This window comes from Chrysemys picta, chromosome 7 (assembly GCF_011386835.1).
Source record: "Chrysemys picta bellii isolate R12L10 chromosome 7, ASM1138683v2, whole genome shotgun sequence".
Taxonomy (NCBI): Eukaryota; Metazoa; Chordata; order Testudines; family Emydidae; genus Chrysemys; species Chrysemys picta.
Window position 1 is genome coordinate 17,257,526 of NC_088797.1, and position 125,635 is coordinate 17,383,160.

The 125,635-nt window shown below is 42.9% G+C and overlaps 1 protein-coding gene across 5 annotated transcripts; it reads left to right on the forward strand.

Moving 5' to 3' along the window:
• The first annotated feature begins 5,416 nt into the window (after positions 1–5,416).
• On the forward strand, positions 5,417–75,352 carry LMCD1 (LIM and cysteine rich domains 1). 5 transcript variants are annotated; one of them, XM_065550834.1, is made up of 8 exons: positions 5,675–5,858; positions 12,297–12,449; positions 20,030–20,158; positions 42,780–42,868; positions 49,075–49,330; positions 60,071–60,406; positions 69,372–69,587; positions 71,528–75,352. In XM_065550834.1, exons 3-8 carry the CDS (start codon positions 20,141–20,143, stop codon positions 71,684–71,686), a joined length of 1,074 nt encoding a protein of 357 aa, XP_065406906.1. In that variant the 5' UTR covers positions 5,675–5,858; positions 12,297–12,449; positions 20,030–20,140; the 3' UTR covers positions 71,687–75,352. The 5 variants fall into 5 exon arrangements, with proteins under 5 accessions (XP_065406907.1, XP_008166280.2, XP_065406906.1 ...); XM_065550835.1 differs by lacking the exon at positions 12,297–12,449 and having other exon boundaries at positions 5,417–5,858; XM_008168058.4 differs by lacking the exons at positions 12,297–12,449; positions 20,030–20,158 and having other exon boundaries at positions 5,632–5,858.
• The last annotated feature ends 50,283 nt before the right edge of the window (positions 75,353–125,635 follow it).

Consider the following 125,635-nt stretch of genomic DNA (forward strand, 5'->3'; position numbering starts at 1 on the left):
TGGACTGAGTTTATTTAGGAACATAAGAACTGCCAGACTGGATCAGACTCCAGGTTCATGTCGTCCACTTCATCTCTGACAGCGGGCAGCACCAGATGCTTCAGAAAGAGGTGTAAGAACCGCACAGCTGGTTGATGTGGGACAATCTGTCCCCTGATACGGGTCTCATCCTGATCACTAATAGCTAAAGATTGGAATAAACCTTATGTTTCTGTATGGGTGTCCTGATTATGGTTTAAATCTACAGAAAGGAAAAAAAAGTAAATAAATCATCAAAACAACATAGCTGTGAGAAGAAAGTAATTTTAAACATATCTGCAACATGCTCTTTTTATTGATATGCAAATTAAAAACATGAACACCACCATCTTTATAATATTTTTTTCTTTCAGCTGTTATACCTATTTGATGAGTGTACAAGATAGCACAGGTACCTAAACTGGTAATGTGACCACTCTAGGAATTATTTGGGGGAAGTCCTATGGCCTGTGTTATATAGCAGGTCAGATTAGAGGATCACAGTGGTCCCTTCTGGCCTTGGAATCTATGAATAACATAAAATGTTTGGGAGTTTATGCTGAATGATGCTTAGCTATAATAAACACTAACTTCCTGGTTGGAGCTCATGTTGCAGATAGTTCAATGATGCCATAAAAGGGTGGACTTTAGCCATATGACTTCTGACCTCATCTAATATATTCATTATAGGTTATATTTTAATTTAAACTGTGTGTCTGTGCAGGTGTGCAAAGGAATTTAAGAACACCTGCTTACATTCCTGTGCAAACTATCTAGCCTTTGAGTCCCAGTGCACAAGAGTTAGTGGGTACTGCATACCCATTCGCCCTTCCCCCCTCAGAACAGGTGACCGGGGAGGTACAGGGAATTGAGTGGCACTTTGGGTCTCTCTACCATTGCACTGGCCAATGCAGTTGAGCTAGCATGAGGGGTGCGGTAACGTGTTGCTGGTATAGGTTAGCAGCAATTTATTACCTCTGTCCTTTTCATAATTTCATAGATGTTAAGGGCAGAAGGGCTCACGTCCAATATACCATATGCCATTAAATTTTACCCAGTACCCCTATATTGAGCCCAGTAACATGGGCTAAATTAAAGCATTTCAGTCCTCAGGAGGCTAAACTGTTTTGTGCCATAGGCAAAGAGGAGGAGAGGCCAAGGTGCCACAAATGCCTGAGGTCTCAAGAAATTGACTAGGTGAGATTTTTCCTAGATGATTTTAGCAAGTGATCCACGCTCAATGCTGCGAGGAAGGTGAAAGAATCTTGAACTTCCTGCAAATCTGAGTTAAAATTCCTTCCCAACCCCAAATCTGATGATCAGTTTGACCCTGAGCATGTGATCAAGATATACCAGCCAAGCATCTGAGAAACAGGAATTTCTGTATTGCCTCAGAGCACCAATCCACCCTATCCAGCGTCCCATCATCAACTGTGGCCAGTCCTTGATGATTCACAGATCGGTGGAAAATATATAAGACTCAACTGTCCAATTGTACATTAGAGATAAAACTGCTTCCTGATCCCTGTAGGTGACAAGTTAGAGCCCTGAAGCATGAGGTTGGATTATAGTCACTCCATGCAAAACTGCGAGTGTTGTGAGCATGTTAAGGGCACTGCAGAGCTTCCGTGTCTCTCCAGGCCCATGAAGCAGGGAGTGAATGTGGGGAGTCATAGATTCATAGACTCACCGTTACCATGCAGCCTGCCTGGCCCCCTACACACACAGGCTATTGAATTTCCCTCACAAACTGGACTTAGAAGAGTGGTTCTCAAACTGAGATGCGTGCTCCCCTGGCGGGGCGGAGGAACATTCGGGGGGCACTCGGTGGGGGCGTGGCCAGCCTCCATGGTGGACTGGGAGGTAGTGTCATGCTTCCAGCCCTGCTCCTCCCACAAACCAGCTCTACCTCCGATCTCATTCAGCCCCCAGTCCTGCTCTGCCTCCAGGCCCAGCTCTGCTCTCACTCCCTCTCCGCCCCCAGACCAGGTCCAACCCAAGCCACAGCTCCACTCCACCCCCTACTCCGCCCCCCAGCCCAGCTCTTTCTTCATTCCCTCTCTGCCTCTAGCCCAGCTCCACCCCCAGCTGCAGCTCCACTCTGCCACCTGCTCCGCCCACAGTCGGACTCTGATTCTCTCTCTGCCCCCAGACCAGCTCTGCCTCTCCTCCACCGTCCCCAGCTCAAGCTCCACTACCAAGAAAGCCTTGGCTGTGCAGTGCAGGGGAGTGGACAGATTCTGTTACTTGGAACGGGGTGCGGGGGGCGTGACTGGAAAAGTTTGAGCACCACTGTTCTAGAAAAATATTTAATCTCACTTTAAAGACTCCAAGGGGTGGTGAGTCTACCACCTCCACTGGTAAAGTATCCCAATGTTTGATTAATCTCACTGCTTCAAAATTGCATCTTATTTTAAGGTTGAATTTGTCTAACTTCACCTTCCAACTGGTAGATTTTGAAATGATTTTTGTCAACAAGACTGAAAAGCCCCTTGCTATCAGATATCTTTGCCATGTGTATGCACCTATCCACAGTGATCAAGTGTGACCCATGAACCTGTCAGTGTCAATGGGCAGAGGACACAGGGGGTGCATAGAGTTTTACAACTGTCCCCTGCGTCGGATATATGGATAGTAATTCACTAAAGGCTGGCATGTGAAGTCTCTGAGACAGTGGCCCATTGGCGGCAGGTATCGTAGGCCGGGGACGGCTAAGCCTCCCCTAACCCAGGCCATGGCCCCGCCCATGCTCTGCCCTGAGGCCCCACTGTTGCTCCCCCTCTTCCCTGAAACCAGCGGGGGCTCAGCTCCAGCGGGCAGGGTGGACCTTGGGGCTCTGGCAAGCAGGGGGGCCTTGGATGGAAGGGGCAGGGCCAGAAGCTAGCATCCCCGAAGTGGGGGGGGATGTTCATAATTGTGAAATGTACATACAGCTGACATTTAAGCAGTTAATTCTTAATATAGACATGTATGTTCTTACAGCAAATAACCAGGAGGTGAGATGTTTCAGACAGGTTTCTTTTAGGCTGGGGATAATAGACACCTATCTCCCTGTCTGGTCATTGTATATTGTGTGTCTCACAACGTATGTCTATTTGCACACTGAGCCAGATGCTGATTAAGAGATTGTGAAATCTACAAGAAAGGAGTATACAGGAAAAAACAACCAGCAAGGGACTTCCTGTTCATGAATAAGGACAACAATTGTTCTGCTCTATCTGGGGGTACAAACAGACACCCTGGACCTTCACCGAGAAGGCAAGTTGACAGGGTGATCTGGCTCATGAATGGAAGACCATAGCCAAGCCTGGCTGTATAATGCTGGAAACACTTTGGGTGAGTATTGTTCTGTAAGATGTGAAAGTATCTAGTTAAGTAAGTCTAGGTTCTAGAATGCAAGCTATGATTTTGTTTGATAAGAAATCATTTGTTTGCAATGCTTCTACTTGCTATCACTTTACTCTTTGTACGTTGTTAAATAAACTTTTACTTCTTTTCACTATGTGAGTGCTGTATGTTAAGCGGAGCAGCGGTCCGAGGTATAACTGGTAAGCTGGGGTGTCCTGCTTCTGTGGCAACACCGAATCAGTGAATACTGTGTCCAGTGGAAGAGGGGCTAGACCCTCCAGGGAGACACTTGGAGGGCTCGAAGGCTGGAGTGTACTAACCTGCAGAGTAACAGTGGGGCTGTGATGCCTAGAAGGGAGTGCTTGTGTTACCTGTGGCTGGTAGAGTCGGGGAGCTGGCCCATGGCAGGCATAGATAAGGCCTCCTCACACTAAGTGCAGGCGAGGTGCCTCACAACCATGGCTGCTGCTGGGAACTGTCACATCAAGCCACCCCTCAAGTCCTCTACAGCAAGGGGGAAGCAGGGAGGGAGCTGTGTCTCCCTGTGCTGCTTATGCGGTGACACAGCTACATGCCAAGCCATGTGGCAAAGTCAATTTTGCCCTGAAACATTAAAAGTGCCCCACCATTTCCTGAACCTGTGGTGGGAGCTCCATCCCTATGGATTTGAAAAGTGCCTTTGTAAACTCATTTCCATTTCCCAGACTGCCTTTGTGTGTGTGTGTGTGTGTGTGTGTGTGTGTGTGTGTGTGTGTGTGCGTGCCCACTCTTCATCATGTGAGTTTGAAAAACAATATCCTTATGCCATTCTAGTCTCAAAAAGCCTCTTTGGGGGGGGGGGGGGTTATAAGTAACTCCTCCAGTGGGATTTTTAGGTGTGTCCAGATTTTCTCTCATACCTTTTGTACTCCTGATTAATTTAAAAATGTTCAAATGTATCTAGTGACAAGTTTAGAAACGGCTACCCACAGCACATGACAGGTGGCACACACACACACACACACACACACATACATAATATGGAGACCGTTCAGCCCTGATCAGTTATTTTTCTTCACTGCTGAAATGTCTATTTTATTTCAGAACACAACAAGGTAACTGGATCCTGCACTTTGCTATTTTGACTGGACTTCCCATTTTTTTCCGTATTTTTCAGCGGCTTGGATCTAGGCACCACTTAGGAAGTGGGAAACAGCCAGTGGAGTGAGGAAACTGAAAACACAAGTGTATGAGAGCCACTTGGATTTTCATCTAGACAAAGGGGCTTTGTGTTTAAATCGTTGCAAAATAAGGAGCAGGAATGAACGCTCATTGCGGGCATTAAGGAAGATTCTGCAGTTTCATGTCAAAATGTCATGTTTATTCTACTAGATTGCACTGGGGCTTTTTTCCCCCCCCCCAATTACAATTACAAGGGAATCATGTTTTTAGACATGTGTGTGATTCCCAGCTCATGTAGACCCTTGCCCTTCTAATATGTTTGACCTCTGTCCACTGTGATAAACTGACCCAACACATTTCTGTCTGGTTCAAGACCTATAAAATCGCCCTCTCCAGCACTTCCCAGTGCTAAAGCCTATGGCACTGGCAGCTTTACCACAAAAAAAAAAAAAAAAAAAAAAGCTTAGTTTGAAGGATGTCAAATATTCACTGTCAAATATTTCAATGACTTGCCTTGCACTGTGGTTCTAATAAATTATATATCACTCCACAACCCTTTCAGAGCTCAAAGTCCTGCCCCCCTTTCCTTAAACACACCCCAGTGCGAGAAAACGTTAGGTTAGCTTGGAAGATAATAGTCTGGTTTAAATCAACACTTTGGTTATTGAAAAGTGGGGGGGGGGGGCAGTGTGAGATTGAAGGAGGGGAGGGGAGGGCAGAGCAGGTTTAGTTTTCAGATTTAAAGGACTAAAAGTGCCCTTGATTCTCTTGGTTAAACACCCACACTCCTTTTCGCTGTGAATGAGTTGGTTTCCCAAGATCATTGCTTCCCTCCACCCCTTCTTCCTTTAAAGGAAAAGGCTAAAGGGAGAGATGTGATTCAGGTTCCAGCCTCCCTGCTTGCGATTGTGTGGGACAGATGTGCAGCAAACTCTCAACAGCTGGGTCTGGGTGCTTCCCACTCCTCCCCCTACCCCCGCAGGGGTTAAAGTGAGAGAAAGAACCTGAGGCTCGAGTCTCACTCAGGCATTGGATGGAAAAGTTGGAGCCCCGCCTCGGATTGGCTGACAGCATTTTAGAGGGAGCTGTAGCCTCCAATTAAAAAGGCACGGTTCGGGCAGGCTGGGGAGAAGGCTTGAACGGCAGCTTTGTTAACCAGCACTACTCTAGCCCACAGCAATTTACACACACAAGTCATTCACCGGCTGCTGCCAGGAGTACGCACCGTAGCACTCTGCTATAGTGCCCCGATAGAGCTGACACCTTGAAAAAAGAGGTGGGAGAAGGAAAGGACGAGGCTTGTAATGGATCTGAGCCCAGGAATTCAAAAGGTGAGTTGCAACTTTATTTGCACCTTCTGCTTTGTGTAGTCCCTTCCCCCCACCACCACCACTTGCCTGGCAAGTCAGGAGTGGTTAGTATGTTTTGGGTTTTGTTGTGCTGTTTTTTTTCTTCTTCTTCTTCTTCTGTAGCTAAGTAAAGCCTCTAAATATATCAATGCAATTTCTCCCTGAACACTGACTCTGTGTGGTGTCACCTTGATTTTTCCTGTGCTAATGCCAGTGGAGGTGTTAACTTACCCTCTTGGCTGAGGAGACTGTAATGTTTTCCAAAGTACACAGTTAATCTGCTGTCACTTTGTAGGATTTGCTTTCAGCCCCCTTGGGATTAATTCCAACCTCAGCGTACTTCAGAGAGGATGATCAGAAAGGTAGCCTGTGGAGTTTAACAAAGTGGTAGGTAGCCTAGTTTGGTAGATCTTTAATAAAATCTCCATTTCCCTTCACCTCTTGTAGCTTCTTTGGCCATTGCCAAAATGATCATTCAAAGTACTGAGAGCAGCAAGTCTGGCATAAGGTAGCTAGCCCCTCTCTCTCTCCAGAGTCTGAACACTTCACTCCCACAGTGCTGGCCTGGTGCCCAGTTAAGTGTGTGTATGTTTAAAAAAAAAAAGTGCAGGTCAATAAATAAAACGGAGAGTAGTTTGTTACTCCCCTAGCTTGAAGGCAGATAACTTACCTGCACACAATGGCAAGAAGCCAGATTCTGGAAGGAATTCAGTTCCCTATTTAGTGTAGTCATTTATCTCTCAAGGAGATGGAGGAATAGCCCCAGTGAGTGCAGTTAATGACTCTTTCCAAATCTCTTTTTGAGGTAGTTATCTAGCAGTGGAAGGCTTGCCTGACACAACTTGATGCCTAAATGCATGATGGGAAAGCTGGGAATGATCTCTTCTGAAAGTTGAGATGCTTTATAAATTATTTCACCTCAGGCTGTTTGACAATGAGGTGGGAGTTTAATTTAGAATTCACTCTCCTCAGTAGAGTGGAAATCAGCTTAAAAATGGGTTTGGTCTTGTTCCTTTCCTTGGTAGAGTTGGATTATAGAAGGAACGTTTTCCCCCTCATTGCCACTTCCTTAATTGTCAGCACGTTGTACATGCCTGTGAAGAACTTTTCATTTTTCTCAAAGGCCCCAGTTATATATCTTGAAAAATCTTATGTGCTGGAAGTGGGAGGGGAGAGCTTTTTATACACCAGGGAGCTGCAGATAGTGGGAGATTTCAGTTCTGTTTTTTGCCCAATTTTGTGTGTGATATTTGCTCAGTGCCCACTGTAAGGGGTTGTATGTAGCTGCGCTCCCCCAAAAGAAGCCTGTGATGGAATGGTGGCTTAGAGTGACATGCATGCGTACATACAAGGCTTGATCCATCAAGCTCTGAGCACATGCTTCACTTTAAGCATGCGAGTAGTCTCGTTTACTTCAATAGAACTACTCCTGCTTAATTGTAAGTAGGTGTTCTTGGGTGCTGTGCTGGCTCAGGGACAGCACGTGCAGCATTTTGCAGGATCACACTGGAGTGATCAGGAATCAGAATGGTTTCCACTACGCTTCTATGACTTCTAGAAGTGAATTCTTAGTGTGATGGTATTAGACTACTTCCATCCCTTTCTGGGCCTGCTCCAAAGCACACTGAAGTTGACTGGGGTGTGTGGGGAGGAAATCCATTGACTTACATGGGCTCTGGATCCAGTGCATAAACAGCAGACACCGAGGGAAGGAATGTTACAAAATAAGTGCATTGTTATGTGTAATATAAAACATTATGCACGAAGTACATTTATTAAAGTGCCCTATGGATTTTTCTAAGAGTTGACCTATATAAAGTTTGTGTGTTTGTTTTTTGGACAGGCAAATGTGTATATTGAGAACTTACTTCAGTAAAACTTCAATTGGCCAAAACCAATTACTAGTCCTCATCTATTCTAAACTGATGTGTATCATAACTCTGACCATCAGCCTCTAATAGAGACTTAGAACCCCTTAGAGAGACCCTGTGGGTGGGTGGATTTTTTGTTTGGGGGGGAGGGGAGAAGGTTGTTTTGTTTTTGTTTGAGACTGGGGAATTTCCAGTACCTTTTATCTCAGGAAGTGAAGTCCCAGGCCACTTCCGTTCTCTTCCTTGAGTCAGAACAACTGAACGCCATCCCAGTGTGACTCCTGACTTCAAACTGAATTTAAGAGCTATTAGTCTCCAGAGAAAAGATACATGGCGTATGTTGCCAGGGAACTGGGGGCTTTATGGCTTTCTTATACACCTGCATGGCAGCATAACTAGGGAAAGAAAGGAAACCACCTCCTCGAAGTGAGATCAAATGCATCTCTAGATTTCTGCACTGTCAAAATAACACACTTTGGATTTCTTTACAATAATATCTTCTTACCTTGCTACTTAATGGCAACAACCCTGGTAGCATGGTGCCCCCCAGGAGCGGGATGGGGGCAGCACCCACTGACTAACATGGGTGCTGAGTCTCATGGCCTCTGTGCAGATGGCTGTAGCCACCCTGGGATCTACCAGATTTGGAGGCAGGTCCTCAGGCTTTGAGGTGGGAGAAATGGGTGGCACATCTACTGTCACCAGCTAACCCCTTCCATGAGCGATTCCTTGCAGAGAACATCTCTCCCCAAATCCCCCTCCTGGCTGTTTAATACAGGAGAGGAGGCTCTGTCTGTGTGACTGACATATAGCTCCCTCTATCTGGAGGAGCAGCAGCAGCACTCCCTTCCCTCTGAGACTGGGACCATAGTCTGCTCCCTCTGGTGCAATGTAACCCCATGGGTGCACACTACTGTGCTCCTCTAAGCTCAGGGACTATGGCTGTGACAGGCCCTTGCGCCAAATTCCTGAGGAGAGGCAGCTCCTTTGGCTTGCCCTCCATAAACCCTCCCAAAGGCCAGTCACAGTCTAGCCCTGAACATCTAACTGATCTGTGCTATCTTCTCCCTCCCATCCTCTCCCTCTCTCTCTCTCTCCAACTCTGCCAGCTGTTTTCCATGTGGTCATCAACTCCCCATCTTTCATTCCCACCTGATCCATGTTGGAATGCTGCCTGGTTGAGATGACTGTCATTAGCATTGCTAGTCTATTGACATTGGTTCCACTGACTGTACGGCACACTTATATTTGTATTTTATAAAGCTCTTTATTGCCAAAATGTCATTGCATGCCATGTGGCAGCAATGGCCCAATCTCACAGCCTGAAATGATCCCTAGCAGAAACAACACAATGACAGTGAAATCTGAAGTACATGGGGCAAAAAATTTAGTGGTAGCTTTTGGTCATTCAGGAATACTTCCGCTGATGCCCAGAAATGAGGCTTTCTTAGGGAAGAAGAGGAAGCTCACTCTCTTTGGTTGCATCTACACTACAAGCTAAGGGTGTGATTCCCAGCTCATGTAGACATAGTTGTGTTAGCTCTCCTCTGAGATAGCATGCTGAAAATAGTAGTGCCGCTGTGGTAGCACCGGCAGCAGTATCACATGGTAGCAGTACAGAGTATGTACCCATGAGGTGTGGTGCATTTGTACTCCGGGTAGCTAGCCCCCCAAAAGTTAGGGGTGTTTTGGAAGCTTTCATGGGGCAGAAAATCTGTTTTCCAACCAGCTCTAGCTACTCTTCCCTCATGGTGCAACTCATGATGTGGATACCATATGCAGGAGAACAAGGGGACTTCTTCTCTCCCCTTACTGCCCAGCGTGAGTATATACTATGAGTGACAAATTATGCTCTGAGGTAACAATCTCTACACTAGGCTGTTCTCTCCCAGAAGTTCTTCATATGTGATTTGTGAAGGAGAAGGGACAATGATGCTGCACAGCTGTGGAACACAGAAGGGATACTTTGCGCTCTGGATGCAGAAACTTGTCAGTCTTTCTGAAAGATAAAGCTTTATACAGAGCTGTCATTGCTGAAAGCAGATGTCATCAGCAACTTTGAACTTCGTTTAAATGTGTGACAAGCATTGCATGAGTATCTCATCTGCATTACAGGGATGTGGGGTCCTGTTGACGTGTTTTTGCACAGTTGCTTCTGACGGGTCAAAATAGGGCTTAAAAACCCCTGCATTGATTGACTCAATGATATATCTCCTTATCTTCTGTAATCTTCTGACAAGTTGTCTGTCTCCTATCACCTGAATCTGAACCAAGAACAACAGTAAAAGGGAAAGTCCCAGCTAGCTGACACTTAAAAAGGGAAATGCAGTTACATAATACCAAGAAAAATATCTTGCATCAATCTGTCTGAATAATAGAATATGTTCAAAGACACATGGGTGTCTTTGCAGCAGACAGCTGTTTAATTTCCTGAATTGTGAGAAGGGCATTTTTTTCTAGGCACAGGGTGAGCTACTGTCAACTATTAATTTGGCTTGGCAGTGTCTCACAACCAGTCTGAGCAAGTCTACAAATGAGTCTGGAATTCATTAGAGCTTGTTCCACGGCCCTGAAAAATGTGACTTTTTTTTCTTCTCAAATCACTGGGTTTAGTTACACTGAGTGAGAAATCAGCAGTATTATGGGACTCCTCTGAGGAAATTAAAACAAGGTGAGGGGAAAGCGTTCTGTTTGGAAAATCAGTTGTTTAGATTAAAGTTTGAACTCAAAACAAAGATCTAAGTTGACATTTTGCAGTTTATTGGAAACATTTGAATGGGAACAGAGAAACAAGGATTCATGGGCTTCTCCCCCTGAATTCAAACAATAATTTGATCAGGAAAAGGAAATAAACTGTGTTCCAAGCCAAGCTGAAGTTTTGTTTCAGGTGATGCAAATGTTTTTTTTATTCTTTTTCTTTTAATTTTTTTAGCAGGGGATGGACATAGCAAAATAAAAGCTGTGCTGCCCAAGGTGGGCAAGCTAGAGAGAACGGAGGAGCATAAGCTTTTGCCATAGTGGATCGGATCATTGGTCTGTCATACCTGGAATTCTGGGTGGACAACCTAATACTTCAGAAAGTGGCAAAACTCCATAATAAATCAGCAACTCTGCAGTAGTCAGCATATGTCCTGGGGCCAGAGATTTTCATTATATCTGACTATGTATAATGATATAGACGTGAATGAGAGCTTTGTTTCATTCAGTACTGCAGAATTTGACCCACAGTTAAGCCATAAAATTACCCAGAACCTTTTAAAATCCTGCAACTGTTTTGGTCTCTGTCTTAATGCAATATTGTGAGACCTTTAAATTGCTATATCAGTTATTTAAAGTCAGTCAGGAGCTTTTAAGCTAAATCCACAGAGTGATCTTCCTTTTTTGCTGTGCATGGTGGTTCTCCTAAGACTTATTTTAGAGCCATGTGTGACACTTAGCTGCAGACTGTCCAACCAGCCATTTGTAAGCCTGTGAATGAGTTGGGGGGAGCAGTCACTGCTAAGAGCAGTCTATAGAACATTGGCTGAACCACTACTTTGGCCAAAAACATAGCAGTTTTCCAGCAGTTTGCGCATGAAATTATATGCTGTGGCTCTGTCTTGGAGATTCACTGTCCAGGATACCCAGTTATCCCCTTGCCTCAGCAAGAGAGATTTGCTTGTGCTTAACTGGTTGTCAGCTTCCTCATACCATCAGTCTCTTTAAGGTTCTGCAGCCCTTAATCTGTTTAGCAGGTTACCAATAGGTACACCCCAACCCCTGAGCCTCTCTGAAAGTGTCCCCCGGTAGTATCTGGCTCCTTTCACTGGACACTGACAGTCATTACCAGGCTTGCTATTTCCCAGGGAACAGTATACATAGGCACAACTCCGGGTTCGGGTCCCTTTATAACATCCTGGCCCAGAGATTATATCTGATAAGAAGCTTGACTGCTTCACTATAAAGACTAAGACTTGAGAGATTGAGTAAGGATAACGGGAAAAGAAATAGGTACGTAAAAGTATAACTCCTTAGTCTAAACCAGGGGTCGGCAACCTTTCAGAAGTGCTGTGCCAAGTATTAATTTATTCACTCTAATTTAATTTAAGGTTTTGTGTGCCAGTAATACACTTTAACGTTTTTAGAAGGTCTCTGTCTATAAGTCTAATATACCAGTATAACTAAACTATTGTATGTAAAGTAACAATTTTTACAATGTTTAAGAAGCTTCATTTAAAATTAAATTAAAATGCAGAGCCCCCCCCAGACCGGTGGCCAGGACCCAGGCAGTGTGAGTGCCACTGAAAATCAGCTTGTGTGCCATAGGTTGCCTACCCCTGGTCTAAACTTACCTTTAACAGGCTAAAGTCCTTGTCTAAAGTAGTTTCTCACCTAAAACAATCTCCCAGCATCCCCAACTCCCACGGCTGGGATCCACAGATGCAAAAAGCTGTTCCTTTTTGCTCTCTGATGGAGAACGGGGTGCTGTCTTATAACTGCAGAACAAATCCAAAAAACCTTTTGAAGTGCATCTCTAGACATGGCTCTTTTCTTCCTGTTGACTTCCTAGCCCCACACTGATTGATGTAAATGGGGATCTGCAGTGTTTTGGCTTACCATGCTTACTCTACATGTGAACCTAGACAGACTGGTGAATATACATCCATTCGTCTGGCAACACCAGTTTTTCACCTGTGCTGGGTGGTAATGCTTGATACTAACTGTAAGTTATATAGTTATAAATTGTGATGTATATGGATGATATTTTAAAAATAGTAACGACCAGCAAGATCCTGGCTTTCATTTAAGATCTCATATGACATTCTTTATAGATAAATATGACAACAGCAATTTGTTGGGTGCAGTGAGTTTGTCAGGCCTGTTAGGATACTGTTACAGAACAGAAAACACTTTGCCAGTTGGCACTGACAAGTTCTTAGAGTGACATGCATAGTTACTAGGATTGCACATGTAAACTATAGTGACTGCATGCAAAAAATGTCATTAGTTATTTGCATACGCAAGAGCTAATTTGTGTGAACAATAACTGTACAACCAATTGCATGTCTAGACTGACAGAAAATCTGACCAAAATATTTTCTACACTTAGACAAGTAATCTGCAAGGGAAAAAATGTACTTTCTCAGTATTCACAATTGCTGGTTGTGGACCACATTAGCAACAGTTCAGAGTTCCAGGTTGGAACCTCTTCAGCTATTTTAAATGGTTCAGCTAATGCAGACCCTAATCTTAATTGGAAAGCCAAAGGTGTTCCTTCTTTGTGTAGCTCCAGTAGATATCAATGGTGTTATGTAATGTACTACCCAAGAAAACTGGAGACCTATTGCCATCTGTGGTCATTTAAAAGGTGGTCCATAGTTGTCATGATATCTGCATGACTTGAATCAATATGTACCCCAATGAGATCAATAGTCCTCCTGTTGGAATAGGATGACTAATAGCACTGCATTAGTCTGCAAAGAAAAACATTCATCTTACTGTAGACACTTTGTCTCTACTAACATGTATTTCTATGTACTGAATCATAAAGTTTACAACAGTCTGACCTCAGTGCAGGAGGTTTGGGAGTTCTGCCCACACCCATGCCTTTCTTTCACTTAGCCCTAGACTATTAAGGCTCTGTCATATTCTGTCCTGTGTCATGGGAGGGGAGGAACTATTTGCTTTTCCCTCATCCTGACTAAAACAGCCTTGAATGAGACCAAACACCAATTGCCTTGAACTTTCACCCAGTAGCTCACTATGCAGAATGTGTGGGTGAAGAGCTTGTGTGTTTGGGCTCGATCTAGATTAAGTCTAGCTCACCTTATGGTTCAGGCCCTTTATGATTCTTCCTGCAGGAAGAATGTGTCTGGAGTCCTATTAAAAGGACTCCAGTCAGGAGGGAGTTTGAAGTGCCAAGAATGTAGGTATAGTTTCATTCAAAAATAGGAGTTAGTGAAAGAAAGGGAAAGACTTCAGTGGAGCTATTCTGAGACTATTTAGCCATTACAGTCAATATTTTAGGGGCTGCCTCCTTCCACACTCCCAAGACATGCTCACCACACCTGACTCTGGCTACAAATTCTTTACCTCTGTCACTTTAGTTACAGATACTCTGACTAGTTTCCCTTGTCCTCATTCTAATTATAGACCCACCACCGCACCTCTTCAGTGTCCTACTCTTTCCTCTCTCCAGTCACAGGCATAAGTGCAGAGTCTCCAAGCCCTCCCACTCTCCAGTCCTTGACCCACCACCCATAAAGTGCAAGGGTCGGTACTCATTTTAAAAAATAACAATAATAATGCTGAAACAACTGAAATTAGTAGCAACTTTGGAGATTAGGAACTGCTGCCTGAAAAGCCAGGATAGGTTTTTTTGGCCTAGATTTTTAAAGGTATTTAGTCATCACTCAGCATTGCAGCATCTGACTGGTTGTTGTTGTTGTTTTGTTTAAGTTCCATTGAAATTTGATTGTATTTAGAGTCTCTGAAGTACCCTAAATCCCTCTTCCAAATGAGATTTAGATTCCTAAATCAGATGCTACAGTGCTGAGTGCAGCAGTGCCTAAATGTCTAAAATCTGGGCCTTAATGCTTAGCAGCTCCTTAAGGAAGAGTATTTTAAAACTAGCTAAGAACTGAATCCTCTGAATAAGTCAGAGGAAAGGAGAAAACCCCTTTTCCACAGTATTGGTGTGGAATACCCATGCAACACTACTAGGGTTACCATATTTTGAGTGTCCAAAAGGAGGACACTCCACGGGGCCCTGGCCCAGCCCCGCCCACTCCCCCGCCCCAACTCCACCCCTTCCCCTGCTTCCCATGAACATTTGATTCGTGGGAAGCCTGAAGCAGGTAAGGGGGGGGGGGGGGAGGAGGCACAGCCCAGTCTGGCCCCCCCCGGCGTCTCCAGCCTGGGTCGGCTCGGGCCCTGGGGTGCCGGCCCGGCACCGCCGGCCGGCCCGGCATGTCCCGATTTTCCTGGACATGTCTAGCTTTTTGGGATTTCCCCCCCCCGGACGGGGATTTGGAGCCCAAAAAGCCAGACATGTCCGGGAAAATCCAGACGTATGGTAACCCTAAACACTACTGTACATTATCTACTTTCTAGGAGTAAGACTCAATCCAATGTTTGGAGGGTGTGTCTAATAGTTCACCGTCAGTTCCAAGGGGAGATAAGTACAAATAATTAGGGCCATGGGAACTTGACTAAGGATAGCAAATGAGCTGTCAAAGAAATGAGCCTTTCTGAAAAAGCGAGGACTTAATTAATAGGATCCAGAATTTAACATTTGTGTAAAATTCATATGTAACTGAGAAAATCCAGGCTGTAGCAGTTGTTAGGGCCTCAGAGGTGCCCAGGGGGCATGTTAACACTCCTCATTCCCTTCCCCTTTTTCATGTGCCTGTGGAACATACCAGCTAAGCTCTTTAGCAGCCTTGCAGGGATGCTGCCAAGTCTCTGCTTGGGGCACAAGATTGAAAGCTTCACAAAAAGGGAAGAGGAAGAGTGAACCTAACAAAAGCAGCTCCCTGTGGGCTTTTGTGCTATGTCTAGTTGCTAAATAGTGTGTTTGTGTACAGACACCAGCCAGAACAGAAGCAGAATAATCACCCCAGACCAGCAGAAGCAGCCCAGTTCCAAATCAGATTTTGATCCCCATGGGACCTCCATGGCCTTGATCTTTCTCTTACTAAAAGGAATGGCAAAACTCCCATTGATTTCAATGGAAGCAGGATCCAGCTCTATATTACCATTTCAAACATTCATTAATACTTGCTGCAATCCGCTAAAGCTATGGGCAAGTTCCCCAGGGTTTGCTCAAGCCCTGGCAAAGTGCTCTTGACATGGAAAATCTGTTCAGGGAAGAGGGTTCATGACAGCGGAGAATCTCTTCCTATCACCAAGAGTGTGTAGGGGTGCAGAGCTAGCCGAATAGTTTGCACCAGTGGCCAAGATGGTTCTACAACCAGGGCAATGTTTGCTGCAGTGCATCCATTCTGCAGCCTCAGCCCATGGGATTTCTATGGATTGCCAGCCATAAAATGAACTAAAGCTGCTGTCCTCACTTCAGGAGGAACACTGAGGAAGGATAGGTGGTAGAGGTACCTTCCCAACAAACTAACCTTCCTCATGGTAGAGGGGAGCAGCTGTACATTTATTTTTTATTGTGTGGGGCTCTATAGAGGTCATGTATGTGTCCTCTACAGCAAAAGGGACCTGGCTGGTACAGGGGAGTGTAACTTCAATGACCCTGTGCCAGCTTCATTGATTCTGGCTTTGAACTACAGAAAATGTATTCATTTCTGGAACAAGTTATTTGACTTAATTTCTCATTAAAGCCAAAAATTACATACTGTAGCCTAGAATATTTGAGTATGACAATAAAATATTAATGAGCCTGAACTATTGTTAGCAGCTTTGTAAAAGCACTAGCTTTTCTCCTTTGGCGTCCCTTTGCTTAGGTTACAAATAGACATAGATCTGATGGTCACATGCTTGGGTCCAATCATCAACGTGTTTAGGTGACAAACTTCCATTGGAATAAATGCCATTTAGGTGCCTAAAAACCTTTTGAGGATTTGGACCTTCCTCCTTGTTAGACAAATATCCACACTTAAAATTGTCATGATTGTTTATACAACACAGGCCCAAGACTAAAACAGAGTCCTAGGGTGGTGAGGTCCACTGGCAGAGCTATGAAGAAAAGCTATGATTGCAATTAGCTCGTGATGGGTTGGTTCCTTCAATACTCTCAACTCTTATTGACTATAATGGATTGAGGATCAGACCCATGTGTTATGTAACTCTCTGCTCTGGTATGCATGGAGTCCTTGGTATTGATTTCCACCCAAGACACAGGGTATGTGTACACAGGTATAAAAAAAAACCTCTAACTGGTCTGGGTCAGTTGGCTTGGGCAGCAGGGCTAAAAATTGCTGTGTAGATGTTCAGGCTCAGGCTTCAGCCTAAGCCTTATGAGGGTGGAGGGGCCCCACTTAACCTTGAATGGTGCCTTAGGCTAGGTCTACACTACCCGCCTGAATCGGCGGGTAGAAATCGACCTCTCGGGGATCGATTTATCGCATCCCATCGGGACGCGACAATCGATCCCCGAATCAACGCTCTTACTCCACCAGCGAAGGTGGGAGTAAGCGCCGTCGACAGGAAGCCGCAAAAGTCGATTTTGCCGCCGTCCTCACAGCGGGGTAAGTCGGCTGCGATACGTCGAATTCAGCTACGCTATTCACGTAGCTGAATTTGCGTATCTTAAATCGACTCCCCCCTGTAGTGTAGATATACCCTTAGGCTGTGCTAACTACTTACACTAAACTTATGGCTACAACAACATAAGAACAGCCATACTGGGTCAGACCAGTGGTCCATCTAGCCCAGTAGCCTGTCTTCTAACAATGGCCAATGCCAGGTGCTTCAGAGGGAATGAACAGAACAGGTAATCGCCAAGTGATCCATCTCCTGTGGCCCATTTCCCAGCTTCTGGCAAACAGAGGCTAGGGACACCATCCCTGCCCACCCTAGCTAATAGCCATTGAACAATGCTGCATACATTGGTTATATAATAATTCTTGAGGTTAAAGCATCCATTCTTACCTATATTTGCAAAGCAAGGGCCCAAGCCTGCAGTCCTGTGTAGAAACTCTGCCCTTTGAAATCCATGGGAGTTGTGAATATTCACCATCTGTCAATCAAGCCACTTAGATACTTAACATTAGTTACCTAACTAAGTGTGAATATTTTTGCCTCAAGTCTTTTTAAATACATTCTCCAATCACTTCTAAAAGCTCCCCAGGTTTGCATTTAAGGTTTTGTAGTTTGGGTATCACAAAGAAACCAGAGTTTCAACATGTATTTGAAACTCTTGGGTCTGTACCAGTGACTTTATAACAACCAAGGACAGATTTTTCCATGTGCAATTTCTGATGGTGCCTACTTCCATTTGAGCTGTAAATACTGTGAGAACAGGGAATGTGATCTATTACCATGCCGAACCAATAGGAGTCAGGTGTTCTGTCACAGCTTTCCTTTGTGGCCTTGGGCAAGCCATTTAACTTCCCCATGGCTTAATTTTCCCTTCTATCAAATGAGGACAGTGGTGCTCAGGGGGAGGAGAGGTCTGGGAGACTTTAATCAGTGATGTTTGTGAGGTTGTTTGATCTCCTTGGATGGAGAGTACAACAGAAGTGCAAAATATTAGTAGATTACCATAATTGCTTATGGTATTTCAACACTTCTGCTTCCAGTGAGAAGCAGAAAGCACAGAGGAGGCACACTTACCTGAAATATAGTACTTAAATGAAACCAAACACACTTATCTGAATGTTTTGGAACTTATAAGGGCTAGTATTTAGTTCAAATTTGGGCAGATTCACCCCCCACACTTTCGTTTTTATAATTCAGACCAAGTTTTCAAAGCTCCAGTTTCATATTAGTGGAAAAATCTGTTCACCTTATTTTTTTAAAAAAGCCTGTCCTTTCTTTATCATGAATTCACGCACTGTTAGAGAGAGGAATTCTGGCTGCCAAGTATGTGCTCTTGGAAGAGGAAGATATAATAGAGCTAGAGCCTCTGCAAATATCTTTGTCGTACTGGAGGTTGAAATTTGGCAGCTCTGCTGAAATAGTTTCCTTCAATATCAATGCCTTTCCCTGTGCTCTCTATTGCCAAAACAAAAGACATTGTTTCTAGGGTAAACTTCCCACACTTCTGAAGTACAATGTCCATTAGTATTCCCAACGTTCCAAATGGCACCAATTCATTCCCTGACATCTTGTGTCCAAATCTTCTCTATTGGATTAGTTTAATTCAGGCCTTAAAAGTGCCTTTTTTTCTTTTAAGTGTAGTAACATGCATATCTGCACTTGATCGAGACTTGCTCTGCTGTGGTAACAAATTAGGTTGAGATTATGCATATGATGGACCCTGCACCCATGCAAATGATAAGAAAAGGAGTCACAACAGTCCTCCTTTATCCCAAGACCAAGAAATGAAGGTATTGATAAATCTCACACCTGACAAATTTTCATCACTTTTTAGTGAATTTAATGCTGGGGAGAGGTGCTGGATTGACAGCCATAGATGAGGTCCTCTCTCTATCTGCGGAACTTCCCCACATTAATGTTTTGACACAAAGCTGAAGCTACAGCCTCCAAGGGGTAGAGGATTGTTCAGTTGCCATTTTAATCTCTGAGACTGCCAACAACAGGGCAATTGGATGATTTGTGGTGTGCTGTGCTTGCTACTGGGAACTGGATTGTGAATTCAAAGATGAGTAATGGACAAGTTTGCATACTTAAAGCATGGTTGAAGGGCTCCTTCCAGAAGTCACCAAGAACAAGCTTCTTCACAGCACTGTAGCAATGTGAATTGTCCACCCTGAAAGGCATCCTCTCTAAGGAACTAGGCCTCTCGAAGTTGTGTTTAGAACAGTTGCCTTGTGTGACAAGACATTGGGTTGCCTGTCAAAGTATCAAGTTTGGCCTCACCTACAGTGTACTTGACAGGACACCGGCATTGCAAAGTTCTGTAGCTAACAATTGTAAGACACAAACCAGCATGTACTACTACTTAATCAGGGAAAACCTTGCATAGTAGTTTAATATTCATATGCCTCAACTTCTGTAAGACCCTCGCTGTGTTACATCATTCCTTCTGTACTTCATTAACACAAGCTTCCTTGCCAACAAGACAAAACAGCAGCATAACTGTAAGCAACTCTGGAGCAAATGAACAGGTTTTATCTTGTGAACTGGTCCAAACTGGCTTTATCTCTGAACTTCAACCATCCAGTAATATAGATCTTGAAACTTATGCATATCTTTCTCAATGCAACAACACGACCAAATGCTTGGACCCACTAAAGTCAATAGGGAGTTTTGTCATTGACTTGAATATAGCCTACATATGTACAGTACATACTCTATAATCATCCAAACCCTACATCATTGCTTCTCCATTCTGCTTGTTGAATGCAAGAAGCAAACATTTTGCTTAATTGCAGAACCATAAAACCAGAAAGAGGTTTTTGCATACAAGGCATGGCAAGCATCAATTCCAGAGCACACAGTGAATCAAAACAAATTGAGAGCCAATTTGCATTAAATTCCTTACTCTCAGTATAACAGTAACTTATACCACCCAAGATTTGTTTGTTACAGGGCTAAATGAGACCCTGGGAGGGAAAATGTTTGATGTAAATTTACAATTTAGTTAAAATAAGGCTTTATATTTTGAGCACACATGACTGTTTTTGACCACATCATTTTTGTTTTAATATTCAGTTACATAACCTTCATCAGCTGAGGATCTAGTCCATAGATCATAGGCACTTGTGTCAGTTTCTTCAAAGAAATTATCTTCCCCCTCTCCCTGGATCACTTCTATCAACATTCATGGTGTCAGATGGTCAGGTAAACAAATGGGATTGGTGCATATTAAGCATTGTGGTTTCTGAAGAGCAAATCTAGAAGAGTGATTAGAACCCTTCAGCATTCTGTCTGAGGATACCAGCTTCTGATCAAGTCTCCTTTTCGTCCAGAAGTTTGTCAAAAGGTTTTAAAAGCATCTTTCTATGTTGCCTGCCTAAGTGAGCTGAATCCCCAAACCAAACTAGGAATTTATGATACTCCAGGCCAGGTTCCTGCTGCCTATGGTGTGGGGCTGATGGGGACTTTTGTTCTGCATATGTATTTTAGGCAGATAATAGATACCTACCACCTACAAGGTTGCACAACACTTTCCATCATAAGACCCTGTCCAGTTGCTTGTAATTTTGTTAAACTTTTGGGCTGCAATTTTCCATGATGGATATCTGCCGGGGGGGGGGGGGGGGGTGTCTGTCTGTCCCCCCCAGAGGAGCTCAACCAGCCTTAATGCTATCATGATCTACATTCTGACTGCTTGACATTGCAAACTTGATGTTCACCTAACATAGGTGTTCATGTAACTTAATATAATGCCTGGCATTCATCAAAAGATGTACCTTGTCCTGTATTTGGTGATGTGTCAACTTGTTATAAACATAGGTCCTGATACTTCAAACACTTTACTCACATCATTAATTCTGTATCCCTGAGCAGTCCCATTGACTTAATTTTGGCCACTCGCATGCTTAGCTTTATGCAATCTGAGTCTCTGCAGGGTGCAGGGCACTGCCTGGGGGGGGGGGGGGGGGAATGGGGTGGCAATTTGCCCCAGGCCCCACAGGGGCCCCCACAAGTGTCAGCAGAGGCTCCCCCTGCCTCCGTCATCTCCCATCCCCCTGTGTCTCAGCTGGTAAGGGGGCAGGGCTGCAAGCTGCAGCCAAGTGGCAGGAACTCAGGCCCCGCTGGAGACACCATGCTACTGCAGCGCTGACACTCCGGGAGAGGGGAGGTAAGCGGCCAGGGCCAGGTACCCCCCAACTCTGAGCCCAGCCCCTCTGAGCCAGGTACCTCCCTGACCACACACACCCCCACAGCCCAGACCCCCAGCCCTGAACCCAGCCCCTGTGAGCCAGGCACCCCCCCCCAAACCCAGAGCCCAGCTCCCCACCCAGCCCAGGGCAACAGCAGTACCACCCCCAGGCAGCAACAGCCCATTATGTAATTGCAAATGTATACATACCATTAAAGCATTTAATGTTTTTAAATGTATTTAGTGTATTTTCAAATTATTACACATTTTTGAATGTATTTCACTAGTTATTTTTTACATTTCCAAATACATGTTACTATAGTATTGCGACTTTTTTTTATGGAAGGGGCCCCCAAAATTGCTTTGCCCCAGGCCCCCTGAATCCTCTGGGCAGCCCTGGCAGGGTCAGGGCTCCACCTTGTACATGCACTTACCACAGTTCCATATACAAATAGAGCTATGCATGTAAATAGCAAGTTTAGCCACAAAATTCAGTTTTTTGTGTGAAATGCAACTGCAATATACTGAATTGCTAATAAGCACACGTGTATGTTTGATTGCATTTCAATCAATGCTCTTGCAGTACATTATTAATTTAAGCACCAGCAAGAAATGCAATTTTAAGAACCATTGTTAGGATAAAGTGCACTGAAACTGAGAGTATCTGGTGTTTGCATTTTTTTTTATCCACTGTGCAAGGTCCCCCCCATACCTCCTTTCAGTACAGCGCTGATTTAATGGGTAATAAACCAAAATCCTTCCTCTCTTGGGAGTCCCCCTTAATCTTAATTTACATAGCAGTTTATGATTGCTCTCTAAATGTCCAGCACATACACATTCTAAGGCATTAATTAGCCTATAAACTCTAAAATTATTTTGTTAATCTCATCGTCACTAAAGATGCTTTCTTTGGAAAACCTTGTGATAGGCATGGGATATTTAAATTAGGAGATTTTTTTTTAAGAGAACTTCCCTACATTTTAAATAGGAAATTGTAGTGCACTATTTATATGCACAACTAGGTTTTGTGCTTAAGTGTGCAGCCCCAACAATTGGGGTCAGATTTCCCCCACTCCCTCCAAAAGAACTCAGTTCACATTTAGGCACTGAATTAAGGACTAGATTCTCAAATGCTCTATACCCGGCATCTTCCATTGTGACTGGCCATACTTTTCCATACTTCTGAAATTCTGGCTACTTATTTAGGTACCTAACTAGGAGATAAGATCTTCTGAAAAATCTGACCTTGCCAGTGGGTGCTGACTGAATTCCATATCTCTAAGGTGTGGTTCATGATACTTATCTACCACAAAATGGTTTTGGGATAAATTAAATGTTATACACAAGCTGAACAATATGTAGAAACTACAAAAGATCACCTTTGAACATGCACCCACAAATTCTGATGCTTACCAGAAGAATCATCTGGAAGTCTCCATGGGGGAGGGAGAGTCTGAGTTCTGGTACTTAGTCTCAATATTTTTTTGCCACAATGAGACTGACTTTTCTCACAATATATCTGAATTTCTGCCCAGAATGGGGAAACGAAGAAGTGAAAAGAACATGGTGTGTATTTATTGGAACCTCACATATTTGGGTTGGATTTGTTTCTAGTTCTGGGGTGAAATTTTTAAGCCAGTTCTTCTCCACAGTGGATCACCCCTTCCCATCAGAAACACCAAGGATACATTGGCTACTTCTCACTTTAAACTCAAAAGAAGCCATATAATATATTCTGAGGATCCATATGCTGTCAAAAGTTCTAATTAGAGTAAGAACTGCTAGCTGAAACCCAATTCCTCTGTTGCTCCTGTGACGTTGTGCAGTCTATATGGTTTTATAAAAACTTTATAATAAGTCAATATAATGTAACTGAGATAGTTTTAGAGAAAATACGGTAAGTGAATGTAACGTAACTGGGATATGCTTCATGCAAAAGGTCTCTTGTAAGGTATCATTACAAAGCTTATAATCTACTGAGTATGATCATCTGATTTGTATAAATGTACCACTCTTATATTTCTAGTTTTAGATACAATAGGCCCTCAGAGTTACATTTTGTAATTGTGTAAAGTGTGGACCATTAATGATGGTTTGGAATCTTGATGACTCCCATTGTCTGCAGATGGCTGTATTTACCTGTGAGTCTTCCTGTATATGTGTGTGTGCTGGCAAGTGAGTAATGAAGTCTTGCAGTGACATGTGATCATGTCACCTGAACTGGAATCCATCTTTAACCTGGTGCTTTTCCAGTGAGGGGGGGTGGAAACCCAGAGAGACAAAGCGTTCCCGCCTTATGCAAAAGATATATAAAGGGGGGAAGAGAACAGAGAGGGAGAGGAGCCATCATGAAGAATCCCCTAGCTACCACCTGAGCTGCAACAAGAGCTGTACCAGGGGAAAGAATTGTACCCAGGCCTGGAAGGTGTCCAGTCTGAGAAACTTACTGAAGCATCTCTGAGGGTGAGATTATCTGTATTCAGTTTGATTAGACATAGATTTGCACATTTTATTTTATTTTGCTTGGTGACTTACTTTGTTCTGTCTGTTACTACTTTGAACCACTTAAATCCTACTGTCTGTATTTAATAAAATCACTTTTTATTTAGTAATTTACTCAGAGTATGTATTGATACCTCAGGGAGCAAACAACTGTGCATATCTCTCGATCAGTGTTATAGAGGGCGAACAATTTATGAGTTTGCCCTGCATAAGCTTTATGCAGGGTGTAGTGTGTCGGTGTGGCTTCCCTCCTGCCCAGAAGAGGGAGCCCACGTGCAGGCACCAGAGTGGGTGGAGCCACCGCCGCCTGTCCCCGCCCCCCGGAAGTCAAGGGGCGGGACAGGAAGTATAAAGGCCGGCCGCCAGAGCTCAGTTGGCGGCCAGCCACCACAGGGAGCAGACGTGCGGCCGGGAGCTCCCGGCCAGGAGACCGCCAAAGACCGAGGCCTGGACCCTAGCTGTCCTGAGCTACCTCGGGCACGCTACGAGGAGGAGCCGCCGGAGCCTGTCCGCTCCCGTCACTGGGAGAATCCCTGGGAACCCCACCCCAGCAACCCTGAGGGTGAGACTGTACTCAAACCCCTCCGCCCCTGCTGCTACCGAGAGGAGCCGCCTGAGGACCGTTGGCCTGACTTCCCGGCAGAGCTACTGGACCTGCCACCGAGCCCTGGCAGAGAGGAGCCCATGCAGATGGACTGGCCCGAACCCGGCGCGACGAACGAGGTAGGCTTTGAGGGGGATCGTGGAAGTAGCCCGGGGGTAGCCGACCCCGGTCCGGCTGCAACCGAGTGTGAGCCTATGTCAGTGTGTTGCGGTCTGGATACCCCACTGACCAGCAGCGGCAGTAACCGCTGCTAGGGCCCCAGGCTGGAACGCAGTGGAGTGGGTGGGCCTGCGTTCCCCCCTGCCACCCCCGCTCACAGGTGGCAGGCTTCCCCCTCACCCAACGCTCGGCTTCAGAAAGCCTAGGCGTGCCATACCTGAACTGCTTGCTCGCTCAGCCCCCTGCCAACAAGGGCCTGAGCTCAACTGTGTTTGCCCCGCCCTGATCCAGGGCCTGGGCTCTGAACTATGTACCCGCTCAGTCCCCTGCAACCGAGGGCCTGAGCCCTGAGCTAACTGTCGGCTTTGCTCCACCCTGCACCAGAGGGCCGGAGCTTCGGGACTAACTGACTGCTTGTTCTCCCAGTAGTGAGTCGGTGTGGCTCCCCTCCTGCCCGGAAGGGTCGAGCCCCAGCTAGGACCGATTACACAGGGTAAAACGGATTTATCTGGGTTTAGACCCCATTGGGAGTTGGGCATCTGAGTGCTAAAGACAAGCACACTTCTGGGAGCTGTTTTCAGGTAAACTTGCAGCTTTGGGACAAGTGATTCAGACCCTGGATCTGTGTTGGAGCCAGACAGGAGTGTCTGGCTCAGCAAGACAGGGTGCTGGAGTCCTGAGCTGGCAGGGAAAACAGGAGCAGGGGTAGTCTTTGCATATCTGGTGGCAGCTCCCAAGGAGGTTTCTGTGATCCAAGCCGTCACAGCTCCTACCAAGGTAGAACCCATTGGTACAGCAATGTCCTGACTTCCATTGAATTTAGGGCAGGTCTTATGTATACATAAATCTTCCTCAATGAATCCTTTAATCTTGCCAGTTCCTCAGTCATTTATGACTATAACTGCATGAATGTGATGTACTTTGCTTTGTTCAAAAGTGAACAAATGTCAAAGGATGACCTTTAACATAGCTGTAAAGTCCAGTCATTTTCAGTCTAGTGCAGTCTGTATACACAGGGCTTCTGCAGCAGCTTTTGGTACAGCTGCACGTAAACACTATCAGCAGAAAGGCAGGCATGTTTCCTTTTCTCGACAGTCCTAATAGCTGTGCCAGCTGAACTATAAACAGGAGCAAACACATTTATGAGCTTTGTCCTAGAATGTCTCATGAAGATTTTTGAGATAGGAAGGTGGGTGGGAGTGATGACCCTTGTGTGGGAATTCCAGAAATGTTGATCACGTCACCAAAACTGGATATGAAACACAAGAGAGGAATGATGAGAATCCTGAAGATGGGGAACTGAGTTCCATGCCAATAAAACCCCCATCCCTTTTTTAGGAGCTGTGGAACCTTCATTCTTTAGGTAGATGTAAGTTTTCACTGAGGCTCTGGCAGGAATGGAGCTGCAGACTTGTCATACCTTTAACTTCATTCTCCTAACAGAGCTATTTTATTTTTTTTTTCTTCTGGAAGCCACTCTAATAGCTGATGCTACATACAGGGACCTTAGCAGAGAAGAGAGAGTACTGCAGTTTCTGGCCTTGCTCGAAGGGCTCCGTAGCTTTCTCTCTAGGATTTGACTCTTTCACGGTTTACAACAGCTTCAAATAAACTAAGAGGGATGTTATTCACTTTTTAAGCTTCCCTGGAGATGTGGGTGCAGTGTACAGTTGTGTTTCCAAATCTAGATGGATTACAAAGGTCAATACAGAATAAATATAACAAACCAAAGGAAACCCAGAAAATACATACTGCTGGGCCTGCTGAATGCAATGAAGAAAACCTTTGTCCATAGATTATTTAATTCTCCTGTCCTCCAACAGTGCATCTTGGATCCCTCCCCTTCCCCCCCTCTCACCCCCCTTCAGCTTGTCTTGGCTTTGTTTCCTTCTCTCAGTCCCTGTGGTATTTCCTGGAGCTTATGTTTTCATCCTTGTTCAGATCATGCAGCAACATTACCTGTATTGTATTGCAGCTACCTGATCTCTCTCACTTCCCACCCTGCCATGATACGAAACCTCTTACGAAGACTTGCTGAGTTAGGCATCCTTTTCCTACCAGTCCTAGTTCTCTAATGTAGGCAAATAAACATTTTATCTAAGGAACACAACCCAGTTAAGCAATTGCAATAAGTAATTAAACTCAAACAATTGTGCTGCATGGAATGTCCCAAACCATCTAAACATTGTATGCATGAATTCTTAGTGTTTTCTTGCCCATGGAAGTTCTTTCAAAGTTGGAATTGTTAACGTCTGAAATTCTGTGTAGGCTGGAGCAGCCCCACCTGTAACATTCATGCTCTGCCTTAATGGCATTTAACCCCAGCTTTCTGGCTGGGCTGGTAAGTGCCCAAAACATTCTTGAATGCAGGACGACTTAAATTATACCGAAGAATTAGAAGTAAGCCATCTTTAGATCATTAATTTGGAACAGATTCCTCTTTGTCAACTATCTTCCCATAAGGCAAGCTAAAATTTGACTTTGGAAAATTTTAATACTAAATGGATAGGCTCAAACCTCACTTGCAGTGAATTCAAATCAGCTCTCTGGAAGTCAACTTCAATTATACAGGTCTCTGGCTGTCTTTAATTGGGGGGAGGGAGAAAAAAAGCCTGTTTGAAAAATACCTTGAGGTGGTTATGTGGGTGCTTCATTATTGTGCATGGTGTGTTTGCACAACATTTCTGTTTAGAGATTAAAAATTCAAAACACTCCTTGAGAATGCAGAGGCCTCATCTAGGTAAGTGGGGATGAACAGTTAGAATAAGCATCTGAGGAGCTAATTCTTCTGGGTAAATATAGGTAACTCTTTCAAAAGCACCATAGTGACTTAAGAGCGGATGTTCCATTGATTCTTTATAGCGTTATTCTGCATGGTACATTTATACATACAAGATGGCATTTTTCAAAAGTGCCTAAATAACTTGAGTAACTTTCAATGGGCTATGTGTGTGGCCTGGCAGATAAGACACAGGATGTGCAGCTAGGAGAGCTGAGTTCTGTTTTCAGCACTGTTGCTGATCTGCTGTGTGAACTTGCCTGAAGTCATAGGTTTTTAGGCCAGAGGTACCATTGTGATAGTCTGACCTTGCATAACACAAGCCACAGGATTTCCCTGAAATAATTCCTACTTCAAGTTGAATAGCTGTACTTGAACTAGAGCTTTTTTAAAATCCAAACTTGATTTGTAAACTTCCAGTGATAGAAAATCCCTTGAATTCGTGGGTAAGCTGTTCCATTTGCTAATTATGTTTAAAAATGTGTGCTTTGTCTAGTCTGAATTTGTTTAGCATCAGCTTCTGACTTCTTATACCTTCTTTAGACTGAAAAGTCCTCCAGCATAAAACTCCTGTTAACCATAAGTACCTAAATGGGAACGGGTCCTTTTATTCTTGATATACTTAAGGAGGAGTTTTTTCTTTTATCTATGGCCATCAGAATTAAGGACCCTTTCTCCTTGTTCTCTTGCTTCACTTATCAACTTTCTCCAATGCTTAGCTTTTAATTACATTAATTGCTATCAACTTCCCCTAGTTAGTTTGTGTGTGTGTGTGACAATTTTCACTTCCTTTCTAAGTCAGGCTTTGCTTTTTGTTTAACCAGTGTAGCCTTCTCTCTCAATTATGGTGTTTTGAGCATCTTGTAGCTTCACCTCTGTGCCTTTTCCCTCTCCCACCCTTTTGTCTAGCATTTAAGATCTCCAGAATAGGAATGGTCTTTACAATGCCTAGTAATCTTGGCCCCAATTTTGATTGAAGTCTCTAGTCTAGGCAACTACTGGAATGCAAATCAAATATCCTTCTGCACAGGCTTTCAGGTAAAGCTTTGTGCTTGGTTTTTATCAGTGGAAAGTGCTCTACCCATTTGGAAGGCTAGGGCATAAATAAGGGTGTTTCCTTTTAAAGGAGGTTTCCAAGTTCTGTTTTCAATAGAGCTGGTCTGCTTTTAATCAACTTTCCTCAGAAACCTGGGGCCAAATTCAGCCCTCTTATAAACAGGCCCAAGTAGAATTGGGTTATGCTTGCTTACACCAACACTAAAATCTGCCTCAAATCTAGGTCTGAGCTGTTTTTCTTACAACCTTTGTAAACCTAGTTCTCTTCTAGTCTCTATAATGTCTCACATAGATGACTTTAATATATGAATAAGGCTAGGTCTGGGATAAAATACCAGAGTTGCAGTTTCTTCAGTTAAAATAGCAAACAGTGGTACTACTGGTAAAATAAACCCATTAGCTATACTAGTTTGATGCAAGTCATAATAACTTGCTGTATGCCTGTGATCAAAGTTTCAGGCACTCCTTTAAATTAGAAAACATGTACATGTGAGAGGAGGGCTAAGGCTGGCAAAAAAGTTGTCTTTAAGGTTTTGTTTCAGAAGTCACTTGGATACCGAATGATACCTAAATGTAAATGCTGTGTCCTATTACTAAATTTGTAAATGCCTACTTTCTGCTTCCCTCTTTAGAGGGAGAATATTTTATCCATTTTTTCCTTCAGCCTTCTGTGCTTCTTGAAAACAATTCAAAGTGTCCTTTCTTTAAAATAATAATAAAAAAAAAACTCTTGGATTGGGGGGGAACAGTGTTGGATCACAAGCCATTGCATTTAGACAAAAGAGTTTCCATATGATTGAAGCCATTGAACACTATTTGGAAGGAGAAAAGTAGTACCTATTACCAAGAGAAATTGCCTTTTTCAAAATATAGACTGATAGAATCTATCAGGTGTTTATATAATTGCATTCACTCTGGATTCTGACACTTTCAAACTGACTCACTGATTTTTGTGGAAGGAATGCAAGTCTAAATGCATGTGGTGTATTTACCATTTTTAAAGTGATGTCATATTCAAATTAAATTGATCTATATTGTAGACAAATGCAACTAAAGTATGCTTCTACGTTGTTTGGCCACTACCTCCACAAAACCTTGCCATACCTTATTTCAGAATGAGCCTGATGCTGTAATTTCTGTCACATGAATGCCACCTATTTCTGAAGATATTTGTATAGCTTGGTACTAAAGTGGAATGGCTAGTCATTGCCCCTCTAATAATTCTGTGGATCAACTTAGCACCCAGGAACGTGAGGGAGAAATGGCCAGAAAGAGCTAAATCTACTCTAAGCAAGTACTGTTCAAGCTTTGCCACTCACCTTGGCCAAGGCAGCTCAGTCCTGATCTGCACTACCTTAGCTCTTCCAGGACTGATCCCTGCTGAAGTAAAATTATTGGAAGTCAGACCTGGCTTAGTTTCCTGCTTCTGCCACAGCCTTGGCCAAACTGCTTAACATCTATGTCTCAATTCCCCTCCCTGACGAAAATATTTCCTCATCTTCAAAGGATGTCAAAACTAACTTGAGTCCAGATTGACCCTTCTGCATGGCAGAAGAGGTGTGGGATGTATAAGGGGCCTTCCCTTCCTTCTCTCTACCTGCAGCAAATAGTCACTAATCTCTCTTTCACTCATTACTCTTAAACCATAAGGCCTCCAAATTGTATTGGCCAAGCATATCCACCACAGTGAAATCCTGGCCCATGAGTGGGGCTCCTAGGTGCTATAGTAATACAAATAATACATGCAACCTCTATCCCTGCTGCTGTTACCCTTCTCTCCCCCCCACTGCCACCCCATTTATGTTTTGAGGTGGGAGGTTGTGCTGGGAGTGGGACAATGGGGCTCCAATTCTTATTGGGGCCTCTGAGGACTACTGAGAGATACAACTGGAAGAGTCCTACACCCTGCCCTTGTTTCTTCATGCAGTCTGGTTTGCAAATTCTCCAACAGGGATGGAGGGAGATGGATCTGTAGGACCCTCCCTCACATTTCCTGCATCAGCCCATGGAGCTGGCTGATCATAGAGAGAGGGGAATAGTCTGCCTCATCCTAAACTATGATGCAGTCTGCACAGTCCCACTCTGTACTTCCTGAGACCTAATACTTCTGACCTCCCATTAGGGGAAATACAGAGCTGTCCCAGCTAACGCTGGCCATGCTAAAACTTACTCTGCTTGACCCTTAATGTTAGTAAAGTTCTGGAAGGTGATTAAAGGAAGCAAAATATTGCTACACTGTGGCTTTGCCGTTGCAATGGGCAGATAAATTAGAATACCAAAGATAAGTATAATGGGTTTCAAGAATGAACTGTAATATTGTATTCTCTCTAGGCTAGTGTTAATTATACACTAAAGCATACAGGAGTACAACCTATTGACTCAATGAGATTTATTGGCCTTCTCTTTGGGCTTGTTTCTCATACAATCACAACTTATAATGTAGTATTTTCTTTCTCCTATTGATACTACTTCTCTGGTGTATTACAAGAGGCAAATACTTTGAACTCCATGTCTAAAATAATTGCCACAGATTGTATTTGTGCCACTAGGACTACTAGTACATGTAGGAAAACTTTAGACTCAACATAAACTTGTCTTGCTTAAAAGTCAAATGTTCAGTCCACACTTTAATTCATGCTGTCCAGCTGTGATAAGAGATGTTGTAAAATGAAACTTATAATTTCTATGAATATTTGCTTATATAAATACTCCAGATCTGCTTATTTACCTTGTTTATCCATAAGTTCAAGTGCTTTCCTTGTTTTTATTAGCTTATCAGGGTAGCTGACCAGGAATAAAGTTTCTTTCCAGGTCTGTCTAGACAATTGAACCACTAATCTAGTCTAGTGCTGGACTGTTTAGTGTGATTTCAGTCAATCATGTTTTCCATGACAGTACTATACACTTATTAATCCTTACCTAATATACAGGCATTGCCTATTGGGTCTGTTTAACACAAGCAATGAATTCTTGATCTCATTATAAGCTATTGGTGCTTATTTTTCACACTACTGATAAATCCAGCAAAGGCACTTCAAAAAAATTAGTCCAGTGGCCTCTTGTCAGTAGCTGAATTAACTCCATTGCTGAAAAGGTGATTCCAGTGGGAGGTTGAGAGTAATCAGCACCTTGGTTTTGGTGCCGGACTATGAATTTAGGCACCTAAAGTTTGAAAACTTTGGCCTTGCTGAACAACTACTGCATAAGTCATACACACCAATAAGAGGTTTATGTCCCCATTGTGGGAAAGGGAGCAGATAAAGGTCTGAGCAGTATTAACAATCTTTCTTTGTACGGCAAATGTTGGACACTAGCCTGGCATGCCAAAAGGAATCAGAATGATCATGGGCATGGCCCTGAGAAATGCAGCATGCCCTCAACTCCCACTGAACTCAATAGGAGTCACGGGTACCCAGCATCCTGCAGGATTATGCTTTACCTCAGTACCTCACCAGGGGTAGATCAGTACCTCACCAGGGGCTCCCAGTGAAGTAAATGAGAGTCTGTGTGGTAACTTCAACAGGAACAAGACCAAGCCCCCTAAACAATGTGCTGCTTATGACCTGATAACCTTATTTTCCCAACAAGGCAATGCCCCGCCCCCTTTTGTGAGGCAGCATCACACCTAACTGGATCACATGTCTAGTGCAGGGGGAAAACAGTGGCTAGGCAAGTGATGCCACCCCCTTGCCTCTAAGAGTAAATGAAGCATATGGAGCCATAGCTCCATACTGGTCAGTAGAGGTGACTGGATGCAAAGGCAGGGCCGGCTCCAGGTTTTTTGCTGCCCCAAACTTCATTCTTCGGCAGCGGGTCCTTCGCTCCCAGAGAGACTGAGGGACCCACTGCCAAAGACCCGAACGTGCTGCCCCTTTCCATTGGTCACTGCAAGCACCTGCTTCCTTTGCTGGTGGAGCCAGCTGTGAGCAAAGGGCAGGGGGAGGCTCTCCATGCAAGACTGAAGACTGAAGAAATCTATTCTCAAAGGGGTATATCTGAGGCACAATGCCTCTAGTGCTGTAGAGCTGTGGTATGCCCCATTGCTCAGAGATGTTGCATTAATGCACTGTCTAGCCCTTAACTTTAAATGTGTTAAGATAACGGTACAGCATGTACTCAATAGGCTGGTTTATGCAGTTGCCTATGTAGTGTACTAGACTACCTGAGTGCTGGGGCCATGCCAATATTTCTTGTGCCTATAACAGGAGCTGTTGAACAACAACAACACATCAGGGTAACCCCTCCTTATTGTGCAATACATCAACCTGAAGAGTCGCTGTCTGCATGATAAACTTGCCTTGCGGATCTTAGCAGACAAAACAACTAGTGCTGTTTCTGGCAGTACTTTCAAGCCCTTTATCACTGGAGCTTTAGATTAGATTTGTTCAGACCACAAGATCATGACTACTAACAGGCTTTGAATCCATTTTGAGCCAATTTGTATAATACTGGAAAGTACTTGGGTGTTTACTTGGACATTAACCTCAGTAAGGGTGGAGGAATTGCTCTCTGAGGGCTCTGTGCTGGCTATCGTCAGTACATCTGTTCGGCACTGAGAGGTCTGAGTTCAGCCTGTTCGTGAGCCATACCCAGTCTTCACCTCCCCTTACTATAAGTACACTTGTCCCAAGTTTAGGTAAGTGTTTCCCATGATCTGTCTTCTTCCTCGGTGTGCTAAACGGTCGGAGATCAAAAACCACTGTGATTATTGTGTGTGGCTTTAGGGTCTTATTTAGAAGAGCTTCAAGGGAGAATGTGAGCACATGCAATGATGTGAGAAAATAGCTCTCACAACCCTCCTCGCACATTAAGTGTAAGTGACACTAATAGTGAAAAATGAGACTAACATCAATGTGAACTTTTGTTTAAGGATTCTGCCAGTCATGCTCAGATTAATGCCTTACTCTGCAAGCAGTTAGAGTTCAGTATACTTAAAGAATTGGGCCCTGACTAAGGAATTTGCCCCTGGAGCAACAGAAAGGCAGCTTGAACCATTGTCATCCCTGTCGTGAGTGGACATAGAAAACTTAAAGGATTCGTCTCTTGCCAAATTTACTCCTGGGAATTTACCGTCTCACCTAGATACTACACTTCATCAAGTACAATGTCAAAAACGAATACTAAAAGCAATCATGGTCACTAGTTTCCCCTCTACATTTTAGCACTATAGAAGAACAAGGCAAAGTTCTGTCTTTTGGGGATAGTCTAACAAACTTGCCTCTAAATGGAATGGTCCAGATTCTCTGCTGGTATAATGACTTCATTGGAGGTATTCTGATTTCAGCCAGTTAAGAATCTGGTCCATCATTGCTATTTCTCTAAAGTTTCCTTGGCTGGAAAAATACTGAGTCTAGTCTACCACCCACTCTGTATGAATCTAAGAATTTCCTTTGCACTTGATGCCTTCTTAAATACCAAAAAATTAACCACGCAGTCAAGATAAGAAACTAAAATTAAAATAAAACCCCTAAAATACACTGTATCGAAGTAGCTTGTTTTTCCTTCCATGCAGTTTGTGGACACACTGATCACTTATTTTTAAAGGGGTTATGAATTTCTGCAAACACTCTTCACTTCTGATCTGTTAAATGATACCTCCTCTTGCACTGCTATTTGTAAGTATGCTTGTACACAGGTTGAGTCAGAAAATCAGAGTTCATGAGCATTTGTTTTACATTATCTTTCTGTTAGTCTTTGCCAGTCTTGTTTGGGGGCCGGGGAGGTGGTTTGTAATCCAAACACTTAAAGATGCATAAAGTGGGGGAACTAAGAAGCTCCGTTTCTGGGCAGGAAGTACTGCTGACTATGCAACTTCTAATACAGACAAAGGCTCATAATGTGACCAGCCCCTTCACAGGGATGCAAATGAAGAGTGACTGAAACCTCCCTCCATTCTCATGAAAGAGAAGAGCACACATGCAATCCTCTGAATATAGAGGGCCCACTGCATCACTAGCCATCTAAAGTGGGTAGGGGAAGAGATGGAGCCACTGGCCAGCAGAGATGACTGGCTGTGCAGAGGAAAATGCAGCACAACCCTGAACTAGTGCATTAGGCATGCACTCTGCCCCTAAGTATCTGGAAGCTTTGGAGTGTGTTCTGCTTCCCCAAGGCACGATGCCTCCTGATACTCTGAATGGGATAGTGCAACTGCACAGGATTGTGCCTGGAAGGCAACAGAGAAACCAAACATAAGCGGCTACTTATGGGGACCCTGCAGTGCAGAGAAATCTCTGTACCTCATAGGTTGGCCCAGTCTCTACCTAGGGTCATGGTACCAGCGGAGAGACAAACTGTCAGATACTGTAAGGTGTAAAGTGTGTCTTAAGGAGCCGTGTCTTAGCTAGAAGAACCTCTTAAGTGTTAATCCCATCCCTGCACATTATCCTGACGCTGTTTTTCTTTTCTTCCCTGTTCTGCTTTAGGTCTAGGTTTGCACAAGGCTGGATTTGAGCTGGTTCATACTCCTAGTACCATGAGGAGCAGTGCTGTAGTAGTGTTGAAAGTTATGAAACAAAAGTACCCTAGGAAAGTTAGATATATGATGCTCTTATCTCTGAGACATGGAATTAGCTATTAGCTATGGCAATTAAACAAGTGGGGGCAAGGAGCCATGGGAGGTATTTTCTGCTGTTTGACTGATAACCTGAGTCTACATTTGCCTAAGAATAAAGACATATTGTTTTCCTTAAGGAAAACGACCATCTGTTTTACAGCTTTAAATCAAAGCAAATTGTCATGTGGAAAGGCTGAACTGCATAATCCAAGAAGTACACCACTCGTTTATATTGACAGCACGAGATAAGAGTTAATTGAATCTCCAATATACTAAATCTGGTCTGTTTTATTATATTTGCTTGAGCTGAGTAGGTGTGTAACCGTGATACACAATAGGGGAGTTCAAAAAGGTTCCACTGCAAATGAGGCTGGTGTTGGCAAAGTGGCTGTGTTGCCTAGGAAGCAAATGAGAAGGTGAAACCTATTTCATCTCAGCTATCCTCATGTGCTGAAAAAAATGTGCAAAGCGCTTATTTATCTTGTGTATATGAGGGACTGATTGACATAGTAGGGTCCACTCTGCAGCCTCACCTGTTCCAGCAGAGAAGTGCACACTAACGGGTGCTGCTGAATGTTTAACCCTTGAGTGCAACATAGTACCATGTAGGCCCCCAGGGCTGTCTGTGTTCCAGCTAACAGTGCTGTGGCCCAGAGGGCAGCCAGTCTGGAGTCTCTAGAGCATGGTGGCCCTAACCTGGCACATGCCTTTATGCCCTTCTAGAGTAAAAGGGGCTAGAGCAGGTGTAAGGGTCTCCATCTCTTACATATGAATTGGTCAATCAAATATGTTCCAGTACATAATGGCGCAGAAAAAGGATTGCAAACTGTTAGAAGTTTTAACAAAGGAATACTATGGAGCTGGCAGAGTTCATAAAGTCAACAGACTGGTGGTAGCTGCATTTACACTTTTTAAAATCACTTGCTAAATCCACATTCTATAAAGCATTTAATACCAGATCCAAATCCCACTGAAGTCAGCCTCTGACTTCAGGTGAGCTTTAGATCAGGACCATAAAGCAGTATTTATATTTGGACAAGTCTGCTGTCCCATCAACACTTTTAAACAGAACAAGGTTAAGTGAAATATCAAATGTATCTCACTACTTCTTTCAGCTGCCGCTGGATGTTCCTGACTCTGTTCATGCCTTGACAACAGGGTACTTCTAGACCTTTAACTGGCTGACATTTGGACCCCCAAAAATCCTGTGGCTTCAATGCTCCCCTACATTTCCCTCCCCCCACATAGGTCTGAGTGTCATAACTCTTCTAAATGGGTTTTATTTAATCCTTTGTTTGCCTTTTTAAATAAACAGAGGCATAGATTTTTGTTTGTTTAGACTTAAATTCTATCAAACTTTTGAATCTCTGTAGTTGCAAACTGTACATGTCTTGATTAAACTCCCTAGTCCCTATTTAATGCACTGTTCCAAAACAGATAATGTCCTCATTGGCTTCCTGGCTGACCCACAATATTTGGGGTCCCAAAAAGATTATGGGCTGGCGGTAGGGTTGCCAACATTCTAATCACACAACTGAACACCCTAGCCCCGTCCCTTTCCCAAGGCCACACCCCCTACTCCCCTCACTACATTCCCTCTCCCTCAGTGGCTTGCTCTCTTCTTTCTCCTCCCCCCAACTCACTTTCACTGGGTTGGGGCAGGGGGTTGGAGTGCAGGAGGGGGTAAGGGGTCTGGCTGGAGATGGGTTTGGGGTGGGGCTGGGGATGAGGGATTTGGGGTGCAGGCAGGTGCTCCAGGCTGGGGGATGAGGCCAAGAGATTCAGAATGTGGGAGGGGGTTGCACATTGAAACAGGGAGCTGGGGTGCAAAAGGGTACAGGCTCTGGGCTGGGGGTGCAGGCTCTAGGGTGGGGCAGGGGATGAGGAATTCAGGGGGTTGGGGCCCAGGCTTACCTCCAGTAGCTCCTGGTCAGCAGCACAGCATGGGGGCCAAGGCAGGATTCCTGCCTGTCCTGACTCCACGCTGCATCCCAGAAGCAGTCAACAGCAGGTCTGGCTGTTGCTCTTGCCCACAGGCACTGCCCCCACAGCTCTCATTGGCTGCAGTTCCCAGCCAATGGGCGTGTGGAGCTGGTGCTCGGGGCAGGGGCAGCACTTGGAGCCCCATGGGCCCCCACCCAGGGGCAGCTCTGTTTTTTTGCCACCCCAAACACGGCAGGCAGGTGGCTTTCGGCCTGCGGAAGGTCCCCTGGTAACGCGGATTTGGCAGCATGCCTGCGGGAGGTTCACCGGTCCCGCGGCTAGCTGCTGCCGAAGCCACGGGACTGGCGGACCTCCCACAGGCATTCCGCCAAATTGCTGCCCTCACAGCGACCGGCAGGCCGCCCCCCGCGGCTTGCCGCCCCAGGCACATGCTTGGTGCGCTGGTGCCTGGAACCGCCCCTGCTCCCACCTAGGAGCTGGATCTGCCGGCCACTTCCAGGGCGCAGTGCGGAGCCAGGACAGGTAGGGACTAGCCTGCCTTAGCTTTGCAGCACCGTCAACCAGACTTTTAATGGCCCAGTCAGTGGTGCTGACCAGAGCCGCCAGGATCCCTTTTAGATCCGTTTTTACCAGAACACCCGGACACCTGGCCACCCTAGCCGGTGGTGACTTTTGAAGAATGTGGAGAAGTGGGGGCCAGTGACCATTTCAAGGCATATCTTGTGAATCCTCAGGACTGAGGGATCTAGTTCTTCAAGGACTCATAGTATTTTTTTTTTCCTAGCTGTGGTGCATCATGAGCTATGATGCATAGATTTACAGTCTAATCTCAGCTGTGTCCTTTGCTTGTAGCCAGTTTGTGCTATTCTACTGCCCTGTCCGCTATTTTGTCTGGTTTGCATCCTGAAGGCTCATTAATAAGACAGTAAACTACTATCTGGTGGGGCAAGTCAGGTAAAAAGTATTTATAAACCCGTTGAGTCTTAAAGTAGAGGCTAGACGGCAACGGTTGCTTTAAACCTCTCTGAATTTCAGCATGTTAGAGATCTAGACCTAATCTGAATTTTGCGGCTCAGACTCGTACAAGGGCCAAAGATGATTTATAAAGGAGGTATGAAAGTATTTACTGGGACCAAGTGTCATCTAGCTATGTTTGTGTGTGACTAATTCACTTAATTCCTTGCATTTGCTCTCAAAGCACTCTGCAAATGCTGACTTCATTGAACAAAAGAGGAAACTGACACTAGCTGAGTCACTTGGCAAGGGCACGTGGCTCTGTGCAGACTTGCTAACTAGATCTTTTAAGCTATCTTCCCTGAAGATGCTGTGCACAATGGGCACGCTCCTGCCTGGGCCTGAGCAGGACTTCCCCTGCAACTGCAGCTCCGGGCTGCAGTTCTGGCCTGGGCAATGGAACTGAGAGCAGGGAACCTGTCTCACCTCTCTGGGGGAGAGTGCTTTATTTTTGCAGCTTTAATATTCTTGTTTGTATAAAAATGGATCCTGGAGTAGTTGTAATGATTGATTATTTAGAAGGGAATAGGGATGTTGAACTACCAATGGGAGCTGTCCCTATAAGAACAGACAAATCAGTTTAAGACTGAGAGCGATGTGTGATATGTTTTGTCTGTGTAAACTCCAGAAAGGTCAGAACTTGATTTAGTGTATATCTTTCCAGAAAGCCAGGCAACACTAGCATTTACAAGAGACTGGATGTAATGAGGCTTCAATGCTTTTACTTGTAGGTCACTAGTCTCAATCCTGTCCAGCTCAGCAGGGTTTAAATACTGCTACTATCTAAAGGAAGTTTGGACCTTGTATGAAATTAGTTTAAACCAGTTCCCATGTCACATATTCTAGTACAAAGCATGGTAGTGAGGCTAAGCGCTTCTGCACGGGGACTGTCCCTTACTGTGTTTTTTTTTTTGCACAGAGCCTACGGCAGTAGGTCCCTAATGTTCGTTGTGTCCTCCAGTGAAAAATCCTTTATCGGGGCCAAAATTGATTTGCTCGCTATACATTTGTGAGAGTTAACAACATCTTAATTTTCACACCAACACTGGGAATGGGTGCGGGAGGGGTTCTAAAAGCCTAAGATGAAATCATAATTGTGGGATCAGTCTTAATTGTAATTCTTATGGTGTGAATGTGGCGCTTTTTTTTTTTTTTTTTTTTGGTGGGGAGAAGGGATCCACTCAAGATTTAAAAAATTAACAGTTGGCAAAACTGATTTTGTGGCCGAGGAACTGTCTATCTGAGATGGGAGTCTGGGAAGGTTTGTAACCCTATTCAGAATTCCACAGTATCATTTCTCCATAGTTCTTTCCTTTTTGACATTACTTCATTCTTGGCTCCTGTCAGACATTTCATTCTTTAAATTCAGAAAGTCCTATTTGATAAATCTGAAGTGCAAAGACACACACACACACACACACACACACACACACACACACACACACACACACACACACATTATTGACTGCTTTTGCTCAACAAATGAGCTCATACTTGCCCCTTCTTCCCATTTTGAGATTAGCATTTTTGTCACTGCCTTCCCTGAACAGCCATGGACTCCCCTATCTAAACTTAGTCTGTCATCATTCTTGAATGAACAGCCTAAAGTGGAGCATGATCACAACACTACTTTTTTTTTTTTCTTCCCCCTCTCCTTTTCCTCCCTTGGGCATTTATCTATTCCCCACCATGTTTCCCCTTCACCATGGAAACCATCTGCAAAGCAAAACATGAGATGTGGAAACTTAAGTCTCTGAACAGGGAACAAGGAAGTCAGTCCAGAGAATACTGTATAATCTGAATAGCATGGGGGAGCATGGATTTTGTTCAGATAATTGGCTCCTGCCCTCAATCAGCAGTGAGGTGGCCTCCCTAGTTAACCTCCTGTCTGGGGGTCCCTAGTCTGTTATCCAAACATCCAAATCTCTTCTGGCCCCCGCCAGCATGAGACACAAGGTATGTCTACACTGCAATTGGACACCTGCAGCTGGTCTTCGCCTAGGGTTACCATACATCCGTTTTTTCCCGGACATGTCCGGCTTTTTGGTAATCAAACCCCCGTCCGGGGGGAATTGCCAAAAAGCCGAACATGTCCGGGAAAATGCCGGCCAGGCACTTCCCCTCCCGCGGCTGCTCTGCTCCTCCCCTGACTCTTCTGCTCTGTTTAAGAGCCGAGCTGCCCGAGCGCTATGGGCTTCAGGCAGCCCCCTTGCCTCCGGACCCCAGCCGCCGGCCAGGCACTTCCCCTCCCAGGCTCCGGCGGTGCAGGGTCCGGAGGCATGGGGGCTGCCCGAAGCCGGTAGCGCTCGGGCAGCTCGGCTCTTAAACAGATCCGAAGAGTCAGGGGAGGAGCAGAGCCTCCGGCCGCGGCGGCTCTGCTCCTCCCCTGACTCTTTGGCTCTGTTTAAGAGCCGAGCGCTACGGGCTTTGGGCAGCCCCCATGCCTCTGGACCCTGCGCCGCCGGAGCCCGGGAGGGGAAGTGCCCGGCTGGGGGCGCAGGGTCCGGAGGCATAGGGGCTGCCCAAAGCCCAAGCGCTACTGGCTTCACGGTTTGCCGGGCAGCCTCCAGACCCTGCGCCCCCGGCTGGGCGCTTCCCCTCCCGGGCTCCAGCTGCGCTGGGGAAGCGCCGGCTGGGGGCGCAGGGTCTGGGGGCTGCCCGGCAAACCATGAAGCCGGTAGCGCTCGGGCAGCCCTTTTCACGTGGCTGGGAGTGGGAGGGAGGAGGGGGCGGGGCTGGGGGTGGGAAATGGGCGGGGCCAGGGCCCCGTGGAGGGTCCTCTTTTTTTATTTGTTAAATATGGTAAACCTATCTTTGCCAGCTCACTCAGGCAGCTGGGCTGTTTTAATTGCAGTGTAGATATTCAGGCTCAGGCTGCAGCCCGAACTCCGGGATCCTCTCACCTCACAGGGTCCAGCCTGAGCCTCAATATCTACACTGCAATTAAACAACCCCTTATCCCAAGGGCTGCGAGTCAGTCATCTGTCACAGGCCAGCCAAGGGTTTTTAATTGCACTGTATACATACCCATGGGGGGTGAAGAAGGGATTTGGATAATGCAGAGGTTGGGATAACAGGGTTTTGGATAAACAGGAGTATGCTGTATATCAATAAAATGAACAGTAGTAGTAAATCACCACCATGTATCTCAATCTTTCACTGCTTTTCTCTATTATCCAGCAACAGACGTGAATGGATGCTGAGGACTTGTTTCCATAGGGAGCTATTCCTGATTATCTCCATGTGTGGACACTCCATTATTCCAGAATAAAAAATGCTTTATTCTGAATTAATTTGGAATCCACTATTTTAGTCCACTTTTGGATTAAACTATTCCAGAATATAGCACTCTGATTCTAGAAGAAGTGTGTCTACACATCGAGATGATCAGGAATAGCTTCCCAGAGACAAGACCTTAGAACTACATGAAGTGAGAATAGTCCTGCAAGGTGCTGATGACCCTCTGCTCCCATTCATTTCTATCTCTTGAAGAGAAGGTGCTCTGCCTGAATATGAATGTATAACAAATACCAAAACTTGCCTTTTATTTGGTAACTTCAATAAATTAAAATCTGTCTGTCTAGACTTGTAGAGGGAGCAAGGTGAAGAGTGTGGTTACTACTTTGCAATTTCTTTTGAACAACTAGAATGGTGAAGCCTCAACATGAGAGAAGCAAATGCAGGGAGAGGGCCCAAATGAGCGGTTGGATTTTTCTTAAACTCCAGTCTTTGTGTTAAAAGGGGTATTAGTTTTCATCCAGTGATCATTAAGATTCATATGTGTGTGTGTGTGTATAATTAAATTGCTGTAGTGTCTCTGGCCTCCCATTTCCCCCCCCCCCCCTATTTGAATAATTGTCCCTATATCTAAATAATTCTTCTCACGCAGACATTTTTTCCTGGAAGTTTATTTCCCATGGTTAAGGCCAAAGATTATCTTAATTCAGCTGTTTTGCATCCCATGAAACTCAGATTCATAGACTAAAAAGCCAGATAGGAGCACTGTGATCCTGTAGTCTGACCTACTGAGTAGCACAGGCCAGAGAACTTTCCCCAAATTATTCCTAGAACTGATCTTACAAAATCATCCAATCTCCATTTTAAAACTGTCAGTGATGGAGACTCCTCCACAACACTTGGTAAATTGTTCCAATGGTTAATTACTGTTTTTAAAAAAACTATGCCTTATTTCTAGTCTGAATTTGTCAAGCTCAACTCCACCATTAGATCAGATTATATCTTTGCTCTGCTAGATTGAAGAGCCCATTATTAAATGTGTTCCCCTCCTAGGTACTTCAAATTACCCTTTAATCTTTAAGGTAAAAAGATAATAAGCTCAGTCATTATCACGCAGTCTTGAGTTGGTTTGTACATGGTATGCAAGTTGTGTGATAAGTTTGGTGAAACTTAACTCATTGATAACCTCTCAGCAAGACTCAGTCTGAGACCCGTTCTTCTCACATTCACAGATGCATCTCAAACAGCCCCCTAAATGGAAAATGTAAGTGGTAATTCAATATCCTGTGCTAAAACTAAATGTAAAACATACTCCTAAACCACATCTGTTTAGATTGTGCTGCATTTTAATCACCGGTCCATTAAATAAATGGCCTAGAAGGGAAGGCGTCTGAAGTTTTTGCTTTGATAAGAAATTTTCCAGTTGTACTGATTAGTGAGCCCAATTTCTTGGCCACCAGAGGTTTTATTTCAATGTTGTCTCAATGGTTTATAATGTATGGTGGAGGTACTATAAGCTAGCACCCAGATAGTCAGTCAGTCAATAAAAGGTCTCTCCCCCTTTTCATCCATGTTCAAGACCAGAACTTTTTCAGCTGTCTTTCTTAACCATGAGTACTCAGTTGCCCAATGATTTATTGATCTGGAGACCTCAAACCACATAAGGCATAGTTGTAAAGGCATCAACATGCTTGAGAAGCAATACACAATGGAAGAACTCGAGATCAAGGTAGGGGTGTGTGTGTGTATATAAAGAAAAATCTCAAAACATGTTCTCTTTTCCAGATGTCTGTAAGCCAGCAGCAATCAGGAAGAGGGGTGCCTTGTCTGCGATGCAGAGGGATGTGTACAGGCTTTGAGCCACATTCTTGGAGGTAATCAATCTACTGCTGGATGGGCTCTTTAAAAATCTCTGTTGGGGCTTTGTCTATATTCAGGCTTCACTGACTCTCAATATAGATGCAAACTGATAAAGGATTGTGTTGGAGGAGGAAGGGAAATGCATAGTTTGTGCAAACTCAGTGCTGGGAAGGCAACTAGGGGACTAGAGCCAGCATGAAGGTTCCATCCTTAGGATATGTCTACAGTGCAATCTTAGCTCATGCACCTACATATGACTTTTGTCTAAACCTGCTACGGCGCACATAACCCTCAAGCATGTGCCTCTTTGTGCTTTGAACCTGTTTTTGCTTGCATGTCTGGGGGTCTGGGTTGAAGCTGTTATCTCAGACTGGAACCTGCCCATTTTGCAGTGAGGACACAGGAAAGGTCACTTGAATATTGATAGTCCTCCACAAGTCTCCCTGAGAGACAGGCATATTCCTTCACAATTGACAGAATTGATAGAAGAAGAATCTGAGTGTCTGAACACAAAGAACCATGGGAAATGCCCCAGATACATATTAAGTGCAAAATGGTGCCGACATAATGCATATAGGGCTTTGCTGAATGCTTATAGTGGGTTAGGCTAACCCAAGTGTTCAGACCTGGGTACCAATCACCCAGGCTAACTGCGCAGTGTAGACATAACCCTCAGTCTCTCCACCTTGACTCGTCGTCCTCCTGTTCCCTATACAGCATCACCCCAAAATTAAAGAAACAAGCAAAATTGTGGGCTTAACATGATGTTTGGAGACTATTATCCTGTTCACTCTACCATCATGGTATATCTCCTCTCCACCACTTCTTTGTCTTCTCTTTACCCTGTAAGTTCTTCAGGGTACGGACCATCTCTCTCACAACTTGTCTAGTGCCTAGCACAGAGGGAATCAGATGCCCTAAGTGAGATCAGAGTGTTACTGTAATCCTGGTAATAATGAGGCACAGGGCACTTGCACAAAGGCTCTGGGATCTAAGGGGAGCCACCAGGCTTGGAGACAGGCTACAAGATGAGTTGGGGGGGGGGGAGGGAGAGTGGAGAGGGAAGGGAATTTTTTTGTTAAGATTACCTCCTGCCAGAACCCTGTACCAGAAGTGGCACTTGGATCTTCAGTGAATGAGGAATGGCACAAACCATACAAGCTAGCAGACAAAAATATCCCTTCTACATTGCCATCCCATAGAAATCTGTAATAGGATCAAGGAGGGGAAAACTAAGCCAAAAACTAGCCCCATGCCTTCTTTCTTAGACCAGAATCTGTACTATTGGGTTTTACCAAAGAAAGCCAAATGGTATCAACACTTCTTCACTACTGAAATACTCCTGGATTCTCTCACCTCCCTGCCCCCCTCCTTCATTTGCTTCTCAATGTTCTTCAGCTTTTCAAAGTTCTCATGTACAGCAGCCAGGCTAATAGTGTCTGGTGTTTTATCCCTGTATGGCTACAATTATAAGGGTTAGAGAACATTTCCATCAGAAAAGCCAGTTTGTGTTCATGACACTTGCTCCTACTTCAATTGGGTGGCAGGAGGCAATTTCAGCAGGGTGCACAAGTGATCACAGGTCATGCTTCAAAAACTCCTCAGCTCTGTTCCACCGTAGCTGTGTATAACAAAAGTAACCTTTTTGCACAATTTAAATTATATAAATTCAGAATAAAAAATATTCAGGACTGGACTCCTCTCTTCAGCTAGCCTGTGTAAACTATCAGTGGCCCAGGGTGGTTAGCTACCCTTTTCATTCTATCCAGACAACCCTTTTGACAAATAGCCCATTTGCTTTTGTTCCTAGGCAAACATTGTCACTTGGCCCTCTGTTCTCCAGCTGGTCAAACCTGGCTGGCTTCCTGCAGAGGGTGGGTCCCTCTGGTCATTATTTGCTAGGTACCACATGGCCAGGTAATTGTCTGGGCCTAGGCTGCAGACAGTAAGGAGTCAGTCCCATCTAGGTCTCTGCAAAGACTAAACCTTTTCCCCCTGCCTAGTTAACCATGCAGCATGTAGGGAAAACTGCAGCCCACACATTCTTCATACAAAGTACTATGAAATATTCCCTCTGTCAGGGAGCAACCCAAATTTTTCAACTGTCAAGACTTTCAGGCTCTTTTTATTGAAAACCCTGAAATTTACATGGAAAATGTTAAAAGAAAATCTTGTCATAGCAAGCATTTTCTGAGGAAGATTCACACTTTTTTTTTCATCAGCTCTAGACTGCTGCTGCTGCTGTACTCCCAGCTCCTGATTGGCGGGGGGTGGGGAGGCATGATCTGGACATCCCTGTGACTTGGCTATCTCCACATGGTAGAATGCCCCCTTGAGGTCATGAGCAGCTGGCACAACTTAAATCACCCTTGAGACTGCAGTAAGTTGTGGGGGAGCCATGATCAAGGGAGGATTAAAAAGGGTCTATAAGCCACTTTTGCCAAGGTAGCCCTCCAGAGCAGCACTAGAAGGTGATTGGCTGTGTAGAACAAAAATGAACTAACCAGATCTAAAGCTAGAGTGCATCTTTCAATTAAATGATATCTTCATTGTGGGGAATTGACTTTTCCTTTTAATAGGCACTTTTGTATAGTGTGACTTTTAAAAAAGTGGAATGAAGCAGTTTGTTTACATCTCTAATGTGCAGATGTGGCTCTAACCTAGAACCTTTTTTAAAGGTGATATTTGGATGAAGGTTACAGAGAAGCTGAAAGCATACTAGTGATACATCATCTCGTACAAATAAAAACACATGTTCAGCTTCACTTATATTATGGCTTCATTGGAGCCAGGACACTAACAGCTGTGATGTGCTTACCTGCAGTTAATAGAATGGGTTGTAATATAAAATCTGTAAGAATATACTGGCTGGCTAGAGACCTGCACAACAAAGGAAAATACAAAAAATTAGCCTGCTAAACATCTATCTGGATCTCCCAAACTGCACCAAATGCTCTGCCAACACATTGCAGGTGACATACTGAGGTGCAAGGATTATTATTTTTGACCCCATAATGTATTAATCTAGATTACACCTCTGCATATGTTAACCATTTCTTTCCCTTTCTCTAGCAACCCTCATGCTAGAGCAGGGGTAGGCACATGTGCCAAAAGCGGCACGCGAGCTGATTTTTCTTCCAGTGGCACTCTCACTGCCTGGGTCCTGGCCACCAGTCCGGGGGGCTCTGCATTTTAATTTAATTTTAAATAAAGTAAATGAGAAGCTTCACCTACAACAATAGTTTAGTTATATATTCTAGACTTGTAGGAAGAGACCTTCTAAAAAGGTTAAAATGTATGACTGGTACATGAAACCTTAAATTAGAGTGAATAAATGAAGACTCGGCCCACCACTTCTGAAACGTTGCTGACCCCTGTGCTAGAGAATCCTAGTGTATCACAACGAGGAGAAACAATAATGCACTTGGTACATGCAATAACCTATATGCAATAACCTATATGCACTAACCTAAATCCGAGCATTTTCCCATAGGTTGTAAAATTAGGGATTTTATAGGGACAGTCCTGATTTTTGGGTCTTTTTTCTTATATAGGCTCCTATTTACACCGCCCCCCCCCCCCCACACACACACACACACACACACCCTGTCCAGATTTTTCACACTTGCTGTCTGGTCACCCTATGTAAAATGAATTAAAATATAGCCCTCTTTTGTATAGAGTAAATGTCTTTCAGGTCACTTGACCTAAGCACCTTGGATCCAAACTGTACATCTAATGCCACTAGAAAAAGTGAAAACTAAGGGAAACCATGCAGAAAACTTAAACCTGAATCTTCCAACAAAGGAAACAAATTCCTATTTTTCAACCAACTTCACCCGTGAGTGCGGGAGACAGTTTTCACAGGAGCACAGACGTCACTATGCGGCTTATCTTTGCAGGAGCCAGCTCAGATCTTGCAGCAGTCTGAACTGAATGTGAAACTTGCATGCAAAAATAAAATCCTGAAAACTAATCAAGCTATTTCTTTTACAGGCCGGGGAGCAGGAGAGGAGTTTCTATCTAAAATTCTTAGGAGGCACTTAAATACAGCAGTAATGGCAGTGGGGGTGTTTGTTAGATCGGTGCCATTTTAGCAGTTCTGTCCATCTGCTCTGTGTGCCCTTGATGTAACTGCAGCTGTACAATTTTAATATAATCCACTACCCGTGAGCCAGGCAATTTACAAACTCTAATATCCCTCCCATAGATGGGGAAAAGCTGGGCCAAGGAGCTAAGGGTTGTGAAGTAGCACTGTCTGAACCAGTCAAACTCTAGAACCCACAATGTAAGTGCAGGTTCAAATGGAGGGGAAACGAGTTTGCGCCTCTATTCCACCAGTTCTTCTTTTTGTCTTAAAATAGATTTTTAAAAAGTGCACTGTGTATTAGAATTTCTTGGCAGGGATTAGAACAGGCTGTAAATCCTACAGTACAGCCTACTACAGTTTGTATAATTCTGGGAATTTAGTAAATGAAACTGAATATTCACTTTGGGGGCGTGGAAGTGAGAATATAAATGAGGGTGCTCTCTTTGTGCTACTGTTTTTTTCTTTGGCATCAGCCAGTTGCAAAACAGCAGACATGTACTTGATGCTATTCAATGGCACAGCAGGAACAGGGCTTGGTGCCAAAGTAATTATACTCTGTTTAGACTTTAGCCACCTGATGCACTGCATATGGGCTTATATACGGCAATGCAAATCCTGTGTGTTACACAGGCTTGGAACCCAGCGTACAACGATTGAAAATGCTTTTCAAACAAAACCCATGCTGTCTGTCCTTGCTCACTTTCAAAACTCTCTGAGGCACCAGCCAACAGGATAATGCCAAATGTCCATAGTAAATATTCCACACACGGCCTCACTGCTATCAAGGACAAAAGTGACACACACAGCTAGTGTGTCTGGGGAAAGTGAAAATAAAAAGCTTTGGTTTTGCAGGATGTTAATGTCACTCACCATGCTCATCAACAGGTTAAAATATCTACCGTAGCAATGGTTCTCCTAAGCCTATTTTTTGGCTGAATTGAGGTTTATCTCAACAGGATGTCTAATATCCGAAACTTCTTGTTTCTAGATATCCCATTTTTCAGTATTTTTCTAAAAAACAAACTGTAGGCAACATCTAGTAGATCTCTTGGTTAGTAACACACTTCTGTTTTGAGGACAGCTCGAGCAGCACAGATGTTAACTACTGAACATCTGTATTCCTCCTCTTATCCTGAATAATACCAAAGTGTTGTACAGTTGCAAACCAGAAAGAAACAATGACTAAAAATTAGAAGGAAACTTCTGTCCAGCAGATGAACAAGAATTATGATTTAAGAGTCTATATCATGCTTGTAAAATACACAATTGTTTTGTTCAAGATTTAGAATTTAACACTCCATTGTGGTTGCTAATTTGCTTTTAAATTATGTATTTAAGTACTGCACAGTTCCATATTTGTTGTACATATGGAATCTCTGTATTACTTAAATACTATTACAGATTTACAGAATGTGGTATGTAATGTCACATTATACAACTATGGGTTCCTGATTTCCACACCTAAGCTGCATGAAATCTCTGCCTTCAAAGTTCAGTTACTACTTGTTTTATGACTTGCCAACTACAGAGGAGAATTGTGAATCAAATTAATCCTTCCTATCAAATTCCCTGATGTCATTAAAGTTATACTAAAAATGAATTTGGCCCTTTGCTTTTCAAACTCTATATTTTGACTATCAAGAAACAGCAGTATGGCTTTATAATCTTTCTATCTTTTGGTTATAATTCTGACTACAAAAACACCTGACTGAACAATGAACTATACATTTCAATAATGGAGGCCAGTGCTTTACTATTGAAAACTGTGTGGTACTGCCATGAAATTAATAATCTCTTTGAGCATCCTTTAGAAATTCATGAAAACTAGCTGCTCAGTCACAACAGGATAGAAGGCATAGTTGATCAGTGTGTGTTGCTGCTCCTCTGACCAGGGACAACAGTAAGGCACTTAATTCTTTATACTCCATACCACTGCAGATTCCTTTAAGGTATATCATGCTGTCTTCTCAAATATAGTTTGCATCGCAAAGCCCTTTTTGTCTTCCGTCACGATCCAGTTTAATATTTGACCTTTAAAGTTACTAAAGTTCAGCACTGAGCCTTCAAAAGAGCACATGCCTACCAAGGTCCAGTTTGTATCAAAAGGATGATCTCACTTGTCCCCCACAGGAAAATATGCAAGTCATGCAAATGTAGCCAGGAGGATCACAGCTTGAGCTCTGACGCAGAAGATGATCGGAAAATTGGCCGCTTGTTGTCTGACTCAAAGTATTCTACGCTCACTGCCCGGGTGAAAGGTGGTGATGGTGTTCGAATCTACAAAAGGAACCGCATGATCATCACTAATCCTATTGTGTCTCGGAAAGATCCAACGTTTGACACGATAACTTATGAGTGGGCTCCACCAGGACTGACCCAGAAGCTGGTAAGGATTTGCCAGTTGAGTAATATGTTCTCCATCGAGTAACATTCCCTGTTGGAAACATTGCCATTAAAGTATTAAAACCTATGGTTTCTCTTGGGTTAAAGTTCAAGCAATGGTTAGTGTATTGTGAAAACCACAAGTGCAGAAATAACTTCAGTAGGTTCAGGCTGCAACAATAAGTGGTGGCTTGTGGTAGGCTTGTTTCTTGTTTGTTTTTTTCGGGGATCCATATGAGGGGTTAGGTTCACTTACATTTCCAGGAGAAACATTAATGTATTTTACGAGTGTAAAGTCTACCACATTAAGATAGTGAATGCCCAGTAAAATCATTACTGAGTGGACAACCTATCTCTGCTGTACATCTGGTTACACTAAATCTGTGCATCCCACACAAGTGTTAAGTTGGAAAAACAGGCTCATCTTTCTCGGCTTTCTTCAGGATGGTCATAAGGAAGATGGCATGTTTCAGTTTGTTCCAAGCTAACCAATTGGGATGCTAATCTTCTATGAATAGATGCCTTGGGTGCTTGCTGTGTTGGTCTGACTCTCTCCTGAAAATCTAAATGTAGGACCTACTGAAATTCTGGTATGCTTACATGAAGGTGGTTTAATGTGACCTATTTCAAGGCTCTGGGTTTTTTCAGCTAACCTTTAAACTGTACTTGACTCTGTTTTTCAAAAAACAAGGCCACTATATTAAAGCTGTAAGGACCAATGCAGCATCTACATCTGATGCCTTATTTGCAAATTTCCTGTAGGAGTCTCATTAAAAATGAGCCATAGTCTCAACAGTAGATGTGAAATCTCCTTTTAAACAGCAGTTTATTTTTTCTTGACCCTTTGAGGCCATCAATAGTGTGGGCTTAATTTGAGGTGCAGTATCTCTCTTCACTAACCAGAAGCAGTCAGTGGTCATTTCCTGATATGTAAATCATAAACTGGTCCTAAATCTCTCTAGGATGAAGCATTACTTCCTCTTTAATTCTCTATTGTATAGGCCTCTGGATTAGCTTTCCTAAACTATTTCTGCACAGAGCCAAACTACAGTAGCCATTGTAAAAATGGTGTTTACTTTGTGGTTTAAGCTGTAATAGTTTTGGTAGCTTGCTTTAGGGCTCAAAGTAAGACACTGATGTAAGTGATAACTGGCTAATAAGAACTATGCATGGAAGTTCCACATTTTTGCCACTTACAAATATGTAGGAAGAAACCAGTTAATACCATCCCTTAAAGGCAGACTTCAAAGTTGAGGAAGATGCTTCTTTATAGTACCAACAGAACACTAGACAGCATACAGATAAGAGACCAGGTCCCTGCCCTAAAGTCTACAGTTTCAGGCCCTAAGACCATAATAAACACTTCCTCAGACTAAATTCCTCGTTTGCTTACTCACGTGAATAATCCTACTGAATGCAATGTTCTTGCTTGTGTAAAGACTAGCACTTAATATTACCAACCCAGTCTCATGACAATAAATGATGACTTACATCTGTTTAACAGTTTGCCCCTCTAACCATTGTTACCCTTGCCCTTCTGCAAATGACTGGAAGTGCAATCATCCCTGTCCAATTGAAATCAACTGCATCTCCCAGAATGATCAAGCGCCAGATACTACTCTCACAGAAAAGCTTTCTCCTCCTTCCTGTCTTGTCCTGAACCTCTTGGATCCAGAAGTCTTGTCAGAACAGGCTTTTTTTCATAGAATTCCAGTATCTCCTACTTCCAGCTGGCTTGGAATAGTGAGAAACTAGGCCTCTCAATTACGTCGGTACTTCCAGTCTCTGGAAGCAAGTGCTGATGCATGAAAATAGGGGTAGTGAGCTACAGAAGTTACATGAGGGACAAGTTGAGGAGTTTGGCTAAGAGAGGCATCACTTATACTGGCAAATATCCTACAGAGGCTCTGCATGACCTTCTAATGTTACAGGGTAGAGCGACTGACTTAATACTTATGTTCAAAAGTTCATTGTCACTCGAAAGGAATGAGGATAGGATTGTCTGAGCACCTGTTTTAGAAATACAGGCGCAAATAAAATCTTAATCATCCATAGATTCTGTCAGCTCAAAAGCGGGTACAGAGACTAGGGTTTACAATAGACTAATCATTGTCTGGAATATCAAAATTTCTATAAGGTACTGAATGTTTCAGGGTTCAGATTAAAAATAGGGTGAAATCCTGGCCTCATTAGGGAAGTCTACACTGGAATAAGACCCACCTCATGGCTCTGGCTGGCCCATGTCAGCTGGCTTGGGCTGCAGCCTGTACTATTGCTGTGTAGACGTTTGGGCCTGGGCTGGAGCCTGAGCTCTGAGATCCCGTGAAGTGGGAGGGTCTCAGAATCTGGGGTCCAGACAGAGCCCAAACGTCTACACAGCAATAGTACAGCCCTACAGCCTGATCCTGAGTCAGCTCACCAGCCCAGCTGAAGATATTTAATTGCTGTGTGGACATACCCATTATAGCCAATGGGAGTTTCGCTATTGAGTTGAGCGAGATTTCACCCATTTCCCATTTTGTACAGCAGATTGTTTCTGGTTTCCCACAATCAAGTTTTAAACATTCAGCTTCACTTACATATGTAGCTAGTAACAAAACTAGGGCTAGGTCTACACTACCCGCCTGAATCGGCGGGTAGAAATCGACCTCTCCCCGAATCGACGCTCTTACTCCACCAGTGGAGGTGGGAGTAAGCGCCGTTGACAGAAAGCCGCAGAAGTCAATTTTGCCGCCGTCCTCACAGCGGGGTAAGTCGGCTGCGATACGTCGAATTCAGCTACGCTATTCACGTAGCTGAATTTGTGTATCTTAAATTGACTCCCCCCTGTAGTGTAGATGTACCCTAGGTTGCTGCTGTGTCCATGCCGAGAGCATGCTATACTGTAATATTTGCCCTAAGCTATTAAGGATGCTATGTAGCCGTTCTATTCTGGTTAAGTAGCACACTCAAGATATGTAATGTGAATTGAGATTGATAGATACATGAGGGCAAGTTGAAATACAGGAGTTGGCATAAATTCAGGACAAGTAAGAAGGGGCATAACCTAGTTAGTGACTGGTCAGTCAGCATCCAGTAGTATACAGGTCATTGCTGCTTGTTAAAGTGTCTTGCGTGCTTCAGTTCTTCTAAAAAATTTACACTAGCAGGTCCTTTAGTAGCTTGAAATCTTTGCACATGGGCTTATTTTTTATGGAACTGAAATGTTTTTGATATCCAGAATACATGAAGTTCTGTTTATGTATAGTGAAGTATAAAGGCCATCCATCCATAAATATCATGGTCAACCTTTAGCAAGTGTAACTATTTTAACATCTATGAAGGTATTCAATACCTGCTTTCTCTGAACTATTGCTGAACTCTTCAGGCTTACGTGGCTAGCATGGCAAATGTTTGTAATGCCATCTTCCTCTTACCCCCTTCCTTCCTAAAAGGCAAAGGGGAATATAAAGAAATATCTGGACACAGGTGCCACTGAAACAAACTGCGAGACTGAATGGCTGGACTGTAACTTAAGGAAAAATAAGTGTCATAAGTCAGTAGCTAGGAGCCCTACTGTTATCTGGTGTCCAGTGTATTTATTTCATAGGGAAACCACTGAAATGACCCCTGTCACATCAGTACTAAAGCTGAGACACTTCTTACAGCTAAATACAGTCTCTAGAGTAGACCTAATCAGCTGTTAACTCAAAACAAAATTAAGTTTTATGAGTATTTGAGCCAAAAGGGGGTTCTCACCATCTGAATGGGTAGCTTGTTTGCTTTAAAATCCAATCAGATCACACATTCTTTTCTATGCCCACTATTTGGACTTTGTATATAATGCAATTATGGGAACAAATGAAAACCTTTAAAAATATTTTGGAAGTAAGCTAACCAATAGAAGGACTTTTAGGGGAATTTGAGTGCTCAAATTGCTTTGAGCTATGTGCTCTGGTATTTAAACATCATACAATCCTGCTCTCTCTCTCCCCCTCACCCCCCCCCCCCCCCCCCCCCCCCCCCCCCCCCCCCCCGACACACACACACTTCTGAGGGTGTCTTTTCCTCTTCAAATTTAAGCTAGGAAGATTTTTTTTTTTTTTAGGCTGCTCAAAAATTCTCTACTCTTACTTCTAAATCCTTCTTTGGAGTATAGAAAAGTTGCAGGATTCATCAAATCAGGGGAAGCATACATGGTATTTATTTCTTAACTAAACTGTCTTTCCCTGTTTGGGGAAAAACAGAAAGGTTATTGTTCACTAGAATCGTGCCAACTATGTAATCACATTTTTCAATTAAAAATAGAGCACTGTGTTCTAATAGGAGGCCAAGAATCCATCTTATTTGACTGTCTGGCTATTTAATCAAGCAGCTACTACTGGTGGCGTGTTTTCTCTTTTCTTAAAGAACAAATACAGCTGGAATGTTTGTTTAACCAATGTTTGTCTTTCAGAGGTCCCAGGGGAGATAGGAAGCTTGCTTAGGGATCCAGAGAACAATAATGGCAGTTCTCCAAACTAACATGAATTTTTAAGTACGCTGCCCAGTCAGATTTACCAGAAATCCAAATTTCACCATGATGAAGGCTGGCTATTGAATAGTGCTGCTTGGACTGCACAGCACTGGGGGAGGGTTATTTTCTATCATGGAATTAAAATGATTCATTTAGTTTAGGTCTTTACTTAACTCTCTCTCTTAATTCATAGCCATATTGCCCTTTATGGTTCTGAATCTACCACATGCCTATTGGTAATCATGTGTCAACCATAGGGTTACCATATCTAATAAAAAAAAAAGAGGACCCTCCACGGGCCCTAGCCCCGCCCCAACTCCGCCCCTTCCCACCCTAACTCCGCTCCCTCCTCCCTCCCACTCCCAGCCACACGGAAAGGGCTGCCCGAGCACTACGGCTTCACAGTTTGCCGGGCAGCCCCCAGACTCTGCGCCACCGGCCGGCGATTCCCCAGCGCAGCTGGAGCCCGGGAGGGGAAGCGCCCCAGCCGGGGGCGCAGGGTCTGGAGGCTGCCTGGCAAACCGTGAAGCCGGTAGCGCTCGAGCTTTGGCAGCCCCTATGCCTCCGGACCCTGCGCCCCAGCCGGGTACTTCCCCTCCCGGCTCCGGCAGCACAGGGTCCGGAGGCACGGGGGCTGCCCGAAGCCAGTAGCGCTCAGGCAGCCCGGCTCTTAAACAGAGCCGAGAGAGTCAGGGGAGGAGCAGAGCCGCCATTTTCCCGGACATGTTCAGCTTTTTGGCAATTCCCCCGGACGGGGGTTTGACTTGCGAAAAGCCGGACATGTCCGGTGGAAAAAGAGGACGTATGCTAACCCTAGTCAACCAATGCAGTGTAGTTATCCTGTTCAGAGAGGAGAACATTTGGAGAGCCTCCTAGTGGCTGGGCAAGTTGCCTGATCCTAAAGTTCAGACTAAAGAGTTGTAAACTAGATTCTACAGATGTGGCAGGCTAAGTTGTTCAAAGGGGAACCTTTTTTTTTTTTTTTTCTCCTCCCCCTCCCCATGAAAGATTCTGAAACCTTTTAACTTAAATCAAAATCATGCTGGAAATTATCAGACATTTTTGTTGTAAAGTCACATTTCCAGTAAACACAAATGTTCATTAACTTTGAACATTGATAAAAGTTTTGGTTAAATTGATAAACATGACATTTTCATGAAATTCTGAACATTAACAATTTTTGTGAAAAGCTTGAAAAAAGGCCTTTTGGGTCAGGAAGAACCTCTAATTAACCAGCAATAGTGACTTTTTTTTCCCTTCTGAATACAAAGTGGAAATCTAGGGATTTTGCTTAATGTTGTTGTCCTGAAGTGGCTGGCTCAAGAACAGAAGGAAGTTCAATGCTTGTTTTCAATGAGCTGGCTCTGTGTAAGTTAATGAAGTGGGTATCCAAAATCCCAGGGGAAAATGAAGAGAAGAGTTTGTGAACTATCTCAATAAAATAGTCAGGGAGTGAAAATGTTTTAGTCCCAAAGTATCCAAGTGAAGGTAACATAATAAAACATCTTGACTATACATAATAGTAGTAAAAGAAGAATCTCATTCTTATTATCACTGAATCCAATTTTCAATGATAGGTTAGACTTCTCTGACCTGTTCTTAAGTCACTTAAGCATCTCCTTCATCTGGAAGGGGGAAAGTGCCCTGTATCTGGCCTTGTCTTGAAGATGGCCAATACCTTTCTGTGGCTTAGAAAGGCTTATAAATTTTGCTGTCACTTTTCATTTTCTTTACATTATTTAAAAAAAAAAAAGAATCTCACATCTGGCACTGGAATAAGATGTCTTAAATAGGTATGTTGACATTTATATTGGTCTCACAGCTCTGCTATAGGAGTACATTAGTCTTGCCAAATTCTTATTAAATTCGTTCATTAAGGTGTGCCGGTTTTTGCCTTTTGCTTTGTCTTTTTTGTGCTGCAGCTGAACTAGGCCAGCAGATTTTGAGCTGTCTATTCTGTTATCTTTAGTATTCTTGGATAAACTGCCTTGACTCTTTTTCCACTCAATAAATGCTTATGGCAGTATATTCTCACATATTTATTTCATTTCTGTGGAAGCTATGTCTGTGACACATTTAATTGTGCTTAAAGTAGCTGCAGTGTTTCTGTAGCTTGCTTTAGATTTATGACAGATACATATGCATAAAGGTTGGGCCAGTGTTGTTTTTCCTTGTGTGGTCTTCTATAGAAACTCGTCTTTATTAAGGATCAACATTTTTTTTAAAGGCGCCTCAACATGATCTTGCGTTTAGTACCCACAGCTGTCTGTAGGCCACTTTAGTGGGACTGTAAATTATCAGGAGCAAAAATCAACACGTAAGACCTCCATCTGTCCATTCACAAGGTAAACGGACAGTTTGTCTAAATACCATTGCTTGCAATCACATTTATTTACACTGCCAAAAATGTGGGGTGAAAACCTGGTCTTTGGGGAACTGAATGGGCATTTAACCATTGACTGATTTCTGTGAGGTCAGGATTTCTCCCATTAGTCTATGGTAAAATCACTTTTTTCTAGTTGAGCTCTGAAATCAGATGGAAATTTCATGGTATTTCTGAAATATCATCTTTTTACTAAAGATAGTTGAGGAGAATCTACATTAAGGGTTTTTTTCTTTTCCCAACTCTTATTGGCTGTTTAATGTTCGCTACTCCGTGTAAACAACTTCTCTTCCCACTTAGACACACTAAACAGTTAAGTCTTTTTCATTCCATTACTGTTCTATTTGTAAATGCTGACAAAGTAAGACGCAAATCTAATGCAGCTGAATGCTGGTCTTAAAAGTGAATGTCAGGCAGCCAACTGGCTGCCTACTAGCTCTTCACACTAAAGTAGGAAAAAAGGTCTCCAATGGGAAACTCCCTTTCCTTTAAGATCGATGCCAAAAATCACTTAAGTGTACAGAAAACATCCTCCTGCAAATGTTAATTCAACATGGGACAAGACTTGTCATAGGACCAAAAAAGCTATGAATTCAATGACCAACTGGCTACCAAGGGAATCTTCCATCAGATGAACTTTATTCAGAGAGCTGTTTCTTAATTGCCCTCTTTCAAATTCTCTCTTCACAGTAATGAGGTATGAAGCTGTTGACCACCATCCATATGACAAAATCAGTAGTGCAGGAATGTTGGTGGTCATCTGTTTCAAAGCTGTCAGTTCAGTAGTCACCCAACTTCTTATTGGCATATAGGTTTATCTAGAGGTGACGTGGGGGGGGGGGTCATGTGCCCCTCTCCTCTCCCCCTCCCCCCCCCCCCCCCCCCCCCCCCCACACACACAATTTGTTGCTTGGCTTATACTGAATGTGCTCACACAGACTGAGTGTGCTCAGTAACACTGTTGAAGCCAGCTGCCCTCACTCTGCCCCCACATCGGGAGGCATGGGTAGTCTCTGGGTTTTCCTCTTATACAATGGATAAAATGAAGGATCATCTGCCAATGTACAGCTTGGAGTAATTTGCTTGTAACATCTTTCTTAAAAACTAACCAAAACTCATTTAACATCTCGCACACTTGCTGTGTGAAATTCTTGAGCTTTATAAGCTGTCGGTTTTGGTTATACAATGCTATAGACTCGCCTCTTGACTCTCCCAGTTGTAATGGCTGGAAGCCACCTGGCTGTTGGCAGCCGCTTCGTACAATCACTCAGCAACAGGAAGGAAGTCTCCTGACGCATACTCGGTACTGGTTGTAGTCTTTTACCTAAAATATGCCCGCAGGAGCACTTTCAACCTAGAACATTTAGGACCTACTGTACTCAAGAAGAAACCATTATTCAAAAAAATCTAGACATGCCAGCTTTCCACAAGCTGAGAGAATACATGGGTTCAAAGAATTCATTTTCTTGTTAGTAAGCACTGTCTTTTTCTATCCATGCTTAACAAGCCACTGGATGCTGAGTGAGAGGGGCATGGATATGCAACCTGGAATCTTGATGTCCTTCTAATTTATGCTGCCTTTATCTAATTTTGCTAAATAAGGTCCTGATGCAACTCCCAACTAAGTCATTTGGAGTTGGATGGGACCCATAAGTGGGTAGCTGCTTTCTGCACTAGCTGAGGCTTTCAATGGTAGCCCTCATGGAGCATACTGTAGTGATATGATGGGGCCTGGGTGAATGGGTGGCAAAGCCTGAATTGAAAAGGAATGATTTGTCATTCTGACCAAATGTGGATAGGATAAAGCTCTTCTGGCCAACAATTTTTTTCCAATATCCAGGAACAGCTGGGAGCCCAAAAGACATCCTCAATGCAAATGATATGAATAAAATTGTATAGACATGGCACATATCAACCCTGATGCCCTCCCCCCCCCCCCCCGCTCCATTTTAGAAGGGGAAAATTGACTGACTTTAATAAAGTACACACTACTCTAGCTGGCTTAATATTAAATACTGATGTGGTTCTGCACAAAGATGTATCGACTGGTCTGTTCCCTTCTAGTTGCTTAGACATAATTGAGCTGATCACACACTTCAAACTTCTTCTAATAGCTCATCTGAAGCTAAAGATTAAGGGACAACTCTCTACTTGAGTGGATTTTTTTTTTTAAATGACCAGATACACTTGTATTAGGCAAACAGCTTTTTGGGGAAAAAAAATCTCATCGCAACCAAAGACATTGATTAAAATGGCTTGTTTATGTAGTCTATAGCATTTAAAAAAAAAGTTAGGAAGGGGCTTCTGAAGGAAGTCTATTAAAATAGAAGATGTGTAGACTCAGATAATTACACAGGCTTATCCAGACCTATTAGAGTTGTACAGGCTATTAGATGACTGTGAGCCAGGTATATTGGGATGGGCACAAGAATGTGGCCTAAAGGCTAGGCCACCAGACTGCTACACAGAAGACCTGTGTTCAAGTTCTAGCACTGCAACTGGCCAGCCTGGTGACCTTGGGTAACTTGGCATTTTACAAATGGGGATCATGACAATTTTGTAAAGTGCTTTGACTCCTATAGATGAAACACGTTCTATAAGAGCTAGATATATAGTATTATGTTAAGATCATATTTCCACTCCTGGTCACACTGAGGATATGTGAGTTGAGATTAAAATATCAGGTTGGCTGATCTTTCTAGGTCAGGGGTTGGCAACCTACAGCACACGTGCCAAACACGGCACGCGAGCCAATTTTGAGTAGCACGCAGCTCCCTGCCATGGTCCCAGCCCCACTCAGCTCCCTGCTCTCCCCTGCGGGGGCAGGAGGCAGAAGCTTGGTTCTGCAGCAGCCAAGCTTCCCCCCCTCTCCCTCTTCTTTCCCCAGCGTGGTGCTTTCCTGCCCCTCCTCCTCTCCATCCCTGTGCCAATCAGCTGATGGCCCTAGCGAGGGGGAGGGGGAAGAGCGGCGGCGTGCACACCGCTCCTTAAAGCAGGCAGAGAGAGGTAGGGATGGGCCTGGGGGAAGGGGGTGGAACAGGGCATATCCCTTCCAGCCCCCTGCCATGAGCCACTCAGGGCAGGGGGCTGGGAGCACCCCCACCAGCCGAGCACCCAGCCCTCTGCCCTGAACCTCCCAGCCCTCTGACCTGACCCTTGAACCCCCCCACACCCAGCCTTCTGCTCTGCACCCCCAGACACCCCCAACCTTCTGTCCTGATCCCTGAACCCCCCCACACACACCCCCCAGCCCTCTGCCCTGACCCCTGAAACACCCTCCCCCCCAAGGTCTGGGGTCCCGGCCGCAGGCCCTGATCAGCCTGCTGCCGGCCTAGGTGAACAGAACCCCAGGCTGGCAGCGAGCTGAGCAGGCTGGCGGCGTAAGATCAGCATTTTAATTTAATTTTAAATGACACTTCTTAAACATTTTGAAAACCTTGTTTACTTTACATACAGTAGTTTAGTTCTATAAGTCTATATTATATAAACAGACCTTCTAAAAATGTTAAAATGTATGACTGGCACGTGAAACCTTAAATTAGAGTGAATAAATGAAGACTCAGGACACCAATTCTGAAAGGTTGCCTGTCCCTGCTCTAGGTATTTATAGAGCTGGTTGGAAAAACAGGAAGGGGGGGGAATCAAACGTTTGACACTTTCCTGTCTCTCATCCAAATTTTATTTGAAATTTGAAAAATTTTGACCAGCTCTGCCTTCAAAACCTCAAAAGTTCAGCCTACATTTTATTTTCATCTGAACATGTTCATCCATCTTAACTCTAAAATTATTAAGTATACACACAGAGCTAGTACTTCTATGTAGGAACCTCTTTAAGAATATTGATTTCTTCCTTCTCCCTGCATCAGGCTATACAGTACATGGAACTGATTCCAAAGGATATGCAACCAGTTGCCGGCACGGAAGGGGCATCCTATCGTCGTAGGCAGTTAATGAGGCAGCTCCCCATTTATGACCAGGACTCTTCCCACTGCCATGGCCTTGCTGAAAGTGAGATAAAGCTTATGGAAGATTTTGTAAAGAAATATAAAAGTGATGCTCTGGGAGTTGGTGAAGTTGCACTTCCTGGCCAAGGTGGCAGTGCCAAGGAGGAAGGGAAGCAGCGCGACAAAAATGCAGCTGCAAGTAAACTGCCCATTTCAACCAACGGAGCCCTGAGTGATGCACCAACGGGAGTGGAGTATGTAAGTGTCTTTTTACTTCTATGAAGTTCTTCTGGATGCTGACGTTACTGCGTGCTGATGAGTTCCCATTGCCCAAACAACTTTCAAAAGCACTCAGTGTTGGCCCAACCCTGCTCTCATTGAAAGTAGTGTTCGGAAACGCTATTTCACTAGGAGGGTGGTGAAGCACTGGAATGGGTTACCTTAGAGGTTTTTAAGGCACAGCTTGACAAAGCCCTGGCTGGGATGATTTAGTTGGTGTTGGTCCTGCTTTGATCAGAGTATTGGACTAGATGACCTCCTGAGGTCTCTTTCAAACCTAATATTCTATGATTCTGAGTGTTCACCCAACATTGATCATGTCTTAAAAGCTGAGTACCTAAATTTAATCATATGGAAAAAAGAAGCCTTGTTTTCATTACCTGCAGCTCCTATTGACTTCAGTGAGAGTTATGGGGTTCTCAGCCCCTTTAAAAATCCGACACAAGCTGTCTCAAGTTGGGCATGAGAAAATGAGGCACACGCACAGTTGGCGGCTTTATTTTACTACACCTATAAATTACTGAATAATTCAATTGGATCTTCAACCCAAATAAAAGTCAAAATAACTTAAATAATAGCAGGCAGCATTATATTTGAACATAATGCTTTGAACACATAACAGTGGAGGTGCTCTGCGCTGAAGTTACATGAGCAGTTATTTTTAGATATTTCACAGGTTTATGATTTAATACATCTGGAATCCATCATCCATAGATGTGCACAGCTGGGATTGAAAAATGCATTTCCGAAAGTATCCAGATTCTTTACCAGTCTTTTGTGCTCGGAGAATATAAATCTAATGTAACGTAAGGTTTAAAAGGGGTCTTAGGTGGGCAGCGTGATCATTCCAAGAAATGCCTGTCATAAAATATATTCATTGAGCTGGAAACCTATTTCATGCTGAAACTTGCCAAGATAACTTCAATGATTGATTTTAAAGCTGAAAAACTAAGGTGTGAATTTTTAAGGCAATATTTTCTTGTAATTATTATACTGCGATTGTAGCATGTCAAGTGCAGTCACTTTTCATTCCTTATCAAGTAAAAACATTTTAACTTTCTCTTTGTCCATGTCGACTAGTATGTAACTAGTCTTCAGAGTCTGGAATACACCTAAAGCTTGGTGAAGAATCAAACTAAAAAATTTAGTATCTGAAAAAGGAAGACTTCCATTAAACTCATTTATAAAAGCCATCTTGGCACAAAGAGCTTATTTAGACTGGAAGTTTGTCCTTCCAAGCAAATACATAACTGTGGTATTATTCTTCCAAGAACTTGAAGCTTTATTTTTGTTCAGGCACCAGCTGAAAACTGAAATTGTTTCAAAAATAGCACCAATGTCTCTCTTGTAATTAAGGTATCACATAGCTGAACTTTGAGGCACCGCTGTAAAATTCCACAGAAGGCTTTGCCATACCAAAGAATAACTGCACATTTCCCAGTCTAACAAGGGCACCCATTTTAGTATGATTTGATGCAGTAATTAACACAGCTGAACTGGCCTGAGTGGATAGGATCTCAAAAGCTGCATGTGTTAATGTCCTAAATTATACTAGCTTTCCTAGAACTGCACAGGAATGAATCCTGAAAAAGTCATTCTCTTACAGAAGAACAGACAATGGGGGTCTGATTCTCTAGCCTTTCTGTAATCACTGCTGTGAAAACTGGTAGAATTTTTTACACCCACTTCATACAAGTGTAAATGGGCAAGAAAAGTAGAATTAGGCCAGACAGAGATCAGGGCTGGCTCAGCCAATACTGAGATTCCTGCAACGCCAATGCTAATGTGACTATTACTCTTCATTCTCCAGTGCCACATGATGTGCTAAACAAGCTGCTCCGTGACAAGAGCTATGTGATGACATTATCTTGCGTCCTGGTCCTCTCTCACTGCCTTTGTTGGAGCATATCATAGATTCCTCCCTCTTCCTGTCCACACCAATTCACATTTTCCCCTTACTCTCAACACAGAAACATGCACACCCAGTACTGGGCGCACACTGTATTCTTCTTGCCTCTAAAAGTAGCGTGGATGAGGGAAGGAGGGTGTGGACTACAGCCATAATTCTGCACTTTGATTCAATGGCTTTATACTAGCAAGCGTCTCATACTCCAGTGACATTACATCTGTAAAAGAGCTAAGAGTTGGGCCTTGAAACTTGGGAATTGCAGTTTGGGGGCAAGACAAGCCTGTGGCTTTGCGGGTGGTTGGGGGTCCCAAATTTGTTTGAAATTGCTTGGAGGACAAATCTTTGTCTTTGTGCCAGGTTCCCATTCAGTCATGAATAATTCCCTGATTCTTCTTAAAGACTAAGAAGGGATGGCAGCTATGCACCGGGCTGCAATTCAAATCCTGTCCCATTTGTCCAGGCTAAGATGCATCTTTGTATTTTATTCCTGGAAGAGCCAGGCCAAGAGTGCAGCAAATGGTATTCTAATACAGCATTTACCTTCCAATTAGTGAGTAGCCAAAACAATAGGGGAGATCTGAACAAAATACAGAAAAAGCTGACTGAGAATGAATTTAAAGTTGCTTTAATGTAGGCAGAGAATGAAGTAAAAGGGATGTAAAGATACTAGCAATGCTAAAACTTAGAGCAAACTTTTGTCATTTAGACCGTTATCTCTCCTAGAGCCAAGTATTGCGATCATCTAATGCCACCATCTTCTGTGCATCTCCCAAAATCATAAAATGTAAGCCTAAATATTGCAACACCTTCACTGCATAAACTGACTTCTTTTTGTCTGTGGGATCTCTCGTTTCTCCCCTCCCTACCACTGCTTCTGCTAGGAGGTTTCAATCAAATCTGTTAAGCAATCTCCATGCCATCTGAAGCTGGCCTCAGAGAAGAGGGAATGTTTCATCTGTGGTCTTGGGAATTACTAGGACAGTAGGCTATACTTGCCAGTTTCCTGACACCCAAGATAATAGGTAGAGGATAGTGAGATCACAGAGTTTCCAGTCATTGAAGATATGAAAGTCAAGGTTGAGGGAGGAGGCCAGTCTTGGGATCTACCAGGGTTACAAAGTGTGAAATGGTAGGGTGTACTGTTTGGGGTTTTTCTGGAAATTCACTTCGGCATCGTTTTCCTTGTTTTCAGTACAGATGGTACAGACTCAGGTGTATCCAAAGGAAAGGTTAGCATGAATCCCAGCAGCCGATTTTTCACCGGGGCCTAATTCAAACTGACTTTGTTGTCAGGGAGATCAGATTGAAGTACAGAACTAAAACCTTGTGCAAGATGCTCACAGCTTTGCATTGTGACAACAGTAACTACATGGGACCATTCCAGTTCATTTATCTGTGCAGTATTTGGTCTCCCCTTGACAAACCCCTTCATATTAATTGCACGTATCAATTGGTGAATACCTCCCTAATACCAATCTTGAAAGTGCTGTTGCATGCTCAGGCAACTGTTTCCTGTTGGAATCAAAGTGTATAAAGCAAAATTTATTGGATCAGTGTAATTCTCTCCCTAAGAAAGGGAGCTGATCTCAACCACTGTGGCTGTACTTTTTTCTGCTATGGGGAGGAGTTCCGTAGCTATACCAGTACTGTGCTCCTACTCAATATCTCCTGTGAGACAAACTCCTTTTCTGTCAGGCAGAAAACAGACTATTTCTGACCCACCCAGTCTCAATAAATGTTCCAGTGTTGCAGCCAGCATGTTGGAATCAAACAAACCATACAGCTAAGCAGTCAATCAAAATTAGTCACAGTTCCAAATAGTTTGAGGCCAGCAGCAGTCTAATAAATATTCAGTGGTAACACAGACCTATTGAAAAAGAAAAAAAGTAGCTTCAACTGTGGAAACTTCAGTTGTAAAAGAGCTTTGAGAATGACTGGCTCTTTCAGAGGTCAAGTTCTGAAACAATTCAATATGGAGGAAGAGGGTAGCATTCAGTTACCACCAGTTACTACAGGTGGTAGTCACAAATGAAGAATTCACTCATTCCCAGAGAAATGGAGCTCTAAGATGAGTGCCTTATTATGATCCTACTAAAATGTGCAAAAGAGTTCCATTTACCACAAGGAAGAATAAGTGGAAATATTACTGTTTGATGCTTAGTGAAGACTGAATAATTGCCATAAGAGGGAACAGAGAAACAAGTTCTGAGTGTTTTTATTGGCAAGAAACATGAGCTTGAACCCAGGGAGAGGTTTTTTGCTTGTTAATGCTGTGGTTTAATAGTTAGATCTCCCAAAATCAGCAGAGTTGGGATGGGTCAGTTCCTGGAGATCTCCTCTATGAGGCAGCACGCAAGCGCTAGGTTGCTGCTGAATATGATGGTGAATTCACTCGATGGCCCTCTTCTCCCTGAGCCAGGCCAGAACCAGTGCCCCTAGACTGATATAGAGGGTTCCAGTGAAGTTTCCAGTGTTCAGATGGTATGTAAAACCCATTCATTTAAAGAATCCATCATACTTTTTGCAAGGACAGAGATGTTAAGTCTGATGTTCTGGCCAAAATCCAAGTTAAATGATGATTCTCCCTGGCACTTTCAAGTGCAGAAGTTATGCTTCACTTTCCCTTTATAAAAAGTGCAGCTGATGCAAAATATCTGTTTACCATTCTGGAGATGGATGAGTGAGCCCTTCTAATGTTTGTGTGAATATTTATTAGTGTTTTGGAACCCTTCAGGGTGAAAGGAATTGTAGAAATTTGACTGACATCCTTCCATTCCTGTATAAAAATTGCATGGGATGCCAAGTCAGGTCATATCTGTTCAGTTGTGTGGCCTTGCATGTCCAACATTCTGCTGTCCTCACTGGCTAAGATGGAGCAGAGGAGGATATTTGAACTCTGCAACACCATGGTCATGTTCCCAGCAGTGCTGCCCATACAGACTTCCCACAGGGTGTCTTAAAGCTGCAAAAGGGCAGTTACCATCATTCAGATCCACAGAACAGTAATTGGTATGTTTAGCAGCCGTGTTATTCTGAATCTATTTCCCCATGTTAAGTATCCTCACACCTTTTTGTCAACTGTCTGAAATGGGCCATCTTGATTATTACTACAAGTTTTTTTTCTCCTGCTGATAATAGCTCATCTTAATTAATTAGCCTCTTAGAATTGGTATGGCAACTTCCACCTTTTCATGTTCTGTATGTGTATATATATATATCTCCTTACTATATGTTCCAGTCTATACATCTGATGAAGTGGGCTGTAGCTCATGAAAGCTTATGCTCAAATTTGTTAGTCTCTAAGGTGCCACTAGTACTTCTGTTCTTTTTGAGTAATTGGTATGTGTTGCACTGCAGCAGAACGTACTGGGGTTTGGATGTGTTTTGCTTTGAGATTCTTGTTAGAGCATGAAACCGGAGTAAATCTATGTAAACTGAACCTGGGGAGGGATAAGGTTTGTACAAACCCTTGGAGGAAAAACTTTTGCAGAGCTCTGCTTTTGTTACAACATCACCACCACCTTTTCTATATGACTGCATGAGGGAAGCATTAACAATGAAATGTGACACTTCAGAATTCTGTCAAAAGAACTGAAGCCTGGAATGGTTCACTCCTTAATCTGTATGTTGGGAATAAACAATGTTCCTCCTATTCCTTAAGAATGTTCATTTTGTCAAGGATGATCAGCCACTGTTTCAACAAAGGGCACATATTAACCCCTGGGTACACAGGGTAGGTGTGCTTGTAGTGGAGGGGTGAAGGAACTAGTCGGGAATCTATCTGCATTGCTATTCAGATATAAGCACTTTCTCACAACTATAACCAAGGAAGGAGGCAGCAGCATGATGTTGCAAGCTTACATGCCACATGCTGGAAATGTTTGATTCTGGAAAAAAACATACGGAAGAAAACGTTAGTACAGCAGAGTGCTCTGCTATAAAAGGGAGGGATGAAGACAATTCTGGGCAGTCAAGGGATGTGCTCATCTCAAAATAGTCTTTTCAATACTTGAGACTTGATTAAATCTGGTGGGTTCCTTTCTGTCGGGAATGAAGCGGGAGACATGAGATGAATATCCAGAGAAGAGATGGCTATTGCTCCAACTTTCCACTTGGTTGGGTGGTGGAATTCTTAGTGAGGCGCTCTGAGGAACCCCATCCCCCCATTTTCAGATTATGTGCCTGCATTTAGATTATCTAGATCTTTGGAAGTAAAGTCAAATGTTAAACAACTTAATATTTTTTTGTTTAAATTTATATAATTGCAGTCTACAAGGCTGCCTCTCTGAACCTGGAACATGATCAAACCACATGAGTCCTGCCCCTCTGCCCACACCCCTTCTTCAACCACAGGACTCTCTGATTGCCAGAGCTCCCAGCAACTGTCACTCTATACACAATGTTGGGAAAAGCTTTCTGTCTTCTGGTGCCCCACAGCTAGAGACACACACAAACGAAATGGCTGTTTGCTGTAAACATGAGTTGGAGTTTTGAATTTTAATTCCTAACTTCTGATCCTCCACAACTCTTGCCACACTAAACTCTGTGAAATAGTTAGTGGGATTGTTTCACTGAGAAACAATTAATCAGGCGGAGTAATTTAAATCACAACATGTGTGAGACAAGTTGCTTAAGCAGTACATCTTGTTTTGATGAAACTTTAACCAGTGCTTCAAAGACTGCTGGTAGAAAATTGCCTTACAGCCAAAGGCTGTGCTGGATGAAATTCCAGCTGCCACTTAAAGCACTTCGTTTGACTGAAAAACTAAAATGCTGATCAAGTGCAGACTCAGCAGCTACGAGGCAGACTCTGTCCATCCAAAATTGTAAAATGGGAACATAAAGGGCAACCTGTCAGCCACAATAAAGTCTGTTTTTTGGCTGTAGAGAAGAGGTGTGTGGGGGTTTTTGTTTTTTTTTTAAATGTGTTTTTTAAATGACTGCAGGATTTCCCATTGTGGACTATAAAATAAATCCAACCGATCCTAATTATAGTATGAGCTCACAGATCCCCCTAAGTACCTGCAGGTAGCTTTCACTTCCCATCCTTTTGTGGACATGTGGCGTCTAATTCTCTTACCCTTCATTTACACCAAGGTAACACCACTGACGTCCAGGAAGCTACACACCTGTTTTAAACCACTGTATGTGAAAGGAGAACCAAGGCTCTTAATTTCTCAACATCTGCACAAAATTACACCTGTTAAGACATGCTGAATTTTTTGTTCTGAGTTACAGGATGTCATGTAAATGTAAAATCAAAACTGATCAACTCTGTAGATGACTTGCAGATTGGGGGAGTGGTAAATAATGAAGAGGCCAAGTCACTGATAATTGTACCCAATTTACCAATCTGTTTCACTAGGGCCAAGTTTTAGTTCAGGCCCTTAAAAACAAAGACTGTAGGCTGCATTTAACTCAAATTTATCAAAGAAGATTAAGGAGTGACTTGATCAGTCTATAAGTACCTACACGAGGAACAGAAATTTGATAATAGAGCAGGAGTACTTGTGGCACCTTAGAGACTAACAAATTTATTAGAGCATAAGCTTTCGTGGACTACAGCCCACTTCTTCGGATGCATATAGAGTGAAACCTATATTGAGGAGATATATACACACACATACAGAGAGCATGAACAGGTGGGAGTTGTCTTACCAACTCTGAGAGGCCAATTAAGTAAGAGAAAAAAACTTTTGAAGTGATAATCAAGCTAGCCCAGTACAGACAGTTTGGTTACAATTTGTTAGTCTCCAAGGTGCTACAAGTACTCCTGTTCTTTTTGCGGATACAGACTAACACGGCTGCTACTCTGAAACTTGATAATAGAGGGCTCTTCAATCTAGCAGACAAAGATATAACACTACCCCATGGCTAGAAGCTGAAGTTAGACTAATTCAAACTGGAAACAAGGCGCAAATCTTTAACAGTGAGAGTAACTTTATTATTGGAACAACTTATCAAGAACTGTGGCAGATTCTCCATCTCTGGAAAGCTTTAAATAAAGATTGCACATCTTTCTAGAAGACCTGCTGTAGTTCAATCAGGAATTAATTCAGGCAAGTCCTATGGCCCAGCTATGTGGATGTCAGACTAGATTGTTTCACAGGCTGCAAGATATTGTAATAATGTTAAATCTGATTAATTTTTCTCATCAGAAGGTTACAGGGCCAGATCTTTAGTTGATGGGAAATTCATGTAGCTCCATTGACTTCAGCTGGAGTAAGTTGACACAACTCCTCTGAATCACTGGCCCTCAGTTCTCATCCTGGGGTAGCAAGAATGTTGCTTTTCATTGGACAACTTTGCAGCACTGCCTGCATGACTCCTTGAGACTGGTTTCTACTTTTTACTTCTTGGTCATTTCCTCCAAAGAAAAATATCACCACAGCTGGCTCCTTTCCTCAGCTCTTCCAACTATTCTTGCTGAGAGTAAGGGGCGGGAGGTAACAACTTAAGCCTAAATTATGCAGCTAAACCAATACCTAAATTGGACATGTTTTATACAAGAATTCATACGTGTTCTGCTGTTAGGCCACTGATGGTTTAAAAACCAGAGATCTTAATCCTCCTACTGCCGGACATAAGCTGATTATCAGGCTGAGCCTGAGACCAGAAAGTCTTCCCCTCTTGGTATATTATTGAACAATTAGCAGCATTCCTGTCTAATTACTGCTTCCCCTGGAATATCTAAAAGTCCTCCGTGTTGGAGACAAGATGGACTATTTTAGGCTAGATGGATTATTGTACTAGTCCACCATGGCAGTTATCCATCAGTACTTACCAACTGTATAAGTAAGAATATAAGATCCAAAAAAAGCCATAAATCAGGAATTCCTTTTAAAAAAGCCACTAAAATATGCAAAATTCTTAGTCATGAATATGCCTTGTATTTACAGCAGGTTTGATTGCCATATGAATTGCAGAAAGTATTCTTGTCCAGCAGAGGGTATGATGAACTACCTGGGCAGTCCTCCTCTCTTCCCCCCCCTCCCCCCCACCCACACACAGTCAATAATCTGTTCTCTATTCTAGTGCTGCGAGAACTGCAAACAGGTGGTGCCTACGGACTGCCCTGTGGTGTACGTGGACAGAGCGGGCTACGATCACCAGTGGCACCCAGGCTGTTTTGTATGCTACAAGTGTTCTGAACCTCTGGTTGACCTGATCTACTTCTGGAAGAACGGTGCGGTTTGGTGTGGGCGCCATTACTGTGAGAGTATAAAACCACGCTGTGCAGCTTGTGATGAGGTAGGGCTGATTCCCTGCTGCAATTCTGCTACCCCTAGGAAGACCGGCTTTCTTGGACCTTGTGCAAAGAGACCTGTGGGGCCTCCTACTCTTCTATGTTCCTCCATCTCTGTATACCCAGGAAACTTTCTCTTCTAGCTGCATCCTGCTCATTTGTGGGGTTTCCTTCCTTCCATGCATGCTTTGTGTGTCTGTGTGTTGCAGGGGGCGGTGTTTGCACACACATGCACCCCTGTTTGAGGTTCTGTGGACCTGGTGATCTTCCTACACGAATCAAGAGGCTCAAATACCATATGTGGAAGGTAGTTAGAGAATTTGTTCTCTGATGCTTCCCACTGGCTCCAGAAATGTCAAGGACAAGAAATCTGGCTGGTGAGTTGGATGTGCAGTATAGGGCTACTAGAAGAGCGAGGTCTCCATGCAGTTAGATAGCAGTGAGGGTTATGAATTGGAATGGGCTTCATATGCTGTTCCTTTCATTGAAACAGGCACTTGTGGTTTAAATACCTTTTAATTTTTCAGGGGGTCTGAAGAGCCGGTATTTGAACTAGGATTAGAGTTAAGATGAGGTTCATGGTGTAGGGCTGGGTTTCAGGTATGGAATAGACAATGCAGAAAATGTTGATCTGGTTGTGTTATGTTTCTTGCCAACAAAGGCATAATCTTGCAAGTTTCCATCATCTCATGCCAAAATCTCCTCACAAGGGCAACCATTCTTGTGAGATTTTGCTCCATATTAAAAAGAGCTAATATTTCTCCTCTGGCTTTTGGATCTGGCCTAGAAGCAAAATCACTGGATAGACTCAAACTCTGATCCAGAGATTTAATCTCCAATTTGAAGTGGTTCAGGTCTGAGATCCTAGTTTGGGGCTATTTAATTATTAAGAAGCTTTGTCAAAAAAAGTCAACTGCTGTTGTCTCTATTGAATGTGGTCTCTCTTAAAAGGTCCTGGATAATGGTCTCATTGAAATGTAATCCAGTATCTTGAAGGTAGACTATGTAATTGTGTTCTCATGGGACCCTATATCTATTATGGGCTTGTCTACACTTACCGGAGGATCAGCGCTGTGGCGATGGATGAATTTAGCAGGTTTAGTGAATATCTGCTAAATCCACCACTGATTGCTCTCCTGTCGACTCCTGTATTCCACCGGATTGAGAACAGTAAGGGGAGTCGACGGGAGACTCTCTCCCGTCGACATTGCATAGCGTGGACCCCGCGGTAAGTAGATCTATGCTACATCAACTTGAGTTACGCTATTAACGTAACTCAAATTTGCATAGCTTAGATCGACTTTCATGCATAGCGTAGACAAGGCCATCTCATGAAGAGATACAAACCGTGAGATGCTTTTAGAGAGCGGCTCTGATACAAGTTGCACAAATTTTCTACAGTTTAATGACAATACTTCAACATCTTTTAAAGAATTGCAGTATTGCAGGGGGAAAGTCCTGCCTCAATGCAGGATAGAGAGCTGACATTGCTCCCTATTAGGAATAATAAATGGGGGTAATCAGCTCATTTTGTGATCATCCTACTATTTTGGGGTGGGGGCCAGGCTCATTTTCTAACTCTACTGGCGCAAATCTAGAGTAACATCATTTTACTCTGTGTAGATGCACTGGATTTACGTTAGTGTAACAGAGCTGAATTTTCCCCTTTTATTTGCATTTAAAAATCTCTGGGATTTTTTTTTCGAAGCAACATGTAAATGGTCTGCGGCTTTGGTTTCACCATCAAGAATGATCCCATGCTCTTTGTTTATGAGTTCTCCTAAGAACAGCTTCCATATCTAATAGAGACCAGTAAATGTGCTCATCTGTTTGTTTTTGTGCTCCAACTTGGCAAACTCCCTTTGCTCACCTAATGAAGGGTGATGGTTGGTGTGCATGAGGAAAAACTACGGCAATAAACAGAGGTATTTGTTTACTTCCACAGATAATATTCTCAGAGGACTACCAGCAAGCTGAAGGGTTGACCTGGCACAAGAAACACTTTACCTGCCTGGTATGCGAGACCCTGCTGACTGGCAAATCCTTCAGCCTGGATAAAGCCAAGCTTCTATGTACAACTTGCAGTAAAACCAAACATCCGTAAACACCTAATAGCTTGAGAATCCAAAGTCTGCTCTCATAGATCCAAGTTAGAATTGGTGTAAATTGACAAATATGTAGAAAGGGATGGAGGGGGAAAATCGCTGTGTGTTTTGCTCAAACTAGAGTCTGGCGGTTCACTGCCAGGCAACTAGAAACCAACTCCCCCCACCTTAAACCCTTAAATTGAAGGAAAATAACCCTTTTTGGGGAGGAAACAAAAAGGAAATTCACATGCTAGGGGACAAGAAGGAGATCTCAGGTCTCTTACTGGGAAAGAATTGCACTAACGCACTGGCATAAGTCGTTTCTGGGAGATCAGATCCACTAGGCTAAAACTTGTGATTAGCATGTGACTAATCTGAACCCAAGAAATCCAGAAACATGCAGACTTTTGGTTCAACTGTAAGATCTTGCTGCATCCTTTTTATAATGACGCATTTCGAAACCCCTTTTCTGGCATACTAAACCTATGGTCAATAACTAGTTTTATGGAGTACGTGTATTCATAGAAAACTAGCTATTTGTACTAAATCAATAGATTCAAAGAATTAAATTAACCTAAGAAATTGTTGTGGGTAGGAAAATTGTATCCATTGTGGAAATAAGCAGGCTTTTCCTTGTTGGTGTATAATGTCCCACATTTTCACTGTAATTTTGCCATATTAATTGCCTGCAAGAATTTTGGTTGCAGGTAGATTATTGCAGTCCTCCTTTGAGCCATGTATATCTAGGCTGATGGCAGAATGGAGTGATTATAAGGGCAATTGACTAATCCCACTATTTAATTGGAGTTTTGATATGATGAAAAATTCCTGAAAATTCTTAGACTTGTAGCCCCAAGGCTACAGGCTTTAACCTCCTACTCACCTCTCATCCCCTTTTATAGTTAGTGAATTTCTGGGAAGAGGCGTGGTATTAATGGGATGGCCTGAACAGTGGGATTTATTTGGATTTGTGTACCATTGGTTTTTGGTCTGGCAGTCTCACAGAAACCAACTTTCTCATCAGAACAGTCTTGGTTCTTGCTGTGCCTGATACATTAGGATAACATTTTAATGCTCCCACCCAAGAAACTGAAAAAGGATTCTTAACTTCCAGACCCTCCCAATGCTCTTATCAATTCCCTAAGCCCATCTGATTCTGGTAATAGACCAAAAAGAACATCCAAATGGTACAGATGGATGTAAGCCTGGTTTTCTATATTATATACCCAAATTACTCGCTAAAGAGAACTGTAATAGTTTGCAACAATATTCCCATACTAGATATGTAAAATGCTTGGGATTGCTGCCTAAACTTTCTTTAAACTATAGAAGATATGTCTTACTTTCAGCCAGACTAGGTATAACTGCATGCTGAGTGTGATCAATTTCTGTAATATTACTGAAAATGAAAATGTGGTGAATTTGAACATGCAACAAACATATTGGCATAAGCAGTTGAAAGCTGGATGCACATATCCAGTTCCCAGTTCTTCACACCTTTATTGCAGGCACAACTGCACACGCAGTCGCACCGCATGGGTGTACATTCTACATGTTCCAAGTGAAACCTAAGTTTACTCAAACCCAACTTCACACCTGAAAAGGAGAACATCTGCCAATATAGATGAATCAACATAAGCCTATATCTGGGAATAGGGGTGGGAATGGATAAATCCACATAGGGAGGTCTGTAAAAACCTAATGGGGACTCTTATGATGCACATAATAAAGGTTCTGTTATGAATGCCGCTGACTTAGTTGACATGTTTATAATTGGTATTCCTGGACATGCTTGGACATTTAAAAATAAAATCCTACCTCCAGGACTGATGTATTGTTAAGGAATTGTTAAGCTCTATCTGAATGAATAGCTTTGGATACAAGTAGTCAATGATCATTGAAAGTTAGCAATGTGTGAATGGAAAATAAAAACCAGTGGTTTCATTATACTGCACCCTTCATGTCCTTTATAGTATCCTGAATTATTGCTGCCCAATGTATGAACTATCTAAAATCCATCTGACATTTAAAAAAAAAACTCAAAACAATGTACTTCTGTACCTTAAACGATTAAGAAGGGTGAAAAGCACACACTGCATGCAATCGGTGGTGACAATAGCCTGAATCATGTAGAGAATACTCTTTCAATAAAGAAATTAGCAGCCAGACAGCATTTAATGACAGTATTCACTTTCCATTTGTGCACAAAGCATGCTATGTTGTAGCCAAATCACTTCATAAGAGGGAAATATGAAAAAAAGAATGTGTTGAAGAAACCTACAAATCACATGTAATGAGTCAATAAAACATTGAGTTCTTTTTAAATGTAGCAAATATCACTCTTGCCGTGAATACAGTACATCTTTAGTCTACCCCCTACAGAGTAATTGGTTTCTTCTTTTGCTTCAAGTAAACCGGCTGCTTATTCCTTGCATTATATTTGCTTTGAGATGGACACAGAAGCAATAGGCGTCTAGAGCCAACGATATTCAGGACAAGTTCAGATTTCATCTAAAAATGTCTCCGCTATTGCAGTTCATAAAGAGATTATATGTGTAAGGTAATCTTCCTCCTTTTAAAATAATAAAACCTGCTCAGCGTGAACATGAGGTGGAACAAATTGTTCTTGTTTTGATATTTCAAAAGACTTTTTGCATGGTGGTAATATGTATAAATGTCAAAGCCGATGAAGGCAGAACACTGGTGCCTTCAAGTCAGAGGACTTTAGAATCGTAGTGAAACTGTGGGAAGAAAACATCTTTTCAGATATTTTGCTGGCAGTAATTTCATTTTCTTTCGTGTACAGTTTGTCTTGCCCGGGGCCTGACTGACATTGGTTACACTGGTTTTGTACCTGTGCAGCTTCACTGACTTCTGGTGTGATTTTTTTTCCATTGTGCCACAGTCCCTGTGAATTAAGACAAAGAGGCAGTAAACTTGGGGGATCCAGCCACTCGATAGTCCTATGTGACATAAAATCAGCTCAATGATTCTAGGTAACCCCTCTGCCTGCCCTTACCCCTCCACAGCTTCTGGCATCTCAGGGTGTGACTTTGCAAAGGGCACTGGGGTAGGAAAAGCATGGCTACAGCTCAACTTCACTCTGTCCCTGGATGCCAGAATGACATTTGGAGCTATAGGCAGCCAGGCCAGAAGTGTCCCTGATGGGTTTGAAGGGCTGAAGCAGCCCCTCAAAATAGGGGGAGGTACCTGGGGGCATAAAGTATGATGGAGAAAATAGCTAGTCCTAATTTAAACTGGTATAGCAGGTCAGAGTTGGGCATGAAATTAGCTAGTGAAAGAAGCTTTCTATTTTCTACCCAGCTTTTTTGTAAGAATCTGGTCCTACGGATCCTTGATATGTGAGTAGTCCTTGCATAAGTAGTCCTAATGAATGAGACCATTCCCATAAGGAAGGGTTGGCAGAATCAGGTTCTTAATTTCCATTCTGAAACTTTGTTGTTGTTGTTATGGGCCAAAATATTTTGTATCATATGGGTGTAAGTCTGGTATAATTCAATTAACTAGTTATAGATTTTCATCTGTACAATTAAGAGCAGAATTTGCCCTAGTGTTTGAATTACTGGAATAAAATTTTAAGTTTAACTCTTCTAGAATTTAAAACAAACTTATTGTTTATTTTAAAAAATAATTGAATAAACTCCTGTTTTGACCATTCTCAACACTATTGTCTGCTCTTTTGTTACCAAAAAAAAAAAAAAGTTTGTTCTTTCTCTCAAAGTAGTGCTGTTGCGAGTCAAGCCAATTAAATCCTGGTTTGTTTTATTTAATCTCGCCAGATAAAATAGTTATTAAACTGTTTGCTCCTCAGTGTATTGTGGGCATAAGGTTCTGATTATGTAAAAAGAATCATAATGATTGTCTTCCACATATGTTTATCCTAATGAATAAAGATCATAGGCCATAGATTATAATACAATTATTTTTACATACAGTAGCAACTGTATAAACTTGTATGTAGCCTGTGCCTCCAACAGTGGTGAGACAAGATGGGTGAAGTAATATCTTTTTTTATTGGACCATCTTCTGTTGGTGAAAGAGAAAAGGTTTCAAACATAGCTCTTTTTCAGGTCCATTTGCTATTAGTGGTGGCTAGACTTATTGAATTAAACAATAACCAACTAATTTGATCACTCGGGATTACAAAATGCTAACAGCATGTTCTAGTTTGGATTTTTCTCTAATGATATCAGTAGATAAAAGCATAGCAAGTCCTTTCCTCTGAAGTTCCAACTTCCGATTTGTACACACCTCCCTGAGCCCTACAGAATTGGCCACCTCCCTCTTTCTTAGCCTCTGAGGCATTTGTACCAGTGTATAAAGCCACTCTGCTCAAAGCGTCTGTGACATTAAAAAGCTCATTTTTTCCCCCACATCTCAAATGTCAATATCTGAATCACAAGAATTATATGAACAGCCCAAAACGTCCTAGTCTCTTGAATCTCACTTTTCGTGTCAAAACATGAAGCCAGACACTAATCAGTAGCGAGTAAAGAAAGATATTGGCCTCTATTCTTTTATGGCTCGTCATCTAGAACAAAGAAGATTATCATAACTTCTTACACAATGTGCCATAGTATGTCCTCTGCAAGAAAGCTATATTGCATGATACCCTACCCATTGCAAAAGCAGAAATGAAACAATGTACACCATCTGTAGGATTTTTTTCCAGAGAAGGAAGAAAAATGAAAGAAGAATCTAGTATGATGATGTGTACTGTAGCTTAAGCTTTTTGAGGCAGGGGCTGTCTTTGTTAAGTGTTCGTACAACAACTAGCCCCATGGGGGCTTGTACCATGACTATGTCTCACAGGTGCGACAGCAATGGGAATAATAGCCCAAAAAAGGGTGGTACAAAACACAAACACTAAATGCCGTGATTGCTCTAATAAATTAATTCTTAGCTGTTCCAAGGTGCTTTGAGACTACCGAGAAAAGGTGCCTTCCCTACCTTGTAGCATTTTAGCTGACAGCCGCCGACTGGCATCCATTGAGTATGCAGTTGATTTTGTTCTCCTCCTCAAGCCAGCCAAATGGTCTGACATCAGAATTACTTTAACTGAGTTTTGATTCATTGACAGTGGCTGTGTACTGCCTTCCTCTAGATCCTCTACCAAATCTTAGTACATTCCCATGGTTAAGCCCTTTAATGCACCTGTAACTCAATGGCAACATTCTCGTCACCTTCTGAAAAATATCCCTCTCCCTTTCATTTGCTAATGACAGCATTCATGCTTCAGTTTTATAACTGCCTTATCTTCAGAGGTGTAAGAAAGGATGAAAAAAAAACGGCATGAGGAATAAGCACGTAGGGCTCCGTTTGGGGATGACAGACATGAAAAAAGTGGCGGTCAGTGAGGAACATACATGACCCCAAATCTTCCAGCTGCATTTGCAGCTGCTAACAGATGTGTGATGTGATTTGAAGAAAGCAGTTTTAATATTAAGTGTTCTGTGAACTGTTATGATGAAAAAGCATCCTGTCGGATTTGGTTGTATATAATAAGACTTTCTGTGCTAAGGTACTAAAAGATGCTGAGCAAAAATTAAGCATTCAGAGCTGCCTTAATCAAAAGAATAACACCAATCATTCTGCATATTTGGTTGTTTGCAAGGTGAATTGACAAATTTATTTTTTCCCCCTTAGCTCAGTTTCTTTTAACTGGAAAAGTCAAGAGTTTGGATGCCTAAAACTGTTCATCCAGACTGTGTAAAATTTGTTTTTCTAACCACTATAAATGGATTAGACAGGGCAAGTGGAATTTAATAACAGCTACAAACTGGAATGAGCTTCATTACTATGCACGTCAGTGAAACCCCACATTGAACTGAGAATTCAATCTGTGCTCAGTTTGCTCTCCAATGTAAAGATCCATGCTAGTGGGGATAATTCAGACTCTGGGTTGTGTGATTTGTCCATGTCACTAAAATCCCAGACACCTACCATACACCTCTCCAACATTGTCACTGTATTTCTTCAAGGATCTAGATGTAATTTATTTTTAAACACATCCATGTGCTGCTATAACACAATCAGCCTACAGGACAGCTGTGTAAGACAGTTGGTTTCACACAAGAATGAGTTGTTGCAAATAAATTCTAAGAGTTTGTTTTATCTGTTGCTTTCAGTTGATTAGCAAATTGCTCAGTAGAGAATAGGGTTAAACCATCTTTTAACTGGATAGTTGTGTTTATAATAATGTAGCTCTTCCATGAAAGGATAGGAAAGGACTTATATGCAATTTAATAACTCTTCTTCTAATAACCAGTGCCAGATTTATAGCTTGAGTCTATAAGTGACTAAGTCTTCTGTTTGCTTCCCACATATATTCTAAAAATGGTGATATATAGTTGGTATATAAATATAGATTAATACTCGTGTCTGATTAAGTTTAAACTAAAATATTCTGCATCATTTTTTCTTTATATATATATGACTGATAAGACATAGAAATGTTTCTAAATGCATAAATAAAACATTTATCACTTTTTAAAGCGTCTCAGTATGTTCCACCCTGTCTATTTGGAAAGTGTTAAATATGAAGCATACAACTGTGAGATTTTTAAAGACAGGAAATGGATAAAAACTGGTAACAAGTCAAGCATCTTTATGGCCCCAGGGGTGTCAGAAGGATAAAATCCACTGACTGTGAGGTGTTCAGTTATGTCAGTGACGAGGGTCATATAAGAGAAGAAAATAATAAATTAGGGAGACCCTGGTTAATACTGAATCTCCTGTTATCATGAACAATCCAGAAAAAGGTATAAATTCAACGGTCTTGAACCTTTGATCACAGCAGCAAAATGTGAAGTATGACATAGCACAGGATGATAGAGACAAACTGCAAACTGAACCGGAGAGATTAAAACAGAGGACTGCAGGTCACTAGTTGTATTGAGACAAATAAATGTGAAATCAAACTATTACAGAGAGGAAATACACAGCAAAAAAATGACAAGTCTGCGTGTAACTACTGTGAATGTAATATAAAAGGTGACTGGATTACTGGTAATTCCAATACCAATGACATCCTTTAAAATCATGATGTTTAAAGATTTGTGTCAGTGTAAAATAATACCTCAGTGCTATAGTCTATTATTTTGGATTGAGTGTCTTGCAATGACGCTTAAGGGAAAACAAGAATTATACTATCCTCCAACCCCTGGAGAAAAGGGGGATTTGCTATTCAAGCAAGGGGAATGTTTTAAAAAATAAATTAACGGAAGAAATTCATGTTAGACTGTTCAAAATATGTATTAAATGAGTGGCCAAAGTAAAGGAGAGGCTTTGAACAGTCGACTTGTAATCAGGGTGGGTGGCTTTCAATCATGTTGTAAAGCCTCCAAAAACATTGTCTTTGAACTGTGGGATGGGTGGAAGAAAATAATCCTGTGCCAAGAGAGCGAAGCTCCTATTTCAGTTATTTTAACCATGATGTGTAAGCTCAGTTTGGAAAGGTGGAGACTGCACTTGGACAGTCTTTACCATCACAGTATGGCTGGAGCTACAAAATAGCTCATCCATTGAGGTTAAAAGACACTTGTCAATGAAAGTGGTTTTATTTATTTATTTTAAAGACTTAAAGAAATATTTGCGATGTTGTGCTATTTGGTGTGTAGTAAAAGGCAGCGACCTTCTTTAGATTTAAGGTGAGTTTTTATCTGCAGTAAGAAAAAGAGAAGTTAACTGTCCATCTATTTATAATAAATTAGACTTGTTCCAGGAAAAATGCAAAGGCCAGGGATTTGCAGGCACATGTTCTGATATCTACTCCCAGATTCCCTGCCATAACTCAAGCTCATCTTGTTGTGTCCCCGCCATGCTTCTTTGATGCCAGCATCTTTCCTGTCCTCATCCTTGTTTCTGTCTTCATGCCTTCTTCCATACTTCTCCCTATGTATGGAGTAACCTCCCAAACCAAGTTCCTGAGGCTAATGTCTGTGGCATTCAAATCCTTCCTAAAGATCCACTTCTGCCATGACACCTACAGAAGTAAATCCATGCCAAATGCTTTCTCCACTCTGCTGCTGCACTAGAGAAGGAGAGTTTTAGGTAGAAATAACACCAAAAACAAAAAACACCCCAACTTGTCCAGGCCCTAATCATTCTCTTCTTAGTGACTGTAATGTTTTCCTCTGTAGATTGCTTTATTTGCCATCTGATTCCCATCAGACCATCCAAAATCCTGCTGTGAAGACTTCTTGTTTCTGTCATTTCCCACTTCAAATCCCTTCCCCAGTTAGTTCTCATTTTCTCTATGCTTTTTAAGCTTCTGACTCTCCCCTTCTGGGCTCAAGCACTGGTCCGGCTCACAAATCTGCTCTCATCTTCACTCTCCTCCTTGATGTCTTCATTCAGCTTCTCTGGTGTTTTTCTTCAGGCCTTATTCCATGTTGTCTCATAGACCTGCAACTCCTACCCCTTGCAAACCAAGCATCCTCCTCCTTCTCCATAAATCACGCTACTCTCAAGTAGGTCATATGCCTTCCTCCATGTTCTGCCCAGTTCTTAAGGGAGGTAATCATGACTACAGTTAGGAAAATACTTCAAAAACAATTGCTTTTATTTTATTTTCTGTAACCATTAATTCCAGTTTTTAAATGCATTTGCCTGGCCCATACTGACACCCCTTTTGTATGTTTTTACTGTGAACATTGGAGTGATTGAGTTCTGGCCCAATCGTTCGTGGCGTGTGAATTTCAAGGTATATCTTTCAAGTGTCCCACATTGTTCAGGACATCCCACATCTGGGCCTGATTTTAAAGTCATCCCGCATTTTGAGGGCCACCGTCCCTCACTTCAGAATCTGGGGATTGACAGGTCTGATTCAAGGTCCCCTGTGCAGATATTTGCAGAGTCTTAGGATGGAATCCTGGACCCATTGAAGTCACTGGGGCCAGAATTTCATCCCTAATGTTTATTTTTTCACACAAATGTGGTTTTTGAGCTAGAAATGCTGACACCCTTGACCAATTAAGGAGCAGAAATCATAGCCGCTACCTTATCTCACCAGTCACAACAAACAGGTGTCAAACAGCAAATGTAAACACACACAGAGAACAGTTCATGATCAGGCCTTAGAGGTTTTAAAGAGCAGGAATTTTTCAAGTAATTCAGAATAATAAATCAATCTGCCCCATGATCATGACCCTTTTCAAAGATACGCCACATCAATGAATACTCATCACATCAATTATTTATTTGTTTTGCAAATCACACACATAGCATGAATGAGTGGAATGTATTCATGTATTCATGACGTACCATCAGAGACTTTCCCACAGAACTGTAGTGTTATTAACTGTGGGTCAACCTGGGACTAATCTTTGCATTCATTTCAATGCCCTTGCAGACGTCAGCTCCATTACAGTACATTCCCTGCTCTCTCTTGAACACAGGGTCTGTTTCTTGTTAGTGCTCCATGAGAGCTGTGGAAAGGAAGCAGAGCCGTAGTCACTCCTCCTTCACACATCAGCCAATGGGACTCAGTGACCATGTTACTCCTTTAGATAGCACAGTGGCTACACTCTCCAGGACTTCTGGGAGGTTTTTATTTCAAGATACCTCCCAAAAAGGGGAGGGATAGCTCAGTGGTTTGAGCATTGGCCTGCTAAACCCAGGGTTGTGAGTTCAATCCTTGAGGGGGCCATTTAGGGAGCGGGGGTAAAAATCTGTCTGGGGATTGGTCCTGCTTTGAGCAGGGGGTTGGACTAGATGACCTCCTGAGGTCCCTTCCAACCCTCATATTCTATGATTCTATGAAAAGCTCCAGGGCTATGAACCTCACACCTGTACCCTAATACACAGTATGACCATGTAAATATCTATGAATTTCTAGAGAGATGGGGTGGGTGAAGGAACATCTCTTATGGGACTAACTTTTTTTGGTGACTGGTACAAGCTTTTGAGCTTCACAGAGTTCTTCTTGAGCTCTGGGGAAGGAGACAGAGTGCCTGCAAGAAAAAACAAACCTGTGAACAACTCGATTTCTAGTCATTCTAAATATTATGGGCCAGATACTCAGCTGCCATAAGCCAGCAGACGCTCCATTGATGGCAATATAACAAAGCTGTTTTACACCAGCTAAGGATCTTTTCTATAATGTCAGTCAAGTTCAGATTTCTATGAACTCTGTGGGCAGGATGACTACATAAGATTTTTTTTAAATGAGGCTGATTATTTTTATTTATTTTTTAAAATCCTGGACAAATCATGAGCCTCGTTCTCAGATATTTACCACCCTTGGGAAATGGGAACCTTTTGATCAGCTTAATTAGTAATGTCAATAGTATGTTTTTGGCAGGATTTGCATGGACAAGTCATACAATTACAGTCCTTATAGGGGAGAAGGAATGACAGCCTATTACATTTCTCCCCGCTGAGGTAGTTGCCATTTAAAGATGAGATTAACTGTATTGTGTTTCTTTGAGGATCATGTAATATTGCATTGCATGAAACTTATGGCAATGTAAAGACAATCTGTGAGCCCAATATTACCAGTGAAATAGGTGATAAAGAGAGTCAGATGTCACGGCCATGAATGTTCTCCTGGAGGTAGGTGCCTAAATCGGGTGAGCCCTTTCTTGTAGAAAAAAATGAGAAGGAGTTGCTGCCCCCTTTTACACCCTAACCCACCTGAGACAGGGGAGGAGCATTCACTTGGGATGTGGGATACTCAGCATCAGATCCTCACGCTGCCTGATTTGGAGCAGGGACTTAAACCCAGGTCAGTCCTGCCCAGTGAATGGCCTAACCTCTAGGTTACGGGGTATTCTGGAGCAGGGTTCTTTTAATGTCTCCTGCTGAAGCTGTTCCATTGTGTACAGCTAATTAAATATTCACTGGTGCAGAGAAAAGGCTGACTCTGTAGCCTGCTGATTCGCTCTCCAAGGAGGGGGCCCACACAAGGTTCACATCCATTAAAGCAAGGATGTGATTCAAATCAAGGAGAGCAAGGATTTGAAGTTAAATCTTATCTTCTAGGTGAGGGCACTAACCACTGGGCTATGGGATATAACAGGGGGAAAAAAAGCTCTCTTTTGTGCAGATTAGGTGTGCTGTGAGCCCACCTACTAGAGTGCGCTTAGCACATAAGATGTCCAGAATGCCTGTGTTGTGACTCCCACCCGGGGGGAGGTAGAGCTCTGCAGCATCAGACTTTAGACAGCTATGCACATGCTCACCAGCAGAAACGTAGGTGCCTTGGGAACTTTACCAGTGGGAACTTGGGCACCTCCAGGGTTAGGTGGCAGCGGAATGGGAGTTTTGTGAATGCCAGTGCAGCTTAAATATTGGATTTAGGTGCCTAATGGGACAATTAGCTTTTGAGTAGTGCCCATCACTGTAGCATTCAAGAGCTTTTCTACTTGTGATATTTAAAATTGTATTAACTGAAATGATCTTTTCCACTCCTTTCAGCTAATAAAGTATTTGCATCAGTTTCTTGATTTATGTAATCCTCTGAGCCTATGAAAATAGGCAATTCTTACCAGTGTTATGGAACAGTTTTGTAGCCAATGTGATCTTCAGTATTGAGGCAATGGTTGCTGCTAGCATGAAACCTGAAAACTACTTTGAACACCTTCTAAAGAAACTTTCTCTAGAGAAAAAACTTGTTCTACTGCTGGAGTGAAAAGATAATCTAGAATTTAGTGATGAGTGAAATAATGGTTTTGTGCAGCCCTGGGGGGGAAAATATGTCAAAGAGAAGACAACCAGTTGCTTAAATGAACATGTTAAATATACTGTCATGATTATTTTAATTAAAAAATATTTATCGGTTGCTAACTGTCCAAAAAGCAGAATTAATGATCACAATGACCTCTAGGTTTGTGGGTGCTTATTAGACATTAGTTTAGGATATTGAAATTTGTAACTCTGTTACTGTTAATCATTTAGCATGCATTAAGAACTGAGACAATCGTTGCAATGGTCAAAATCCAGCAATACTTTCAAGCATGCCCAGTATCAGGGAAGGTTTATCATAACTATTCTACAACAGACTAATTTAGATAAAATGAAAATTGCTTCAAAAGTATGATCACATATTGCACTGGATGAATTCAAATATTGTCTGAATCCTACAACAGTTTGGTTAACCTGGTATAGTCACATCAGAGGGAGCTGAGGAGCATCAGAAACACATTTTCAAATCTTATAATATGGGCAAGCAGTCTGGGAGAGCTTTGAAAACCTCACGATTTCTTGGCATCCTTTAATACCAACTCTCAGATCGGACAGATAGGTGAAAACTAGGGGATATTCACAGAGAAAGAAGAGTGTCAAGGGGACAACACTGTCAGAAGCTGAGCTATCCATTAAAGGGCAGGTTTGAGTTCAGCCCATCTCTATTCTAAATTCTAGTCCTTTCAGGAGAGAAGCTGGGAGTTGTATGGCCTAGAGGGGTCAGGTGAGAATGCACCCTCCTGCTATGTAGGAAGAAACTCAGCAGTATGTTTCTGGAGGTCTGGGAAGGGGAAATATGGAGATACTTCCGGGTTTCTACTAGAGGGCTGTGGAAGAAGCCAGAGGATAAAGAGCTATTTTTCGATGAAGGGCTGGTGTTCTGGTGAAGGTTTAGAACTGGAATAGTGCAGGGGAAGGGCTGTTTGATCTGGGACAGTTGCAGGGCTGTGGCGCTGAGGCATTCTCTATGCAAATTGCTTTTCTTGCAGAGGGTGGGAGGAATTACTCTCTCACCCCCATATACACACGTGCAACCCAGAGGAAGGACTCAGCCTGGGATGGTAAAAAGCAGTTTAGAATCTTGGTTTTACCCCAGAAAGGGATTCTTTTGGTTTGGCCAGAGGACTAAATCATCCAACCACCTGGAAGCGGAATGTGGACCATGGGGGGAAACTGAGGCATGGCTGCACCCTGATCTGGATTCTAGGAAAGAATGCCCTATTATGCACCCCCTTATTACATCATAGGCCAAATCCTGTTGACCCTATTTGCCAAATAGAACTACTCATATGAGCTAACAGGCCTAATCCTGCTCTATTAAAGTTAATGGGATGTCTGCCATTTATGTCAGCAGTGACAAAATCAGGCCTAAAGAAGCCCCTGATCTGCCCTGTAACTTGGTAATGATCATCTTGCTTTGGACCCAGGAGAAATGTGCTAAAATCAAAAGAAACAGAAATTGTCGGGAGACTTAATTTTTGTAGACAACTTTGAAAGTAAATGTAATTATAGAAAGATACATTTAATTAAATAATAAAGAATCATATCTCAGCAACATTAGGTGAGAAAAACATGAACCAAAGACAGGCTAAGGTTGCTGTATAAACACTATTATAAGGCTTTCTGAAAAAACCCAGAGAGAGAAAATCAGAGTCGTAAAAACAACAGGCATTCATTTTGAATTATGAAGTGCTTTTGTGTTTCAGAAAACTCACATTTCACTTTTAGTGGCCTGAAACAGCTATTGCTTTTGGGCTGTCCTACAATATGATTGATATGGATACATGTTGTCTTACAAAAAGTGAAGTTAATTATTCCTATTTAAAATTACCTTGGTAAATTAAAAAAAAATCTAATTTTTCCGATAAAAACTATCAAAAATAAAGTAAATCTCTACATTTTGGTTTTTCTCTTCTGTTTTACTATTTCTGAAGTTCATTCACATGGACATCACATATCTTGCAGGAGCTTTATGGTACTGTACTTATCTAATTTGGCCTGCTTTTACTCTGACTTCCACTGCTTACAAAAATACTTTATTTATGACTTTAAATAAACCACATATCCTGTAACAGAAACAAAACACAAAAATGTGGGGAAAAACCTTAACGAAAACCAGTTTCTGTTTTCCAGGTAAAAAACAAAACAAAAAACCAAGTGTTCCTGCTTAAAATATCATGGTAACACTGTTAAAATATTGGCCACAGCTCTTTGTTGCAGAGAAAAATAACTCTTTGTCCCAGTAACTACCAGATGTCAACTGAAATAAAACAGTTTTATAAACTATTTAGAGATTCTAAAATTGTTGTCTAAGTACTGGAGGTTTCTAGGGCCAAATTCATCCTGTTGTAACTCCACTGATTTCAGAACTTACGCCATGGATACATTTGGCTTCTAATAGAAAAAGTGTTGTTCCCTCAAACCCCAGTTGATTATTTACAGGGAACAAAACTGAGGTTTTCTTAAGCATAAGTTGAAATATTTTTCCTGCCATTCTGTTGGAAAGTGTAATTCTCCATATATTTTTTTACTTGCATAGTTAGAAGCTTGCCATGCTAAATCAGCTTGGTTCTTTTTGGCCTTTCTTTGCCAAGGTGAGCAGAAGGGAACAAATGGATTCAGAAGTTTGCACATTCTCCAACTGTGGATGAAATGGGGGTTAAAGATGTATGGGTTTTGGGGGACTCCTCCCCTTTGGGATTTTCCCTTCTGTGCTGATCTCCAAGACCAGCCCTCCAAGCCATGACAAAGCCAGCTTCTTGGGTCTGCATAATTGGGTTCAATACTGGAAAGAACATGCTTTCTTGTATGACTTAGGTCATACAACAAATACTGTGAATATCTCTCTTTCTGCAGTGTGTTGGCAGTTCAAGTTCTAGCCCCATCTGGAACCCCAGCAACGCTCAGAAATAAAAACTTCTTTAAAAAAAATTAACCAGGCTTATTCAGAAATATCAAAAAGGCTTATTCAGCAGCTGTGAGTTCTGGAGGTGAGTGAATGTTTGGGAGAAGGGGAGGAGGTCTCTTTCTTTCCAAAGTGGATCACTGTTCTCTGATATTTTGCTATCAAACTGTAAGTACAATAAAAAATATAATAGTAGTAAGTGAGCAGATCATAGTACAACTCTATAGAAACACAACACTTGTACAACTCTGAGAATGGAGACTTGTTTTCAGGGAAGCGTGTGCACAGTTGCACACTTAACTTGCATGTACTCGCTACTACTGCACAAGCTCCCTCAGGGACTGCAAGCACAAATGCACATTTAAATGTATGGCTGAACTCTGGGGCACAGGGTTGCAATAAGATTGAGCTATATTTTTTGAAAATTTAGTACAGAAATTGTTAATCTGCTTAAGGCAATATATACTATGGATTGGTTGCTCAACACTTCCTGACTTAGTAAACTTGAATGTGTTACATTTGCCTTTCCAGCAGGACAGGATCCATATTGTATAGTGTGCCATTTATTCCAAATGCATGTGGTGTTTCTGTTTGCAGGGTACAACTTGTTCATTACACCCGGGTAGCTTTAAATATGCACCACTAGAGTTTATAGCGAGAGTCATTTCTCAAAGATTGCTATTAGAATATTTATCTCTGCCACGTCACATCAAAATAAAAAACAACCGATGTACAAATGTATTATTGTTGGACCAGCTGTTTTATTTATTGGGCTAATAAATTCCTTGGGAGACTCACAATCAGAACTGAAGCATGGAGGCCTTTAAATACAGACATTTTGTGTGTATTTTAACTTAAAAGCCATAGCAGGCTTAGACCAAGTTACAGCTCAGTGAGTAAAGGTCTCCTTATAAAAGAGACCTATTGATATACTGCCAAGGTCTTCCCCTGAGACCACCTGAATAAATTTCCTTCAACTGACAAGCCTGGAAAAGGCACCCTTTTAGCAGAACAGGATTCAAAAGCTATTTAACTGGGAGGCACCAGCCTTGTCTTTTTGCAGAGGAGAATTTACTCAGAAATGAAAGGCCATTTTTCAAACACAAATAAAACCTGTTACGGTAATTTTTCTTTTCTGGTGACATTACAAGGTCTGGGCAATTAGGTAGTCAAAGAATCCTAAAATCAATAGCAAATGACCTTTAATTGACTACTCTGGATGAAATTACTGATTCTGTGGGGGGTTTTTTTAATAAATAATTCATTTTCATTTGCAATGGAATCCTTCCAGTGGCTTAGAAGTGGACATATAAAATATAGCCAGAGAAAATCTAAGGGTAAACAAGCCAAAATACTTAATGCCACAGTAACGTCAAAATTAAGAGGCAAGTATCTTTTCCTGGGTTGGGGGGGAAAGCAAGTGAATGGGGGAAATCTTTTTTTTCCTAAAGAGTCAGTGGGCCAAATTCCTACCTGATGGAAGTAGGTGGAACTACACTGACTTCAGTGAAAGTCTGAATTGGGCCCTATATTATTAGTAAGGTTTTGCCTGAATTAATGAATGGAGAAGCAAAAGAACTTTAGGGTGCTTATCTGATATTAGTATTTTGTATTACAGTAGGGCCAGCTTTTTTGCCACCCTAGGCGGCGGAAGGTCCGCCCCCGAAATGCCGACGACGACAGAGGCGGTGGAAGATCCCGCCCCCGAAATACTGACGACGACCAGGGCGGCCGAAGATCCAGCCGCCGCAGTCACCACCCCCCAAATATTAGCACACTAGTCGCCTAATGGGTTGCGCCAGCCCTGTGGAGACCCCAATCAGCGATCAGGATTCCATTATGTTAAACACTGTATTGCCATAATAAAAATATACTCCTTTCCCAAAGAGCTTGCAGGCTAAACATATGATAAGACAACAGCTGGATTAAAACAGGAAGGTTCAGGTAACTAGGGGAAGGAGCGTTTTTGGTATAGTAAAAACAGCATTCCCACTGTCTAGTCCAGGGGTCGGCAACCTACGGCACGCATGCCAAACACGGCCCGCGAGCCGATTCTGAGTGGCATGCTGCCTGCCCGGTGAGAGGAGGAAGAGGAGGGGCCGGAAAGCACCACACTGGGGGAAGACGGAGGAGGGGGGAAGCTTGGCTGCCGCAGGACCAAGCTTCTGTCTCCTGCCCCCGCAGGGGAGAGCGGGGGGGGGTCCCGGCCCCCTGCCCTACTCAGCCCCCCCGCCCACCGCTCTCCCCTGCGGGGGCAGGAGGCAGAAGCTTGGTTCTGCGGCAGCCAAGTTTCCCTCCTCCCCCACTTCTTCTCACGGCTTGGTGCATTCCGGCCCCTCTGCCCCTACTCCTCCCGCTCCCTGCCTGCGATGGCCCTTGCGAGGGGGAGGGGGAAGAGTGGCAGCGTGCGCACAGCTCTGTAGAGGACGCAGAGAGAGGTAGGGACGGAGCCTGGGGGAAGGGGGTGGAACAGGGCATATCCCTTCCAGCCCCCTGCCATGAGCTGCTCAGGGCAGGGGGCTGGGAGCACCCCTACGAGCCGAGCACTCAGCCTTCTGCCCTGCACCCCCCCCACACACTCCAACACACACCCAGCCTTCTGCTGTGCACCCCCACAGCCCCAGCCCTCTGCCCTGAACCCCCACACACACACACAGCCTTCTGCCCTGCTCCCCCCATACCTCCCAGCCCTCTGCCCTGAACCCCCCACACCCCAACACACACCCAGCCTTCTGCCCTGCACCCCCCACACACCCTCCAGCCCTCTGCCCTGACCTCCCCACAACACCCAGCCTTCTGCCCTGCATCCCCACCCCCCCAGCCCTCTGCCCTGACCTCCCCACACACACTCCGCCTTCTGCCCTGCACCCCCCCACACACCCTCCAGCCCTGCACCCCCCACACCCTCCCAAGCCCTCTGCCCTGCACCTCCACACACACCCCAGTCTTCTGCCCTGCACCTCCACACACAGACCAGTCTTCTGCCCTGCACCTCCACACACACACCCAGCCTTCTGCCCTGCACCTCCACACACCCCCACACTCCCAGCCTTGTGCCCTGCACCTCCACACACACCCCAGCCCTCTGCCCTGATCCTCCCCACACACACACCCCAGCCTTCTGCCCTGCACCCCCCCACACACATCCCAGCCTTCTGCCCTGCACCTCCACACACCCCCCAGCCCTCTGCCCTGATCCTCCCCCCTCACACCCAGCCTTCTGCCCTGCACCTCCACACACACCCACACTCCCAGCCTTGTGCCCTGCACCTCCACACACACCCCAGCCCTCTGCCTTGATCCTCCCCACACACACACCCCAGCCTTCTGCCCTGCACCTCCACACACACCCCAGCCCTCTGTCCTGATCCTCCCCCCTCACACCCAGCCTTCTGCCCTGCACCTCCACACACCCCCTACACTCCCAGCCTTGTGCCCTGCACCTCCACACACACCCCAGCCCTCTGCTCTGACCTCCCCCCAACACCCAGCCTTCTCCCCTGCACCTCCACACCCCCCCAGCCCTCTACTCTGACCTCGAGTTGTCCCGCTCAGCCCGCTGCTGGACTAGGTGAACAGAACCCCAGGCTGGAAGCAGGCTGAGCAGGCTGGTGGCATAAGATCAGCATTTTAATTTAATTTTAAATGAAGCTTCTTAAACATTTTGAAAACATTGTTTACTTTACATACAACAATAGTTTAGTTATATAATATAGACTTATAGAGAGAGACCTTCTAAAAAACGTTAACTTGTATTACCGGCACGCGAAACCTTAAATTAAACTGAATAAATGAAGACTCGGCACACCACTTCTGAAAGGTTGCCTATCCCTGGTCTAGTTGTTAATCTAATATCGCAAAATCTATATAACTGGTCTAGAAACTTTTTGAGAAGATGTTTTGAAATTGTTGCAGAACATCAATATTTCCATACACAGTGGCACCTGTAACCAGCAAAGCTGCTGAAATAATAACAAATAAAATATTAATGGAGTTGAAAAACTGCAGTAATCAAGGGAGGAAATGGGAAGCCCTTTTCTGTTGCCATTTTGGAGTAGAATGACAGTCAATTCCGTATGCTGAAGCTTTATCTGAACGGGAGAAATTCATTGCACAAGGAGAAGAATCAACTGTTTTAGAAAATCTGATCTCAGTCAGACATACAGGTTTGGTAATTAAAACAGAAGGGGCGTTAAAGAGACAAACTGTGTTTATTTATTTTTTTAATCAGCAGCAGCATAGTGGGAAAGTTTTTTACGGATGGTTTTACAAGGAGTGATTTATTACACTGAACTTTGATTAACGATGTACCTCAGAGACCTGATGTATAGAAAGGATACTTCACAGAATTTCAGTCACACAAAACCCCTATAAATATATTTGCCATGTGAAATCTGAGCAATATAACCCAACTTCTTAAATTGTCAGCCTGGACTACAAATGGGAGGAATGCTAGAAAGATGAGAAAAGGAAGGAAAGATATAAAATGGGAAAGTATTGTTTGAAAAGCAGCAATTTATTTATAGGTCTTTTTAATTCACTGATGCAGGAAAAGACCAAGATGAACCAATTAGAGTTTTATGATAAACTAGATATGAGCTCGTAAAGCAACAACTTTCTGTAAAAAAAGAAATGCCATCTTAGGGTACATATAGAGAGATCCATCCATCCACAGAAAAGAAGGAGTTCTCTCTAAACGTTGAGCTATAAAGTAGGACCATGGCCAATAGTTTGAAATATGGAAATCCTGGGGACTTCATGCCTATCTCATGGGGCTATATATTGAGATGAGAACCTGAGATGCATTTGGAATGAAGTACTGTTTTTCAAATAAGAGACTATCCTGGGAATATACAATGCACAGCCCTATGCATCCCAGTACAGAACTGAGTCCCATGTTGTCAGCAAGACTCTGATGCTGCATTCCTTTGGCACAAGACACATCCATTGACATTGATAGGAGTCTTGGATGTGTAAGGTCTGCAGAACAGGATAGTCAATGATTATATGTAATGCACAAAATACATCTTGTATTTTCCCCCGGAACAGAGCATATGCACTTGCATTGAGCAAACACCCACTGAGGAAATAGCTATGCCCCTAAACACACACACAGGCCTTGTGTCCTACATATCTGGGTACATGGCATGTTGGAGGCCGAATGGGATACTCCATAAGATATAGGCCTAAACTAATTGTTTCATTATTTAGGCCCTGATCCAACTCCTATTGAAGTCACTCAGACCCACTGCACCAAGCACTGAAGTGTGTATGCACTTCAGGTGTGGCCACATCACAGAAAACAGCTGAGTTCGGGAACATCCTTTTGAAAATGTATCCCACCGTGGCCATGTGCCCAACTTGTTATTTTTCTGATGCACTGCAAAAAACTTTCTGATTGGGTGTTAGGTTCCCAAATCTTTGCTGGTCATTTTTAGATCGATTTGTGCAGTTGGTAATCTAGCTTTAGTACTAATCAGCACTGCAATCGATGACTTTGGTGGATAAGTAAAGGAAACCTTGTATCTTCTATTTTATAAACTGGAGGGGTAGTTCCATGCTACTTTTTCTAGCCTAGTACTACAGGTGAAACAACTAGACTACCATACAGTGGTTAGTGATCTATTTCAGTGAAACTAGACCAGAGGTGGACAAACTACGGCCCGCAGGCCACATCCGGCCCACGGGACCGTCCTGCCCGGCCCTTGAGCTCCGGGCCCCTCCTCTGCTGTCCCTCCTCCCTTGCAGCCATGCCGCCGCGTGAGCCGTGCTCTGGGCAGTGGAGCGGCGCGCTCCTGCCAAGCACAGCGGCAGCATGTCTAGCTCCGGCTGGGCGGCGCGGCTGCCAGACATGGTGCTCTGAGCGGCATGGTAAGGGGTCCGGGGCCGGGGGGGGCGGGGGTTGGATAAGGGGTGGGGGTCCCGGGGGGGCAGTCAGGGGACAGGGAGCAGGGGGCGGTTGGATGGGGTGGAGGTTCTGGGGGGAGGTGGTCAGGGGATGGGGAATGGGGGAGGTTGGATAAGCATGGGAGTCCCAGGGGGCCTGTCAGGGGGAGGGGGTGTGAATAGGGGTTGGGGTTGGTGTAGTCAATGGACAGGGAGCGGGGGGAGTGGATAGAGGGTGGGGTCCTGGGGGGGCGGTTAGGGGTGGGGGATCCCGGGAGGGGGTGGTCAGAGGACAAGGAGCTGGGGGGGTTGGATGGATCGGGACTTCTGAGAGGGGCAGTCAGGGGGCGGGAAGTGAGAGGGGGCGGATAGAGGGTGCGGACTAGGCTGTTTGGGGAGGCATAGCCTTCCCTACCTGGCCGTCCATACAGTTTTGTAACCCCAAAAGTGGCCCTCAGGACAAAAAGTTTGCCCACCCCTGAACTAGACATTGTTCAAGAACTTGATGCACCTCACGGATCACTAAATGTGTCTGACATGATGCTGGAATTGTATCTTTAATTCCATTAAAATAACTAAGGTTATATCTACACTGCAAAAAAATAAAACAAAAAAACAACCACCGCAGCAAGTCTCGGAGCCTGAGTCAACTGTCTTGGGCTTGCAGGGCTAGCACTACAAGGCTAAAGCAGTGTAGACATTCCCACTTTGGCTGAAGCCCGGGCTCTGAAACCCAGCAGTGGGTTTGTCTACGCTGCTAATTTAGCCCTGGAGTGCTAGCCCTGCAAGTCTGAGTCAGTTGACCTGGGCTCCGAGACTTGTTGCCACAGGGCGGGCAGGGGGGTGAGTTGTAGTGTAGATGTACTCTAAAATAAATTTCCTGATGCTGTAAAATATGAACACAAATCAAAATTAAACTTTTTGTTCCCCAGCCATTTTATTTACCAGTGTTTCCTCCAAACACAGAAACCAGAAGACAGAAGGCTGCTATACAAGTTGGTCCACATAGACATAAAGCAGCACTGTTTACAGAATTGCTTTTTCCATGGTTACTTCCACACCCTGCAACTCAAAACCACATCTCTTCAGTGGATGCCAACAGCAAAAAATGATAGAGCTTAAATGTCCAAACTAGGGAGGTTTAGCTTGACTATCATAAACGCTAGACTTTTGATTTTAATTTAAGCGTGCTTGCTTGCAAAGTTGTGTGTTTTCTTTCTTTTACACAAAAATTTATGATTAAAAGTCTTCGTTTTTTGGCATGTCAGCTATATAGTTTCTCTATCTTGCTGATGTACCACAGATAATTTGAGAACTATCAATTCTACCCATTCAACTGCTATCATCATCCTGGCTTAAATAACAATACCACTTTGAAAAAAATCTTTACAAGAACTTAACTTTAGTATTTTTTAAATATTCTCTTTCTTTTTAAAAGTATGTTCTCCTGCCACCCTATGGTGCTACCCTGTGCCTAGGTTTAGATTAGAGATATTGCTTTATGAACAAATGCAAATAGAACCTCTTCTTAAAATGAGCCCAATCAACCCCCTCCCCAGCTCTGAAATCTATTGAATGCTTGGGCGTCCAAAATCTAGATGCAGATCTGAGTTTTAGGGATTAGACCTATCATTAGTCACAAGAAAGAACTTACAACAAATAGTAAAGGAGACATAAATAAAGAGAACAGTCAGATGATATGTAGATAACAGAGACAAGCTGGTTTTTGGAAGTGAGGGAGGGACAAAACCAAATAAAATAGATCCGTCAAACCAAAGTGGCTGCAAAATCTATACTAACATTTTGTTAATTTATCATATTTCTTCTGCCACAGAATTAAAGTGATGGCAGAAGACAAGCACGCGCATATATAAAAGTGTGCATGTTTGAATATTCAGCCAAGAAAGTAGATTTTAGATTTATTTTTTTCATGTTGACTAGCAACTTACTCCCAAGTGGTCCTACTGAAGTCAACAGGACTTCTTATGGAGTAAGGGTATCGGGGTTTGGCCTGTAGTTATTGAAAAAAAACCTTTAGTTGCTTTAACTCTACCAGGGTCTGATTTGAATCCAAATCCTGGCTTATGCCGATCTCTCCATGCCCAAACCAGCACCCTGAATCTGAAAATTCCTGAACTCTGGAAATGTCTTCACTTGGATCTGAATCCAAATTTCTTCACTCTGTCTTAACTCCACTCCACGGCAACTCTTATACACTGAGGAAAGCTTTCTTTTTATCAGCTTAGATCCAGGCTTCTGACCTCAGGGCAAACAAAAATATGAGTTAATCTTGATTTCATGTAGCAGTAACCGTGACAAATAGACCTATGTCTTAGTTAGTTTTTGTCCCCAAGGTACAAGGGAAAAGGCACTAAATTGCAAAGGTCAACAGTTGGTGGCCTCATATTTCTTCTTAATGAATGTTAACAATGTCTCAGGACCAATAATATCCACATGAATGTGCCACAATCTCTCTCTCCTGAACTGCAAAATCATTCTTTACCTTTTAGAGGAAAAAGACTTACAATATTGCTTGTGTAAATATCTTGGTTGGTCAGTTGTATTCTTGATTATTTTCCCCACAGTTCATAATCCAGGACGCAGCCCTACAGTCCTGCAGGCAATCAGATAAAACTTTCATTGACTTTAATGGGCATTTTGCCTACATAAAGAGTGCCAGTGTTAGGTCCTAAGCTTATACACAGCTGCATTGCTTAACAAAGAGCCTGATGAAATCTAAACAGTGTCTTGTGGTTTTACAAGTATCAGTGAACTACCGGGATGTTTATTTAAACTACAAAATACTGATCATGTATAAATGAAGTCTAAATATTATAAATGGTGCCCAGGTGATTCCATGACATGTTATGATACAGAATGCCACCTTCTGTATCCGGATGTTATATAGGGCTGTCCTCTGGAAAAGCAAAATCTGTCTAGTAATAACATAGTAATGGGAGAAGATTTTGAGCAAATAGTGAGTGAGGCCTCTTATACAACATAATGCACTTCCAACACAACCTCTCTTTCTTTAGCATCTTTCATACAAACTATATTGTAAGTGCTGTACACAATTAGGCCCTGATTCTTCAAACACTTGTGTACATGCTTAACTTTACTACCTCGAAAGACCTATTGAAATCAATAAATAACATGATAACGTTACACACATGCATAAGTATTTGCAGGATCGGGGCATTAAATTGTAACTAATGACCTAATTCAACCAAACTTGAATTCCCTCCACCCACATTGGCTTAAATAGGAGTCATGTTGTGTCTTTTAGATAAATGAGAGAAAAAAATAAGAGGTAGAGGCAAGAAAGGTTTGGAAAAGATGGAGAGCTGATGAGGCATGAGGATTTGAGAGAGCTGTTCCAGATGAAATAAATGCAGTTAACCCATGATTTTCCAAGCTGCAGAACTGAAATTCCAGATTAACAGAAAGTTGGTTATATTCCTTAGAGCTGCACACACCTCTTGTACAGTTCTTAAGAGAAGGGAAGCTTCACACCTCAGACCTGTGGGGTTTTAAACTCTGGGTGAAAATGAAATTCTTGTACAGCTCTTCTCCACACCTGCAGATCTTTGCTTCAGCCTTGTGGAACTGAGGTGCATAACACAACTGCAGCTTCCAATGATGTGATCATTTTTCCTGTCCCATCCTCCACCCTCACATGCATTCAGAAACAATTTTCTGACGGTCCCTCCGTACTTTAAGACAATCAAGGATTATCCCCAATGGTGATATTCGGGGAGAAAGAGCGAGAAAGCCAGTGCTAGAGCAACAGACACTGGACAGGGTAGGAGAAAGAGACAAAGTCCATGAGACTTTTTAAAGTCAATGGGCCATGGTATCCGCTAGTGTAAATTGGTGCAGCTCCATTGAAGTCAATTTACACCAGCAGAGGATGTGTGAATTCTATCAAATTACTTATCTATATTCTCTAACATCATTATTTATTATTTGGTCTTAGCTACATTTCCATTTTTGGATGCCCAAAGTCAAATATCTCCAAATACCTTAATAAAAACAACAAAAATTAATGTATGACAATTAAAGTGACCCACTTTTGACTTTCTAACCCCTTTTCCGTTGAGTCCAAATAACATATACTCAGAGGTGGATTAAGGTTTCCTGGAGCCCTGGGCCAGAACAAGTGGGGGGGGACCCCTTCCCACCCCTTCCACCTGTGGTCCTGCCCCTGTTATGCTCCCTCCACATGTGACCCCTCCCAGAGCTCCATCCCTTTCTGCCCCTTCTCTGGGGCCCTGCCCCTGTTCTACCCAGGGCCCCCCCTCTTTCTGCCTCCCTACTGCGGCCCCAAGACCAGAGAAGCTTTATCCCACCAGCGAGGCACCAGGCCACAGCAGGGAGAAAGAGCTCCCCCAACCAGGAGGCCACAGCAGATAGCGAGAGCTCCTACAGTCCCAGGGCCGCAGCAGGGGGTTCTGCTGCTGGGCCTTCCCCTGCTGCCCCCAGCTTCTGCTGGGGATGGGGTCGGGGAGCACTAGAGGCTTCCTCTGCTGCCCCCCAGCTTCTGCTGGGGACAGGGTTGGGGGGGCACTGGGGGCTTCCTCTGCAGCCAGCCAGCTTCTGCTGGGCTTGGGGGACTGGGGGGCTTCCCTGCTGCCCCCCGGCTGCTGTTGGGGATGGGGTCCAGGGCGCTGGGGCTTCCCGCACTGGCGCTGGGGCTTCCCACACCGCCTCCGGCTGCTGCCAGGGATGGGGGGCGGATGCTTCCCCTGCTGCCGTGCCCACCCGGCGCTGCTGCCTGGACGCAGGATCGGGGCACAGGGGCTTTCCCCACCTGACCAGGGCTCTGGGGCCCCCTAGTTGGCCGGGGCCCTGTAGACCCAGTGGCTAATCTGCCATATACTAACGGGGGCATATTACTCCTTCAATGTATGACTGTCTTGTGATAGTAGAGAGAGACAAGGTAGGTGAAGTAATATCTTATACTGGACCAACTTCTAATCATTTCTTGCATTTGCTCAGAAAGTAGATGTAACTGTTAAATTGGGCTTCCTTCATCTTCCATTTCAGGTGGCAAAATTCAATATCTTACCTTGTTGTTTGCAGTGTTGTTGTAGTTGTGTTGGTCCCAGGATATGAGAGAGACAAGGTGGATGAAAAAAGATATTACCTCATCCACCTTCTCTCTCTCATACCCTAGGACTGACACAACTACAACAGTGCAAACATGTCTTCTTAGATTAATTAATCCAATCTCAATGGATTTTAAAGAATACGGGCAATATTAAGACTGGATACCAGCAAAACAAAACTCAAGTGTACTTTCAAGAATGAGCTACATAATATGTTGGCTTCTCCCCATGCTCTGCATGCTTATTACTCCACTGGGGCCAACATCAGAACGCACACTTGTCTGTCCAATTAATAGCAGTGACCACATGAGGAAACATCCTGGGGTGCTGTAGCATTTTCTTAATGTTCTTAGTCTAGTGCCAAACATTGTATATGTGAAGCAAACTAACCACAAATTAGAATGAATTGCAGACAGTTCAGATCATTCACTTTTGACACATGCCTTCCTTATGAGACACAGATGGGGAGAAAACAGAAGGAAAAACTTCACAAGTTTTGTTTCCCTTTTTCTATCAATTTCATTGTCTTCAATATTTTCTGATTGGCTCTGTTGTTAAAGTCCTTCAAAACTACATAGGTTACATAATAGTTTTCCAGCCCCAGCCACAAGAAACATGTACAATAATTGATAGCAAGGCTGTGACAAATCCACCTTATTCCAGTTTTGCTAGACATCAGACACTGGAACCCAATCCCTAAATCTTTACTCCAGTTCTTCCTTCCCTCTGCAATACTATTGATATCAATAAGGTGTAATCCAGAATGGAATGTGTCCCACGCATTTTCATGGGGTTTTTTTTTTTTATGGAGAATTTCAGATTGGACCAGCAGATTGCTGGTTTCTGTTGAATAGCAAATACAGAACTTGTTAGTCAGTCTCCAATGTTCTCTCATTACAGTACTTTGTGGTAGTTCATGTTAACATGCTGCTTGCACCAATATATGAAGGATGCTGGTGCAGAGTTTGGGAGGCAATTCATCGGTCCAGCAGGGGTCTGCAAGGATTTCCTTGATTTCTGAATGGGCAGCTTATGTCCTGGTTTTCTGTGAGAACTCCTCCCAAGCAAGTAAAATTGCCTCCTTTCTTAAGTGCTGAATCTCCAAAAGGGCCAGATTATGCCTGGCTCCTGCCTCAAGTGTGCAAAGGAAGGAGCAGGGTGTGCAGTGTTCGGTGGCACTAAATGCTTTACAAGAGATCTGTTTTATTCTGTGTCTGATCCCAACTGGGCATGCATAACAACAAGAGCCTCACAGTCTCTTCGCAGACTCTTGGTCTGGGAAGCTCCGCTCTTAAAGGCACAGTCCCCAATACCACAGGCTGGAGGCAGATAGGATCAAAGCAGATGGAGTAGGAAGAGGCCTGGTTAGGATGGAACTTCACACCAATTCTTCTGTGCCCCCATAGTGGCCCATAGGGGCTATTGCAACAGGGACAAAAATTTGAGGAATCCTCAGTGCTAACAAAGCTTGTGTCTGTAGCCTAAGTGGCCCCTGGCATCCTCTAACTAGGGGAGGCAAAACCTGTTGTTGTGCCAGTGCAGAGATAGAACTGGCTAGCCACAGAATCAGGGGTGAAAGTAACTTAAAGGACTTACTGGTACGCTGGAGTTCTGAGCTGAGGGCGGGGCCTCAACTGGAAGTTCGTGTCCTCAACCGGAAGAGGTGGGGCCTTTACATTCCCGGGCCCTTTAAATCAAGATTTAAAGGGCTCAGGGCTCCGCTGCGGTAGCGGCGCCTGGAGCCCCGACGCTTTAAATCACCGCCGGAGCCCCGCCGCCACTACCCCAGGGCTCTGGCAGCGGGGCTTGGGCAGCAATTTAAAGGGCCCAGGGCTCCCCGCAGCAGCCGGAGCCCCAGGCCCTTTAAATTGCTGCCAGAGCCCCACTGCCGGAGCCTCCGGGTAGCGGAGGCAGCCAGGAGCTCCAGGGCTCTGGCAGCAATTTAAAGGGCCTGGGGCTCTGGTCACTGCGGGGAGCCCTGAGCCCTTTAAATTGCTGGCCTGGGGAAGCCAATCTGGTACGGCGCACCAGCTCTTGCCAGTACGCCATACCGGACCAGCTTACCTTCACCTCTGCACAGAATCATGTATGTGAGGTGCCATCTTTACATGTGCTGGAGGATGTGTATTCCCCAGCTGTTGTGGGAGGCCCCACTGTAGAGCTGTGTCCAGGTTCTACAATTTAGCCCCAATTATAGACCTGATCCTACAAGGTGCCAGGCACCTCCTGCAAAGCACTGAGAGTTCAGAGGGTTGAGTGGGCGCTCACCACCTCATAGGAGGTGTTCATTAACATGAATATGGGGCCCCAGAGCACTACATGAAGGCATAAACACACCTACAGATGTGCTCTCCACGTGGCTGCACCGTGAGACAGCTAGCGAGCCGTGAGTGAAATGGAGTCTCACATTGAGAGTATATTACACCAGTGTCCTTGTATCTGTGCTGGAAGGTTTTGCAGTTAACCTCTCCATCTCTAAATGGCTCAAACCTGGTTACCAGAGAGCCCACCAACCTCCCTGTGCCATACTACTGCAGTGGAACTCAGTGGGATTATTGCCCTATGTGCAGTTAAGCAGGATTGGGTCTTAGTTTTTAGTTACTTTCAATCCCTTGCTTTAAAATGTTTTGCCAGTGTTCAGTAAGCTGACAGGGAGGGCTTGTCTACACTTACAGCGCTGCAGTGGCATAGCTGCACCACTGTGGCTCTTAGTGAAGACACTGTCTATGCTGACAAGAGAGTTTCTCCCGTCAATGTAATTAATCCCCCCTGCCCGAGAGGCGGTAACTATGTCAACGGGAGAAGCGCTGTCTACATGGGGAGTTTTGTCGGTATAATTATGTTGCTCAGGCATGTGGAAAATCCACATAGTTATACTAACATAAGTTTTAGTGTAGACCAGGGTTGAGGCTGCTTGTTGCCTGTTATTTTAGATGGCGCGCCTTGCTTGCATTGTGTTGTTTGTATTGTACTGGAGTATGCTAGAGGAACTTTGTATGTTTTGTGGGCCCGTGCCAAAAACAAGATGTGCATGAATCATGAGGCTAGCCCAAGGAGGCAAATTTTAACTTATTAAATTAAATCTAATTTAATTAAAGCTGCAACTCAGAAAACCCTAGAGCCAGACCCGCCCTTGGTAGAGAGTTTCTTGCAAGTTTGAAGTTACTTAAGAGCGTAAAAGAGTTAATCTTCTTCATCCTCAGTGACCATTTCTTTTCACATTCATGTTCTGTATTCAGTGTGTGTGTGTGTGTGTGTGTGTGTGTGTGTGTGTGTGTGTGTGTGTGTGTGTGTGTGTGTGTGCGTGTGTCCAAAATCTATTCACCATGGGAAACTGGCATTGTAGTCAGAGAAAAGTTTCTTGTTCTTAAATGAAATAAAATAACACAAAAAGATATTTCTAATTCTTTCAAACCTTTTTTCAGGACAAAATGTTTACACAAGTTAAATTCTAATGTTTACACTTGAAAACAGCCAGCAAGAAAACAACATACTCTGATTTGTTTGGAATACACTGGCTTTTCCTTGAATGTACGGCTCAACATTTAAATCTTAAAAGCTAAACATATGTTGCATGTTTTCCAAAGGGCACAGGAAAAGATGATGCCTTTTTAATCAAATTTTTCAGGGTGTTTTGTTTGTGTTTGTGGGGTTTTTTATTTAAATACTTTCAAGTTAATTTTACTCTTTTTGGGGAGGAGAGGAAGAAAGGTTGTTTTTGATTGTTGAGGTTTTTTTAAGTTAATTGTTTAAGGTAACAAGTAAGGTTGTTCTGAACAAAATGGCAAACATTTTGCTTTCCACTTGTTTGTACATACTGAAATCAAATCAGAAACTTTATGATCATCAGATATATAAGGCCAGGTCTACACTACCCCCCTAATTCGAACTAAGGTACGGAACTTCAGCTACGTGAATAACGTAGCTGAAGTTCGAAGTACCTTAGTTCGAACTTACCTTGGTCCACACTCGGCAGGCAGGCTCCCCCGTCGACTCCGCGGTACTCCTCTCGCCGAGCTGGAGTACCGCAGTCGACGGCGAGCACTTCCGGGTTCGACTTATCGCGTCCAGACTAGACGCGATAAGTCGAACCCAGAAGTTCGATTGCCAGCCGCCGAACTAGCGGGTAAGTGTAGCCAAGGCCTTAGACTTAAGTTTAAATATTTTACTTTAAATGACAAAGATGGTCCATTTTGTTATCTGTTCAACATACAGCATTCGTTTGCCCTTGATACTGCATGGGTAGTTTGAATATAATTGGTTTATATGCAAAGCTTAATATGCTCCATGGGAGCGCATACTCTTAAATCTTCAAGGGCAATTTTTTATTTCATTTTATATTATTATTAGTTTTTGCCTGACTTTATACATTTCAGCAAGGCATGACATTTAGATAGCGCAACTGATTCCTGGTCATCTTGTCTTGGTCAGTCGTCTGTCCTGCTCACATCTAAGCTTTGAAATTTTTTGATTCTTTGATTAAAATCACTGGGTGAAATTCATCCCAGGTGTAAATTTATTGAAATCAATGGAGTGGCAGCAGGAACAAATTTGGCCGATTCTGTCTAAACTTAAAAAGAGCTAGCCTCAGTTGTAGGAGACTGAACATCTATTTGAAAAAGAATTAGACCTGTTGCAGAGTAAGTATCTTGGTGTAACCGAGGTTAGCGTCAAGAATTTTCAGGACAGATAGTAGTTAAGAGACAAATTCTTTGCTGGTATCAAATAATTAATTTCACCCATTTACAGCAGCAGAGAATTTTCTCTAGAATCTTTCATTCAATACTACAGCAAAAATTCAAAAATTTTCGGATGGAACATTTTTCTGTCAGAAAATATTATTATGTCAGAATAGAAACATGCTGCAGAAATGTGTCCATTTTCATTTAGGAAAAAAATTGAAAACATTTTGATAAAGTTGAAATGTTCCATTTCTGACCATATGAGAACAGAATGTTTCAATTTTTCATTTCAAAACAATTTTGTGTCTATACATTTAAAATTTTATAATCTATCATATAAAAAGTTGAAATCAGATTGAAATATTTTGATTTTATCTAAACAATGTATTTTGATTGGAGCAAATAATTTTTTTTACATTTGTTGTGTTGAATATTTCAAAAATGTTTTCTGTTCATTCCAACTTGGAACCCAAACGTGATTTGAAATGTCAGAGTTTCTCATGGAATGACAACTTAGAGTTTCAACCTGTTCTAATGAATATATCATTTTAGAAGACGTACTTTAACAATTAAGCTAGCTGTTTTTCATTGCCTCTTACACAACAAAAATGTGACTTAAGAGGCTCTACTATCCCATTCACTATCTCTCCCAGAAAGTGTAACAATTTTCTTTGAGATCATAATTCTTAGTAGCATTTTTGACCTTTAATTTAACTTAATTTAGACAGAAATATCTACAAAGCTAAAATATGAGTTCTTGAGAGTGTACTATTATATTCATTACCAGGATTATTTTATGAATTCGAAAAGGAAAGACACAGAACTTTGTCCTCATTGTGTTAGCAGAGTCTTAGCCCAACAGTCTAGTTCAGATACCAAGTATCTTTCTAAAAATCTAGATGGAAACCTAGCTAGCTTATTATAGAAGCTGTATGAAGGTAAGAAGAGCAACACACCAGAAAGAAGTCTGGGAGCAGTCTGGGAGCTGACCTTGTCTGTGAAGACAAAAAAAGCATTGAATACTTCAGCTTTTTCCACATCATGTGTCACCAGGTTGCCTCCTCCATTCAGTTAAGGGTCCCACACTTTCCCTGACTTTCTTCTTGTTGCTAACATACTTGTAGAAACCCACAACTCCAATAGTGCTTTGGCCTTCCTGATTACACCCCTGCATGCTCAAGCAATATTTTCATTCTCCTCCCTAGTCATTTGTTCAAGTTTCCACTTCTTCTAAGCTTCCTTTTTGTGTTTAAGCTCACCGAAGATTTCTCTGTTAAGCCAAGCTGGTCGCCTGCCATATTTACTCTTCTTTCTGCACATCAGGATGGTTTGTTCCTGTGCCCTCAATAAGGCTTCTTTAAAATACAGCCAGCTCCCCGGGACTCCTTTCCCCCTCATATTAGCCTCCCCGGGGATCCTGCCCATCAGTTCCCTGAGGGAGTCAAAGTCTGCTTTTCGGAAGTTTAGGGTCCGTATTCTGCTGCTCTTCTTTCTTCCTTTTGTCAGGATCCTGAACTCAACCATCTCATGGTCACTGCCTCCCAGGTTACTACTCACTTCTACTTCCCCTACCAATTCTTCCCTGTTTGTGAGCAGCAGATCAGGAGGAGCATGGCCCCTAGTTGGTTCTTCCAACACGCTCTCCAAAAGCTTCCTGGATTGTCTGTGCACTGGTGTTTTGCTCTCCCAGCAAATGTCAGGGTGATTGAAGTACCTCATGAGAATCAGGGCCTGTGATCTGGAAACTTCTGTTAGTTGTCCGAAGAAAGCCTCGTCTACCTCATTCTCTAGGTCTGGTGGTCTATAGCAGACGCCCAGCACGGCATCACTTTCGTTGCTCCCGCTTCTAAACTTAACCCAAAGACTCTCAACAGGCTTTTCTCCATTTTCATATTTGAGCTCTGAGCAATCATACTGGTCTCTTACATACAGTACAACTCCTCCACCTTTTCTCCCTCGCCTGTCCTTCCTGAACAGTTTATACCCATCCATGACAGTGCTCCAGTCATGTGAGTTACCCCACCAAATCTCTGGTATTCCAATCACATCATAGTTCCTTGACTGTGCCAGGACGTCCAATTCTTCCTGCTTGTTTCCCAGGCATCTTGCATTTGTGTACAGGCACCTAAGATAACTAGCCGATTGCCCTACTTTCTCAGTATGAATCAGGAGGCCTCCCCTGTGGCACCCTCCTCCTTGTGTTTCCTCCGGTATCCCACTTCCCCACTTACCTCTGGGTTTAGGTCACCATCCGCCGGCAAACCTAATTTAAAGCGCTCCTCACTAGGTTAGCAAATGGGCCTTCGAAAATACTCTTCCCTCTCTTAGTTAGGTGGAGCCCATCTCTTCCTAGCAATCCTTCTTCCTGGAACAACATCCCATGGTCAAAGAATCCAAAGCCCTCTCTCCAACACCTCCTGCATAACCATGCATTTACTTCCACAATTCGATGGTTCCTACCTGGGCCTTTTCCTTCAACAGGGAGGAGAGATGAGAACATGACTTGTGCCTCAAACTCCTTTATCCTTCTTCCCAGAGCCACATAGTCTGCAGTGACCTGCTCAAGGTCATTCTTGGCAGTATCATTGGTGTCCATGTGGAAAAGTAGGAAGGGGTAGAGTTCTGAGGCTTGATCAGTCTCAGCAGAGACTCTGTCACATCCTGAATTCTAGCTCCAGGCAAGCAGCACACTTCTCGAGTCTCCTGATCTGAACAGCAGATGGATGACTCCATCCCCCTTAGGAGAGAGAGTCCCCGACCACCACCACCCATCTCCTCCTCTTGGGAGTGGTGGTTGTGGAACCCTCATACCTAGGACAATGCATCCCATGCCTTCCAGTCAATGGGGTCTCCTTCTGATCCCTTCCCTCAGATGACTCTTCCAAACCATTCTCCACCGTAGTACCTGTGCAGGGAGCCTGAAAATGGTTTCTTACTTCTATCTGCATTGGAGGTACATGGGTTCTCCTCTTTCTTCTTCTGGAGGTCACATGCTGCCAATTTTCTTCCCTGTCTTGCACTGGCCTCTCTGATTCTTCAGCATGCTGTGCCTGCAGTACCAAACACTGACTTCTATCCAGTCATGTTTCAGAGTAGCAGCCATGTTAGTCTGTATCCGCAAAAAGAACAGGAGTACTTGTGGCACCTTAGAGACTAACAAATTTATTTGAGCATAAGCTTTCGTGGGCTACAGCCCACTTCTTCGGATGCATATAGAATGGAACATATATTGAGGGGATATATATACACACATACAGAGAGCATGAGTAGGTGGGAGTTGTCTTACCAACTCTGAGAGGCCAATTAAGTAAGTGAAAAAAAACTTTTGAAGTGATAATCAAGATAGCCCAGTACAGACAGTTTGATAAGAAGTGTGAGAATACTTATAAGGGGAGATAGATTCAATGTTTGTAATGACTCAGCCATTCCCAGTCCTTATTCAATCCTATGTTGATTGTATCTAGTTTGCATATCAATTCCAGCTCAGCAGTCTCTCGTTGGAGTCTGTTTTTGAAGTTTTTTTGTTGTAAGATAGCCACCCGCAGGTCTGTCATTGAATGACCAGACAGGTTAAAATGTTCTCCCACTGGTTTTTGAGTATTATGATTCCTGATGTCAGATTTGTGTCCATTAATTCTTTTGCGTAGAGACTGTCCGGTTTGGCCAATGTACATGGCAGAGGGACATTGCTGGCACATGATGGCATATATCACATTGGTAGATGTGCAAGTGAACGAGCCCCTGATGGTATGGCTGAGGTGATTAGGTCCTATGATGATGTCACTTGAATAGATATGTGGACAGAGTTGGCATCTGGCTTTGTTACAAAAGAATTAATGGACACAAATCTGACATCAGGAATCATAATACTCTAAAACCAGAGTTGAAAGGAGAGAGCATTGTGCAATATGAAAAATTGCAATATTGCTGCCTGCACTGGACTTGTTCTTTGGATAAAAGGGCATTACAGTCTTTAGGGCTGCCAGCCAACTTCTTTCTTGAGCATTCACAGCCTGATCCAAAACCCACTGAAGTTAGTGGAAAGTCTTTGTATCAGATCCTCAGTCCACCCCAAACAAGGAATATAAAAAAGAGAAGATGTAGGGGTTAACTATCCCTAGATGCTTGTCCCTCTTCTTCCAGAGACTCTATTCTTGTGGTATCCAACCAGCAATGTTTCACAGAGGAGCAGTAATTTCAATGGAAAAAGCCATCTTCCTCTAAACATGATTGTAACCTGAAAATGATGTACAATCACAAATGTAATGCTCTCTGTTGCAGAGTTTTCTCTCTACTGAACAAGCAAAAAGGGTGCAAATTTGAGTTACAATTCAGAATATTACTTTGTCGTTAGACCTGGTAGAAAATTTGAATTTCTATCCAATGGGAAGTTCCACTATTTCTAAATTTATGTTAATTATGTTAATTCCAAATCAGGACAAAACTCTAAAATATCTTTTTTTACTTTTCACGTAATGGAACATTTAGAAAAAATTCTATTTGGAAATGTTGGAACATTTCATTTTACCACCACTTCTGAATTAAAGTTCTCCATTTCAACTTGGTTGACCATTAATCTGCGTATCCCTTTGCTGCAACAGTTCCTCATGGACACCATTCTCTGTGGGCTCTTCAACCAGACTACATCTTCCACAATGCACCATGGTGGCTCAACCAGAGGGTAACAATGGTGCATGATGGAAGCATAGTCCAGCCAGGGAGCCTAGCTGACCCACAGAAGGGAATGGGGATGAGAAACACGCAAACTACAAGTCCCAGGAGACATAATAAGCTCATATGAACATGCATTAATGTTGAACTGACCCAGAATTAAGCATTTTGATTGGGTTTAACAAACCAAAATATTTTGATTCGAGTTGATATGACCCAAGCTGAATCAAAATATTGTTTCAATTATCCTGCAGAACATTTTGCTATTGTGGAAGATGCATTTTCTGTCCAAAACATTTTGACAGACGATTACCAACCAGTTCTAATAGTCATATTGTTGTAGAGTCTTCCTTCTATTCTTACTGTTGCATGAATTATTTGTAATGAACAATGTTTCTGACAAATATAACTCTTGTTTTGTTAATGAAATATCTGCAAAGAAGGTTTTGAATTTTACACATTGATACATGAATTGTAATTGTTATAGAAACCCAATGGCCCATATTCTCTCCCAGTGTTTAGGGTGTTTTCCACTGCACTGCTGGTGCAAAATGACCCTGAAGCTGGGATGCCCAGACACAGAAGACTCAGCCCTGTGGAAGGAGATTCTTCGATGATGTAGAGCTAGTCTGTCCACTCCTGTGGCACATCCTTTCCTGCGTGGGGGACAAGGGATTGGCATTCCTGATGCACCCCCCCATAAGTACCCAGCTGCAACTTGTTTGCAGTCTGGAGAAGTGGATGATCCAATTAGCAGATTGAATTTGAGGATTACCACGAATCTCGGTCAACCGGTCAAACAGGTTCCAGATGATGGTTTTCTAATCATAGGTCCGATACTTGAGGTCCTCCAGCTGAATGTTGAAGGTTGTCTGCCACCAAGTGGTAAGTTATTGGTGTTCTGGCAAAGGAAGTTCTAGCTGACATCAGTTGTTTACAAGAAACTCATATTGCGCTAAATGTAGAGGGAATGATTGTAGCTTTTCCTGATCTCTTTTGAGGTCCCCAGCTGTCAGAATGTCCTCTTGGAATTCTTAACAACAGGCACTATTTAGAGGGCTCAGGCACACCACTGCATGGAAGGGACTCCTATCTGGGAGCATGCGAGCCACTTGCACACACTAATGTGACCAGGGACAGCTGCTGGTGAGCCTAGTTCCCACCCCAGTGGGCAGGGCTGGGGGCGTTACAGCCACGCCAGAGGAGCTGCCTGGGCTGGGCACTGGCTTCTGCAAGTGGTGGCCTGGCATGCTCCTGCTTTCATAGCTGTGAAAACAGCCCTGCAGCTCCACTGATATCTGCTTTATATCCATGGATATCTGCATCCATAGATATAAATTTTGTATCCACTCAGGGCTCTCCGGAGAGCTCAGAAGATGGAGATTCCACCACTTCCATTGCTAGTTCATCCCAATAGTTATTCACTCTCACTGCTGGAAATGGGTGTCTTATTTCTAATTGGAATGTGTCTGGCTACAGCTTCCAGCCATTGGGTCTTGTTATGCCTTTCTCCATTAAGTTAAAGAGTCCTTTGCTACCTGGTATTTTCTCCCTATGAAGATACTTATACACCTAATCAAGTCATATCTTGGCTGAACTGAATAGCTATTAGGAATTCTAATGAGTGTTTATGAGTACTGCCTGCAGTTTGCAGCCTACAGTGAATTTCATTTTGTCCTATTATCTTACATAATTTATGAGCCAAATTCAGTCCAAGCATAAGTGGGTGTAGTTCCTACTGATTTTTTTTTTTTTTTGGACTGCACAAGAAACAATGCTGGACCTCATTACTATCAATAAGGATATCACATTTCAAGATAAACTTGCTAACTTTATAACTTGATTTTTTTTACTTTTACTTTCAATGCTTCCTAATAAATCAGTGCTAATAATGATGGAGCCCTATGATCTACAGCATAAATCAGAATTTTCAACCTGCCAAGTCTTACTCATCTGGAGGGTGGCTCCCTCAGTTTATATTAATTTTAAGGGACATTGTTTTTTAAAGCATGTCTCTCTGAGGAAGAAAACAATCCTGATGTCTTTTATGTGCAGTTTGTTTTAACACCAAGAATATTTTTCCATCAAGTGAATTATAGTAAAATAGGATTTCTCATTTTTATTTCATACTCTGAATAGATCTTTCCTTGATATTGTCAGCAAGCATACAAGCCACATCTCATTTCAGTGCCAATTCATCACCAATTTTGTACTGTTCTCTGATAGAACTCGAAATGAGAGGGACTGAGATCAAAGGAAATGTGAAACTACCAACAGTGCCTAGTAAAATAATTGCCACTACCACTTATTGTACAGATGCACTGATATTTTTTAATGAATTCCAATTTTGTGGCTGCCATTTGTGTCTAGCAGTCCCATGTCATGGGATTAGCATGCAAACCTCATCATGCTCTAACCTCTTACAGCTACGGGTTGGCTGGATGACACTATGTAAGGATTCTGGTAACTTTTGTCCACTCCCAAAGGGATCTTTCATTTAATTCTTCAAGTACAGGGTGGAGTGTATGAATGACATGGACCACTGGCCTTTGTCAGCACATCTGGATGCTATTATTGTTTTGAAAATTAAAAACAAATGGAAAGAAAGAAACTGGATATGTGTTTTTGAATCAAAGATTTGTTCCAAAAATGTGTGTGCATCCAATGAACTGCCTGGTGGACACATGAAAATTGAGTATTTGCACATGCCAACCTAATTTGCACTATATACTGGACTTGGCATGCAAGTAACTTGTGCATTCACACATTTGGGAACATGAGCCTGGGCTTTTCATATCACCTTTTAACTATTGGGCTGCCTTTGCTGTTCACATAATATACTGTATTTTGAATGTAAAGAGCTTCTAGAAGTGACAATCCTGCTCAACTGTGTTATTATTGGAGCAGATCAGATATGGGTTTGCCTCACTTTTTCACACTTACGTATTGTTTTCCAACTTTATACTGTCAGGGCGGGGGGAGAAATGAGAGGAGCACAAAAGGAGAGGAAAAACTCCTGAAAATCTAAAAACCAAAATGGAAAAAAAATAAAATGCTTTGATATTCAAGTATCCAAACAAAATATTTTAAGTTACGTGTAGTTGAAATTGTAATTTAGTTTCCAAATGTCCATTGGAAAGTCAACTTTTCATTTAGAATTTTCAGTGGAAAATTGAACATTTTTGCCAGTGTCACCATTTTCCCATGAGAAAATATTGATTCCATAAAATCATATTTTCCAATGGGAAAGTTTTTTGGTTGACATATTTCAACAAGTTCTAGTTATCGTGTCTCCTAATTTTTGTTTTGTTTGAGCCTCTCACCAAGTTTGTTACCTCCCTAATCCTAAGTGAGGTGAAATTCAATTTCTTTCAAATGTTTTCTGTGTCTGAATTGATGAATATCTTTTTAAATCCTTGTTCAAAGCAGTGATAGGAGTTACGATAACCAATTCATAATCATTACAGATGCAAAAGGAAATGAAATAAAGACCAAGAAACATTTGCCTGCCTAGTGAAACAAGAAGCTACGCAGATAACCAAAAAATCTCCCTCTGGATGTTGCCCTGTACTAATAGCTTTTTCTATTGAAAGGGCAACACCGTAGCAAAAACCACAGAGCTAACAATAAAATCACTTATCTGCTATTGTATGCTTTTGACGCTGATAAGAATACAAGCTTCCAGGCATAGCTTTTGCAACTAAAAATTTCATCTGTCCTGGGAAACTAAAGAAGATGACTGAAAAAAAAATTAAGCCTGATAATACATGGTTTCATTTCAGCTACAGGAAATCTCAAAATTGTGCTTTCTTTGCAGAATATTTAATACTCAGTTATATTGTTTCTTTTTTGCTTAGCAGGTGTGAGAGAAAACACTTATTGATTTTACCACTGAGTGCTTGATCATATCTGTTTCTTTCCACAGAAACAGAAACTTCAGATAAGCCAGTTTCAAATATCTAGGACTCTACACACACTACAAGCTTAAGACTAATATTTTGCTAACAGGGCTTGAACTCAAAGCCAATGGGACTCTAAATACTTGTATCATAAATACAAAACTGTATTAAGCATCTTGTTTTAATCCCTCACTGAGAAAATGCTGCATAAGCATGTTTCTACTACAGTGGATGAGATGTTGATGCCAGCTGCTTTCTGCCTGTGTTCATTGACTGTACGAGTAGATACCAACAGTTTTATCTTAGCACTTTTTCAAAAAGGCGTTGGATAGCCCAAGTGTCCCCAACAAATATCTGGCCTCGGTCAACTCTACAGTTTGTTCCCTGCATTAGGAAATCATTTATTAAACACGGTTTTATTTTGTTTTTAAAAACAGCTTCTACTGACATGGTCCTGCCAAGTGATGTGGAGAAAACCTAACTCACCTATGATATATACAGGGCACTAATGTAGCCAGCATTAATTCTAAAAGCTGTGGGTTAAACATAATTGCCTGCAGAATCACTGTGCTATCCATTGCTGCCTTTTTCATGAGCTACCTTGACTTAGGCCTGGTTTAGACTAGAAAATTAAGTCTGCTTAACTACATTGCTCATGAGTGTGAAAAATCCACACAGTTAATTCTTCCATCGAGCAAGAGAGGTGGAACCCCTCTCGTCAGCGTAGGTAGCGTCTGCAGTGAAGCACTACAATGGCACATCATTGCTGCTGTAGTGTTTCAAGTGTAGTCAAGCCCCAAGAAATATGCTTTCTCAGAGGGGATAAAGCATCAAGATTTCCACATGTTGAAACTGACACAATTTCACAAAGGTGTGGGGTTTCTTTTCCTTTCTGTGAGTTGTTTTCGTGAGAAGGGATGGGATGAATATTAGCTGTTGGTTTTTTGCTTTTCTGAATCTGTTAAAAATACATGCAATGTGTCAAATTTAACCAGGGTGTAATTCCCCTGAAGTCAATGGCGATTCACCAGGAATTAATTTATAAATATTGCCTAGAATATGGCTGTTTTATGTGCTTTCCACTCACAGGATTCTCAGGGGGGGGAAAGTCTCAATTGGTTACCTTGGAAAAATGTGTTTTATCTTTCTTTGGTTATTTTTCTTGGCTGGATTAGGCCAGCTCCACCCCTGTATAAAAAGGACATTGTTATGCTGTGACTGCAGAGGTCATAGGAGGAATGACCAAGGAGAAAATACTTGCAACTCATTTGGAAATGTGAAAATAATTACTTGCAAAGAATTAATATAGGGCCTAATGTAAATTAAAGTGAGTGGAAAGACTCCCATTAGGAGTCCCTTCCAACGGACCTTGGATCAGGCCCTATTGGGAAAGTCAATTTATTGTAAAGATGAACATTGTTGTGACTGGCCTGTGATGCATTTGATTTTAATTAAGTGTGGTTGTGGCTGAGAGCCGCTAAGCTGGGATGATTGGGGAAGCGGCTGCAGCTGGACCACGCCCCAATCAGGCCACAGCTGGCCTGTATAAAAAGGCTGTGAGCTAGAGACGCAAAATGCTCTCTTCCCAGGCTGGGAGGGAGTAGTGTCTGGCTGTCTGCAATAAGGGTACTGGGAGTGAAGCAGGGCTGGGGAAAGGCCAGGGGAGCTCCAGGCTGGCAACTCCCCAGGCTGCAGGGCCTGGTCCAAGGCCCATAGAGGTACTGGGTGGCAGAGGGAGGCAGCAGGTCTGAACCCCCTTGCCTATGATGAGTGGCTTTTGCACTGCAGTCTGCCCCAGGGAGTGGTGGCTTGATGATGACTGGCAGTAGCCCAGACTCAGGCAAGGTGGGGATTAGAGGGTTGGGGGGTTTCCCAGAGAGGGGAGACCCATAGAGACTGGTGAGGGGTTACTGCCAGGGGCAAGGGCAGCACCCCAGATAATGGGGCACCAGGGTCTGGGAGGGACATGGGGCCCAGTGGCAGCTGGACACTGGCCTGCAGAGGGTGCTCTGTGCTGAAAAGAGCTAATTCCCTGAGATGACCACCAGGAGGCACTGCAGGGGTGAGTCCTGCCCTGTCACATTCAGGCATAAACTTGAATGTATATGTTCTTAGGTGCTCTTTAGGTGTTTGCATATTTATAGCATAATTTATCTGTGAAGGGGTCAAAACAAAACTAATCCATTTGGCTGTCTAATGGTTGCTAGGCAAAATTTAGCCCCCATTTCAGAAAAATATATAAATTTATGGTTAAAGTTCAGGCCATACTTAAAGATTTTGCTAAAGCGGAGTCTTCATCTGCAGTTTGTTCAGATGGACACTGTCACAATTCTGGTGACTGCACCTGGTCTACCGTGATCTACCAAAGGCACTCACTCTAGGCTGCAGGCTCCTCAGCCATCATCTCTCTTAGGTAGAGACCCGGGTCTTGTGTCCTCCTGACTGGGTTTTTCCAAGTTCCTCAGTTCCCTGCCTACACTGTGATATCCCCAGCAAGCCAGACTGCCTAAATAGACCGGCAGCTGCACTTTGATTTCTCGTGGAAGGCTATGAACAGCTGTAATTGCCACAGTCACAAGTTACCACACAGCTCTTTCTAAGCAAGCACATTTAGTCTAAGATGAAAGCATTACAGAGAAAATATACTAAAAATGTACATGCATGCAAATAGGCTTACTAATTCCAACAAGGGTTCTGGTATGAGTCAGTTCTTCAAGCCCCACCAAGGGCTTCTGTGATTATAAGTTCATAACAGCCTTAGCTCAGAACTAGCCCAACCATGAGTAGGTTGGTCTTTCCTTTATACAGCTTGGGCCTTTGATCTTGAGACTCCAGGAACAGGTAATCTATAGATCATGGTCCTTTCCTCGGGGCATAGCTTCAAAAGGTTGGGGTTTTGCATAAACGGAGGCGGGGAATTGGTATTCATCTCCCCTTAGAGATTCCCCAGAAAAACCTCTTGACATTGTTCATAACACTTCCCAGGGTTCACATGCCATCTGTGGCGAGAAATTACATACAATCCCAGCCCACAATAATATATAAACCATTAATTTAATGCAATGGACCCCAAATATACTTAAACTTAATTCAACAATGTCTCCCAAGCATATTGCAGGAAATTGCTATCTCTGTCACAGACACAACTTGCATTCAGTAGAATATCTGTCACTAATGGAATTATGGATCATCTGAACAAAGCCTGCATATGCCAGAACTGGAGAAAGTCTTATCGCAGTGGCAAATAATTGACTATTAGCATGCTGGTCTAGGTGTTGTACAGTTTTCAGGCCTGGTAGTCATCCATCATCCAGCTGTTGGTGACAGGAAAGAAAAACAAACTGAGTGAATATGTTACAATTATGGATAGTTTGAGAGTATGAGAAGAAAGGGGAAAGCTATACTACATAATTTTATGACAAAGGTAGAAAAAAGCTATACTAATTCTGACACCTGAAAACGTTTATGGGAATTATTTAAAAAATAAATCATTTAAAATTTTATTAGCAAAATTCTGTAGGCTGGCATTTTGAGGGTTTTTTTCTTTCAGAACATGTGTCCCTGTATAAATAGTGAAACTGGCCTATTATTATTCCAGACTCAAAGATACTTTGTGTTTGGACAGTGGTAAGCAGCACATGTGATTTACCTCAGAACTGCCAACTATTTTTTCACCTTGTCAACAGTAAATATTTTTGCTTGATCTTCTGAGAACCTTCAGGGCATGCAGAGAAAAGCTAGTGGATGAGAAAAGTTGGTTGCAACTCCAGCGTTTACATTTGGAGCACTAACCATCAGTCCTATTGAACAGGACTTTAATAGTCAGGAATCCCCAGTATAAAGTAGGAGGGCCCACTGATATCATTGGAGTTAGTTCCACTGATGTAAATCAGGAGATGACCATGGCCTCCAATGCAAATAACACACACAGACCCACACACACAAATGTCTCAATATGTACTTAGAAATGGGCCCTTAAAAACACGTATGATGGACCTCACAGAAATAGATTAAAACTAACTTCTAATTTCTAATTCTAACTTTGCTTCATTGAACAACTTCTGTCTCCCTTCCTTCCTTCCTGGGTTTCTGCAAGAAAATGAAAGAAACCGTTCGCACATCCTCATGCTCTCCAGACTTTGAGATAAATTCTAATCTGATGAGAACTCTTCCGTTTAGGCTTTTTTTCTGTAGAAAAATACTAGCAATTAACTAGTGCAATATTTATTTGAATCAGCTGCTTTGTGGATGATGTAACCGGAATCTCAGCAAGGAAAAAGCCAAATATGGCAACATTTTAGTGAAAATATGTCCTAAAATGGGGTTTTGAATTGTGATTAAAACACAAATGGATATGACAATGGTGAGAATGCAAAAACCCTTACTCTTATTAACTGTTAGACTTCCAAGAAAACTAAACTAGAATTTGGAAAGAAAAAAATACCCTTATTCAGGGAAGTTTTCTCCACAAAAATGAGCTGTGTCAGGAGGTCAGTATGTGAAGAATTTCAGGGCTAGATAGATGGATAGATCAATGCACTAGAGAGTTTCTTCTGTGAAGATGTTGTTTTCCACAGAGGCTTTTTGATATATTTTTAGCTTTCCTGCTTGCAGTAATGAGGCTCCAGCACATAGAAGGGAAATGATTTAAAAGAAAGAAGAAAGGAGGGGGAAAAAAAGGGCAGTAGAAACATGTGGAGGAATCTAAGTCCTCTTTAAGGGGTGTGGGGGTAAGGAAACATGAAACTCTTTTTCATCAGACCCAGACGGAGCCATTTCCTTGCTCACCCAACGTCTGCCAGAGATAGGGACATGGATAAAAGCCAGCAAGACTTAAAATTAGTCTAGATTAGATGGTGATGATACTGATTGGTGCAAGAACTGGCCACATCCTCAATCGAACGCATCTGTTTGTCTCTCATCAAAGGGAGTCGTAATCTCCATACTTTACTACACTCATCCCCGGTCATAGGTTCCCAGATTGCTACAGTCACCAAAACCACACTCTTTTCAACTTCTGGTGGACTGCCAATTATGTCCTTTCATCTCAAATGCAGACCTTGCCATAGCTGACCACACTTTCATTACCTCTCCCACTCTCTGATTGCAATGTGGGAGCCACACCGGGTCTTCAGCTTGTGCTGAATCTGTGGCTTTTCCCTTCTTAGAAGGTGTATATAGCAAGAGCAGTTTGAACCCATTCTGTGCTTTGGCTGCCAGTCATCTAGCTGGGAAATTCAAAATACTGTTTTACTTTTACAATGGCCTATTTTCCCAGCTACTGCAGACTCCATGTAGCTCTCTCTCCCCCCGCCACCTCCCCCCACACACTTCATTCAAACATGTAAAGGGGAGAGCATTCCAGCATCACACCCTCATTTCTGGAATTCACTCCCTTTACACATTCATAGCTTGTGTGCAATCCCTGCCATGCTCCGGAACGATTCCCTTCTTTTGTCCAGGCTATTGACCCACTGCAGGCTCTGGTACCTCTCTTGAGATTTCCCTGTCTCGGCCCTGCATAGTTGGAGTATTGGAGGCTGTGAGTGCATCGATGGTGGTGGTGATGGTTGTTTTTCCTGTACTAGGGAAATGTTACTGCTTTTAAACTAAAGCCAAGTGAAGTGTGCCCAGACTCTAGAGCATTGAGTGTGATGTAAATATTGGAATATATACAATAAGTTGTATATTTCCATTTATGGGTCTCTGTTTCAAACACCCTGCTACCTCACTGGTCACACTCTTTTAGAGGCCAGTTAATAAAGATGTCAAACAGTCCTAGTATGAACCCTAGTACTTCCGATTGTATAGAACCATTGTTAACCCTTGCTGATGTTAAAATCAACCAGATAGCCCTACTCTGCTTCCTGTCTCTGGGACAGTTTCTAACCCAGAATAGAACTTCATCTCTCACTCTAGGACTACTCACTTTTCTTAAAAATATCTTGTAAGGGGCTTTGTCAGAGGCTTTTTGGAAGTCCAAATATATATGATGTCTGCTTTTTCCACTATTTTGTTAATGCTGTTGAAGTATTGTAAGTACTGTTGAAGACTAGGCTCCGTTTTTCTTTCCAGAAGCTATACTGGCTTATCCCTATGATGTTCACATTGGAGGAGGGGGAAAAAACAGGATCAGGTATGGCAATATCTCCCCACACCAGTCCTAATGGATGGCACAGCACCCCAAAGGTATTAGCCATCCCTGATTCACAGACCCTCTCCAATTTCTCCTTAAGGCTTTGGATAAATATTAAGGTTAACTCTATGATACAGTTTTGCAGAAAAGTGTGTGTGTGCGTATGCACTGTGGAACAGTTTAAGACACCAATAAGGTGATTAAATTCTGGGAGAAAAGTTACCTGCAATGATAGTCAGTTACATAACAAAAATGAAACTTATCTCCCCTCTCCGAAAACTTCAGCCTCTAAGAAGTGTTTCCTCAGGCTTTCAACAATATTTTGCGTCAAGAGCTAAGAGACACACGAGGGAGAGCCGACAATAGAAATCCAAGCCAAACAACTTGAGAGAATTTATAGTCTTCCTGTCTTTTACAATTTTGCACTTTTCTGTCACCAAGAGCAGAAGGACATGCATTGAAAGAGCAGTCACAGCACTAATTTATCATATTTACTAGATGAAATCATAGGAGTTGTTTTATTAAAAGATTAAACTTTTTTGTATAAAGCTGCAAAGACTCAGGGGGGAATCAATGGTCTACGAAATGTGTATTTCAGTACTTTCAAAATTAAAAATCTTATTAATAGACTTGCAGGGTAGAGTTTGCTTCTTTCATCATAAACAGCATAAAAGCAGAATAATCATTAAATTACATGCTGCAGTGACTGAGACATAAGGTTTTATTAACATTTAATGACACTTTACAATTCAGGCAAAGAAACAATCGGAATTTTAAATTATTTTTTAAATAGAGGGTTTTTTAAAACTTGAAAAGATTTCAGTTCTCTATCATTATGCAGAAAAAATAAAGCCTTTTTGTGGCCTAATATAATGGCTTTATGATTTTTGATCGTCACTCAACTCCTGCTACTATATACCATGTTTTACTATCTAAGGGGAATTGACCAGGAATATTACACAAGGGTCAGGGTCACCTCAGCTGGTGTGATCAAGCATAACTCTATTAAAGTCAATGAATGAGGGGATCCCTATTACATCAATGTCTTAAAACTATTTCAATTCTTATTACTTTATCCCAGAGAAGTGGTAAGAAAACTGGCTAGCTGTAATGCAAACAGATCTGCCCACTTTGGATACACTGGACAGAAGAAGAAAATTTTAAAAATGCCTGTCTAGGGGAAGGGGCTATTTTACAGCCAAGTTGGTGCAACAGAAATTTTAGGGAGCCTCTTTCTATAACCAGCTCACAATTGCACCAGCAGAGGAAGGCAATATGTTATGACTGCATTATTAATATATATTGATGTGATGCCATAGATGTGCACAGCATTATACAACAAAGGGAATGTGCAGATAAGCAACAGGCCCTTATCCTAAGGCGCTTATATTCTAAAAGCATGAGTACCACACTGGATGCATTTGGGTATAATAATAATTAATGGAGAAACATGCATACCAGATGCAAGCTAGTTCTTACTCACTGACTTGGATAGATGGATGTATTACATTTTTAAGTTGGGATTATTGCCTGCAAACTGTCAGATTATAAAATCAGTGAAGCAAAATCAAGAACATCCCTCGGCCTGTGCCGCTTCCCGCAGCCCCCGTTGGCCTGGAACAGCAAACCACGGCCAATGGCAGCTGCGATTGGCCGAACCTGCAGATGCTGCAGATAAACAAACCATCCCGGCCCGGCTGTGGATTTCCCTGATAGGCCGTGTGCCAAAGGTTGCCAATCCCTGAAGTAGTTAGAAGGACGCACACGTTGTTTGTAGTAAAGGGGCAGCTGCTGTAAGCTCAAATCAGATGAAGTTTTGTGCAGTAAATTTCCTGGAATTGTAGACATTATAGATACAGGAAAAAAGACTTGGTCATTTCATCCATCTCCCCTCACCATTCCCTAAAGCACATTTTCTAGTGCTTTGCCCAGTCATGTTTTAAATAGCGCAAGTAGTGGCGCTTTTGCCACTTCCCTTAGAATCCACTACCTAATAGCTCTCATTGCCACAAAGTGTCCCTGGGCTTCTGCCTGCACTTTCCTCCTCTTAATTACATAGACTAATTCTACAGGTGACTAACACAACCTCTCCCTCCTTTGCAGTTGGACCCTTTGAATACCAGTAACCAGTGGTTAACAGAGATTGAAATAGGAGGGAGAGTTCTCACCAGCAAACGGGAAAGGAACTATCAGGTAGCACCAATAGCCCAAACAACTCTGGCAGGGAGTGTGGGGGGTTCTCTCTGCTTTTAGGATAGAAGGGGGAGCTGTGGTCTAGCCTGCCCCATCCTACGTTAACTCTTATGTGAAGACTGTAATCTTGCTCTCCCTGCACCAGTGCAACTGAGAGGCCCTATGTAGCTATTGGATTTCAGCACAATGACATTCTGAAGCTCTGCTTGTTGAGGAAACGGGCTTTCGTGGCTTTGCTGAATGAAACGGTGGAGAAAAAGAGCTGTTAATACAATTAATTTACACTCAACTGTAGCAGGTGTATGGGCCAATTTAAGGAGAAATGTGTTATACCAAGACCAGTCTCCCATAATGCAGAAGGCCGTGCAGTCCCACAAAGCCACTAGTAGTGGCTCAGTCTACTATGAACCCTTCTGATTTAAAATGAAATAGGGATGGGGCCACTTAGACACTGCAGTGTGAAGCAACCCCAATTCCCAGGGGCTCCTCAGTGGCAGCAGGGTCAGAAGAGGATATCATGTACACGACACTGTGATGGGTACAAGGGTTTCCCTCAGAGTTTGTAGAGAGCCCTATATAACCATGGGAAGCCCTGAATATCCATTTGTCATCCCCTTTCAGTAAATACTTCGTTACCCCGGCTCATCCAAAATAGAACCTTCTGATTGTCCAGGGTTTCTAAATGCTAACCTTGTATTCTAAGATATTAGGGGCAGTGTGGCCCTGGGGGTAGGGCACTTAGCCTGTTGGAACATTGGTACAACGACCATCCACGAGCTTTTCCAAGTGCTTGTGAAAGCAACCTAAAATTAACAACAAGTTGCAAGTAAAAACCAGACATTCAATCCTGCCCCTGAAAATCAGCTTATATTATAGTGTTATATTGTACTCTATTCAAACTGCAGGCTGCGCATCAGCAAACCGCTGTGTATATTATGGCTCATCTGCTTCATTTCCTCTTGAGACAAAGGAAACAAGTTGGCTTTTAAGTTGGATGTATTTTGCGCTTTTCTAAACAGTCGAGTCAGATTATTAACACAATTCCTGTTAACGAGTTAAACGTGTATGCTGCTCTAAGTCTCCAGCAGTGCTGACATCACATTAAACTCCAACAATTGTATATAAGCCTTGCTATCTAAAGCAGCATGTCAATGCTTTATTGAAAAGGCTGAACATGATGGCATAACTTCCGTACCAATTGTTGTCTTAGACCTACCCTTTCCAGCTCAGAGAGCTGTAATTGTGTAACATCTGGGATCTTTTCTTTTCTTAACAATTTACCTTCTGTATGTGCACCAAATAATATCCTTTTATACGTTGATGTCTCCAAAACTTAAGATTTGTTGATGGGTTTTGTTGCCCAGCTGCAAACTCAATGAAATTCACAAAGGTGCAAAGAATAATTAATGGTAGGAGATGGTGCATAGAGTTTACAGTATATTTCTCTTCTTTTTTTAACCCTTTCAAAATAGCTGGGTCTCTAATATGCCTCAGAGAACATGTACAAGGAAAATAGGAAACAAATTGTTGTCCCGTTGTAAGAAACACAGTAACCAAAATGAGGACTTCTGTACATGGTAATGTGTTAATCGGGTCTGTTTTATAAGGGATTCCCATATTTTTGTGTGCACAATTTTTTCACCCACCCACTGATTGCAGGCAAAAAGTTATGACACAAATGATGCTGTTTATATGGCTAACTGGTGCAAAATTGGTCCACTTGGTTCATGTGCAAAGGTTTGTCTGTTCTTTGTGTGCCCTGTTAAAAATGGTGGCAAAAAGAAAGAGAAGGGCTTTGCTGAAGCACTGATTGCTGTGTAGGGATACCTTAGATCAATTAAATTGTGTTCTTGATCTCTTAATCCCCTGCATAATGGGGGCGGAGGCTATGACTGGCCCCTACCAGAAGTGTAAAGTTGGCTATAAACGAAGGAGCAACTTTTGTAGGGGTTATGGAGGTAGATATGTAGGGTTTCTTGGACTGGAGAAGTCATAGTGACATGGGTCCTGCCTGCAAGGGGCATTTTAAAAAAAAAAAAGATGGTTTGGAAAATTACACAGGGAGAGGGGCAGGATGCAACATGTGCTATAGATTACAGAAGTGTGGTTAATATAACTGCTAGCCTGCATGACTCAATGAAGATTAGGAGCAAAATAGCAAACATGAGTTTTATTGCACTTTGATGAGTTACCCTATGCTGGCTGGGAGCTAGACTAGGTGTCCTAATGGATCTTTCCCATCTTCTATTTCTATGAGTCTGGTTTAATAAAAAAAAAAGAGATATTGAGCTGTATTCCAGCTGGGAGCACATGACCATTGATGATTCCGTTTATGAGCAAAAATGTGTTTGCCCTTGACCTGGTTGGTTTTCTTTTCATTCTTGTGAATTTCCTCCCAATGTAGCCTGCATGATGCTAGGCAAAACCCTTGGATCTTTGGTTTCTATGTGGGTACGTTTTGTGCAGCCAAAACTCCATGCAAAGATTCTAGGGAGGTGGAGGGAGGGAAAATATTAACACACTTATTTTGCTTCCCTCGGACACTCACACTGACTCTGGCAACATGCCAAAACATTTCTTCAAGAACAAATGACTTCTGAATAGCACTAAACCTTTCTCATGTTGTTTAACATCAAAAACTTTAATAAGACCATGGCTGTGTTTCAAAATGACTTAGATCTCCACCTGGAGGTCAAGGATAAGCAATTTTGAATATGGAATTGGTATTAGTTCTAGCTTGTAAAGCCTTTCTATTAGATTTTCTATATATGATAGATGGGTCAAACACAGCCTGCTTGGGTCTCTCAGTGATGAAGGAAAGATGAATGATGTCAATATTTTATGTGATAAAAGCCAAACAGAAACCTAGGTTACATTCAGTTTTGTCCTAAGGTGGGGTGAAAAATGCTTAAGCTGTAGAAGAAAGAAGATAGAACATGGGAACATTGACTATGAGGAGGCCTCGGTTGAAAGTTTTGGATAATGATCAGGTTTTATATAGAGAATTGGTTGAGAATTTTCCATTGGAATGATTTTCCAATGGAAAACGTGGTCGCCACAAAACTGACATTTTTCATAGGGAAATTTCAATGTTTCCAAATTGTTTTGATCTTCTGATGGGGGAAAAGCTAAATGAAACATTTCATTTGGGTAAATTCAATTCAGAATATTTCATTTTGTCGAACTGACCTGAAATGATTCATTTCAAATAATTTCAACAAAACTTTAAACTGAATTTCCCAGTACATTGCCTCATGGACCTTGTAGTTTGAGCCCACATTCTCTCCTAGGGGTCAGGCTCTCTGGTAGACTAGGTGTCCCAAAATACAACACAAATTCCCCCTCACCCACCTGTGTGGTGCATCATGGGAGTCACATGACTCTGGATGAATTATGGGAGATGTAGTCTGGCCAGGGAACTCAGTGGAGTACAAATGTTTGCTCCTGTTAAGGGCATGATCAGTGGGTTCACACCCAGCAAATTCTATGCAGTGGTACAGAACAGAAGATGCTAGGCCCAGGACTCCTCCTCTTATGCTGCAGTAGCTGTCTGCAGCCTGACTATAAGGGCACAAATGCCCCTAAGCACTTTCCTGAGCTGAGGAGTTCTTTCCTGGTTTGTGAGTATTAGTAGTTTCTCATCTTGGGGAAATGAACTCACTTTTGGTGTATTAAAAAAAAAAGAAATTAAAGGAATTGATAGCTCTGGCACTGCTATAGCACTTTGTACATAGTAAATGCACACACGAGTTTGCTTGATGTATTTCAGGCAAGACCTACCACTGGGATAGTGTGTGTATCAGAGCTACTGAGTGAGAAAGACTCGAAATAGGGAGGAGAATAAGTTGCTTCAAACTGTGCTTTGTAAAGGCATCTGTGAAGTGGGGAAAGAAGCCTAGATGAAGCTTCAGAAACAGCCCTTTGAAATGCTCTTCTTTTCTTGGAAAAGCAGTTTGGTATGTTTTACATTATCATATCTGACGCCAGGGAAGTGGAGAGAGAGAGACTGTGGCGAGGCAAAAGAAAAGTCAAATATTATTTTAAAGTGCATTCTTCTTAGCAGTTTTTCAGTGATTTTAGAAATGCACCTGAATCAAAGCCCTAGATCACGTCTTGCCACAAATTTGAGGGCTTCAAAATCTAATTCCAAATGCCGTAGCTCAGACCAAAATAAAAGACCACCCAAAGCAATTTGGAGTTATGCCATAAAACAGGAATCTATGGACAAATGGCAGCCGACTCAGTCTGTGAGCCTAATTGTTTGTCTTAAGAACAAATGTCAGGGCTAAATTCTACTGTGTACAATTGTTAGCAGAAGTCCCAGAAACCATACAGTGTAGAATCTATGCAAACAAAGTTGATGAAAAATGGAATGCCAGGCAAAACTACATTTCTGTTTGCATTTGCTTCCCTCTGGTGGGCAAAACTATAAGGGCATGTACCTCTCCAGGCTCTCATCCTTTGTGTGTTACAGTCGATTACCAATGGGATGCCTCTTGCTCTTCTAGAAATAATATTAGACAGACCTCCTCTAGAAACTAATTCTTCTGCTGTAACATTACTTTCAAAGGCAGTGGATTCTGCTAAATTTAGAGCAGTGAAAATAATTTTGAAAAATGGCCCATCAACCCAAATATTCATCAGGTTTGTTTATTTTTTAATCAAACAAAATTCAAGCCAAGCACCATGCCTAATCTGCTCCCACATGACCTTGTGATGTCGATAGGAGTGCTATGTGCAAACCGAAGGCACCGATTCTCCCCTGCCTTTCTCCTTGAGTGGTCATTTACATTTACACAATATAAAAAGCTACTATTCTGATTGGATAGGTATTGACACCCACTTCGCAGAACTACAAATGAGCATGCAAGGTACAAGGCAGGGGAGAATCAGACCCAGTCTATGGATCTTAACTTGCTAAAACCACAAACATTTCTATGCTGCCCTTGCTGAATTACCTGTCTACACCAAGTATTGGGGGGTAGCCGTGTTAGTCTGTATCCACAAAAACAACAAGGAGTCCGGTGGCACCATAAAGACTCATAGATTTATTTGGGCATAAGCTTTCATGGGTAAGCTTCTCTTCTGTAATTTTCACTCCATACGTCTGAAGAAGTGAGGATTTTTACCCATGAAAGCTTATGCCCAAATAAATCTGTTTGTCTTTAAAGTGCTACCGGACTCCTTGTTGCTTTTCTGTCTACACCAGAGACAAAAGGAGCATTTAAGAATAATCAGAGGCACAAACTGTATTGCTTGATACTTATGTCTATCTGTTATTACCACCCAGCAATGTACACAGTATTGTCAACCCCAACTATTTGAAAACCAGGAGTCAGGCTCCAAAATTATGAAATTGCCTTCAAATTCACGAGAGACAAGGTGGGTGAGGTAATATCTTTTACTGGACCAACTTCTGTTGGTGAGAGAGACAAGCTTTCAAGCTACACAGAGTTCTTCTCCTAGTCTGCAGAAGGTACGGAGATTGTCACAGCTAAATACAAGATGGAATAAATTGTTTAGCATAAGTAGTTAACATATATTCTAAGGGATAATTCAAGGTGAAGTGGCCTGTTAATATCTCTGCAGTCATAGGACAAAAAGAGTGGGTTACAGATTATTGTAATAAGCCATAAATCCAGTGTCTTATTAAGACCATGCTTTTTAGTGTCTAGCAAAGTTATGAATTAAGCTTCCCAGCTCATTTTTTTGAACGTGTTTTGCAGATTTCCTTTGAGGCTGAAGACAGAGAGGTTGCATATGGAATGATTGTTTTGTAAAAAGTGTTGGCCAATGGGTGTTTTTGTTTTTATCGTGTTTCTGTGTAAGTTCATTCACGAGTGTAGTGATTGTCTGGTTTCACCCATGTGAGAGTTTTTTAAATAAAAACGTTGGCTTCTTTTTATTGCCTTTCTGGTTTCTGAGCCTTTAGAGGGTGCTCACTTCACCCATTCAAGCTTTTCTCTGCCACAATTAGGGCTAGACTTTTTTTAAAAATGAAAGCTGGGATTCTCAGGGGTCTCTGGCAATAGCTTGGACTTTAAGAGTAACACCAAATATTGCAAGATTAGTGGTAAGACTGCAAGAGCAAGCAACACTGCATACTCTAGGCATGATCCAGCACCCATTGAGGTTAGTGGAAAGATTCCCATTTAGCTTCAGTGTGTACTGGATCAGGTCCCAGCATTGGATATTCTCCCTAGATGAAGTATTGCCAGCCAGAGGGCAGCAAGCACTGTCTGGGAACAAGGTGATGGCAACAGGAAATTACAAATCTTCACTTCTAGCACTACAGCAACATTTTCACATGGCTAGTTTACCTGAGGAATATTCCACCTTCATCCCAATCCAGGCTGGAAAATTCAGGATACACAAAGCTGTCAGAATCCTTTTAAAAAAATGTTGACCGTCCTGAACAGTCTTCCATGCTTTTCCAGGACTCCCAGATCTTCCTCAGCATGATCATCACCAGCCCCAGTTTGATGGATTCCTTGATCTTTGTCTCTCAGCCCCCAGTGGACTTTTGACTTCCCAGAGACCCACAGCTGCACTGGACACCCACCCACCCCTTATTCTAAAAAAAAAACCTGAATCCTAAAGTCTGGTGTTAGGAATGGAGAAAGGAATTAACCATTGGCACAAACAGGTGGTGAAATTGACCCCCTCATTCCAAATCCTCACAGGATTATGGGAATTGCATAGGATTTGAGTAACATGGCTTTTCTTCTACTCATGGGAGCATGTGCTGGTTTCTCAGGAAGAGCAATAATCTTTAATGGC

Bases quoted from the DNA above. Each gene is read 5' to 3' on its own strand.
- LMCD1 (XM_008168057.4), top strand. From the start codon at position 42,682: ATGCTTGAGAAGCAATACACAATGGAAGAACTCGAGATCAAG. The intron at 60,407-69,371 runs GTAAGTGTCTTT...TCTCTATTCTAG, and splicing joins CACCAACGGGAGTGGAGTAT to TGCTGCGAGAACTGCAAACA. The intron at 69,588-71,527 runs GTAGGGCTGATT...TTACTTCCACAG, and splicing joins GCTGTGCAGCTTGTGATGAG to ATAATATTCTCAGAGGACTA.